The sequence below is a fragment of the Anabrus simplex genome, chromosome 11, assembly GCF_040414725.1.
Source record: "Anabrus simplex isolate iqAnaSimp1 chromosome 11, ASM4041472v1, whole genome shotgun sequence".
Classification (NCBI taxonomy): Eukaryota; Metazoa; Arthropoda; class Insecta; order Orthoptera; family Tettigoniidae; genus Anabrus; species Anabrus simplex.
In genome coordinates, this window is record NC_090275.1 from 88,761,537 (window position 1) to 88,905,715 (window position 144,179).

The window sequence follows — 144,179 nt, forward strand, 5'->3', positions numbered from 1 at the left end:
TAACTTATTTATTACTCTGTACAGAATAACATCATCTGCGAAAAGCCTTATCTCTGATTCCACTTCTTTACACATATCATTGATATATATATATAAGAAAACATAAAGATCCAATAATACTGCCTTGAGGAATTCCCCTCTTAATTTTATAGGGGCAGATAAAGCTTCACCTACTCTAATTCTCTGAGTTCTATTTTCTAGAAACAGAGCCATCCATTCAGTCACTCTTTTGTCAAGTCCAATTGCACTCATTTTGGCCAGTAGTTTCCCATGATCTACCCTATCAAATGCCTTAGATAAGTCAATCGCAATACAGTTCAACTGACCTCCTGAATCCAGGATATCTGCTATATCTTGCTGGAATCCTACAATTTGGGTACAGCTGTTACTTTCTAGAATTAGGGACCGGTAATCAGTTTAATAGCCACAGAATCTCTTATTCTAGTGTAATTTAAATAAGTATATTTCAGTTATTCATATGTTGGTCTCGTCATTCTCTGGACACAAGTGAGAGAGTACATTCTATTTCACTTGACAGTTTACCTCGTGGGTCACCTGGAAATTTGAAAAGCGCAGTTGTTATTATCTTAAATAATAAATCATACTATATAAGTACATATTATACATTAGTCCAAATAGTGTGAATGTGATAGTATGAAACTTACCTAAACATAATTCTGGACCCCTTCGGCTGAATAGGGCTGGCTTTTTCAAGAAATAAATAGGCCTCCATAAAAAAGTGACTCTGACACAAGAGACTTTGGTATTTATTTCGAGGCCAATTATAAATAGTCTGCAGCTAGCTAGTCCTATTGTAAAAGTCTGAATCCCGGGCTCAACACTAACGTGCGTCTAGAGCGCATGCATAGAGTGATAAAACACATATATAGTGGGAGGGTAAGACGCCGAAGAGACTGGACATCGCAATCCATATCCTCATGTCATGCGATTTGTGAGAGATAAAATGTATGATCGCCTTATTTACATTAATAAAGGCAAACGTAACAAATAAGACTAAGGCATGTCAATTCATTATTATTACAACCATGAGAAATTACTTGCGGCATGGATGTATGGACCATTCCGCCCGCGAAGAGAAATGAACTATATGAGGTCCGAAGAAGGGTGAAACGAATAACAACTGTGACCTGAAGTGTGCAGAGTGCAATACCTGCATTCATTCGTATGTTTGTACATGCCACGATTCCTCTATTAAATTCAATATGTGCAAAAATATACACCTAGTGGTTAAATATATCGGTGGTGCTAATGAACAAAATTTAGAATCAGGCACAAATTTAGTCATTCAGGAAGCACCTTCAAACGAAGAAAAGGAAATTATTCTGAAGGAACTGCGTAACCCCCTGAAAAGAAAGCTATATAAGTGAGGACTTGTCCGGCCCCGCGGTGTAGGGGGCAACGCATCCGCCTGTCACCCGGCGGCCCCAGGTTTGATTCCCGGATGGGTCAGGGGTTCTTAATTGTAAATGATTAATATCCTTAACGTTCCTTTCCTCACATTCAACACTACACTTTCTCCATTCCAATTACACGCAGGTGAAAGTAGGGGCAAAATATCTGCATATGTCCACTCCCCGAACAAATAGCATTAAAAAGTGAGGACATAGAACAGCGCAATGCCAAGCTCGGAGAAAAATTTAAAAACATTATCGCAACAATAAAATCACCAGAACATGTAGATATAATTTAGAAACACCTCGAACAAATAATCCCAACTATACAAGACCATAGTACAAAAGCAATGTTCAGCACAGTACAAATACCGTCAACTTCAAAGAGGATAAAATTTGAAACACAGCGACGATTATTTTCCACGAACAAGCCCCACAAGAAAACCTCTTCGTCCTTGTCGAGGCCTGCAGAGAGCGAGCAAGAGGTAATTGCTGCAAATTTGTTACTCCGCTAAACAAAATGTATTGCAGGCCCTAATTCGGTACAATAAACTGTTTTATAGGAGCAATCCTAAATACTACAGCTACGATAACAACTACTGTATAGGTGAATTGTGTAAATATTTTGTGAACTGTATATATACGTTGTGGCAAAACTAAAGTATTCGTGAAAATGTGATGAGCTAACGATGTTAAACAGCAAGCATTGTTCAGCTGAAAGGGGCCCAGAATTATATTTAGGTAAGCTTCATACTATCACATTCACTCTATTTGATCTACTGTATATTATATACTGATATAGTATGATTTCTTATTTAAATGAATAACAACAGCGCTTTTCAAATTTCCAAATGACCCACGAGGTAAACTGTCAAGTGAAATAGAATGTACTCTCTCACTTGTGTCCAGAGAATGACGAGACCAACATATGAATAACTGAAATATACTTATATAAATTTCACTAGCATAAGATATTCTGTGGCTATTAAACTGATTACCGGTCCCTAATTCTAAAAAGTAACAGCTGTTCGCATTCATGCTATTGGCCATTGTGAGTGCTGCTGGTTGCACCTCGCGTAAATACTTGGTGGGACGGGCCAAATACCAAGATTACCCGAGCAGTTCCGAGTACAGCCGATTCTGGCTGCACCTCGTCCTTCCCTGGACACAAGTTTGATAGTGTGGTCTGTCAGTATCGCCCGTATCGTCCCTGTCGTCATCGGCGTTTTACCGCCAAGGCCATATTGAATGTCCACGGAGATGTTGTTTCTGGTTGCTGCTAATGCGGCTTCCATTGTCTTGATGAGATGTCTTGTTCGTTATTTCGGGTTGGAGTTTGTGGATGTCATCTATGCTGGTTATACGCGTAGTCCTTCCAGTGTCGTCCTTTTTAACATAAATTTTGCAGTCCTTCGTCCAAACATACTTAAATCCGTGCTGTCGGAGATCCCTTGCCTCTTTGTGCAGATATTTATTCTGGGATGTCAGGTGTTCGTTGATATATATATGCCGTGACTTAGCTTGAATCCCGGCATCCGTGGAGGTCAATCTTGGTTTGCTTCTCTTTGCTGTTAGTATTTTTTTCTTTCTTCAAGCATCTGCAAAATTTTACCAACAGAGGGGGCGGTAGTTCTGTTTTATTCTGAGGAAGTCTGTGGCATGCATCAATGTCATTGGTGTTTATGTCTACTCCTAGACACTTGGCAACATCTTTCACGATTTGGACAGGCTTCTCATTATTTATACCGACGGGTCAAACTCAGTACAGGTTCCAAGAAGGACATTCCAGGAATAATTAATTAACAAGGGGAGTGTGTATGTGAGGATCTTCAAAAGGTAGAAGTATTCAGTCAGCAGTATGTAAAGATTGTTGTTTACAAGGATAATGTCCAGATAGAGGAGGAGACTAAGGCTAAAGAAGTATTAAATTTACATATGATAACAATGACATCTACAATAAGATACAAAAGTTGAAAACTAGAAAAGCGGCTGAAATTGATAAGATTTCTGGGGATATACTCAAGACAAAGGGTTGGGATATAGTACCATATCTGAAGTACTTATTTGATTATTGTTTGGTCGGAGGAGCTATACCAGATGAATGGAGAGTTGCTATAGTAGCCCCTGTGTATAAAGGAAAGGGTGATAGACATAAAGCTGAAAATTACAGGCCAGTAAGTTTGACATGCACTGTATGTAAGCTTTGGGAAGGCATTCTTTCTGATTATATTAGACATGTTTGCGAAATTAATAACTGGTTCGATAGAAGGCAATTCGGTTTTAGGAAAGGTTATTCCACTGAAGCTCAACTTGTAGGATACCAGCAAGATATAGCAGATATCTTGGATTCTGGAGGTCAAATGGACTGTATCGCGATTGACCTGTCTAAAGCATTTGATAGGGTGGATCATGGGAGACTACTGGCAAAAATGAGTGCAATTGGACTAGACAAAAGAGTGACTGAATGGGTTGCTGTATTTCTAGAAAGTAGATCTCAGAGAATTAGAGTAGGTGAAGCTTTATCTGACCCTGTAATAATTAAGAGGGGAATTCCTCAAGGCAGTATTATCGGACCTTTATGTTTTCTTATATATATAAATGATATGAGTAAAGGATTGGAATCGGAGGTAAGGCTTTTTGCGGATGATGTTATTCTCTATAGAGTGATAAATAAGTTACAAGATTGTGAGCAACTGCAACGTGACCTCGAAAATGTTGTGAGATGGACAGCAGGCAATGGTATGATGATAAACGGGGTTAAAAGTCAGGTTGTGAGTTTCACAAATAGGAAAAGTCCTCTCAGTTTTAATTACTGCGTTGATGGGGTGAAAGTTCCTTTCGGGGATCATTGTAAGTATCTAGGTGTTAATATAAGGAAAGATCTTCATTGGGGTAATCACATAAATGGGATTGTAAATAAAGGGTACAGATCTCTGCACATGGTTATGAGGGTGTTTAGGGGTTGTAGTAAGGATGTAAAGGAGAGAGCATATAAGTCTCTGGTAAGACCCCAACTAGAGTATAGTTCCAATGTATGGGACCCTCACCAAGATTACCTGATTCAGGAACTGGAAAAAATCCAAAGAAAAGCAGCTCTATTTGTTCTGGGTGATTTCCGACAAAAGAGTAGCGTTACAAAAATGTTGCAAAGTTTGGGATGGGAAGAATTGGGAGAAAGAAGGAGAACTGCTCGACTAAGTGGTATGTTCCGAGTTGTCAACGGAGAGATGGCGTGGAGTGACATTAGTAGACGAATAAGTTTGAGTGGCGTTTATAAAAGTACGGAAGATCACAATATGAAGATGAAGTTGGAATTCAAGAGGACAACCTGGGCCAAATATTCATTTGTAGGAAGGGGAGTTAGGAATTGGAATATCTTACCAAGGGAGATGTTCAATAAATTTCCAATTTCTTTTAAATCATTTAGGAAAAGTCTAGGAAAACAACAGATAGGAAATCTACCACCTGGACGACAGCCCTCAATGCAGATCAGTATTGATTGATATTGATGTTGATTGATTGACTCGGGAACCTTTGTGTCTTTTGTTGTCCCAACCACGAGTTAACTCGTATTTTAAATTTCAGGCTCTCTCCCAGTCACGTGTTTAGTCTCTCCTTCTCGCCTTATTCTTTGACAGCTGCCTTTAGTCGATCAAGATGGCTGCGTCTACTAGTAAACAAAGTTAAATGGAAGATGATGTTTTAGGTACTGATGATGATTCTGACTATTACATGGATAGTGGAGGTTATATCTTAGTAAATGATTTTGTGGAAAGTTATAGTAGGAGTGATTTATCTGGAGGTGAGGAGGAGGAGGAAGCGAACAATCAGCCTCCTCATATGGTGTACACCCATACATGGAAATTTATCACACAGTCGTAAAATTTCGATGAAAATGCGAAGAAATAATGTTTTAATGTTATATTTGTCATAAAACTTCGTAAATAGTTGTAAACATCAGCCTATTTCATCTAGTGTCGAAATATCCAAAATAACCTGGGATGGTACATACATAAACAGGGGAGATAAGTGGGAGTTAAAGGGTTAATATGCTCACCATATATAGAGTCGGGTCCACTTGATTTGTTATTCCTGAGACTTGTTATAACCTGCGCCACTTCTTCCTCTGTAAAAGGTTCGACGTTCGTAGCATGTTCCTCTCATACATCTGTTGAAATGCTTCTAGGAAATGTTTTAGCGGCGTATATAGGTTCTGTTCTGCTTCACGTATCAGTTCACTTTCTTCACTTTGTTGATACTCTTTCTTTGCTTCCCTCACTAAGCGTTTATAGATTCTTTTTAGTTCCGCATACTTCATGTAGTTTATCTCCGATGGTTCACTCCTTGCTATGTAAAGCGTTCAGAGCCGTACGCCGAGCCGCATAACATGCCTCAGTGAACCAAATACAGGAGAGACAATACCTGACACTTCCGGATTTAGCCTTGTTAAAATGGGAGACAAGTCGCAAGTAGCGCTCCTAGTGGCTTGACCTGAAAATTCGCGCAAACTTTAAATATCAATGGAAATGTATGTATGGAAAAATTTCGTTTAGAAAGAAAGTGTTACTAAGATATTAACTTCAAATTTTCTAAAGCAATTCTGGATAAATGAATGAAGTATTATTTAACAGGTTATTATTTGAAGACTGAAATTAGACATATAATCAAGATGTGAAATGGACTGCTGTGAACGGGATTGATCTTTCATTTATGCATTACTTTTTTAGCTTTAAAATTCCTGTTTGAACCTTCACGGCTAGATTTTTCTTTTTTCTCATTTAAAAGCTTTGTATCATCATATTAAAACACTTGTCAACAAAAATATCGGCACATTCCTTACACACATGATTCAATGAATTTATATTTAAGAGCTGCACGATTTTCCTTTTAACTTGAAGCCTACGGACAGAAAGAAAATCTATAAAGTTAGCCTCAAAAACATTCAAACTTTCCCTAAAAGCAATACTTGCCATAATGCCACTACATTAGGGCAAAGCAAATTTGCATTATCATATTGTTTCAACAAAATATGTACATATCTTAAATCACCCATATTTTCTTCAGTGCTTGACAACGCATTACGGCATTCCAAATGGGGTAACTCGGAACACAACCAGCCATATTCATATGCATATGTATTTTCGTGAATGAAATCAAATCCACAGATCACACCTACAATACATCGGCATTGAATGTTAACTGCTCCACTATACAATAAAATATGCGTATTATATTTTAAGCCAGTTAAAATATGGGTCGAGCAGGTCAGAAGATTATGAAGTACTATAAAAATCTCTTTGTCACTGGAAGAATATATATATGCAAACACAATATTACTTACTCTTTCTTGTCACAAGGGGGACGGGAGAACGACCGCGCATCCTTCTCTACTTCATAGTTACTGCAGCCAAACACAGCACATACCTTCCCCCTCATGTTGAGAGGAGATATCAAGGAATGACACACGCTACTATTTAATTATGTCAACTCACTGAAAACACATAAATAACACCAAAAACTTCACACACAAATACACGTGCTGTTATGGCCTAATCAGTAATTCTCAGGTCAATCCGCTAGAGAGAGCTCTAATAGCTGTCCCTCGATATCTCGTTGAGTGTCGCATATTGTCTCTACTGTATTTGATTAAACCAAGGCTTTGTCTTTCTTTCTATAGGAAGGATCGACGATGCCACACTTCTTATTACCTTCTCTATACCAGCTGCTCCACTGTAAAGTTGTTCTGATTTTAACGACAATCTATTTTTTTGGTACTTCCACTCGAGGATGGTTATGTAGTTATCCTTCCACTTAAAAAGAATTCACGCCACCACCTCAGGACCTATATATAGTAATTGTGGTAGTCTTGTTTTCATTTTAATCGTACTATCAATATCGATTATCAATCGACGAAGCAGTAATCTGGACATGATGTAATGAATTTCGATTTATACCTCTTTGCCAAGACAGACTAGTTCGGTAGAATCCTGCCCGGAATTTGTAGTACGTTCCAAAGTACGTAACTCTATGCACGCAGTAGCAGGAAAGATGGCGGACATAGAATTAAATATAGATAGTCTTATTCAAAGACTACTTGAAGGTAATCAATTTCATTGGCATTAGTTGTTAATGCAATGTTGTTAAGTGAAATACTGAGTTGTACTGTACATACTTTTGTCAATGGGTTATTCGGAATGCAGTATATATTTTTATTTGGGCGTAACTACGGAAGTGTCAAAACGAATTCGAGCACAGGGAAATATCTGATTATAACTAATATTAATATATTATGTCATTAAAAGTGAAGCTGTTGGTTGTAATGTCAGTAAGGATTTAATAAGGTAACTTGTATCTTCTCGCTGTAACCCTATTTTTGTAGTTCGAGGATGTCGACCAGGCAAAACTGTGCAAATGTCCGAGGCAGAAGTTCGAGGACTGTGCCTGAAGTCCCGTGAAATATTTCTTCAGCAACCAATTCTCTTGGAGTTAGAAGCTCCTCTTAAAATATGTGGTAAGTTGTAGTTTATTTCGTATATGTTTAATTTATCAGAAAAGAATTGATTGCTTAGCCTATTTAGAATATCTCATTGCACTACTGTGATATCTTTATGATTCTGTCACATTCCTTATCTTTTGTAGGTGACATTCATGGTCAGTATACTGACTTACTTCGACTTTTTGAATACGGTGGTTTTCCTCCTGAAGCTAACTACTTATTTCTGGGAGACTATGTTGATAGAGGCAAGCAGTCACTGGAGACAATCTGTTTACTGCTTGCTTACAAAATAAAGTACCCAGAGAATTTTTTCTTGTTGCGTGGAAATCATGAATGTGCCAGTATAAACAGGATATATGGTTTCTATGATGAATGTGAGTATTGTCCTTGTATTCTACCGTCCATCTAAAGTGTATTATTTAAATGTCAAATACTATTCAATACTAACTTTTAACTCCTCAGAACTCACATTAGTCCTTTGCAGATGCATATTTACAGTGTGTAGTAGTTAATTTGAAAATTGCGATAAGCTGTTGCAGATTTTAAATATTAGAGTTAGAAGAGAACATATGGTTATGTTTCTATAGGCCCTAATAGGTTTTATGTATTTTATTAAGAATACTCTCTGTGAAAAATTGAAACATTTTATCATTTCCACAGTAGTTTTTCTATTTGTTATTCATTGCCACTGTTAATTATTGTGAACAACATTTACTCAGTTCAAAATACTGGACTTTATAAGTAAATATCAGGTTTTCTTTTCTTGGTTTACCATTGATCTCTGTGATACCTGAAATGATATTTATGGGATGTTCCTGTTTTGTGGTTCTCTGTAGTTTTGGCAGTGGAAAATTTTATTGTTTAAGTGTCTTAAGCAAACATTTGTCAGCTCTGCTAAATAGCTTAATGTGACATGTAAGGATAGAATGAACTTTGTTTTCTGAGTCCTGTTCACTGTCATGACTTACAACTAGTTAGTAAAAAAAAAAAACAACCTCTGTTCAACTTATCCCAGATATTTGGAGTTCAATAGAGCCACCCAAATTGTTGCGATTTTCACCTCAGTTTTTCTCTCTGCAATTAGTGAAAAATTCAGGTGATCATTTAGAATACAAATAATGAAATGAAATCTCAACAATTGACACATTTACCGTTCAGTCATTGTCTCACATTATCATTGTAGTGATACATTGAAGCAGGAGTTCAACAATAGATATGTGTACATTCATAAACAGTTACAGGAGGAAGTAGAATGACTTTTTTTTTCCCAAGAATGAGGGTTGTTTAATAAAGGAAGAGGCTATGAAAGATGGGTTAATGAATGACATCCTAAGCTCATTGGTCTCAAGAACCTGAATCAGCAATGGTTCATGCAATGCTTTGGAGAATAATATGTAATTCTGTGCAATGTCATCAGTTAAATGAAAATAGTAGGCTGATATATTTACATTCCACTATCATTTTCAATTACATGGTTAGTTGAGCTTCATTAGGTGATTGTGGTAAAGCTCCTCTGTCTGTGGGTACTAACTCACCACTCTTTGGGTCCCTTACCACACAAATAGGAGTGTAGGGGCTCTTCTCACCTCGCCTCCTCTGCCGAATGCAAGAGTGCTGAGTCTGTTGAAGAAGCGCGTGTTTTCCTAAAGCGATACTTATGATCAAAAATAAATACTGTATTGATCATTCCTAAATTCTGTTGCCCACTGTCGGCAACCCTGAAGATGATTTTCCATAGTTTTTCATATTCACACCAGGCAAATGCTGGGGCTGTACCTTAATTAAGGCCACAGCTGTTTCCTTCCCATTCCTAGGCCTTCTCTATTCCATCGTCGCCATAAGACCTATCCATGTCGGTGCGACGTAAAGCAAATAAAAAAAAAAAAAAAAAGTATTGCTTATTGTGTAGTTCATGTTCTGAAGACCTTGGAGGTGTTGCCAATATGGGACCGTAAATTTCGTGTACAGTTTTTCAGGCTCTGCGTTGGGCATATGGGCACCCTGGGCTGCAAGCTTGAAATGCTCGTTTAACACACAAAAGTAGCTCCCTTGCTAATCAGTGGTAGTGTCAATCTTCAAATCCCAAGGTTGAGGGTTCAAAGCCAGCAGAGGTGGTCAGGTTTTTGAATGGCAGAAAGTCCATTCGACATTGCATGTTGTATATTTAAGAGCTTTGAATGTTCAGTCATGCAGAAATAAACAGAAGTGGATATCTTATCTGAGTAAAGATTTATCATGTATTCATAGAAATGTTCCATGTAATATGCTTTCCTTTCATTGGAGAATTCAAGGTTGGCTACTAGAACAGAAAAATTTAGTCATGTAACAGGAAAAATAATCACATTATGTAACCAGAAAGAGTATAATAAAATTAAAAAGTCACTGACATCTAGACACTTGCCTAGCATTCTCTCTCGGTCCTGGCAGGTGAGTTACAATGTTATACCTGAGTTAAATTTTGGGCTGGAATATCTCATTTCCACTCAAAATTGTCTTTCTTTACAAAATATCTGTTTGTTCAAATGTTTTTGTCCTGACCTTAAGTAACATTTTCATAATCTTGCATCATATCCACAGGATCGTCCACTATTTTCTCTTGTGTCAGGATTATGGTACTCCTGTTACCTGTTCTACTTCACCTTCATTATTATAAGATATCTACAATTCAGTGACACAATCCTCATACAACCCATTTACCATAGGAAACACGGCTAATTCCATTAGAAAAGTAATTAATTGCCATCGGTTTTTGCTATACTCCGGTAGGCATGCAATCTACTAGCGTAGCCCTTCCAAATTTGCAAAAATATAACATGGACACACTTTTAGTGGTAAGTGCCAACTTTCACTAAATCGTGTGAAGGTGGTTAGAAGGAAGGCACTGCAAATCTCCCCTTGAACCACTAAGAACCTGGGAGTAGCAACAAAAACAAAATGACTGGGCTACAGCTGTAGTGTGTATGCCTGACAGAGAGTTAATAATGCTATAATAGATTACGTTGTGCATTTACTCATGTGTTTTCATCACACAATAAAGTAGTTTGAATCTATGTGCGTGTCATTAAAACATAAGAATGCTGTGTTAATATAAAGTAGGTTCTAGATCTTGGCCTATACAAAAACACTACCTGGCACTGGATAAATTTCCTCCTGCTCACTACCTCTTTACTGTTCCAAGGCTTTGGCATCGAGCATTCAGAGCGTGAGAGATGTATTGCATTATGTCACAGCGGTACTAGTTGGTTGAAAGAGATGTAGAGACAATACGTAGGAAGGCTGCTAGGTATATAATAGATCATAGAAGGAAGCTATGATCGGAAAATCTTCCAGAAAGAAGAGTAAAGGCTAGAATGGGAGGAATATTCCAGGCATACAAAGGGGAAGAAGAATAGAAGGATACAATAAAGAGGTCACACACTGGTGGGCATGTAATGGCCAACAGGTCCATGAATACAAATTATTAATGAGCCAGTGGAATAACAACTGGAGAAAGTATTACTATGTGGGAAGGGTGAGATAGATTGAAACAGTTTACCAAAAGATGTCCTTAACCCCTTACTCACAGATGTATTAAGTTTAAGGGAAAGGCAGACACCATACCGCCGAGCTGATTGGCTCATATGGTTAAGGTGCTGGCTTCAGAACCCAAGTTGGAAGGTTCATTCCTGGCTCAGTCCCATGGTATTTGAAGATGCTAAAACACGTCAGCCCCGTGTTGGTAGATTTACCGGCACGTCAAAGAACTCTCGCTATTGGTGTGCAGAAAATCCTAATGGTGTTTGTCAAGTCCCTCTTTATGATAGGAAGATCGGTGTTTGGTGTGCTGTTAGTGCAAGACGAATAATTGGGCCTATTTTTTTCGAGATGATAGTAAATGCAGTATGTGATTTTTACTTGTAGGTTGAACTGAAAGACAAAATGTATCAAACAAATCTTCATACATTGGAGAAACTGAAAGAAAACATGTCCTGCGGTACAAAATTCCGGTACCTTGGCATCTCCAAAAAACTGTAAAAGTAGTTAGTGGTACGTAAACCCAATAATGTTATTAATTATTATTTACTAGATTCCACACAACTTCATAAAGTTTTTTTTTTTAAAACCCATATGTGTAATGTTTTCCTCTTTTATATTGAAGGAAAACACTACTTACAAAAAAAAAAAGCAACATCTTCAACAAAAACTCGACCACATACCTTCTACCAATCTTGGTCAAATTTGCAAATTTCAAGTGGGTGTGAGCGAGTTGGCCATGCGGTTAGGGTTGAGCAACTGTAAGCTTGCATTCAGGAGTCGATTCGAACCCCACCGTCTGCAGCCCTGAAGATGGTATTCCGTGGTTTCCCATTTTCATACCAGGCAAATGTTGGTGCTGTACCTTAATGAAGGCCATGGCCACTTCCTTCCAATTCCTAGTCCTTTTCTATCCCATCATCACCATAAGACCTATCTGTGTCGATGTGATCAAGTGGGTGCTGCGATATATTACTCTGTTTTCCTTTCTTCGGTTGGTACGGTTTGATAGGAGGCACCCTGGTTGAATGGTCAGCATAGTGTTCTTCGGTGTAGAAGGCCCCGGCCTCGATTTCCAGCCGGGCTGAGGATTTTAACTGCATCTTATTAATTTATTCCTCTAGTTCAGGGGCTGGGTGTAAGTCGTAATACACTTCATGTATGTACAAGACATCTTGCTACAAACCGCCACAGAAACGTGCAGTAGTGAATACATCTGTCCATATGGGGTTTATGTCAGGAAGGGCATCTGACCGTAAGACCCAAACCCATACATAGTGCTGATTGGGAAAAGGCCAAGAAGGAGTAGTAGTGCATTGGACATGGAACACTCAAATATACACCATGATACATGGGCACCCGCAGGATCTCTCCGGGGGGGGGCACATTAACAATTTTCTTGAATATAAAACCAATATAATGTCAGCAACATTAAATTGTTTACAGAAATTTCCAGTTATAACAGATGCTAGATGACTGTCAGTAAGTTCAGTTTATGAAATAATCTGGTATGATATTAAACAATTGAACATCAACATTTTTAGAATTCCAGTGGGGGGGGGGGGGGAAGTGCCCCCCCTTGCGGGCGCCCATGCCATGATACAATATTCCTGACATCCCAGTACTTAAGTAGAGTATCGAGTTATCAGAATCTTAATACTCGTGGGGAGGCACTTTTGGTGCAGTGGCTTAATTGCTTGAGGGACAAGGTTCAAATTGCAGTTAATCCTGGGTTGGGATTTTTACCTAGAAAATCGTGGTGTCAGAAAGGGCATTGGACCAAAACCAAAAATGAGTCAGGATGGCTCCATCACTTCCAGAAATAGGTAGATAAGTAGATAAGCTAAAGAAAATTATAATATTTTACCATATGCAATTGGCAGCAGTGATAGGAACAGAATGGTTAGTAGACAGAGTGAGTGGCTGTACAGTTGGAGTTACGTTGCTGTCGGCTTGCATTCGGGAGATAGTGGGTTTGAACTCCACTGTCAGCAGCCCTGAAGATGATTTTCTGTGATTTCCATTTTCATACCAGGTAAATGCTGTGGTTGTACCTTAATTAAGATTCATCGCCACTTCCCACTCCTATTCCTTTCCTATCCCATCATCGCCATAAGACCTATCTGTGTTGGTGTGAGGCAGAAAAAAAATGTTTAGTAACCAGATTTTCGAATGTTCATTCACTGGGAAGCAGTCCAGGTTTAGTCATGAATTATTTGAGAATTTGTTAGTTGTTTGTTGTTTGTTTGCAAGCTCTTGTACGTAATTTTGACTCTAGTTCAGAAAATACTTTGGCAGAGGCGTGTTTTAGTTACGACTTTTTAAAATGTTATTTCATTGAAATCTTGATTGGTGAACTGCTTGTCCATTGTCAACCAAATTTAGTTGATGAATGTATTTCTTTGCAGATTTTAGGTATTGGCACTTTGCACAAATATCTATACGCCAACACCACAGCTACAACATTTGAGTCTGTAGCTTTTTTTGCGTTCATCTAATCAAGACTAAATACAGTTATAGGACTGTTTACATATAACTGATTTTCAGTAGCCAATGAGTAATGTTCCTGATCATAGTTTCTGTACTGAGTTAGGTCATGGATATATCAATTTTACTTGGGACTTTTACCCTTTATCATTCTTTACTGTTTTAATAACTTCTATGAAAGTCTGTATTAATGTGGGTTGGTTCTCAAATTATGATGAGGATTTGTGTTAACATATGGTTGGTTCTAAAGTAATGCTATGATGACTTTACACTCTCAAAATACACTCATCTATTCAGTAATGTGGTCTCTTAATTTTGATGTGAGCTGTTTGGTTCCAATACAGCTTCTTGATAATGTTCACATCTTTACTGTCAGTGCTGACAGGAATGATGTTTTTAGATGCTATGTTGGCTTTGGTGGTGATATTCCACCATTTATGCTGTTAATCTGTGTTGTGTTGGAAAATGGCAGATTATATGCGTTTGCTTAGAGCAGGAGTTCTGAAATTATTTTGGGTTCGTTGTTCATGATTTCACCTCGTGGAACATTGTGGCTCACCTGGCCTGCTTTAGAAGGATTTCCAACACTTGGGAGCAGTCCCAATAAATTGTGATCCCTAGCGGAAAACTATAAAACCCACATTTCTTACTGGATAGAACTAAAATGTATGATAATGACTAAAATAATAATAATAATAATAATAATAATAATAATAATAATAATAATATGGCCTCGGTTACAGTGTACAAGCAATAATTTGATGCCATATGGTTGCTTCCAAGTCAATTTTAACGTTCCGTTTTACTCTAGGCCTTCTAGATGTTAGAGCAAACCGAATCTTTTTTTGGGCGTCTATGGTTGAGTTTTAATGAATTTTGTCGGGTTAACACCAAATGTGTCATCGGAGAACTTTCACATGGTGACATCGTACGACATAGTGTGTCAGATGGACTTTTACCCGCCCTTCTAAAATCTGACTACCTCTGCTGGGTTTTAACCCACTACCTTGGGAAATGCAGACAGACACTCTACCTCTGATTCACAGAGGGAGCTATAATAATTACTGACAGAACATTTTTAATTTTTCAGGTTTGTGGTTTATATTTTTTATAATTTTTACTTTTCTCTAAGATTAATAAATAACATTACTAAAATATCTGTATACATGCTTGTTTTAGGTGTTCATATTTTTCCCCATGTTTTTTTTTTTTTTTGACCCTGCCCGATAATTTCAGGGCACACCCTTTGAGAACCACCTGCATGGAGAATAATATATATATCCTGTGAAACACTAGTGTCATTAGGATTGTCCATTACAGGTAAACGTCGCTACAACATAAAATTATGGAAGACATTCACAGACTGTTTCAACTGTCTGCCTATCGCAGCAATCATTGATGAGAAAATCTTCTGTTGTCACGGTGGCTTAAGTCCTGATTTGCAGGGCATGGAACAGATACGCCGTATTATGAGACCCACTGATGTACCTGACACAGGTCTACTGTGTGATCTGTTGTGGTCAGATCCTGACAAAGACGTGCAAGGTTGGGGAGAAAATGACCGTGGTGTATCATTCACCTTTGGCGCTGATGTGGTCAGCAAGTTCTTGAATCGACACGATTTGGACCTCATCTGTAGAGCTCATCAGGTAAGGAAAAATATTACTTCTTAATGACCTGCTTATCTCTTTTTCTCTCACTCGTGCTTTGGAAGTGTGCTTGATTGTCTGACCGAATGCCACATTGCTGGTTGGGCTTCGAATTGATAGCTTGTGTCGTGAGTTAGATGCGGCTTTCGGCAGTTACCTTGAGTTGACCCATAGCGAAGCACCTTGTGGCTAGTTCTGCAGCTGGATATATGGCTAGATCTACTCCATAGACCCAAGGTGAATACTGATGGCTCCGTTCCAGGACTTTCTTCACCAGTATCCGGCTGCGCAACATTTCTGTCCAGATGGTTCTCAGATCGGGGAAAATGTAGGATGTTCCTTCATCTTCGATAATATTAGCATGAAGATCTTGCTTTCCAATGTGTGTAGCATGTATACTACGGAGCTTTTCTCCATCTTAGGAGCTCTGCAGTTTGCACTGAGAGTGACGAAAGAGACCACTTTCTCGTATGTACCAACTCAAGTTCTCTGCAGGCTATTGACATATTCTATTTCCCACAAAACCCTGTGGTGTGATGGATTCATGACCTTGCAAAGCTGTGTGATGCCGGCACCAGAATCAATTTCACGTCGCTCCCAAACCACATTGGGATTGTGGGAAATGAACTTGCAGATGAGGCTGGAAAAGAAGTGGCACTTATACCACCTACACCTATGAATGTACTTGCTATGGATATTTGTTCTCAGCTACGTCAAACCATCTTGGTGTCCTGGGAATCAGAGTGGTCTACTGTCCGAACTTGCAACATGTGAGAACAATTAAGAAGACAACTGCTGTGTGGCGGTTCTCTTTCCAGCTATTAAGGGGAGAGGCTGTAGTTTTAAGTAGGCTGAGGATAGGCCATTGGAGATATATGCACTCTTACCTCCTGCAGAGGGAAGACCCCCCCCTCCAATTGTGTTCTTGTGGTGTCAAATACACTGTGGCCCACATTCTCACAGTATGTACCAATCTCTGTGGCCTGAGACAGAACCCCGGTCTGCAGGAGACACTCAAAATCATACTAGCCAATGGCGGGAATACTGCTGATCTCATGAATTTCTGTAGCTCAGGGGATGGCTGTTTGTCATCTAAATACACATCTTTATTTACATACAACTCATCACACTATCAAGCAACACGCAATTGTTGGGGTCGGAAAGGGCATCCAGCTGTAAAACTGTGTTTAATCTTCATCTAATGCTGACCTTAGGTAACTGGGAAAAAGCCAAGAAAGAAATCTCATTATCACACTGAGAGCACTTTTCTTCTTCATCTTCATCATCATCATTTCCCTTTATCCAGCTGTAGCCGGGTAGGGGCAAATATGGTTCCTCTCCACTTTCTTTAGTCTTTCCACCACTCCTCCTACAACACTGTCGCCCAGTCCAGGTTTCTTTCTATAATACTGCGTTGGATTGTGTCCTTCCATCTCAGTCGTGGTCGTGCACGACCTCTCCTTCCTCGCATTTGCATTTCCATCACCTTTTTTTTGGCATTCTTTCATCACCCATTCGCTTTATGTGCCCAAATCATCTTAGTCGGCTCTTCTCTATTTTATTTAAAGATAAAAATTTCATAATGTTCTGTATTGAACTGAATCACAATTAAATTGAAACAAGAAATAAAGTGGTTCAACCTATTCAATACAAGGAAAATAAGAAATGTAAAGTTTACATTCTTATTTGATTAAAAGCAGGACCGGTTTCGACCACTATTCTGGGTCATCATCAGCCGATTAAATAAAAATATAAAACAATGCATAGGAAAACAATAAGTAAAGGATAAGTCTTTCACTAAAAGCAGTTCAAGAAGCATTATAACACTATGGGGATTAGCTCTGCGTGTTGTGAGATCCTAAAATCCGGAAGAAGTCAAAGATCAGTCATTTAAATGCTTCTTTTTTTTTGCTAGTTGCTTTACGTTGCACCGACACAGATAGGTCTTATGGCGACGATGGGACAGGAAAGGGCTAGGAGTGAGAATGAAGCGGCTGTGGCCTTAATTAAGGTACAGCTCCAGCATGGAGAACCTACTATCTCCCGATTACTGGATACTGGCCGCACTTAAGCGGCTGCAGCTATCGAGCTCGGTGTAATGTAAATGAAGCAGGGTGCAAGTTCTTGACGAGCAGCATAACATACGTAATGTCTGGCACTGTGCTTCAAAATGTTAGTGAGAATTGGTGAATAGTTCAGTGAACAAGCCTGCAAATACTGCTAGGCGTGAAGTTGTAATACAATTTAATAAATTTGAAGTTCTAAAATTATATGGAGGTCGAAGATAAGTCACTTAAATGAAGTAAGATAAGGTTTTGAAGAGCAGCACAACATACGTGATGTCCAGCAATGTGCTTCTAAATGCCAATGAAACTCGGTGAATAGTTCAATGATCAAGCCTGCAAATGCTTCTAGGTGCAGAAATATATAATACAATTTAATATAATTGGAGTATATATTAATATTTATAGGATCTTGTATGATAAATTCTTTAGAGATGCAGAACAGTTGACATAAAAAAACAATTGTGAGGAGAAAAATGTTAAAAAGTGCAATATTGGAAACAAATGAAAAACGCATATGCATAGCGTGTTATTTCTTAAAGATAAAGAGTTCGGGTAGTATTTGAGGTAGCATAAGGTATGAATTTAAATTTGAATGTTGTAATGATCTGAACTGTAGGTAATAATAATGGCGCATGGCCTCCAAGTAGACGGCCTATTAGGCGACCTGCATGTCTGTGAAGATGAGGATGATTTATAATGTTGAATGCGCCACACACATCCAGCCCCCGAGCCATTGGAAGTAACCAATTAAGATTAAAATCCCCGACCCGGCCGGGAATCGAACCCGGGACCCTCTGAACCGAAGGCCAGTACGCTGACCATTCAGCCAACAAGTCGGACTGAACTGTAGGTGATATTATAGTATACAGTTCAATTCAGAATACTTTTTTTTTTCTGAGAGAAAAGATGAAAAGAAAATATAGGATATGGTAATAAATAAAGAGGATTAGTAGAAGATTAATATAACTGGAAGTTAAAAGAAGATAGGATAGGGAGATAAAGGAGGAATAGTTTAGGGTGGGTTAGGTGGATAGGTTATTGGAGGTAGAAAACGTGGGTAGGAAATGTGTAAGGCATGGAAAATTGAATTCCGGTTTAGAAATTTAGCATTATTAACAAAGGGCCCCTTTTAAACACTACTGAAAATTGTTTTATTCACCTTGACCAATACTTCAACTCTAATTTCAATTTAAACGACATTTCTGAAAAACCCAGTATTCTATTTGACTTTCCGGTTCTAATTCTTCTCAAAAATGCTAAATTTCTAAACCTGAATTCAATTTTCCATGCCTTACACAGTTCCTACCCACGTTTTCTACCTCCAGTAACCCATCAACCTAACCCACCCTAAAATATTCCTCCTTTATCTCCGTATCCTATCCTGTCCTTTCCTATCTTCTTTTAACTTCCAGTTCTATTAATCTTCTACTAATCCTCCTTATTTATTACCATATTCTAACTTTTCATCTTTTCTCTCAGGGAAAAAATAAATCCGAATTGAACTATATACTATAATATTACTACAGTTCAGATCATTACAACATTCAAATTTAAATTCATACTTTACGCTACCTCAAATACGACCCAAACTCTTATCTTCAAGAAATAACATGCTATGCATATGCGTTTTTCATTTGTTTCATATATTGCACTTTTTAACATTTTTCTCCTCACACTTGTTTATGTCAACTGTTCTGCATCTCTAAAAAAATCTATCATACAAGATCCTATAAATATTAATATATACTCCAATTATATTAAATTGTATTATATATTTTTGCGCTTAGAAGCATTTGCAGGCTTAATCATTGAACTATTCACAGAGTTTCATTAGCATTTAGAAGCACAGTGCCGGACATCACGTATATTGTGCTGCTCTTCAAGAACTTGCACCTTGCTTCATTTAAATGACTGATCTTCGACTTCTTCTGGATTTTAGTGTCTTACATCACGCATTGCTAATCCCCATAGTGTTATAATGCTTCTTGAACTGCTTTTAGTGAAAGACTTATCCTTTACTTATTGTTTTCCTATGCATTGTTTTATATTTTATTGTTTATTTTTCATTTTTTCCACTCCAATTTCTTCCCAGATTTTCTCATTCTTTATTTTGTCTCTTCTACTCTTCTGTATCATACTCAAGAACTTCATTTTGGCTGCCTGTATTCGACTCTCATTCTTCTGTCATTGTCCAAGTTTCTGCTCCGTAAGTTATGGATACGTAATACGTCATCTTATACATACTGTAGTTTCCTTTGCTTCCATTGGCACATCTTTGTCCCATAACATGTTTCTTACACTATGATTAAAACAGCTTCCAGCTTGAATCCTCTTATTAATCGCAGCATCCAGCCTAGCTTTCTCTATTAATTCACTCCCCAGGTATTTGAATATCTCCACTACTTCCAGGGGCTTGTCTGCAAGTCTAATCTGACCTTTCCCTTCTTTCTCCCCTCTAGTCATAACAAGAGTTTTACTCTTTTCTACATTTATTTTCAATCCACATTCTTCGATTTTCCCATTCACCACATCCAACTGTTCTTGAACCTTCATGTCCTCTTCTCCCCAAATCACAATATCATCTGTAAATAACATATTCATTTCTCTTCCTCTGTATGTTGCTTTCGCTATTCTCATGATGTCATCCGTTACTATTGTAAACAGGATTGGCGGTAGAACACTTCCCTGTCTCAGCCCACTAGTTAATTTGAACCAACTTCTCCTGCCAACTTGAGTTTGCATGCAACTACAACATTCCTTGTTCATTGCCATGATCATTTTTATTACTTTTTGCACCAGACTCCCAAACTTTTGTCCTGGGGACACTGTCATATGCCTTTTCAATGTCAATGAATGTCATCATATCATTCCCACACTCCCATTACTTTTCCATCTCATAATCAAAATGGGCTCTATTGTTGACCTTCCACTTCTGAAACCAAACTGATTTTCCTGTACCGGTATCTGATTTTCAACCCTCAACCTTATCCTACTTTCCAGTATTCTCTCCATTATCTTAGCAATATGGGATATCAGAGTAATCTCCCTGTAGTTCTTCAATACTCTATCGCCTTTCTTGAAAATTGGGATGAATCCTCAGGGACCTCCTTATTCTCCCAGACAATCATGAGAACTCGATATGTCCATTGCAGGCCTACAGTTCCAGGTGCCTTTATCATCTCCACTGAAATTTTATCTATTCCAGCAGTTTTTCCATTCTTCATCTTTCTTACTGCCATTTCAATTTCATTCATTGTCATTTCTTTATCCATTTCTTTATCAATTAATTGCCTTTCCTGGTCGTCCATTGAATGACTGTCATTAGTTCTCATGTTCACCAACTTCTGAAAATACTCTCTCCATCTATTTTTGTTTTGTCTGGCTTTGTTAATATTATGCTGCCTTCATCCTTCACAAATTCGCTGTTTACTTGATCTCTCTTTTTGTTTCTTAAGATACCATGGAGTAATTTCTTGCTGCCCTGCATATCATCTATCAATTTCTGGTTGAATAAGGCCCAGCTTTTCCTCTTTTCTTCCTCCACTACTTTCTTGGTCAAATTCTTTGCCTCCTCATATTTTCTTCTACTTCAGTCTTAGATGTTTTCCATGCTTTCCATGCCATTTTCTTTTCCTTCACTTTAATCTTTACCCTATCATTCCACCAGTGTGTGTCTTTGTCTTTCACATTTCCTGATGTTCTACCACATACCTTTCCTGCACATCCAACCAGTGCTTCCTTAAATCTTTTCCATTCATCTTCAGCATTCCCCATCTCCATCATGGGTACCAAGGGTATTATTTCCCTTTGAAATTCTTCTTGTATGCTTTTCTCCTTCAACTTCCATACTTTAATTCTTTTCTCTCTTCTTAATGGTTTTTTTTCAATCTTTCCCACTTTCAATTTTCCTATCACAACTCTTATGATCTCCACCGAAGGCTTCTTCAGGTATGGCTGTAACATCTAAAAGGTTCTTCCGGTGTTCTTTCTCTATGATTATATAATCAATCATGGTCTTTGTTCGTCTCTCTCCCCAACCAGACCTTGTAATCTTCTGACTACCGAGCTCGACAGCTGCAGTCGCTTAAGTGCAGCCAGTATCCAGTATTCGGGAGATAGTTGGTTCGAACCCCTCTGTCGGCAGCCCTGAAGATGGTTTTTCATGGTTTCCCATTTTCACACCAGGCGAAGGCTGGGGCTGTACCTCAATTAAGGCTACGGCACTTCCTTCCCAGTCCTAGCCCTTTCCTGTCCCATCGTCGCCATAAGACATATCTGTGTCGGTGCGACGTAAAGCCAATAGAAAAAAAAATGATCTTCTGACTGTTCTTCCTAAACCAGGTGTTTCCAACAATCATTTGGTTCCTCATGCAAAAATCCACCAACAACTCGCCTTCTGGATTTACATGTCCCTATCCAAAGGCTGCTACAACATCTTCCTTTCCTTGTCTTTCCATTCCAACTTGTGCATTTAGATCTCCCATCAATAGCACTTCCTTATCTTCTACTGTCTCTCCACTTCCTCTAAAAAGTCCTCTAGACGTTCATCTACGCAACTCGTTTGTGGGACATAGACTGAAATAGATTTTTCATGCCATTTTCAAACTGTAGTCTCCTCACCATCATCCTATCGCTGACGCATTTTGTATTTTCCACATATTCTTGGATTTCTTTTCTAAGTATGATGGCCACTTCACTTTTTGTTTCAGATCCTCGGGTGTAATACAGCCTGTATCCTTCTTTCAGAGGAATTTCTTCCGTACCCCTCTGCTTGGTCTCACACAGTCCATGTATGGTTATGTCATTTTCTTTCATGAAGTCAACCAGTTCTTCTGTCTTTCCCGTCAGTGTCAGAACATTAACCGTCGCAATCTTCATGTAGTTTGGTGCTGGTTGCCCACTTCTCACAGTTCCCCCAGCGCCCGAAGAGCTGCGCATCGCTTTTAGCAGGGGACGCCCTGAGATTTTCCGAGGCACATATTTGCTTTGTCCATATAGGCTAATGTTACCATGTGCTTTTCATACCCAAAGGCATTTTATACTTACTGCCAGGTTCAAAATTGGGCTGCACCTAACATTTATTTTCATATCTACTGTTATTTGGTGACAAATGCTGAGCATATAGTAGGTGTGTCTTGGTTAAGTGAATGTGATGTATTTCTCCAAATTTTGATGTCTTTGACTGTACACTATAAGAATTAACACTTGTTCAAGTGAAATCGATAAAGTGGGGTATCTGTTGAGGAGGAATTTTACTTTATTGTTGGTAAATATTTGACAGTTCTAACAGTAAAAGGGAACTGATAAGGTTTTATAGCTTATGAATATACTGTTTCTTGAGATAAGCCAGAAACCACATTGTACATCATAAAAGTGAATACAGCTAAATTAAAGCTTTGTGAGGGTGTAGATGCTATTCACTTACAGGTTCGTTGGGGTTCCTGTCAAGGTGCATAATAGTAAAACATGCATCTTAACCAGCAAGACAAATTGTCGGTAACTACTTTTATGTTCAGTTAAATTCATCTGCTTGGGCAAAGCCTGTGAGGAATGGTGTGGATCAGTGGTACTGTGTCGGCCTCTGGATCCAAGATAGCTGGTTCAAACCCGGCAGAGGTAGTAAAAGATTTTTAGAGGGTGAAAAAAAGTCCATTCGACACTCCATGTCGTACGATGTTGACATATAAAATATCTCTGGTAACACATTTGAACACATAAGAATTAAAACTCATAGACACCACCCAAGAGATCCGGTTTTATCTGGTATCTAGTAGGCCTAAAGTAAAACAGAACGTTGAAATTGAAGAGTAAGCAGCCAGATGCCATCAAATTAAAATGCTTGCACACGATAGCTGAGGCCATATGATTATTATTATTATTACTATTATTATATATATATATATATATATATATATATATAATTCGCTGGGGCCATCAAGGACCACGTTAAGTCTTGTTGCATTTGACACTGAACTTGGCCTTCTTTAGAGCCCAAATTTCCCTAATTCTTTGTGAGTGGGCCTGCTTACGCTCCTCTGTCCAAGGGGCACCGTGTCTTCTCTTCGGTTGCTCGTCTCAGTTTAGCCCGTTCGTCAATATTTTCTTGCGGAAGAGATCTCTGTTAAGGGCGTCTTCAGCTGAGATATGTAGCATTTGCAGGTCTTCTTTGGTATTTCTAAACCAGGGAATTGTGGTTTTGGGGTTTGAATCAAAAAAGTGAAAGATTTCTTTAGTTAACTTTCTTCCGTCCATTCTTTTCAGATGACCGTAAAATCGTGCCCATCTTTTTCTGATTGTGTCAGTAATTTTCTCTATTTTGCTGTAGACTTCCTTGTTGGATCTCTTTTGATGGATTCCATGTCTGTACTTTGATCCCAAGATTCCTCTCACAATTTTGCGTTCTCTTTTCTCCAGTTCTTCAAGGAGTCCTTTGTTGGCATTTAGAGACAGGGTTTCGGCTGCATATAGAACTACTGGTTTCAGAACTGTTTCATAGTGACGTATCTTGGTGTTTTGTTGTAGATTGTGCGGGATGTTTGGTAGGCTATTTCCAGTTTGCGTACTCGCTCCTGAAGTGCTTCTTTGTCCAGTCCATTTTTCATGATGATCTCACCCAGGTATTTGAATTTGTCTACTCGGGTGATGTCCCCGTATTTTGTATGGAGTTTTGGTGGAACCTCTTTGATGTTAGTCATTACTTCTGTTTTCTCAAACGATATCTGCAAACCAGTTTGTTCGGCAATTTCCTTTAAAATTTCAACTTGAGCTCTAGCGGTTTCTATGTCGTTTGAGAGAACAGCAATATCATCGGCAAATGCTAAGCAGTCTGTTGCGATCCCCTTGGATTTGGTTCCTATTCTCAATGGACTGTAGTTGGTTTCCTGTAATCTCACTCGCCAGGTTCTGATGATCTTTTCAAGAACACAGCTGAAGAGTATCGGGGATAGCCCATCACCTTGTCGGACTCCTGTTTTGATGTCAAAGGAATGCGAGAGACATCCGTGTAACTTCACCTTGGATTTTGTATCGGTCAGGGTGGCTCTAATTAATGCCAGCAGTTTCAAATCAACTCCAAATTCATTTAAGATGTTTAGCAGGACTTCCCGGTCAATGGAGTCGTACGCTTTCTTGAAGTCCACAAAGACAGACACATATTGCTTGGACCGTAGTGTACAATATCTGATGATCGTTTTGAGATTTTGGATCTGTTCAGCTGTTGAGCGACCTTTTCTGAACCCTCCTTGGTATTCACCTATTTGATGTTCGACTTGTGCTTCCAAACGCTCCAGGATGGCAAGTGATAGAATTTTGTAAGTCACGGGTAGCAAAGATATTCCTCTGTAGTTGTTGATGTTCTTCATGTTGCCTTTTTTGTGTAATGGATGGATCAAAGCTATTTTCCAATCTTCGGCTAGGGTCTCCTTGTTCCAAATTTCTTCTATTTGCTTTTGCAAGATATTATTATCAGCTGACTATATTACCAAACGAGTTGGCTGCATGGTTTGGGTCACGCAGCTGTGACCGTGCTTTGAAGAGATAGTGGGTTTGAACCCCACTGTTGGCAATCCTGAAGATAGTTTTGTATGGTTTCCTGTTTTCACACCAGGTAAATGTTATGTGTTAATTAACCCTTTGGGGTCCAATTGATTTTCTACCTGCATCCTGCACAGGTCCAATTTGACATTAGGCAAATATGGGAAGTACTCACATAAGTAAAAAGGTGAATTTTTACATTAATAATACAAACTTCAAATTTATTTATTATCAGTCAAGTTAACCACATTATCAGCGATATTTTTTCAAAGTATGGTACTTCCGGAAGCATTTGTTGGGGTGTAGTCCTGGGTTCCCTGGACAGGTCTCACAAAAAAATGGTCTCCTTTCTGCCCCCTTTTACTTTCTTGTCGGAACATACAGCACAGTCCTTGGTTTTTTTGTCCTGACGAGCATCTATGATGTGTAGCTTCCCCTTCAGTCGAAGTTCTTCATCACGGCTGCTCCGTCGGCCACGCTTACGGGCATTTTTGTTCCTAACGTCCCCAACAAGCCCCATAATAACTCGGTCCCTGAAAGTCTTGTGTTTCACCTCAGGCTTATTTTCTGCCTTTTGTTGCAAGTTATATAGGTGAAAACTGTTCACCAAAGCTACCTCCAACACCCAGAAGTACAATTTCCTCCACCACTTCAGACTTTTCACTACAAAACCATAAGATGAGCAGTAGTGATCAGCACGATCGACTCATCCCATTTTGCCTGTGTAATCTATAATGGCAACAGGCTTTAAAATTCTTTCTTCTCCTTACCCATTACGGTTGTGTCTGACTACCTCCACCATTGATGGGTTGTGCCATGTACTAAGAACTGACACAGTGCGCTTGTCTTTCCACGAAAATACCATGAATTTTTCTTCCTTCCACAGAGCACGAATTTCGTGCTTCTTCAGATTTAGTCTCCTATCTTTCAGCTGAGGTGGTAGTCCCTTCCAATTCAATAGCACAGTCCCAGTTAGATGAATTTTCCTTTTCAACAGTTCTCTTGCCAGTTCCATACTAGTGTAAAATCGGTCAGTAAACAAATGATAACCTACAGCTTGAGTAACTTGAAGTACGTCTGTCACCAGCTGCAAAACTATTCTACTGCCAAATGTGAAATCAGGGAAAAGTAAATTTATCGTAGTAAACGAGCCAAAGTAAGGAATCATGGACAAAACATACCCATTCAATGCATCAGCAATAACATATATCCTAATCCCCCACTTTGTTGGCTTTTGTGAATTATACATTTTGAAAAAGACACGCCCCTTGAAGCTTACAGTCGATTCGTCAGCTGAAAGATACTGACTTGGCCTATAAAATTCCAAGAATGACTTCCCTACACATTCTAAGACACTTCTAACTTTACTCGTTCTTGTTACCATTGTTGATGCACTTGATTGTGGAGGGGGTGAAACATGAAAGCCCCAGAATATCTGAAGAAATCGTTTCCGAGAAAAAATGTCCTTACAGAAGGTAGATGAATAGAGCCACAAGTCTGAAAAATGTTCTTTTAGAGTTTTCCTTTTTGTACGTGCCATATTCAGAACAACACCATGAAATGCCATCATTTCATCGACGGTAACATCGACCCAGTTCCACCATATCGAATGTTGCTGCAACGGCATACGTTTGGTAATACATTCTCTTACATACCTGTTAGTTTCCTTACATATTTCGGAAAACAGTGAAACCGGGAACAGCAACAAAAAGAAATCCAAAGGAGTTACCGGTTTCTTTCCTGTAGTAGGAGGTTTGTATCCCATAGCACTGTTGTGAGAATACTTGGAAAAAATACGGTCACCTTCTTCATAAACTTTCCATTCGTCACCCACTACATCAGCGCTTTCGCCACTATCTTCCATGTCATTTTCCTCCTCACTCGAAATATCATACTCAGATTCAGGAAAACTAATGTCACCATCAGAATCCGTCAACAAATCATCGTCAATATCACCACTATCACATAACTGTTCGTAAATATCATCAGGCTCCATGCCGCGGCTGGTGGACGCCATGTTGATAACGAAAGTAAACACAGCTGTGACAGTGAGGAACTATCTCCAAAGAAATCACAATTCAGTTTAAAGGAATGAACAGCAGATAGCAGAAGGCAAGAGAGAAATGCCAAGGCTGTATACTGCGTAAAGCTCGGTGCCATTTCTGCTCCAGCATACGAAATATATAACCTTAAAGTTGTGTCGGACTAGGTCCGACATAGGACCGGAACTGAAAATTAACGATGTCGGACTGAGTCCGACATTGGACCCCAAAGGGTTAAGGCCACAATTGCTTCCTTCCCAATCCTAGCCCTGTTCTCTCACATCATTGCCATATGACCTGTCTGTGTCAGTGCAACGTAAAACAAGTAGTGCTGTCCTCTTCTTTCTCTTGCTGGGCTGATTGGTTTAGACTTTAGACAGTACAGTGCTGGGTTTCTGAGCCCAACTTACTGTGCTTGTTAGTCTCATTCAGGTTTTTAAAGGTTCTCAAATATGGAAGTCTTGTGTCTGTAGGTTTACAAGCAGAAAAGAACTCCATGGGGTAAAATTCTAGGACCTTGGTATCTCCGAAAATCCTAAAAGTAGTTAGTGGATCAGCAGGACCATACCATCACCTCGTGCTCCTCCGCCCTACTATTTTGGGCTGTGAATATGCTCATGCTATTCCTTAGTGAATTCTTGTAAGTTAGTTTTGCTAAAAAAAAAAGCCCTTAGTATATTAGGATCCTCCTGTGGATGGGGGCATTCATTACGTCCACCTAAACTCTGCTTGTTGTAAAAGGTGACCAAAAGGAGTAATCCCCTGGAGCTCTCTACTTAGAAGCAGTGTTTAGCAACCACTGGGCCCCTAGGTGTGTCTGGCATTGCTTCCATTCATGCCAGGTTCCCCTTTTTTGTTTTTCCTATCCAGCCTCCCTTTGCCAACTCTTGTTCTCTTCCAATATTAGGTTTGCAAGGTCTAAGTAAGCTTTTATCTTCATCCTGTTTCCTTTCTTTTGCTAGACCCTTTTTGAATGGTCATAACTCTTCCCGTTTTATCTCTGTTTAGTATTAACAGAGGATGGTGGTTGCCCAGTTGTACTTCGCCTTAAAATTATAATCACCACCGCCACCACTACTAGGCTGTTGAGATGGTTAGTAATTAGAAAGCCAGCTTTATGGATTGAAGTGTAGTGGAGTGTGTTCCATGTAGCATACCTCATCATCATGAATTCCTTCCATTGAGCTGGGTAGAATGTTTTAGAACAATATGTGTCATCATTTGTTACAGTCTTGGTATCATGCTCCTCTCTCTAGAGCATCCCATGTTTCTCCTCTCTAGTCTTCTCTAATCTGATCTAACCACCTTTTTCTAGGGTGTCCAATTGGTCTTCATTCCAGAACAGTCTTCTCAAAATACTGCCTTGGAATTCAAGTTGGCTGCATCCGCTTAACGTGTCCTAGCCTCTTCAACCTTGCAACACTTGGTATTTCTTCCACGGTGATGGCTTATCTGCAGGGCTCTTCATATCTGATCATTCCTAAAAGCTATAATTTACATGTATTATCTTCATGAATATATTCATATTCTTGTTCTTACACTGCTTTCCTCGCACTGGTAGGGTCGCTAGTGCAAACTGTGCCACATGTCAATTTAGTCTCCGATATTAAAGGTTTCCTTCAGTGCTAGTCTTAAATACATTGAGAGTGCATAAACCAGTGCAGACACTACGATAATGTCATAAAAGTCATGGAGGAAAAAAAATCTGGCATGGTTTTACAGCCAGATGCCCTTCCTGACACCAACTGTATGTGAAAGGATTTATTCACTATTACATGTTCCTGTGGTAGATGGTAGTGTGGTGTGTTCTGTGTGTATGAAGAGACATGAAATGAATGGCCTATGGCGTTTCGTGCCGGGAGTGTCTGAGGATATGTTCGGCTCGCCAGGTGCAGGTCTTTTGATTTGACACCCGTAGGCAACCTGCCGGGAATCGAGCCCAGGACCCCTGTGACCAAAGGCCAGCACTCTAACCATTTAGCCATGGAGCTGGACGTATGAAGAGAAGTGTGTTGGAATGAATACAAACACCCAGTCCCTGAGCCATAGGAATTAACCATATGCAGTTAAAATATTAGCCTAGCCATGAATTGAACCCCTCTTTGAACCGAATGTCAGTATGCTGACCATTCAGCCCAGAAGCCAGACATTCATATCCTTGTAGTAGCATAAATTTATTTCATGAAATTGATATACTGTAAATTACAATTCTGATTTCCATATCATCTATTTCTATGAGGTGGGCTGTGGAAAATTCTAAACTAACCACCAAGTCTGAGATGTTCATGAAATGTTTCGCATTTTGTTTTCTAGGTGCAGCAGCCAATTTATAAATAATATTTACTCACAGTGAAATTGGTGCTAATGGAATAAGTGAGGATGCACTAATTGGTTGAGTTGTCTGCACGTCACTCGGCTGCTACGACCTTGAGGCAGCAAGACAAAGTGAATGAGTCACAGAACCTGACCTAATTGTCCTAACACAGTACAGGGTAGACTGACAGTTACTATATATCCTTTTTCTTTTTTTTAATTCCTTCATTAGGATAAGATTTTTAGTAGCCTTATTAGGAGTTTTTCTGTTAGAAAAATTAAACTAAAGGGATTTATGATGGAAGTGATTGAGCCCAGTTTACAGATGTTTGGGAAAGAGATCCATATTAGTAATATGAAAGGATATTCAGGCCAAAGTAGTGTTCTGACTTTCTACTGTCGTAGATATTCTTTTACCTTCAGTTTATGCCCAAATATCTATCAGTCTTCAAGTAGGAGTTTCGTGATTTCAGTTGAAATTTTCTGACTTCTCTTAACTGAATGACTCATTTCAAATAGGGACATTATGGAAAGATAGGAATGTGAACAGGAATAAATAATAGAACAAACATAACAGTGTATATATCATACATTTTATTAAATTATATACAAATACAAATCTGATTTAGCATAGAGGCTAAGGGAAGAAAAACTGACAGAAAACCAAGGATAGAAAGATCTGTGTAAGGTGTCAAGAAGCCAGTCTTTCTACAGGAGATGACCCTGAATAATGGTTTCTTTCTGGCTAACAACCTGAGTTGTACATGGGACAATAACCTGTCACTGTCCCCTGAAGTATCTTCAACTGAGAATGGAAGAAAAGTTTGGTAAATACACTACCTCAGGTGGTAATCATTCCACTGTTGCCCATCAGCAGACCTATAAGTCTTAAATTACAGATGTTTATTTGAACAAACCACCTATTCAATACATGTAATTACTTGTAGTTAGGACTTAATCCTTGTTACAGTTATCTAATTGGGACATATTTCGCCCATTTGTCGGGCATCATCAGCCATCAGTTGCACCTCAAAATTAAATCAGGATCCTGATTATGTTCAAAATGTACTATTGGATTCTATAATTACAGTCATAAAATCAATTTACAAATTCTTGTTTTGTTTGAAAACATCTATGGTTATAGAACATATAAAACTAACAGCTTGGCTGTGATAGTGACTTAACTAATTCTAAGTACATTGAATAAAAATATTTTACAATTTAATGAGAATTATGTTGGATTTATCTAAGCTTAAATGTCTAAAACTTCTTTCAGTTTGAGATTATTCGGTGGAGATTATTTGAAACATAGCACTTACTATAATTTGTACCTAGAAAATCTGGTTAAAATCATGTTATAAGTGTGATTGAGAACAACATAAGTATCCTTTAAAATTTTTATATCATGGAGAAACAGTATAGTAATATTGGTGTCTTATGTAGCTGTCCATCATTAAGAGTATAGTCCGGCTCCACGGCTAAATGGTTAGCGTGCTGGCCTTTGGTTACAGGGGTCCCAGGTTCGATTCCCGGCAGGGTTGGAAATTTTAACCATCCTTGGTTAATTCCGCTGGCACGGGGACTGGGTGTATGTGTTGTCTTCATCATTTCCTACTCATCACGATGCGCAGGTCGCCTACGGGAGTCAAATGTAAAGACCTGTGTCTGGCGAGCTGAACTTGCCCTCGGACACTCCCGGCACTAAAAGCCATATGCCATTTCATTAAGAGTATAATTCTGTATAAGATTAACTTAAAATCGAAAATGTAGATGTATTTGGCGATTTAGAATGTCGTAACTGGCATTGAACTCCACTCTCGTGGTTGTTATCTATAAGTGGAATACTGTATATCAGAGGGGCTAGTTAGCACACTTAGTTTTAAGCTGGAATGCTGTCACTTGTTGTGAGTTGGTCAAAGGGGAAGATTCAAACAATAACATCAGATGGTGTGTGGGTGCTGCAACTGGATATCAGGGTGCACGTTGAAAACGCCTGCAATGAAAAGAAGGCGTGTAAGTCGGACTGCAAGTAGTGTTAATTTAAATTAAAGGTTCACGTTGAATGTTTATCACTTACCCGCTTGACTGTTGTTAGGTTGACTAGCAGTGCTGACTGCGCCGGAACGAGTGATAGCCGCTGTGCTCCTGCTTCTCGTATTGTAACCATGTGAAAGTTGCGGCGGGGGGGTGTGTCAGGGAAGGAGGGGTGGGCGCAGCGTTGTGCTTGCGTGTTGTGTGCGGAGGGGAATTGATTGATAGAGGCGGATGAGGCAGGAGTTTTATTTGTTGGTTTAGTGGGAGTTTTTAAGTACGTGGAATTAAAGACTTTAAGCAAACTCCTTTCTTTCAAATTTTCAATATGGTTTTGATTAGTATTTTGAGTTTTAAAAGCAATTTTGTTTGTAATAATTTTGGAATTTATTCGTATAAGGGACTTTTGATTTCTATTATGTCATTCAAATTCTGGTTTTTATTGAAGTATTGGTCTAGATAGATGTAGATGTTCTCGAACTCAGTCATTAATTTACCTTTATCTACTTTTTTTTTATGATTTCTAAATCTTGCTCTATTGTTGTAAAATGATGTCCACTTTCCTTCATAGGGGAACTCATTGCAGAGAATTTATTGTATTTTAACGCGTTGAAATGTTCCAAATATCTGCATCCTGTTTGTCCAATATATGAAATATTACATTGTGAACAAGACAGTCTATATATTCCAGATCCTGAGCAACGGTTAATAGTTGGGTTAATGGTGTTATGGTTAAAAAATATATTTTGATTAGTATTTTGAGTCTTAAAAGTGATTTTGATGTCTGGTTTTTTTTAGGGGGTTTTTGAGACTTGGTAAATAGCTGGTTTAGTATGTGTAAAGGTGGCAAATTTGGACTTGAATTTGGACGTGAAAAAAGCTTATGATACAGTTAAGAGAAAACATGTATGGGAATAGTGATGGGACATTCAATTCATTTTACTGAATCGATTCATTTGATTTAGTTCACATTACTGAATCGATACAGTGATCTGATTCACGGCTCATTGGTCACCGCTCCTACTGCATCTGTGTAGTATGTGCTGGTAAGACAGCAGCAACAGCATTCAGTGCTCGCATCTGCCATCTGGTCTTCATACTATGAATTCCTTTCTTAGAAAAAATGCTAGTTACTCTAATACATCGAAGGTTTCCGGCGACGCACAGTGGGAAAGGTTAGGATTAGGAAGGTAGCAGCCATGGCCTGAATTAAGGTACAGTCCCAGCATTTCCTGGTGTGAAAATGGGGAAACTATGGAAAACCATCTTAACGGCTGCCGACGGTGGGATTCAAACCCACCATCCCCCGAATGCAAGCGCATAGCCACACGATATTAACCGCACGACAACTCGCTCGGTCATTTTTGAAAATATGTATTTTTCTATCAGCTGAGGATTTTTTAAATCGTCATATTTTGTATAGGCTACCAGAGATGTACAGTAGACCGCTCGTTTTCTGATTCAACATACTGTTATTGCGTCTGTCCACATATGATTGAAGTCTTGTGCAACGATGTGACATATGAACTGAGAGAATACTGAGCCGTTCTTCCTAATATAAAACAGGTACTTTTGAGTGGTCATGAGCATGACTCCTAGACCATAGTCATAGGGCAGGCTAGAGTCGAGTTTAATTGTCAAATGTCAACTAAGTTATAATACTAAGATTCATTAAACTAATAAATAGTATAACCTAATAGCCTACCTACTTACTAGCTACTTCAGAATTATTTTGTGACTACCTTTTTAACACTGCAAATAAATCCATCTATTATTTAAACCTCCCTGTAAGAAGAGGACAGTGAATGCAAATGGGTATTATTTTCAAATGAGCTGAGCTCGAGAGTCCATTATAGCATACGATTCTTTCAGTGTAGCATGGCTCACTGTATGTCTCGCTGCAGTGAGCCGATAAGGAGCCGTGCATATCTTGTGTCTCACTGAGCCGGCTCGTTCACGATTCTTTCCGTGTGCCATGGCTCACTGTATGTCTCGCTGCAGTGGAAGCTCGGCTCTCCACGTGTCCAGTGAGCCGATAAGGAGCCGTGTGTATCATGTGTCTCACTGAGCCGCGCTCGTTCACGATTCTTTCGATGTGCCATGATTCACTGTATGCCTCGCTGCAGCGGAAGCTCGGCTCTCCGCGTGTCCAGTGAGCCGATAAGGAGCCGTGTGTATCATGTGTCTCACTGAGCCGCGCTCGTTCACGATTCTTTTGATGTGCCATGATACACTGTCTCGCTGCAGCGGAAGCTCGGCTCCCCGTCAACGTCCAGTGAGTGCGCCACTCAGCACTGTCTGCTGGGAGTAAGCTGAATCGTGTGCCGTGAGCTCGCCGTTCCTGTGAATCGATTCACTCGGACACTTGAATGAATCAATACACTGCTTCGAATCATGCATTCAGTAGCCAACACTATATGGGAATGCGTACTGAAAAGGAATGTACCAAAATCATTAATTAACAAGATAAGTGTTGTATCATGAGAGTAAAAGCAGTGTACAAGTGGGGAGCAGTGACTCTGAAAAATTTTATACAACAAATGGTCTCGAGCAAAGAAGTGCACTGTCACCATTATTGTTTATTATATTGATGGATGAAATCATAAAACATGTAAAACAAAGTATCAGTAGTGTTGAAGTGAATGCTTTGGTATTTGCAGATGATGTAGTGATTTGGGGAAAGGGAGAAAAAGGAAGTACAAAGGAGACTGGACATTTGGAATGAAAATATGAAGGAGTTTGGAATGGTACTTAGTAAAAAGAAAACTGTAGTCATGCACTGTGGAAAAGAGAAGCCAAGTGAACATAGATAGAGAACGGTTTGAGAATGTAGAACAGTTTACATATGTGGGTAGCATTATTAATGGAAGTAATGATATCAACCCTGAAATTAATAACAGACTAAGTAAAGGTACAATATTTTATCATCAAGTCAGAGAGCTTTTATGGGATGACAAAGTACGCAAGAGAATGAAGTTAACATTATATAAACAGTATTTCATACCAGTTGTAACATACAGACTAGAAACGCTGGTAACTATTAAGAGACAAGATAGTAAGATCCATGCAGTAGAAATGAAATCTTTAAGAACATCGGTTAAAAAATCAAGAAGAGAGAATTCAAAATATTAAAATCAGAGAAGAGCTAAATATAGAATCGTTGGTACAGAACATACAGAAAGCAAGACTGAGATGGTTCAGACGTGTAAAAAAAGTGGGAAAGGAATGGGTAGCAAGAAGGGAATTGGAAAGTGAAGTTAAGGAAAAGAGACCGGTTGAAAGACCGAGAAGGTGGATGGATCAGATTTGGAAGGACATTAGAGAAGCTGGATTGGATGTGGTGGAAGTAATGGAGCAGGAAAAGTGGAAGGACAGAGAGGAGTGGAGGAGGCTTGTTAACTACACCCGGGCAACTGGAGTGGGACATTGATGATGCTGGGTTTATTTGGGATGAGATTTGTCGATAATTTAATTTTAACTTATTTTGTAACCATTGAATTTGGCTAGATCTTTTATTTAATTAATTCTTTGTCCAGGTTGTTGGGGGAGAGGGGTATTTTAAATGCTCTGTATACTAGGCTTTAAAAGGGAATGGGAGTTTGGATGTAGAGTTATTTTTTATTGTTATTGGGGCATAGGTTGGCTTTCTGTATATTTGAAACTCGAACTTAATATTGATGCGTGTTATGTTAATATCTAGAAAATTAATAGTCATTATTTTCATCTTCTTTTGTGAATTTTATGTTGTGATCTAGATTATTTAGAAAGTTAAGAATTTTATCACTATTGCTGTTGTTTGTCTATAGTTATAAAAGTGTCATTTACATACCAGAGCCATAAACAGAGCCCTTTTATTTTTGTCACTATTATGTTCTAAACTGTCTATGTATATATCTGCTAAAATTCCAGAAATGGGATTGCTCATAGCTAAACTTTTCTGAAGGTAAAATAATTGTTATTTAACACAAAACTTAATAATTTAATGAAATCTTCTGTTTCAAATTTACTGTGGTTGCTGTATGTAGAAAGATTACTTTTAATAATATTGATAGTTTCACTTGTTTGAACATTTGAATACATGTTTATAATGTCAAAAGAACACATGATGTGGTTGGGTTGTAAGTTGAATTTATTTAATCTTTTGCAAAAACCTATTGAGTTTCTAATTGGGCAGTCATTATTGACTTTATAATGCTTTTTAAGAAAACTGTGTATGAATTCTGAAGTTTTATATGTAGGGCTATTTCTACTATTGATGATTGGTCGAATAGGTTATTTCTTTTTTATGAATTTTAGGCAATGCTTTTACTGTGGGTAAATTTGGATGCATGTTAATTAACTTCTGATACTCTTGTTCCTTAAGCAGAAATGTTGAGTTTTTAAATTCTGTTGAATTTTAACTATGAATAAGACATACCTGAAATTTTTTTTTCGGTTTTTCTAATCTTTCTTGTTTATTAAAATGGTAGTCCCTCCTTTATCCGTTTTAGTAACAATTATATTATTGTTCATTTTGGTTTTTAGTTCATGGGTTAACTTTAAAAGGTTGGGATCAGAGTTGGTATTTATTTCCTTGACCAAGGTGGGGAGTTTCTTTTTTATTTCATATCTAGTGTCGTTCTGTTGTTCCAAAGGAAGTTTTGCTGTATTGAACTCAACCTCCGCTATTGCAGTGATTACATCGTTTTCTTTGCGTGAACTGGGCCAATTGAATTTTAACCTTTGTTGAGAAGAGATTCATTTCTTTATCTGAAAAACTAGGTTCTACAAATTAACTGTGGTAGGAATGTTATTTAAAGGTGAAATAGGTTTTCTTATTAGGCCTACTGTGTTTTGTTCAGATAATTTCGGTTTTGTGTCTTTAAGGTGAGCGAATTTGCTGTCTTGAATGTTTTTTTTGTTTCTTGCTTAATATGTCAATTAACTTATTAGTGTACTGTACATTTGGAAAGAATTCCATTCTAATGGGGGAAAAGTAATAGGAGATCGATAAATGTGTACAGTATAGTTGTAAATTAAGGAATGACTTCATTTTGTAAAGCAACTTGATCTCATTTTTTAACCAGATGTCATTGACTTTATTTTGAGTATCAATTAGATTGGAAGTTGGAATGCTTTTTCTTTGAAATGGTTTTAAGAATTTTGGAACTAATCTAAGTTTTAGGCACTCTTTTGGGAAACTTATGTCTTTAGAAATTTTGCTGATTTTAACCTTGAGGTTAAGATACTTATTTTTTTTTATATTAACCTGGTTGGCTTTAAAATTACAAGTAATCATTTTCATTGTGGGTCCATATTGAAATTCAATATAATTCTTAAAATACAGATGCTTATCTGAACAAACCATCTATTCAATACATGTAATTACTTATAGTTAGGACTTAATCCTTGTTACAATTGTCTAATTGGGGCATGTTTCGCCCAGGTGATTTTGACGTCTTGTTTTTTTTTTAGGGGGTTTGAGACTTGATAAATAGCTGGATTAGTATATGTAAAGGTGGCAAATTTAGACTTGTTAGGTTTATTTGGGGTGAGGTTTGTTGGTAATTTAATTTTAACTTTATTGATAATTCGGTTGATCATATCTATTTTGTATTTTTGCCCAGACGAAACATGTCTCAATGAGACAATTGTAACAAGGATTAAGTCCTAACTATAAGTAATTACATGTATTGAATAGGTGGTTTGTTCAAATAAACATCTGTATTTTAAGAATTATATTGAATTTCAATACAGACCCACAATGAATATGATTACTTGTAATATCAGCAGACAATCGGATTCTGGGGAGTCCCCTTCATCATCTGCTTCAAGGGTGAGTCGAAGCATCCCGAAAGCACCAGACGTATATTCAAAGGCAGTGAAGTTTCTTTGCAACACTTTATGCTAATTCATTGCCCAAAGTGGGTAAACTGAAACATCTGATTGGCACATTGACATGGCACGACATTTTTACTGACAGTGTTACAGGAAACCGCCAGCCCCGCGGTCTACATATAGCATGCCTGCCTCTTACCTGGAGGCCCGGGGTTTGATCCCTGGTGAGGTCAGGGATTTTTACCTAGATCTGAGGGCTGGTTCAAGGTTCACTCAGCCTATGTGAATGCAATTGAGCTTTGTCAGTGATATGGCAGCTGAGGATTCATCATGCTGACCATGCAGAACTTCATAATCTGCAGGCCTTGGTCTGTGCAAAATCAACCAAGACAACTGGTGGAACCTGGAAGAAATGGACAAATTTCAGGAATATCTGGAAGATATTCTTTAATTACTGAGAGATATACCACCATATTGCTGCACAACTTCAGTGCCCAGTTGGGAGGAGAGAAAAGTATAGGAATATAGTTGGACTTGACCACAAAAACTGAAGACTGATTCTACGAACTCTGACACATACTCCAAGGTTAAAATTAGGGGTGAGATCTCAGAAGCCTATGAGATCAAAACAGGTTTCAGACAAGGTGACAACTTTCCCATTCCTCTTTAACTGTGTCCCTGAAAAAAATTAGAGAGAATTGTACAGGAACTGGTCAACTTGTGTGTCAAGAGTTGGATCTACCTGGGTTGCAAGAGTGAAGGATTGACAGATTGTCTGGCCTGTGGAGGTGACATGGCACTGATTACTGAATCTCTGGAAATAGCAATAGTCCAAGTCAGTTGTCTCAGAAGACAGGCTGCTAAAGCTGTATTACAAGTGTAATAGGAGAAATGCAAGTAAGAGGCTAATAGTGATGTCATTAGAACAGGATAAAATAAAACAAGTGTAGGAATGTAAGTACCTCGACATCTGGATTGAACCCAACTTGTTAGCCAAAGAAGTCCTCTCCATGAGAGTGAACACGCTGAATCTGGCCATCGACTGGCTCAAAACACAGCACACCTGTCATACAGTCTGAAGATGAAACACTACACAACAGCCATCCACCTGGAAGCCCTGTATCATGGAGTGTCTGTCACTAAATAGAAAAGGTTTGATTGAAAAACTGGAATTCAGAAAGAGAAGAATTCACATAAAGGTCCTAGGCCCAATACTGGATGATGGGGAATACCAGAAATGTCACAATTCAGGGCTCTACTCCCAGACAGACGGACTCTCTAACTGTTCCAGGAAAAAGTCATGTGGCAAGATTGTCTCCCAAGAGACTGACCAGCTGCCTGTTCACCTTCTGGTGAAACAAGAGAGTCCATACCACTTGGCTCAGGGAGATTGAGGAGGACATAAGAGAAACTGGGTGTGGCAGATTTAAATGACAGGCTGAGACAAATTTGTGCTGACTGCACTCAACCAAAAGCAGCGCCATTTCCAACTGGACAGTGTACCCTGCCACACTGCTAGGATTGTGAAGGACTGGTTTAGGAAACATGATAGTCACTTTGCTTTAATGCCATAGCCCTGATATGTGGGTTCGTACTACATCACCACCGACCAGCAGTGTATGCCTACTGGAGAACCAGCTATTGCACTTGCGGTAACAGGTGCCCCAAGATAACCTCCACCACCTTGTTGAATTGATGCATTGCCGAGTAGCCGCAGTTCTGTGGGCAAAAGGTGGTCCTGCTTCATCTTAGGTAGGTCATAATGCACTGGCTCATCTGTGTAAGTGATTGGAACTTATACTTGATTATTCCTTTTCATGACTCTTGGGATCCTCTTTGTTTGTCTTTAACCACTTGTATTCATCGTGATCTTTTTGACTCTTCCCTTTTCCTATATTTAACCTGCTCTCTTCTAATCCTGCACTTCCTACATCAAGACTGAAGATGTGCCGAGCTATGTCCTCAGCAGCGTTGATGCTCACCCTCCTGATGAAGTTGGGGAGCAGAAACAAGCTCGTTGGGAGCTGTGAGTAACTTAAATAACAGCTGATGCAGCATGTTCAGTCATTCCTGTCCCAACAAGTACAATTGTCCTCAACATTTAAAAAATCTTGACCACACTTATGTTAATTTTAGTATATTTTTAAACATTTTAGTTTTTACTAGACTCACTGAAGATGGAACATACTTTCGAAAGCTGATTCTGGACTAAATTATTTTGACTAATTGTGCTGATACAGTCTGTGTTTTAATTCACTAAATTGTATCAATCCACCAGGACCGTGGCTTTAATTTTGTATGATGATTATGAGAGTTCATGTTTTTTAAAATATGTTTGTGAGGTTCTCCTTATTATGGAAACTGTCACAATATATAATTTTGAGGATGTTAGATCATGTAATACTTGTATAATGTGCTGATGCATTTGAAACCTGCTACTGGGATCATCTTCAGAGTAGTAACAAAGATTTCATTGGCAACTCTGTGACAAGGAGGAGAATCCCCAAAATTGTATATTATGTCATTTAGTGGTCATGAAAGTCTACGTCTTAAGAAAATTTCTGTGTTTCAGGTTGTAGAAGATGGCTATGAGTTTTTTGCTAAACGCCAGCTGGTCACACTCTTCTCAGCCCCTAACTACTGTGGAGAATTTGACAATGCTGGAGGAATGATGTCAGTAGATGAGACACTAATGTGCTCATTCCAGGTAAATATGGTGTGCATTTTTAAAATGAATGATCATCAAAGACCAATACTGTTTCTTTGAAATTACAGAATTGCATTTTTTGGTGCACCGTATCCACTTCTTTTCTTTGTTGAATTTGTTTTTTGCTTCTCACTAGATGGGTAGATGAAAGAACAAGAGTAAGAGTATGCATCCACAGGACCACTTACATGCCATGTTCTGTTACACTCACACAATAAACACAATTTGATGATCACTTTTGTTCATTAACCTTTTAAGTGCTACCTTATAACGTGCATTACCACGTGTCATTGCTAGGTCTTGGTGCTCATTTCCTTGCTCTTTATAAGCTTTGTAATTCTGAGAAATAGCCGTTTATAGTCTATGTCAAATGGGAAGCTGTTTCCATTGCAGTCATATGTATGAAGTAAAACTGTTACAAATGATATTTAACGTAGCGACACAACTGAGTAAGTGGAATAATGGGACATTATAGCAGCCGCTTGGTTGGACAATTCTGAGCTATCTTTTGAGGCCAGTACACTTCCCAATTGACACAAGACTACAGTTTCTGTACCTGAATAAGTTCATTGTCGAAGGTTTTATACAAGCCACTATTAACGTGAAGGAAGGCGCTCTGGATTGTACTCTTCCTCTTTCGTGGCAATTCTTCCATCAATGATGATGCAAAGGAACTAGTCGTGCTACAGAATATGACCATTAAATTTTATTTTTTTAAATTTTTTTATTTTCAGTAACCAGACTCTGCTTTTCTTCTGTCTCTCTCTAAGAACGTCAGTATTGCTCTTCGTTTTCAGTCCAACTATCCTTTGCATTCTCCTCCTTATCCTCATTTCAGCTGTCTCTGACCTTTCCTTTTACCGAGCGAGTTGGCCATGTGGTTAGGTTTGCGCAGCTGTGAGCTTGCATTTGGGTGATAGTGGATTCGGACCCCACTGTCGGCAGCACTGAAGAGGTTTTCCGTAGTTTCCCATTTTCACACCAGGTAAATGCTGGGGCTGTACCTTAACACAACGGCTGCTTTCTTCCCACTCCTACCCTTTCCTATCCCACCGTCGCCATAAGACCTATCTGTGTCGATGCGATGTAAAGCAACTTGTAAAAACCAAAAATAACCTTTTCTCTTCCTGTTCTAATGTCCAGCTTTCACAACTGTACAGAAGACCGCTCCAGGCAAAGGTTTTCGTAGCGGCCTTCCAAGTTTGAATATCTTTATTTGTTGGCCAGCTTTTTACCTTGTCAGGCTGAGTGCCTCATATGTTTGAGGTGCTGGTCTTATGACCCTTACTTGGCAGGTTCGATCCTGGCTCAGTCCGGTGGTATTTGAAGGTGCTCAAATACATCAGCCTCGTATCTGTAGATGTACTGGTACATAAAAGAACTCCTGTGAGACTAAATTCCAGCACCTCGGCATCTTGGGAAGCCGTAAATAGTTAGTGGGACGTAAAAACCAATATTATTCTTAATTTTAAAACACATATTAAAAACATTAAATATGTTTAAACTTAATTATATTAAAAAGTACATGTCATGAAAAAAGGTGGGAGGGGGGTCTGGCATTCATGGATGGAAAGGGAATATAGTACATTAACTAATTCACACTAAAACATCTTATTAATAAAAATAACTTAAACCTACAAAGTTTGCCATTGTCACTGTTCATGTGCTGTGTAAAAACTTCTTGATAAAATCTTCGAAGTAAATCTAGCTACAGGCCTTTAAGTGTATGATTATTTGGTGTCCTTCTTTAGAACACTACTATTTTGTTGTGTTGGAAAGGGACCTTCTAACATTGCCATTGTCCTGTTGAGAAATCTTGTGACTGTCCTATATTTGACTGCTGGCAATTTAGATGGTGGCTTGCAACCTGCTCTGCAATTGGGAAGAAAGTAAAGTGTATAAACACGTGTGTACAAAGAAATTATTTGTGTGAATGACTGTTGTAATATTAAGATGTGGCTTACCTTCTGATCTCCCTGAGTTTCAAGGGGTGGTTTCACGGTCTGTGCCTTAGCTCTCTGCCTAGTGTTGTACTGGGGCGTACAAGCAGAATCTCGTTCACTACATTAGTGAGGTGGAGAAACAGAAGAGGGGGAGGGCATGTCTTCAACTGTTTCATTATTTGCCTTTTCTATGACACATACTTTTTAGTATAAGTTTAAACAGTTGAAATTTTTTTAAACATTAAGATAGTAAGAATGTATCCTTGTTAATTAAACAATACGCCTAAACATACGTAGCTGAAGATGTCTACAAAGTAGACAAAACATGTTCTACAGTATTTAATTTGCATTAGGCAAATGGTATTAATCAGATGGAACCATTGTGTTTACTTTTTTTAACAGTGTACAACATAATTGCTTGCAAAGTAAAACAAGTTGTAAAAAAAATTAAAGTATAATTTCCTTCGTATAAATCTTAGATATATTCCTTTCAGCTATCACAAGCTTTTCATCCTTACAGATTGTGAGTTTACATTATATTAACGTAATTCAATCAATTGCTTTCTTGTAGATCCTGAAGCCCGCGGAGAAGAAGGCAAAGTACCAATATACTGGAATGAACTCTGGTCGACCTTCAACCCCACAGAGGAATCCCATCAAGAAGAAATAATTTCCTTGGTATGTATGTGTGGTTTGGCGGGCATCATGTTACGACTGAGTTTTTCACTCATCAGTTGCATTGATTGGGATGGGGATAAGAACGGACAGGCGATTTATTATTTCTTCAATAAACCTCTCTCTCAAAACTAAGAAGTTCATTATCAAATTCATTACAATTCTTTTGTTACAGACTTAAGCTACACTATCAGGAAAGTCATTTCTGTCTTGGACTGAACATTGTTAAAGCCGGTAGTCCTCTTTTTCATCTGCAAATTGCTCAGCAGAAACAAGCTCATTGGGGGGAGGACTGAGAAGAAATAGATGTAGAGAGCTGGTATTGATGAGGAGTGACCATATCTACACTGGCAAACAAAAAGTGGATCACTTTGTAAAAATGAAATTGTTAAATAAACATTTTTAGAGGGAATTGTTATATTAAGGAAGGTTTTGTAAGCATACAAATGTGTGTTTTACAGTTTTGGAGGGAAATATGATGCTAAGAGGTCATAAATAAACTCTGAAGGGCTTGGTGCTCATTTTATTGCATCGACCAGCAGTAAAACTTTTAAAGTTTTATGATAATTGGCTTAAAGCTATTGATGGTCTGTGTGTGGCACAATGTCTGTCACAGAGCATATTTCTTCAGTTTCTCTTTCACATTTGATAAGTTAACGTGCCTTTCGGCCCAGAAGACGCTGCAAGAGCATTGATGTTGGTCAATGATGGACGAAGCATTCGTCATTCGGCTAATGCCATTGATGCATCATGTGGAAGTGTTCAATGCACTCGTAAGATGATTCTGTGAACTCGGTATGTACCACAGACAACCTGGAACAGGCCGTTGGCGGTCCACTACAGCTGCTAGGGGTGATGGGTTTCTAGTCCTTTTAGTCTTGCGAGAACATCAAATGACTGGTGTCAGAATCAAAATTTGACTTGAGGCAGTAAGAAATATCACTGTGATTGCAAGGACTGTTAAGTAAAAACTCTGAGAAGCTAATTTGACCAGTCCACAACTTACCCCGCAGTATCGAGCAGCTTGATTACAGTTTTGTGGGTCAGCATTGGAATGGACTGTGGAGCGGTAGTCGGTGGTACTTTTCACATGTGAATCACGATTTTGCCTCAGAGAGAGAGTGAATGAGTGGAGAAGCCTTAGGGAGTGATATTCACCTTGCAACTTCTCTGAGAGGTCACCGTTTGGGGGTGGCTCCATCATGGTATGGGCCATTATCAGCTTTGAGGCCTGATCATTTTTTTTATTTTATTTTTTCATCGATGGAGGTTTTCCGAATGCACACAGTTTCCTTGTTGAGATGTTAGCAGAGCATGCAGTCTACCTATGCTCCCTTAATTGGCAAAAATTTCATCCTGATGCATGATAATGCATGCCCTCATGCCATGCTCTGTGCAACAAAATATCAAAATATCTTTGCGATGTCAGGATACGAACCCTCGACTGCCAACTCGCCGTCCAGACCTCATTTCCATAGAACACCTGTGGGTTATACTTATCCAAAATGACTGGCATCGCAACTTTGACGATGCCCTAAACGTAATGCAGCAGTGCCCAAACGCTGCACATTTCACAGAATGTACAGTTACCGCACACAGACCTCACACGTATGAAGAGCTTGGTAGGCGTACTTGCTCTCAGGAAGAGAGAGACGTTGTGTGGTAGGGAGCACTGACCGTAGAGTTGGCCAGCTGTATTCTATGAGTTTCACACTAGGGAACATGGCATACACGGTTCAGGACAGCGGTTTGTTGGAAGTGCTGTTGCAAACGCATTGCATTATAGAAAGCACATCAGAAAAGAGAAGTGGCAGAAATTTGCAATCCTTTAAAACGGACTGGAAATTGCAGTTCTTTTTCACTCCCGATGGAAACTATTCTAAATGCTTATTATGCCATCGGACTATCGGAGGACACCGGAAATTTACTGTCGAGTGTCACTATAATGCTCTCCACAAAAAAGAATGTGACACGTAAGTAAGCGAAGAACGCGAAGCAAGGCTTAGGGATCTGAAAACACGTGATCACAGTCACCAGGCATTCCAATGTAAATTAAACATTTAAAAACATATTTTAAGATCCAGTCTTCTGTGGCTCGCAACCGCAGTATATTCAACAGGTGTCCTTCTCTCCTACTTTCGGGAAGATGATCTTGAAATGCCTAGTTACAACATAGCGCTGAAAATAGCAAGACCTCGATTCTTCATTTTTGGAGGGAGCACGGAAAAAAAAGTACAACACAGGAAAAGGGAAAATCCGGGAACGAATGAACCATCAACAATTTGGCTAAACATCACAAAAAAGAAATATGTATACTTATAATCATACAAACACCCCTAAATCAAACCAAACAACAGCCCCAATGGCCTTCCGCCTAACAAGTGACCACTGCTTGGTCGGAAGGCCTGCATTTTTTGAGGGGACGCATGGTCAGTGTGACTAATCCTCTCGGCCGTTATTCCTGGCTCTCTAGATCGGGGTCACCATCTCACCATTAAATCGCGCCTCAGTTAAAGGCAGTCGTGGAATGAGTGCACCTGGAATCAGCCCTCATATCGAGGTAAAAACGCCTGACCTAGCCGGGAATTAAACCCGGGCCCTCCTGGTGAGAGGCAGGCAGGTTCGACCGTGGGGCCGGTTTCAAACATTAATTACCGGTACGCTACTTAAAAAGCTCGAAACTTTACATTCAGTTTTACCGGGCAAACTTCGCCAGTTTCCTCTGAAAACTTATTTCAGTTCAGCAACTTTCATCAGTCAAACTATTCGAAAAACCTAATAACACCAAGCCGAACAACAGTCGACCACAAGTAGTTTTTAATTCTCTGATCTAATAAAATAAAGCACATTGGATACAAAAGCGCCCGACATGATGGTGAAATCTTTTTTTTCTAAATCTTCCATTGTAATTTGGTCACCGATATACTGTTCATAGTAATTTTATGGAAATCTTGTACCGCGTAAATTAGGCCTACATCGACTTTTAAAGGTTATGTTGAACTCGAGAAAGTGGTTTCGATATGGCTGAAGATGACTTCTAAATAGGTTGAAACTAGTCCCATTAAATGTTTATGTAATAAACACTATTTAATTTATATTGAAAAGGTGGATTTAACTCGCTTATTATTTTAATTTGGTTTAGTCAAAGTTCAATACGGGCCCTTAAAATGAAATTAATTTCTCTAGATTTCTTATTCTACTGTAAAGGTGCATTTTTTATGTTTCAAGAGCAGAAAGAAAACAATTTCTCCCATTTTTTACTTAATATAGTTTCGAACTACTCACCATTATATTACTAGTCATTTCTCCATGACTCAAGCGGCAGTGCGCTGGCCTCTCACCTCTGGGTTCCGTGGTTCAAATTCCGGTCAAACTGTGTGAGATTTGTGCTCCGGGTACTCCAGTTTTCCCTGTCATATTTCATTCCAGCAACACTCTCCAATATCATTTCATTTCATCTGTCATTCATTAATCATTGACCCAGAGGAGTGCAACATGCTTCGGCAGCCGGCACAATTCCTATCCTCGCCGCTAGATGGGGGCTTCATTCATTCCATTCCTGACCCAGTCGAATGACTGGAAACAGGCTGTGGATTTTTATTTTTCAGATTTTTTTTTTTTACTTCTCTCAACCAGATGCGCTAAGTCAGAAGATCCATAGCTTTATTATGTATGTCCGAAAATGAGACATAAGAAATAACCTCAGCAAATCGTAATAATTGCCTGGGTGGAGGTGTACTGATAATATATTTTTATCAGGACTAAAATCTCGTGAAAAAGACATAGCACCAAGGTAAAATGTTGAGTATTATAGGCCTAATCTAATTATAAAGCTTGGATTATTAGTTATATAAAAATCATTTTCATGCGTTATTCTCAGTATGTTCATCTCTAACTCATCCTCATGACTTGAACTGTCCTCAGAAAAGTCACTGTCACCATCCAGATCACTAATTTTGATTACTTTCCTAAATCTCAGAAATGTAGGGTTATCTTACGACAAACACTCTAGTTTTCCAATGACTCTTCAGATGAAGTTATGCAGATTTTAGCGCACATGACCAGAACGTCTAGTTCTCGCGCTGGACCAAGAAACTCTTTCACTGGTTCGGAACTGTTCCAAATCAGTTTTGAAATATGTTGGAACAGCAAGCTGGGAGTTCAGAACCGGTTCTCGATTATGTTGGAGCGCCCTTTAAGTTACTGCGCACGAGCAGATAGTTCAGAACCGATTCAGAATTGTGTTGGAAGAAACCTAGTAATTGACGGGAATTAGATCAAGTACCACTTTACATTAGCCAGTAGGAATGCAAGTAGCTACTTCAGCAATGAAAATGGCGTGTAATACTCTCCATTAGTTATAGAGGTAATAATGTAGTTCTTGGGGCTTATCTCCTCTGAGGTGTGTTCCAAGTAAGATTTCATTAATTTCCACTTATAACGTTAGAAAAATCTTGTCTCCAGGGCTGGAGTTTTACCAAGGGTAGCAATAAGAGACAGATAACATTACTTACATAATTTTTCATGAAAATGATCACTGTAAATAATAAAACAAATGTTTCACAATTTAGCATGCTTTTTCCTTAGAAAATTCAAGTGATCCATTAATTTTGCTGGTCAGTGTAGTAACACACCTCTTAAACCATTCCGGTCTGGGCCTGAATATCCCTAACAAACGTTCTGACTGGGCATTTCTAAGGATTTGAAAAATATTATATCTCTCTACCTATAGGAGATATATATGCATGATTCTTTTTTCTTTGTGCATATTTGAGCTTCTAGTTTTGAAAAATGTTGTTTGTTTCATGTTAGCAATCACTTGATATTTTAAAATTGTTTATACAGTAGAATCCCGCTTAACCGAACTTTGCTTAACCGAAATGCTCTGACAAAATTGTATTTTAATATTTTGTTTTTACCCTTTCGTTCTTAGCCCTCGATATTAGTCATTCTTTTCCTATATGTGCTTAGAGCTACTACGTGAACCCTATTTTTATATCATGACTTATACCAGAATGCACGTGTAGCATTAAACAAAACAGTTTGTTTCTTACCATCTTTTTCATTCCATGATAAATTTTGTCTTGAACAAGCAGGAATTATTATTATTATTATTATTATTATTATTATTATTATTATTACTACTACTACCGTATTATTTGTCATGAAGATTATGTAGACTGTGGTTAACATTGCTGCAGTTGCGGGCGTTTCATCTTGTTTACTGCTCAGACTATACTGCAGCTTCTGTTAGGAAACCAGGGAAGTTCAGCGACCCTTCTCCATTCATATTTTTCTTTCACCCAATGTCATTCCACTGGCCTTGCGGTTTTATACTGTAATTCCAATGCTTTTCTTACCCCATTGCAAAAGAAACTGGTTCATAATTTCAGATTGCTTTGCGTTTTGTTGAACAAAGCGACGAATCTAGACAAGTTGATGTATTGTTGATTAAATGGTGGCGCGACATAGCTGCATGGCAGCGCTGCACCAAGAAAATTCAGAAGAAAATCACTGATTTTATGCAGTGAGTGACATTATGTAAAGATTTTATTAATATACAGTATGCACCTTTGCTTAACAGAGTTAATGCATTTTTATTTCGACATTTAACTTCAAAAAATATTTACCATGTGTCATCTGAAAAACGCGTCAACCGAAGTGGCTCCGCCCCCTTTACTTTGAATAAACTGGGTTCTACTGTATATTATACCATATTTTGGAAATTTAAAAAGTCTGACCGATTATTATGTAAGTACAGTTTTCTGAAATACTGTTACATTTTCCCTAGATTATGTAAAATGTGCATTGCAATTACAAAACAACAATAATGAAAATGATATAAAATAATAACTGTTCAATAATAATAACAGTAATAACTAGGGCTCGGATGTTTAGGAAAAGTCAGTTTTTCTTTGTCTCTATTTTCTTGTGTGATTGGATTTTGGTGCAAATCAGGTGATTGTAGTAACGATTAAGTGATTTTCATTTGTCATATAAATGCATATTTTGGCTATTTTTTTTGCCATAACGTTATATTTTGAGCTATTTTAGTAGAAACGTCATATTTCAGCGGTTTGACGACAGCTGTAGGTGTGCAAACTCATCTTCAACTTACCGAATGCGAACTAGTGTTCACAAAACTGCTTCTCACTATCATGCTGTTAATACAAGTGGAATACCCGTAATATACAATGAAGGTCATAGACCTCACTCTAACCAACTCGTACTCGGCAACCCGGTCTCCCAGGTAGAGACAGAAATAGTCTGGAAAATCCTGTCCCAACAGTGAACTAATTACTTCTGGTAATCGCTCACTTGTCTTTGTTCAGATATTAGAACCTCAACCTCCTTTCACTTACACAAGCGTTAGTTTACAGTAAATCGTATCCCAGCACACATTCCAGTATGTCTAAGGAAGAGTCTTCTGCTAGTGTTAAGTTTTGAAGCTTTGTTAAGGAATTTGGAGAAGAATATTTCTGTACAGACGATTTAGTTCTATTTTGCAAGTTGTGTGAAGTGAAAGTCGTGGCTGAAAAACGTTTCAGTGTGCAACAACATTGTAACACGGCAAAACACAGTAGCAATATCAAACGACAACATGTCGATAAGAAGAGGCAGCAATTGATATTCGATAAGGCAGTTACCGGTACATCTTCAGTGATGGATAGATGTTCGGATTTTTCAAAGGAACTTTATGAGATGATGGTGTCTGCAAACATTCTTCTAAACAAAGTGAACAATCCCCATTTCAGGAATTTCCTGGAGAAATGCACTAAAAAATCTGTTCCTACAGAATCAAGACTGCGAACAAACTATTTATCGCGTTGCTATGAAGATACTCTAAATCAAATACGACACAGAGTAGCAGACAATAAGATTTGGATATCTATTGATGAGACGACGGACACTGCATGTAGATATATACGGTAGGGAATGTATTTATTGGAACACTCCTTGCTGATCACCCTGGGGATATTTTTCTACTAATCTCAGAAGTTTTAGAAAGAGCAAATCATTCAACAATTACAATTCTTTTTGATAATGCACTAAAAATTTTGTGAAAGGATGAAATTAAGCTGGAAAACATTTTTCTGTTTGTTATTGATGCTGCTCCGTACATGGTGAAAGCTGCTGAAGGCCTCAAGATGTTTTATCCAAGAATGATTCTCCTCACTTGCCTTGCACGTGCTCTGCATAGGGTGGCAGAAGAAATTCGTGAAAATATTCCTGAAGTCGATAAATTAATATTTAACGTCAACATTTTTTTTTTTTTTAAAGCACCCCTATGGGTTGCGACTTTCAAGGAGTTAGCTCCTTCAAACCATTCCCTCTACAGCCAGTTCTTACTAGGTGGGGGACGTGGCTCTATGCTGCCGCGCATTATTGCGAAAACTACTCCACTTACAGTTAAAATTGAAATAATTGATGAATAGATTCAACCTATTCAATACAAAAGAATAAGAAATGTAGTAAATTGCATTCCCATTTAATAATTAGAAATGGTACCGGTTTCGACTCTAGTCCAGGTCATCGTCAGCCGATTAAAACATGAAAAACAATGCATAGGAAAAGGAAAAGATTAAGTGCACTCCGGATCAGTAGAAGAGGCGATATGAATGAAAGGGGGTAGACACTGTAAAAATCAGATGAAGTAAAATGAAAGTCAGTCAAAAGAAAACAGTGCGCAATTCTCTGAGCAGCAGCATGGTACACGCAGCGCTCGGCAAAGTCTCACAATGTTTACGATAGCGGAGAATGGTTAAATGAGCAAGTTTTTAAACACTGTCAGGCACAAAGTCACATCACAATCAAAGATCCATGATCGTGCAGGAGTTGAGGACAAGTAGATCCATAGAAGCAACTTGTCAGCTCCCGGTGATCAGCGCTACACATTCAATATCAGGCACTGTGGTTTCAGACGCCAAAGTAAAATGGAGAATAGCTTGAAGATCCAGTAATTTAGTTAACAAATATGTATCAGAGGAATTGCTGTTTCGATTTATAATTTATTTTAAAATGGCCACATTTTGATTAATCATTTTCGGGTCATATTTTGTAATTTTTACGTCATATTTCGTCACTTTTGAGGTCATATTTGTTTGATTATTTTGGCTATTTTTAGGTCTTAAACATCCGAGCCTTAGTAATAACAACGAAAATGGGAGATCTTATGAAATTTTATTTATATACGTATTTTTATGTGATAGTGGCTCAGATGGTGATGTTAGCGAAGATGATATTGAAGGCATGTAATTGTAATTTTATGCAGAAACGGAAATATTGACATCCAAATATGAATTTGAAACATCATCTTGCATTTCATTATGATTGGAATTCATTTTATAGTTTATCGTATGTTCCCGTGCGTTTCATAATTGCACAAATAATAAGATCTACATGTTAGTAAAATTTTCTGTGTTTTTTATATATGAAGGATTACGATAACATACAATACCAAAAATATAACTTCCATCAAGCACTTGCTTGCTGCGAAAAGCCATATTTTAGAGCACATTGAGTGACGACACCTACTAATGCACACTCATCAATAATATCGTAAATTCTCTGACTTAGATAATACTGCTATCTGTTGAAATACTCTCGTAACTAACACATGAAGAAACACAATGTAGTCTGCAGAATGTGTGCATAGCTCGTTCTCGTTTTTTAGCAAATTGTCTAACCTTACTACGGGCTATGCTCGCAGAGCGGCGTGAAGGTAATTTCAGTTAGACTGGAAAGGGTTAAAACTTTGTCTTCCTCTATTCTTCTTAGTTGGTTAAGAAATTGCTTTCCATGTTATTAATGGATATGTTCACTATTATTCCTGATCATGGTGAGTCGATGGTTAACCCGCCTTCCTTTTAACAGATTTTTGTCGGTGAATGCAAAATCACTTCAGTTTAAGGTTCTTATAACGTTGTACATGATTTTCTATAAAAGTCGGGATAGATATCAAACTCGCACAAAAACACATTAAAATCGGTATGAAACGGATCACTTTGTTTAAACATTTTCGTAAATGTTTTCCAAGCAGCGGCTTACTCATTAGCACGTATTTTCTCATTCCAACAGTGTGAACACGCACATTCAGTTTCATTCTTAAAATTCTGGAGTCTTGTGGAAAACATTTCAGTTTTCTTATTTCAAACGGTGTCATCTAACCTAGGTTTACCACGCACGTATTATGAAAACACATTTCAAACTTCTAGTAGAATAACCTTTTCACTATAAATTTACATGGGAACAGCTTTTCTGAAATTTAACAAGGTGCAAAAGTACATAACCTAACCTCTGAAATTAGTTATGCAGATTGCTGTATCTTGAGAAGTATCACATTCTTATTTTATTTCAGTAGATGGTATTAAAATTAAGCAATAATTTACTTCAGCCTTTATTTCTAAGGAGTTAATAACTGCTGTTATTTTACTTACTGCAAAAACATGTTCTTCCGATGTTTGTTTACACCAGTCGGAGTTGTGAAGAGAACTCTGTGGTTGGCTCGCTCAAGATCGACTTGCTCGTGCGTAGCGAGGAATCTATACGGAAGATGATTGATCACAGTCGATATAAACGCTGGAGTAGTGTATGTATATTGATAACGAATAAAAACTGACACTCCCAAATTTGTTCGTAATAATGGATGAATCGGTAAAAGGCTTCTCATTTTGACCAAATAATATTGCGCAGATTAATATAGGAAATTTCTAGGGGCATAATAATGTCATTGAAACGGGGGTTCTCTCTTGCTGTACTACAGCGGCCGTGGTTGGATGTGTATCCGAGTCCGTCACTTCTCTGTAGCCCTTAGTGCCTGCGCTCTAAATTCCTCTTCTACAAGCTTATGACATCTTTTTCATAGGTTCTTAATTTCCCGTAACCAAAACAAATAGAAATATATATTTGAGAATTATAACATTTCCTTAATGCTAAATGCAGGTTTTGCCCCATTGTGAATTACGTTAATACTATGAGCCCGGACGTTTCAAGATGGCGTCCCTACCCTGTGCCTGCGTATTTTAGACTCTCAGAAAAAAAAATCACAGTTCTGTCAGTTTTCGCATTATAAATTAACAAATTTATATACGTATTGCACAAGAGTGGGCTACCCCAAGAAATCAAACAAACAATGCTTACCTTCAGCATTGGAAAGAAACTTAGGCTACAATATTGGTCCATTCTGATATCCTTGTTCACGCACATGAATTTCTAATTCACTAGAAAAGTTCGATAGTTTTTAGTCAATGAATAACAGAATAACACATTGTTATTCCCAATACTTAGCTTTGATATGGTAACACTCAAAACATTCTCGTATGCAAAGAACTACGTCACATTTACAACAATATATGGTTGTCATTTTCTTCACAGCACGGCCGGTGTTATGTTTGGACTTGTAGCAAACCTTGCACGTACGCTGCGCGTGTCTTTCCTTTATCGCGCCTACTGCAAGTATTCTGTCTGGAAAGTGATCTCTACCTACTAGCTTTCCCTCAGTTGATGCTCGTGATACTTCAGTAATTTCGGCCCCAACACTACTCACCAAATCATCCGCTAAACGTTCACAAAATTTCGAAAGGGGAAGTTTTATGAAGAAGCCTTACGGTACAGTATATAGGCAATCACTATGGCAAGATCAAACAGATGGAAGAATAATTTTTTCCACCATTTGATCGATTTCCTTGTGAATGCATAATATGCCAACAATTGGTCAGACTTATCAACACCAATATTGAATTTGTAATAGTCTACTATTGCTGATGGTTTGGATTTCTCGTGGCTCCCTCTTGCTGCAGGTACTTCAATCATGTCATCATGTGTCACTTTATTGCTAGAAGCTGTTCTTTCTGCAATGACATTTTTTCACCCTTTTTCAGTTTTTTTGCGAACTCTGATTTTGGCACTCCTTTCCGATTTGGCATCACGGTGCCAGCTGCTTTAGTCTGACAGTCCCACAGATGGTCATAATTATACAGTATAAATCGACTATTTCAGAGATGATTGCAGACTGTTGCCTCACTACACTTTCATTCTAAATCTGTGAAGTCATATAATCTATCATTAGAACACACGCACATAAATTTGAGCCTATCTAACCGGAGCGCGCCAGGAGTACGTATGTCAGCAATTACGTAAGGTCTGAGCGCACGTGGCTACGAAACATCGTCCCTAAGTTGCACCACCAATCACTATTGATTGACAACACCACCTAACGATAGTAAAGGAAATGGACAACACTTCAAAGCAAAAAATTAATTAGATATCGTGAATAGCTTTCGAGTGGCTGAATTTCAAAGATCGTGGTAGTAATATTACTAACAGCGGCACTCAGGCACACGCCGCGTGGTAGTAATATTACTACTGGCGGGCGCATAGTGTTAAATCGAATATAAAAAATTTCATTGCTCTTATGGAATAATTTTTGGTACTTGAAATTTTTTCCGTTAAATGCGGGTTTACACTCAATTGAGGTCGTGCAAAATCGGGGTTATACTGTAATAATAAAAAATGTGCGGTGTGAAATTTTCGGTCTCGGAAAGGATGACTGCTACCACTAGAGGGCTGGGCTGATGTTAATCGGTGGGGGAGGGAAGCAGTATTCCCCTCCCGAATGGCTAGTCGAATCGGTCACGCTGGGAGGAGCAGTTCAGGAGGGGTGGTAACTGTACTGTGCAAGCATGAGGCCAGCTCATCACACAGTATAACAGTGTGCTGCACAGATGCGACATTCCTGGCCATCGCTGACATAATGCGAGCAATACTACTGGAAGAGTGGGCTTTCATCCCCCAGGAAACAATCCAGCACGTTGTAGCTAGCATGCTGCAGCGACTATATTTTCTGTGGTATGTTCATAAGTTTGTTTAGTGTAATGCAATGTAATGACATTTTCATAAATTACAGCATATTATAACTTTTTGGGAAAACTTAGAAAAGAACTTTGATAATGAGAATGAAGTATGCAAAGCATAGGATAAATTCCATTTTATAACAACATGTTGTGGGAATGAAGAAGAAACAAGGCTGAAGATAAATAAAATTTTTGCTTTTAAATTAAAGTGAAAATGATAACCTACAACCTGTTTTCCAGTCAATGACCGGGTCAGGGATGGAATGAATGAAGCCCCCCTCTTACGGCAAGGATAGGAATTGTACCGGCTGCCTAAGCCTGTCACACTCCTCTGAGCAATGATTAATGACTGACAGATGAAATGAAATGATATTGGAGAGTGTTGCTGGAATGAAAGATGACAGGGAGAACCAGAGTCCCTGGAGAAAATCCTGTCCCGCTTCCGCTTTGTTCAGCACAATTCTCATATGGAGTGACTGGGATTTGAGCCACGAAACCCAGCGGTGAAAGACCGATGCGCTCCCGCCTGAGCTCCTTTTAAAATAAAGTGATCCACTATTTTTGTCTGCCAGTGTATTAAAAGACAAAAGTGTATGTAGATGTGGAGTTTGTCCTCATCCTTGCATGTTTTCCTGTTTGTCATTGTGTTTAATCCTTACGTGTGTCCCTTTTTGTGTTCGTTATCTTTCTATATGTTACTTGAATTGGTTATTTGTGTGCAAACTTGGAGAGTAAGGAGACAAGCTGCACGACTAAGCGCTGCACTCGGAGCTGTTGGTGGAGAGACTGTATGGAATGGTGTTTTTAAAAGTAGGAAAGATCACAATATGAAGGTAAAGTTGGAATTCATCATCATTATTTTACAGTTCAAGTTTCCCGGGTACTGTTGGCGAGCCTCTTCCATTCTGTCTTATTGGGATACGTTTTGTTGTAATGATGTCCTTCAATGTCCTTCCCCGATCTGCAATGTGCATCTTTACGATGTCCATCCAGTGGATTCATGGTCTAGGGGTCTTACCACCATCCATTTGCCACATGTTGTCCTTGTTGGCTCCATTCTCATTAATGCCCAAACCACCGCAGTTTGGTCATGCTGATCCGATCTAACAATGATGTAACAATCCCAGCTTCTTTCCTAACCACATCATTCCTCTTCTTGTCCACTTTGGTTTTTTTGAATTGTGGACCTAAGGAACTTCATCTCGGATGCTTTGCGACCTTGATGAGTCTTTCTTAGTGAGGGTGCAGGTTTCAATACCATAAGTTGAGATTGGTATGAAGTACTGATTGAACATCACCAGCTTTGATTTTGTTGGTACTTTGGGATCCCAGAGGAGTGTTCGTACTTGCTGGTAAAAGTGAGAGCTCTTCTGCACTCTATTTGCCACCTCCTTTGTGGCTAGTGTATCTCGAGATATTACACTGCCGAGGTATGTAAAGCTTTCCACACTTTCTAGTGGATGGTTTTCTAGCATGATGTTTGCTGGGCATACCTCTCTGTTTATTGCCATCACTACTCTTTTGAGTTTGCTTATCTTGAGATTGAACTCCTGGAACTTAACCTTCCATTCATTGAGTCTCGACTGTACTTGTTCCTCAGTTTCTCCCCAGATCATATTAGCAAAGGCCATTGCATTTAGTTCACCAGAGGTTTTCTTAATGTTCTTCATTATGTCATCCATGATGGTGATAAACAATAATGGGGATAGTGCACTGCCTTGCTGGACTCCACTTTCGGTCTTGAACCGGAATGAATGTCCATCACCCAATCGCACACAGCTGATACAGTTCTCATACAGCATCTGAACTTTCCTCACCAGTCCCTCTGGCACATTCCTTTTTCTCAGGCATTCCCGTATCTTCTCTCTTCCAATGCAGTCATATGCCTTCTTGATGTCAAGGAAAACCACAAACAGATCTTTTCCTTTTCTCCAATATTTTTCCATTAACACACGGACACTGAAGATCAGGTCTGTTATGGACCTGTTAGGCCTGAAGCCATACTGTTCCTCTTCAAACTGTGGGTCTAAGATTACTCGCAATCTGCTCTCTAAGATTTAACTCAAGAATCTTAAACCCATGAGAAAGGAGTGTTATTCTCCAGTAGTTGGAGCATTTTTGGCGATTTCCTTTCTTAAACAGGGGGTTAATAACACCCTTGTTCCAATCAATAGGTATCTTTCCATCTTTCCAAACTGCATTGAGCACTCTGTGTAGCCACTGTAAACCCTGGACTCCTGCTGCTTTAATCATGTCCATGTTGACTTTATCAATTCCTGGGGATTTCCCTTGCGGCATCTTCTTAAGGGCTGCCTCTGTTTCTGCCCATGTAATGGGAGGTACATCTGTGCAGGTATCAACAGATGGTTCTTTTGTTCTCTTATCTGCTTCTGTCCTGTTCAGTAGGTGATCAAAATGATTCCTCAGAACCCTCTGATGTCCTCCTCTTTCCTGGTCAGGTTTCCATTAGAATCCTCAATTGCTTTGATGGTTTCAACTGAATTCCTTTTGTTTTTGATCACTCTGAACAATAGTTTCATATTGCCTCTGCTGTCTTCCTTCAGTTTTTGAGTAAATTTCTCCCAGCACTTTATCTTCTCTTCTACTATTTTAACTCTCAATTTCTTGTCCTGGTAAACTTGCTTGAGGTCTCTGATCTTCCCCTTGTCCCTTACCTGTTCGGCTTGGATTTCTCTCTGTCTCGTTCTTTTTGCGTCTTGTTCCTTTCCTTCATTGAGGATCTTACTCTCTCATTCCACCAGGGTGTCTCTTTTTCCCTTACTCTCACACTTGTCTTCCCGCAAACCTCTATTGCTTCTTTTATCAAGGTGTTTTTAAACCTTGTCCCGTCTACCTCATCACTCTCCACTTCTTCCATAGGCAGTTGTCTTCTTATAAGGTCCTGCTTCCAATCTGTTGTAGTTCCCACACCTTAATTTTAGGTAATTTCCTGGTTGTTGTCTTTGGTACATTGTCTTTCAGATCTGCTACTAATAACCAGTGGTCGCTATTGAGGTTCTCACTTGGAATCACCTTGACATCAGTCACTAGTCTACTTCTTTATCTGTGATGACATAGTCAATGACCGTCTTGCTCCCAGCTGTAACGGGCAATCTTGTGACTAGTCTCTTTTGTTGAACCAACTGTTTTTTAGTACCAAACAGTTTCTTATGCAGAAGTCTAGGACATGTTTGCCTTTTGAATTCCTTCTCCCATAGCTGTGTGGTCCCATCACCTTCTCATAGCCATTCCTGTCTGTCCTAAGCTGTGTGTCCTAAGATGATAATTGCCTCTTCTTTGTTGATGATCTCTTCTAGGTCTTCGAGAAGCTTGTTCTTTTCATCTTGATGATGATTGACCCCTCTTGACCGATGATCTCTTCTAGGTCTTCGAGAAACTTGTTCTTTTCATCTGAGGGGCATACACTTGCACCAGTCTCAGCTTCTCTTTCCCAAGGAGAACTGTTGCCTTTATTATCCTCTCATTGATGTACTGGATCTCTGTAATACCATCTAACTCTTTAGACAATATCAATCCTTCTCATCTCTCTGTTATTACCATTCCAGTAGAGGGTATAGTTTTCCTCAACTCTTTCTTCCCTTTACCTTTCCATTTAGTTTCACTCAGTCCTAAGATTGATATTTTCCTTCTCTCTATGATATCACTAACTCTTCACATTTCCCAGTCAAACTCAGTACATCGATTGTTCCTATTAGAGTGTGTTGTCTTCTCCAGGGTTGTTGTACAATCGCAAGGCTTGGCCTATCATCAGGCTGTAAGCCATCATACCTGGCGTGGGTCTGCAGGTGCTGTTGTCTACTCCGAGTTCTTTGTTTGCATCCGAGGCTCGAATAAGTGTTGAAAGCAATTGCAGTTACTCTCCAACTGACTTGCTAGGCCTAACGTTAGAGAAGATTTTCTGTCAGGGTTATCTCCCTTCGCCTTTAGCAGTCCCGTTCCGTCCCACATCTGCAAGGCAGCAGCTTCCAGTTGAATTTGTGTCATTTCCTACCCAATGGTTTCAACAGGCCCCCTAAGGCTGAACTCCTCTGCCCATAGCCATTGGTTCTCCCTTAGTTTGTAAGGTTTGGTAACAGCCGCCCAACCCTCGGCCAGACAGTCGCAGGTAGTACCGTCTACTGTTGCATATGGTAGCAGGATGTACCTGACCTGACACCTGTTGTACCTGACCTGCAATTCAAGAGGACAAATTAGAGCAAATATTTGCTTATAGGAAGAGGAGTTACAGATTGGAATAATTTGCCAAAGGAGATATTTTCAACTTCTTGAAATCATTTAAGAAAAGACCAGGTAAACAATTGATAAGGAATTTGCAACTTGGGCGACTGCTCTAGATGCAGATCAGTGGAGATTGATTGATCATAAGTACTTGAAACTAATATGCACATATCCTTAATCAAACTAATAATACACCCTGCTTTTAAGTTCCTGTATTCAACTTTTCCCAACATTAACATTTTTTTTTTGTTGGTCCCCTCAGATTTCCTATGCTCACAATGGATTAAAATTCTCAGATTTGTGTGTTCGTGACATTTTATGCTTCCCACCATTTATGCCACGTCAAGCTGTTCGAGAGGGGAGAAAATTTGAGGTAAAATGGAGTCTCAATTAACCTAAAATGCTTTGATTGACCACGGCATGACTACCAGATCAAACGGCTGTGGTCTAACTCTTAGAATGGAACTTCCACCTTCCCCGCAGTTGATGCTTAACCTGCACGTGTGTATTCCTTGACGAGCTACATTTGTGTAAAGTCGTGAAGTTATTTAGTGATTCAGCGTTCATCTTGCCTGAGTTCGTTATTTTGTACTTATTGTTTTACGCTTGCTTTTGTTGTTGCAGTTGTTATTGTTGCTGATTCTTCACATTGTTTTTGTTAATTGTTCCGTTTTTTGTTATCCGAGTCAAGTAGCCAAAGTAATTTGCTGCAGTCTTATTGTTGCGTCGTTTGTTTGTACATACTGTATTTGTTACTCCTTTGTCATTGGTTTATTGTTGGTGTTTGCTTTTCTGGCTAATAGTGGAAAAAAAAGGAAAGGAAAACTTCCTCTATGGATGAGCAGGTTCGAATCTCAGAAATAATTTATTCATTCCGCAGAACACACATTCAACTACATGCAAGTTGCAGCTTTCTGTATCCATGCTGAATATGATGGTTGAAAAACAGAGGAATTATAACATCAAATACTTCAGACTGCAGACCAAACTTAAAAAAAAGGAAATATGCCTCATATTCTAAATATGAGGAATTGGAAAAAAATAGTAAATTTCAACAGTTACAGGCATTCCAATTGATCGTGTGCTCTTGAGTGAGAAGGCTCGTAAAGTGGCGAACATTCTTGACATTGAAAATTTCAACGTGTCCTACGACTGGATCGACTGATTTGGGGAAAGGTAATAACGTAACTTATGGTTGCTGTAATCTCCTTGACATGTTGTTTCCTTATGTATATATATATATATATATTTCTTAATCCTTCTTTTTTTATTGCAGTAAGAGTGAAACTGTGGAAGAGTGAATCAATGGAAGTTTGCTGGAGCTGACCAACAAATGCAAACTCAGGAACATTTTTAACCTGGACAAAACTGTTGTGTTTTTCAGTGACTGTTTTGATATAAATATGTCTTATGGCTGGGGTTCATCTGAAAATTTGCATTGCGAAATTACAGTCACAGAATGTGTGACAAAAATGTAACCTAGCAACAGTGCAGACTGTCTTATGGGTGGTAGTCATCTGAACTTAACAACCGTTGATGGATAGCCATTACTGAGAGATATTTATGATCATTTGATTTTAGCAAAGGGAAAAGTTGTTTCATTATCTTTTTCAGTGTGTTGGCCTTCAAGATTTTCACTAAGTTTTACAATATTTAAAATTCTTCCACTGTTTTGATACTTTTTTTGCCTTTTGGCAAATGTTTTATTTGTCAACAGTACATGTTTCGTTCCTTAATTAGGAACATCCTCGGCTGTTATTGTAGCTTAGGTGAATTGCTAATATTTTAAACACGTTAATTTTCAGGTACATTGATTCACTTAAAAACTACTAAAAATACCAATTAAATTACATGATATTAAAAACAATGTAGGGGTTAGTGTGTTAATGATATGAGAACAGATGATTACATAGTTGGTCAGCTTAAAAACTATGTCTATTCATTTGAATAGTTGTTAGCCAATATTTTTCTTGATTACCTCGAACATACCAAAATAATAGGACAAATAGAAGGTCTCAATTTATGGATACGCTTTGTGGACAACACTTTTGCCGTAATAGATCGAAGAGAGAATAACAGTGACAATATCCTCAATAAATTAAATACACTTAATTCCAGAATAAAGTTTACATTAGAGAAAGAAAAAGAAAGCTCCATTAACTTTTTAGACATAAATGTAAGACGGAAAAAGGAAGAGTTTGTCTTCAAGATACACAGAAAACCCACTTTTATTCCCATTACAATAAAGAACTACTCATTGCACCCAGAATCGCAAAAAAGGTCACCTTATTACAGTTACATATATAGAGCGTTTAATATACCCCTTACACACACAGAAAGAGAAAAAGAACTGCTCTTTATTCGCAAACAAGCCCAATACAACGGTTTTGAACCAAAAATAATAAACAAAATAATCGGTAAATTCAAACAGAAATTACAAACTAACCTAAAGCCCGAAACAAAAAAGACAAATACGCCAAGTTCACGTTCAATAACCCTAACTTATACACAGTAACCAATTTGTTTAGAAAATATAATTATAAGATCGCATATTCAACCAGCAATAACACAAAGCATAAATTATTTAATTACAATAGTGTTAATTCCCTAGGAAAAAACAAACATTCTGAATCAGGAGTTTATAAATTGAAGTGTCACCAATGCAAAAAAAAGTTATATCGGACAAACAGGGCGCAGTTTTTCTGTAAGATACCAGGAGCATGTCAACGCTGAAAGACATAGAAAATTTTCCGCGATGGGCCAACACATGAGTTCAACCGGACATCAATTCACTACCATAGAGCAGGATTTAACTATATTGCATAAAATAAACAAAGGAGCTCTCCTTAATACATTGGAAAATCTATACATTTATTTAGAATAAAAAAGCAATCAGGACAATAGCCTAAATGAAACTATTGACATTAGAAACCCTATATTTGAAGGGACACTATCAAGTCTTGAAATTTTAGGCAAAAGACGCAATACAAATAGTAAAAGGATAAATAAGACCGAACCTCCGCCATTTTGTACACCCCCTCTCCCTAGCCCTTCTAAAGTTGGTGCCGTGACAGTAACCGACCCGCCCCCTCCCCTCTCCGCAACCTCACCTCCCTGTAAGGAGGTGCATACAACGGAACGCACACACCATTACTATACAAGACACAAAGCAACAACAAACGTCCCTCCAGGGTCACAGTAGAATTGGAGCCTAACAATAGCAAGGTAAAGAACTTTTTTATACATTTAGTTATTACGTGAAGACACATGTTTTTTTTTTAAAAAACAAATTCCCATTTCCTTATTTTATTTCATTTCAGAAATTGAAACGAAGCGCCCTTAACAAAAATTGATCAGCAATCAGCTTCAAAGTTCCACATTAGACTCAATCAAAGGCAACATAAGCAAACTCATAACATATAACAACTTACCTGGAAGGAACAGAAGATAAAACATTCAATAATTTGAACAGTGTTACGAAGTCAAACATTTTTTAAAACTTTTAACCGCAAACAGACATTTTAATGTAACAAAATGAAATTTTTAACAACTATTCAAATGAATAGACATAGTTTTTAAGCTGACCAACTATGTAATCATCCGTTCCCATATCATTAACACACTAACCCCTACATTGTTTTTAATATCATTTAATTTAATTGGTATTTTTAGTAGTTTTTAAGTGAATCAATGTACCTGCAAATTAACGTGTTTAAAATCTTAGCAATTCACCTAAGCTAGAATAACAGCTGAGGATGTTCCTAAATAAGGAACGAAACATGTACTGTTGACAAATAAAAAATTTGCAAACAGGCAAAAAAAGTATCAAAACGGTGGAAGAATTTTAAATATTGTAAAACTTAGTGATTAAATTTTGATACGGAAAATGAAGTTGATTGCTTGCAACTTCAAGATTTTGGCGTTCAAAGGGAATAAATGCCTTGATGGGAAACAGCAATGGTTTTAGGCCTTATTATTTACATGCCGTCATCTAACTTGCACGGAAATGTTTATGATAAGATTGAGAATGTGTATGAAAGTTGAGGTTGTGTAGTTAAACTCCCAAACGGTGAGGCGAGTGTAGTAAACATCAGTTTTGCAGTGTTTGACGTCTATGTACCGTAAATTATCACTGGCAAAACCATAAGAAGGTGCGGCCTCATGGGATCTGGACTACACGAGGATAGGAAACAACCCAGAGGGCGAAAACATTTGATACCCGTAGGAAATCAGCTTAAGTTTATTTAACAAGATAGATGAACACCGAAAAGAGTAAGGAAGATTAAATACCAAAATCACTAAGGTTACGTTGACACATGTCCTATAGTAAATCACAGGGGACCAGCCCTGTTCAGAATTGAATACCAGAGAACTAAAACACAATAATTCTAGATGCAGCTTAGCGATTATACGCCACTTCAAATTACTCAAGGGGCAGTGCAAATACCCCTAACATACAATACGCTAGGAGGTTTCAAGTACCGTATAACTTTCATTAAAAGACGCCTCTAGGTGCCTAAGGCTTCTAAGGAAGTTGAATACATTGCTCAACATCTATATTTACAACTACCAAGGGCACAAACTCCCAATAACTTCTTTTAAGCTGCAGTAAACATACCCAAGGGTTCACACATAACTTAACAAATTCTAATTCAAACATGTTAGGTTTCAAGCAGCTTGGCACTTATAATGCCTTAAAACAACATTTAGCGCCCATCAAGTGGCTTACAAGCGAAGGAATGTCCTTCCATCATCCGTGAGTTTTATCAAGAGCTGCTTACCTCCCATACCCCTAGCGGTCCTAGGCTCGAAGATGGAGCCGTGAAGTGCTCAGGTGATAGAGCAAGAAACTAATGCCTACTCCCAGCGAGCCTGCACGGCCTCGCCGAGAGTAGCGATGACGAAGGCCACGTGACGCAAAGCGACACACATAGGCTGCACTAGAGGGGCACGGCACCTCCGCAGGGGCAAGGGAGGGGAACCAAAGGGAGACAAGTACAGGACAGGCCGTTCCAGGGCGGATAAACTCCTTTACCCTGGGGCCATAATTTGGGAATGCTTTTTTACAATTTGCCCGAGGACATAACTCAAAGGGGCGAAATAACACAGTAGTACATAAAAAATGAGTTGAAAACCCATTAAAATACACACAGCAAATTTATAAAAGGGGGAGGGGAAACCAAATACATGGCTCAGTCTACACAATATTAATTTGAAATTTAAAGTTTTTAAAAGCCTATGAAGCATTGCACTTAACAACAGTTTACTAAATCCTGAACACCGAAACAGATTGGCCATTACTGTTTACCGAGTCTCGCAGATTATCTGAGACGGGTTGTAGGCAACAGCGAGAACCGCATAAAAATCTGTCCAACCAATATAATGGTTTACATTGGCCGTTTTTAGTTCTGTATTTGGAACAAATCTTCACCTTATACTGCAAGTACTTAGCAAGTCTTAAGAAGCTGAAATTCTATTTCAAATGCAATATAGTCATAAAAGATAAATATTCCAAGTATGTAATACTGTTAAGAGTGCCTGTTGAGTCCTACAGAATTGAGACTTCAGGAAAGGGTTGCGGGTAACCCGAATACATGTATTCTGATGCTCCAGAATATGAAAAATATTGTTAGAGGAGGAAATTTCATTTCGGCTATAAATTGACTTGCATTGTTTCTGAACTCGTATTACATATGCTGTATTTTAAAAATGCACTATTAATAATTTTCTGGAAATGTTTTGTTACATATTACTTTCCTTTTTCTTTCTGAAGTACTATATATATGTAAATAATTCCCATCATCGAATAATCCCCACACCTTAATTTTAGGAATAGAAAATTATTCTTTTTGTATTTGCATAGTTCTGTTAAATCTTCTTCGTTTTGCCTCGTGACTAGGCGTCGTGACTATCATAATATTCAGCCCTCTAGCCGATGAACCATACTCCGCCATTCTTCCCTATCTAAAGCTTTCAATGTGGTTGCTCTGAGAGAACTCTGTAAGGGGCCTTTCACCATGTCAATGCATCGTGTTGGTATTCGTCCTCATTGTCTGGTTCCCTGGCCTTTGCCCTCAACAATCAGCTTTTGAAGACTACCATCTCGGCGCATTATATGTCCAAAGTAGTGTATAATCCGCTGAGAGACCTTACACGATAGACAAACTTTTATCTGAAGTTGGTTCAGGATTGATGTGTTCGTGCGATGAGCTGTCCAAGGAATCCTTAACATTTTCCTCCAGCACCACATTTCAAAGCTTTCTATCCGTTCACGATCACGTTTGAGGATAGTCCACGTCTCTGCGCCATACAAGAAGATTGAGAAGACTAAGATTCAACGAGCTTCTTTTTTGTGTTGATGGTGATGTTATTATCTGTCCAGATCTACCACAGATGGATCATTGCTACCTTTGCTATTTCAATTCTTTGCTTTATTTCATCTTTGGAACCACCAGAATTGGATAGTAAGGAGCCTAGATATACATACTCATGTACAACTTCACACCCTCCAATCTGTTTGATATGTGGACGGTTGTTGTTCTTACGATCAACAATCATGACTTTGGTTTTCTGTAGATTTAGGCGTAATCCAATTTCTAGGCTTGCTCCCTCTACTGTCTTGATCAGCTCTGTCAACTCCTCTTCAGATGATGCTATCAAGGTGGTGTCATCAGCAAATCTCAAGTTGTTGATCTTGCATCCCCCAATGGAAAACCCTTTGTCCCAGCCATCTAATGCAGTTCTCATTGCATATTCACCATAAATACTACTGTACAATAAAATAATTAAACAACTTGTCACGTCGTAATCGTCATTAGTGCACCTAGAGTCCAACAGCATTTCAAAATGTACTGGCGTTTGATCTGCATTACCAATTTGTAGAGTAAATATGAATTTCTCTGCTGTAAATTGATTATAAATCTGTGGAAATTTATGATCTTTTCTTCATTATTAGCTGGGAGATGTTGCACAGTGTTACGTTTCCAACGAAAACTGAAGTTACTTCATTGAAAATCACATGTGAACCATTCACGACTAGTCTTGCAATCTGTAATTTTTATTCTCTTGTTATTGCTTTCAACCTCCATATTTCACTAGTGATCACATATCCGAACTGTTTTCTGTCACATATTCGCATATCCTGTTTTTGGTTTCTGGAAACTTACCTTTCTCCATGAAATGCCCAACAATTAGTGTTTCTGTTCAAGGCGAGCTTAATTTTTCCTCCAGTCTCATAGTCTATACAACTCCCGTCCATATAGTACTTTCTTCCCAAAGCGCAAATACCAATTTGTTCTGACTCTTCAATAATGTGGAGCTTTTCTTTATTACAGCGATCTATGGCAAGAACTCGCGTACTGCTTAAACTGACATTACGTAAATGACACTATAAGTCTTGTATGCAGCACACTTCTTGCTTTTGGTGGGAACAGAGTTGGGGACATGCGGTTAGGGGCACGCGGTTGTGAGTTTACATCCAGGAGATAGTGGATTCGAACCCCACTGTCGACAGTCCTGAAAATGGTTTCCATGGTTTCCAATTTTTCACACCAGGCAAATGCTGGGGCTGTACCTTAATTAAGGCCATGGCTGGTTCCTTTAATTCTCTAGGCCTTTCCTATCCTATCGTCGCCATAAGACCTATCTAAGTCGGTGCGACGTCAAGCAAATTGTGGTCAGAGTGGGTGGAAAAATACCAGCTGGCAGATTTGTCTTATCAGGAGCACTATACCATTCTTGATGCAAATAATACTCACCTCCAAACTTTTCAGTGCCAGATTTTGAAAAAGAAAATCTGGGAATTTATTCACATATGTACAGTAATTTCTGGATACTAGGATGACCACTTGGTAATTGGTCTTAGAGCTTAGTAGTCTGAAGGTTAATGAGATTGTATTTTCTCTTTTCTTACAGATGTTTCTCGTTCTCTTCGGAAGAAGAAAAATAAAGAGAGGACTTGTGTCACAACTCTATTTTCTAATTACAATCTGTGATGTTGATGAAGATATTTTGTTAAGAGTGAGACAAAGTGAAAGGCCAGCTTTACTCTCCACTCTATCCTACCCTCCTCTTCACCCCTCCATTCCTGTTTTCAGTGTTTCCTGCCCTTCTACTTATTAGTGAGTATTCCAGGAAGTCAGTAACTACCTCTTTTCTGCTTGCATTCTACTCTGGCAATTAGGAATATGTGGTGACTGTTGCTGCCATGTTAAGTTGGCTGTTGCTTCTTAGTTCTAGTTTTGGGAAACACTAGTTTTTGTTTTTTGTTTTGAAGAGGAGAATGTTTTTTTAAGAAGCAGTTAGTTCACAATGGCTTTTATTTGAACAGAAAATTGTAATTTGAGATCGTATTTATTTTGTCAGGTACTGTTTGTGAAGTTTTCATGATATATAATTCTATATAAATATATTATATATATAATATATTTTGCCAATAATTACGTATTTGCAGTGAGTTGATCTCTTTCCACAAAAGAGTTAAACTCAATACTGTTGCATAATGCAATGCTATGAGGTGTGTCTTAAAAAGAAATGTCTTTCTTTCAAAATTCATCTTGTTCATGTTATCAAAAATGTTCCTGTTTTATCACCAGTGTTTTACTTATTTTTTAATATTTTCCACATTCTTTGAAGAGAAAGCCAAAGAGGTTAATATTTATTGTGCTGAAAGTTTTCATTGACTTTGTGCTGTATTTACTCACGTAAACAGTGCTGTCACATAAAACATGCATGTTATTTTTGAAGGATTCTTTTCAGGAAATGCCAAGAAGTATTTTTCAAACTTTTGTCTAATTGATGTTTTTAATAAATATTTAAATGAATTATTACTCAGTAGTCATGTCTCTTCACTCCTTATAGCTTTACAATGCTGTTAGGTGATGCATCAAATGAGAGGAAATCCAAAAAGCATGGATTCCATTCCCAGTTTTTTATTTGCTTAGAAAACAATCTCCTTCATTCGTGATTCCATTACCTTAATCCTCCATTTTCCTGTGTGCAATCGGAATGAATTATATCTCTATCCCACTGCATGTCTAGTTTCTAAGAATCTTTGCCATTTTTTAGTTTTCCCTTTTCCATTGGCAACCGTTACTGCTTTCTGGGAAGATTTATTTACTTAAGCTGACTACATTAAAACATGACAGTCATGGTTCAGAGAAAGGGAGAGACTACTGAAATTTAATTTTTTTGTAATTTTCCTATTTACACCAACTTTGAGGAGTTGATTAGCATGACTAAAATTTGGCCCATATAGATCAAGTATTTCTGAAAGATCATGTTTACAAATGTTGTTAATCAGGTCATGCATGGTTTTTTGACCAGGTTTCGTAATTAGATATTTTCGACATAGCTATTGAAAATGATACATACAGCAGCCTTCGTGGCACAAGGCATTTTTTAATCAAATTGATTAAAATTCTGGTTCATTTGTTCCATGGTGGCCTGTGAATTTTCCATGAAGTTTTGCCATTCGTTCTGTGGTAATGTGGGAGGTGTGTGTTAGATCTTCATCCCCTTCTGCTGGCTTCCAATTCGGATTGGTAATCAATTGACCGAGCCAGTTGGCTGTGCTGTTAGGGTTGCACAGCTGTGAGCTTGCATTCGGGAGATAGTGGGTTCGAACACCGCTGTCGTCGGCCCTGGAGATGGTGGTCCGTGGTTTCCCATTTTCACACCAGGCAAATGCTGAACTTTGATTAAGGCTACGGCCACTTTCTTCGATGAAGTAAGTCGCTGTCATAATCATCCAAGGGCAATTGGTGGCAAATGCTTCCCAATTCTCGCTCATTTTCACTGGACAAGGTGTCCTTTTCCACGGTCTCTTATAACCTAAGGATTCATTATTCTTAATTCTTAGACTAATACTGAGCAGAATTGCATGTAGTTAGAAATATTCCTCTATTTTAAGAACACATTCTCTGGAATAAACTGTATTACTGAATTTAATTGCTGTACTTTGCAATTTATGGGTTACCATTACAGAATACATACAAAAGAGTCTTACGTGATTATTCTTGTATAGGAATTCATTATGTTGTGGTTTAGATATTCTACAAATGTGAAGTCCACAAATGATTTCTTAAAATCTGAAGGGTGCCAATAGACCTGCGTCTTGGACAAATTTTTTGCTCATGCCAAAGCGGGCTCAAAAACTAGAAAAGAATTTGGGGATTGTTCTCTTGCAGCCCAGCAAGGAGTTATGTGTAGTTGAAATGACCCGGTTGGGAAACAGTTATTGTGCTTAAGGCTTAAAGCCATCCAAGAACAACATTAATTGAAAACTGTTGTCGGGCCAATTAAGGCACTGGTCTTCTGACCGCAGCTTGGCAGGTTCGATCCTGCCTCAGTTTGGTGGGATTTGAAGGTTCTCCAATACGTCAGCCTCATGTTGGTAGATTTACTGGACTGTAAAAACTCCTGCGGGACAAAATTCTGGCACCTCGGCATCTCCATAAACCGTAAAAGTAGTTTGTGGGGCATAAACCAAAATAACATTATTATTATTATTATTATTATTATTATTATTATTATTATTATTATTGAAGATTGCTATGGAGGGCAGATGAATACATTAGAAGGTATGGAAAAGGACAGGGAGGTATTAGTTGTAAGAGGTCTTACATGGTTGAAAATGCAGTGGGCAATCTCTCCAGGGTTAAAAAGCAATTTGGTCCATATTCAAAATGTCCCACGTGCAATGGTATTTGGTTTGTTGTTTTGAAAATTAGTTACTTGAGATATAGAAGTCAGAGGAATAAATTCTAGTATCATTTCTAGTTTCAGTACAATCCTTATATTTTTAACATTTTTATTAATGTCTGATATTGCATCATTGTTCATAGTTCAACATCAAATATTTCTGAAAGTTAACATCTGTTATTAATATGGAGACTGTAAATTATGAATGCTATGTAAGTTCATATGGGTGCAAAATCAGAATAAAGCTGTTGTGCAGGGAACATTTTGAATTTCAGTAGTTCCTTTTGATTAATTTACACTGGAAGAAGACTGTACAGTAACATTAATTTGTGATCCAGAATTAAAATTACTGAAATTAGATGTCTCATTTCATAGTTTCTCAATATCTGAAAAAACTCGTTCATTTCTTTTATTTTTTCTGTCCTTAATTTTCTCTAGCAGTTGTTACTAAAATGCATTTTATATACTTAATCGTATTATAATACTGAAAACCAGGGATTGGGGGTTCAAGCCTGGCAGAGGTAGTCAGATTTTTGAAGAGCGCTGCTCAGTTTTCTGCGATGTTGGCGTGTAAAATATCTCGGCCATAGATTGCCCAACATGAGTCCATTCTTCTGCCGTCTAGTACAGTAAATGTTTAGATGGTGTCAGGTCAGAATGTTTGCACATGGTAGTTGAGGCCATACAATTATGATTAAACTAGCTGATGTACCCGTGCTTCAGTACGGAATTCTACATTGTATACAGAATTGTAGGTTAGGTAATGTAAACATTGTGAGTAAGATTGTATTAAATTGCATAGCTCTTAACGTTACCCTAGAAAAGCGACGGGGAAGTCACCAAACGTCTTTTCCCATATGACTCCTGCGCTAGGGAATATTCATTGTAATGGTAGGTCCGCTTGCCTACTATCAGTCACAATCAGATTGGGGAGTTTTCATTATAATGGCAGACTCTCACTCTCCACCTGCCTTTTTACATTCTCAGAAAGACTGTCTTAGTTGTTTTCCCCACTGAAATGAAAATAGTTCATTACAATGACGTCAGTAGGAATGGCGCAAGTAAAAGCAATGATTTCACATGAAATACTCGATCAAATGAAAAACCACACATTTTCTCACTTTTAACAAACAGTACTATGCTGCCGATCTAACAGTCCAAAGTTCCAGAGCTGGAATGACCAGGCCGCAGACAGTCGTGTTCCGTGAACACTCTGTCTTTTTTCGGGGGGGGAGTGGGGTCAAATGGTGGAGAGTCCGAGGGCAAAAACTATGTCCTGTTACTAATCTGTTTTCTAGGAGTACCCGATGAGTCGGAAAATGTCAATTCACTACACTGGCGGCAAAAAAATCTGTCTGCCTTGGAGGCAATTTTTTTCCTCCAAGCCAGAGGAGAAACCCCCTGTTCACTGCTAATTTGGAATAAAATGAATGTAGAATTTAATAGAAGTGAGGAGGAAGAAGCTCTTTATAAGAAACGGCTCTTTTCACAGTTGAATTTTGAGTTATTTAGTGAATTGTGGGGTTATAATTTGGAAAATGCCTAAATTGTAATTCTAGACCAGGTCATACTACTACTACTACTACTACTACTACTACTAAGTGAGCCTCTGCCACTGCTCATTCAAAACAGTGCATCGGAGTAGGGATCGAATAGGTGGAATACTATGATGAAACAGTGAGTTACGTACCACCAGTACGGTATCAGAAAATGTATGAACCAGAGGAATGGCATGCTAAAGAAAATTTTCTAACTCAGCTATTTCCTGCCAATATTCAGTCAGGCTGTTATACTCGGTACGCATCAGTAATCCTATCTATCGGAGTTGAGCGGCAGCATAAGAGATAAAGAACATCATCACAAACAATGGTCAGTGTAATGTTATTGTTGATCAATGTTATGCGCTTTCAATATTGTAGGCCTTCACATTTAGTTTTCTTCCGACTCTGAAATACCACTTTTATCATAGTCGGTACTGTAAAATTGAATAAAACATAAATGGTCGGAAATTGTATTCTCTATAACTTTTGCTATGTAGTACTTTACGATAGGACCAATAACATAGGTATTTAAAAATTAAATTTTAGGTGCCCTCCATAAACTACAATTTCATACAGGGCGAATAAAATTGTTTATAAATTAGACTGTAGTTTCTTATTCCCTGACTCTATATGCCAAATGATATCAAATTCTGTAAACCCATTTTCTCGTGACTCAGCATTTATATGGACTTGGCCAAAAAAATACAAATTAATGAATATGTGTTTTCAAAGCCGGTTCTGTGACAATGTATGACATAAATGATTGGAAATTTAATTCTGTATAACTTTGGTTATGTAGTATTTATCGATAGGACCACTAATAATACAAATATTTGAGAATTACACATACCGATTTTCATTGAATTCTCTTCAGCCGTTTTCTCGTGATGCGTGTACATACATACAGATAGACAGACGGAAATTTACGGAAAAATAAGTGCATTTCCTTGTTACTATGGACATGGCCAATACAGAAATACCATTCTTTTCAAATTCTAAGCAATGTACAAACAAAACTCTTATTTTATGTATATAGATTGAAAACTTTTGAAAGCACAAGTATTATTTAAACATCTCTGCATAAACTTTAAAAATGGCTGCCCGTGAAAAGAAATCGCTAAGTTCTTCAGGGTTTGTAGTATTTGCTGGTACTAAAATCTCATTTCACTTTTTTGGACAATTTTTGGGCAAGTATTTTTGTAGGGTCTTCCCTTAATATGAGTAGGGCATGAACTGAGTGAGAATTTAAAAATAAGAATCCCTCCCTTATGAAACATGCATAAATACTTTGAATTTGGAGGGAAAATACATCGCTGTTTATGCGAGTAAATACAGTGTTTTTGAGTTTTTTGTTGAGGAAACGATGGCACTTGATGAAAAGTATTATAAAAATCTAGGAATGATCTTTTTTTATGTTTTATCGTTAGGAGTTGGAGTATTGTTATTATGTCCTTGTAATGTAAATACCTGAGAGATTCATCTGTACAGTGAAGATTAGTTTCTTCATTAATGCATAAGGTTGTGTCAGTGTGACAAATTTTATTCACCACATATATTCTGTGGTTAAAAGCCCTTTTATTTATCATTATGTATGTGGATCTTTTAGTAATTTTTAGTTGATCTTTTTGTACAATTAAAATTAACATAAGATTGGGATTTGTATTTCTGTGTGATTTTATACAGTGAAAATTTAGATAGAATTATAATGTTGAACAGTGATCAGAGTTAAAAAATAACTAAACTAAACATAGTAAGAAATTTATTTTAATCATTACATTTGTGGTTGAAATGTTCTGTTTAGTGTCTTGGAAGAGAGATTGTTTTTGTTGTTGTCAAGAGTATTTGGCAGGATAAAGAGTATTAATTAGCTTTTTGGAATATTGATAAAAGAAATTTAACATTTTGGTCATGTAGTTAAGCAAAAATCTTGTTAATTCAGGGTAATTCAAAAGAATAGGAAAATTTCAAATGGAGATTAATGGAAGTGAATATATAATTTGTAAACATTAATGTACCTTCCGCCAGTTAAAAGTGCAAAGTATGCCATTGTTGAATTTCATACTGATAATGTATTTATTTCTTGGAGATAACATCTGATAAATTACTACTTTCTCCGACCCCACTAAAACAAGCTGTAAGGTTAGGCAGTCGTAGAGGCCATGCAAATGTCAGCATTCCTTGAAATGGCACAGTTGCCAAATGGCTGTTATGTTGCTGCCATCAATATTTGTGCTGTGTGTCCCGTTGCTCCATCTTGTTGGAACGAGATGTTGTCAATGTGTTGTTGAAAATTGGGCATGTAGCAATACCAACGGCTGGGAGAGACCTAACAGGCCCACAGTAATTTTTATTTTATTTTATGTAATTATCATAAATAATTCAGTACATGAGTTATTGTTAAATATGTTATAAATTATTAATTAATTACAGTGCGATTAAAGTAACTTTGTGCCTCTAAATAGTGCTGTGTAACAACGTCGGAGAAATACTGATCCGCAGCACATGTAACCTATCGTTTAGAATGAAAATTCTTTGATACAAGTCATGCAGTACTGAACCTTAGATGAGAGAACCTTTCTAGTCAGAGTTCTAAGCTGAAATATATTACATAGCGTTTTTTCTAGGCACAATGACTACATATCGATATTTTAGTCAGTCTTTCGAATTTCCAACTGAGTAAAATATCATATTTTTACATTGTTTTTACCTTCTGTTTTGAACACAGTATTTCAGCAATTGGTGACTATAATAGACTCTCATTATTCTTCCCTTGATATTTTATATAACATTGTTGCTATTAGTGGTATTGTGTTTATGGTTGGTAAGGAAGTCATGCCGCAAAAACGAGTTCGTGAAAACTCACTTCAGAGCGTAATTGAAGTTTTGGATGACTCGGATCTAATTAGTAGTGATGGGCAGTCTGAGACGAGGTCTCGAGATTTCTCAAGACTAGCGCAGGCATTATTTCTCGCGAGAAATTTCGAGATATCTCGAGCGTTGTCCCCACATTGTGCGGCGTGCAGCGTGTCGTAAGCCTACAGTTAGTCGGAGCTGAATGTTGTTTGTTCCGAATATTCGAATAGCCAACCTCGGGCCTTCTCATTTTTGTAAATACGTGTCAACAAGCGACTAGGGCGTTCATTTCTACCGAGGTCTATTATGACGCAGTATATCATAATTATAAAGGATACGCATTCGGGGATTGTATGCACTGGTAGGTACACGAATGAGTGGTTTAAGTACAGAACCTGACGGCTACTGTAGGTACACGTAACTGGATACTAGAGGCGTGCATTATTCGAACTCGAAACAAGGCAAGATGCGCCTTGCTGCATATGCAACCACCATTACGCATGAGTGAAATGTGCAATCTAAATTGCTTCAGTTTGCTCCAATTCTTCCGACAGGCAGGTGTACATCGTTATCACACCCCACATTCAATAACATATGACCACCGCTTGTGTTTACCGATATTTTGGTGACGAGGGAAACATACTTACAATGCTATAGAGTATTTGCGTCATAATTAGGTAGGTACTTCGAAATATGACTGTGCAATGTGAACTGCGTCTAATTGTACGCGAAAACTCGAAGACGATGTCCGAAACGCAATGTAAGTCGTGGATGTCAGTTATTTTTAAGAGATGTTACATAGCACAGCCTACTATGTTGCTTATTCAAAAGAAGTAAAATGCATCGGCAGAAATACTTCTGGGATGATCCGGCACTTACAAACGCATAATATCAATGAAGAGGAATCGTCACAGAACACCTCCGCCCCGGTCTGAATCACAAGAAACTACCCTGCCGACAACGATTGTGAGGCATCCAGGTAGGTTTACATCCTAATAAAAATTATTAACAAATCATACGGGTTATTCAGCTAAGAAGTCCACCTGACATAACTCGTGAACAGTTTAAGATACTGGTATTCTGTATTCACTTTCGTTAATGGTAAGGAGCTCACAGTATGCAGTGCTATCCTAGGATTTTTACAAAATTTATTAATTAACTTTTAGTTAATGGTATTAAGGGGTTCATAGTTGAACATGCAGTACTTTTCCAGGCGTTTCATAAGAGAGCGATATTTCACGCAATAACTGCCAGTGATATATTATCAAGTTTACAGTCGTAGTTACTGGTACATCCCACAGCTTGCGCTACAGGTGGATCGGTCTCGAGATTCTCGCGAGAGTCTCGAGATCTGCGACGTCAGTCTCGAGAGTCTCGAGCGAGAGCGTTGCCCATCACTACTAATTAGTAAAATAAAATATCCCTATACCTCACTTGTGTTTAAGAATAAAGGAAACAAATGAAAGAAAATAATTTTCTTAGTGAGCTTCTCTGGTCTCTCCCATCGGTAATGCGCAGGACATATGTCTTGGTATTGCTAGGGTTAATAGTGCAACATGGACCATGCCACCCAGTATTGAAATACTGAAATTTTCTACATGCTACACGCTGCTGTGTAATACGGTAAGACTGTAAATTGCTAGCTGCACACCACTACACTGCTCGTTGGTTACTAAATGGCATGATCTTTGTGTGCAGTGCTTTATATATCATTCAGTGATACCACCCTCTGTGTTGTCACAACATTTCAAAATTTCCCATGCTTTTGATTTGCACTGTTTAACTTCCCCAACATTTATCAGCAACATTTCTGATTATTGTATGCACTGACTTCAGTACAGAGTGTGTGTATTTCCATTTTTTTTTTTTAATATGAATATTTTAGAATGTCGTAATATAAATTTGAAATAGTGCTCTCATTATTGAATTTGTCAAAAGTTTCTCTCAACAATCGATGCTCTGTATTTAGCCTTTATAAAACACATTATAAGCTTGAAATCTGTAGCCATATTTTCAAAATGTAATGAAAGCCTGCTCTGCCATGAATTGAAATGTTCAGCCAGTTGTGATTTTTCCAATATTTAGCTCATATCCATAAAAAAATTTTTGTTACAATATTTTCTCATTTCAGTCGTTAATAAAAAAATATCCTAGATTAATTTTATTCTGGTTTCTGTTCTGTTCTGAAATTACAGTCACAATCAGTGGTTGTTAAGGGAATTTCCCCTTTGATATAACAATATGTGACATATTGAAATGCAATAGAATTTGCAAAATAGGCTAGATATCAAATGTGGTCAGATACAGATGATTATTCAGTTTGAATCAATTTCAATATTCAATAATGCGACCAACTTGAAAGATCATTCCTAAATGTAATAAATACATTTTGCATGAAGTAGAATAATCACGTAATTATCAAGAAAGTACACTTCCAATATTATTTGCTTCTAAATTTAGAGGAAAGTGTATAAATATTTGGAGAGAAGGGGTGTTTGTTACTGTGAAAGTATACTGTAGTTCCATATTGCAATTTGTTTGCTTACTAGTCGTTGAACATTGCACAAACACCTATGACACTGGGATGGGAATTGTCTAATATTGGAAAGGTAGCAGCTGGGTACAGCCCCAACATTTGAATGGTGTGAAAAATGGGAAAACAGAGAAAGCCACTTTTATGGCTGCTGACTTTGGGATTTGAACCTATCATTTATATTTCCCAATTACATTGCTGAGTTTAGATGTCTTAACATCTCGTGAACATGTTTTAATGGATTACGAAACTCTTCTAGTTGAATTCAGTTGCTCTGATATTTGGGCACTGGCCGTTTGAGCCCAAGTTAGCGGGTTTGATGGCAGCTCAGTCCAATAGTATTTGAATGTGCCTAAATATGCCAGCCTAATGTCAAACGATTCACTGGCTCATAAAAAAATTTCTAGATGGACAAAATCTCTGAAAGTAATCAAACAAAAAACCAATTACCTGATTATTATATTTAATCATTTTACCATGATTGGATAGGGGAAAATACACTTCTAAATATCAGTATTCTTTAGATGTTCTTTTTGAAAGTATTTTTATTACTACAAAACATCTCCCGTTTTGACATGTTCTAATGGTTGCAGATTGGGGTCTTATTTGCAGAAGAAGAATTGCTCTCTGCTTGTTTTCAGCTGTTAATACTTCATTCCAGAATTATTTGTTTCAGTCTTAGCATGTGCATGGAAACTCAAAACTATTAAAGGGCAGTATTTTATTTAACCCTTATACTCCTAGGTCATTTTTACTAGGCCTGTCTAAAACGTACAGTTTTATTATTTTAAAGCATAAAATATACGATGTTATGAAATCTACAGCTCTGCGTATACATACTTGAAAATTACCACACTTATAAAATCCATAACGTAGATTTCAGTTGTGAAGTACCGTATTTACATGAATAATCTCCGTGTGTATTTTTCAAAATCTGGCGTTAAAAAGTCAGGTTGCAGGTATTATTTGTGTTGAGGTTGTTAGTGTTCCTGATGTAAAAAAATCTGGAAGTTGATTTTTTCTGCCTGCTCTGTTGGCATTTCCATTCCTGCCAATGCCGAGAAGTGTGCCACGTACATGTTGCGTCATTTGTGCAGTGTTGGTTAAAGTAGTACCTCCTGTTCAGGTTTGCTGGTATGAGTTCTTTTTATACGTCGTTAACAGCTAAAGAAGAGCGCTGCGGGAAGGAAGTAACATGAGACGAGTTGCGATACGGTACTTGATGGGAGAAAAAAGTAAAGCTTGTCTTGAACAGACAAACAGTAACCTCTGGGTATTTCGCAGACAAAAAGCAAAGTTTCCAGAAAACAAAAAACAGGATATACGAATATGTGACTGAAAAGAGAGAGTTTGAATGTGCGACCACAAGTTAAATGTGTCGGTTGAAAGCTAAATTAAGGGTTGTAAGGCTACCCGTGGTTATCTCTTGCATGTTTTTGAATGAAATAACTCCAGTTTTCGTTAGTTTTCCTACAAGCACCTGAAATGCACATCAAAAGGCTTAGCATTTTCCAATGGATTAATTATTCCTTAACCGGGCGAGTTGGCCGTACGCGTAGAGGCGCGCGGCTGTGAGCTTGCATCCGGGAGATAGTAGGTTCGAATCCCACTATCGGCAGCCCTGAAGATGGTTTTCCGTGGTTTCCCATTTTCACACCAGGCAAATGCTGGGGCTGTTCCTTAATTAAGGCCACGGCCGCTTCCTTCCAACTCCTAGGCCTTTCCTATCCCATCGTCGCCATAAGACCTATCTGTGTCGGTGTGACGTAAAGCCCCTAGCAAAAAAAATGATTCTTTACACTTTTAATTTGCTTAAAAAGAACCTTGGAATCTTCACCTTTAACTTAACTGCTTACAATTTCTTTAAGCAATAACATCTGATTTTTTTTTGGTATAAATTATTTGAGTGAATTCATAGCTGGAGAAAAGATGATGAATTTTCCCATACACTTATCACTTTGCACCAGACCGAGCAAGTTGGCCATGCGGTTAGCGGCGCGCAGTGGTGAACTTGCATTCGGGAGACAGTGGGCAACCTTAATTAAGGCCACAGCCGCTTCCTTCCCACTCTTAGCCCGTTCCTATCCCATCATCACCATAAGATCTATCTGTGTCGGGGCGACGTAAAGCCAATTTAAGAAATACTTTGCACTAGGTTTAATGTCACACTAACATATCGAAAGTTTTCGGCGATGCAAAGTTCGGAGAGTGGTAGGATTGGGATGGTAGCCGTGGCCTTAATTAAGGCATTTGCCTTGTGTGAAAATGGGGGAACCACAAAAAACCTTTTTCAGGGCTGCTGACAATGGAATTCAAACTAAAACACCTTGTGCACACCACTGATGTATCGGCATGTTGGGTGTATAAGAGTTAAACCTCCCAATTATTATTTACCTGAGGGTCCAATATTTTTGTGCCTTATAGTGAGCATACTAATGTATGAAAGGTGGGTCCTGAACTCAGCATAACAGTTTTGGCAAATTTATTAGTTCATTATGGATGGTAGTCCTTAACTGAGCATACTAATGTATGAGTGGTGGGCCCTGAACTCAACATAGTAATCTTTACTGATATTCATGGATTCCTTTAATGATGGTTTGATAACATATTTTTTAATCTCATTGGACTCGGAATGGCACAGTAAATTTGAGGAAGACCTTAAGTTGATGTAAATGAAATTTGACTTTCACTGTACTGATTTAGCATTATTTTCATACTTAAATGAAGCATAATGTACCACCACTGGTACACTTTCCAGCTATGAATTCACTCAAATAATTTATACCAAAAAAATCAGATGTTATTGCTTAAAGAAATTGTAAGCAGTTAAGTTAAAGGTGAAGATTCCAAGGTTCTTTTTAAGCAAATTAAAAGTGTAAGGAATAATTAATCCGTTGGAAAATGCTAAGCCTTTTGATGTGCATTTCAGGTGCTTGTAGGAAACCCTCCCTATGCATTACTGGTACTACAACTTTCTGGATTCACACCTCTACTGTTTCTGTTTTCAAAATAGATATTAAGGTGACTTGACCCCTGGTATGTTGCACAGATAGTACTTACCCACACATCCAAGAATATAAGAAGTTGAGATGTTAATCTGTTACATGTTCATAACTTGGTCATTAACATATTCTTTACATATAGCAGTTCATATCATTCTCTTACTGTCCTTTCCTCTCCCAGAATCCTCTTTCCTAACTTATTTGAACAGATTTGTCAGACTATTTTGTGTTAGAAATTCTGGGGATGAAGGAAGGATGAGGGAAGACGTGGAGAGAAGAGGGTGGAATTGGAATCTGTCATGGACAACAAAATCTTTCTGAATAGGCAACCATATAAATTTGATCCTCCTAAAAAATCTATCCCGAGAAATTGGGTCAAAAGATCTCTGTATATAAAATATTATGTAGAGAGTTTGTGGGTTTTGTCATGTACTGTGAATACAAATCAAACCAATAACCTTTTAGGTTAATTATTCATAACTTCTGCATATTATAATTAGCTGTTTCAAATGATTGATATTTTAGAAAAATGGGTCATTCTGAAAAACAAAAAGTTTTTTCTTCAATTTATAAAAAATAAACCAATTATTTTTATTAGACTACCGTATGATGATGTAAAGATAACTTAGAAAAGAAAACTTACTTGTATTTGCTGAAATTTTTTAACGAAGGACCTATTTCAGGGCTCAGAATTTTACCGTATACATGACCAACATGAAATTTCTTAGAACTGCCCTCCAAAAGACACGACTTGATCACGTGAAAAATGATGAGGTCCAATCTAACCTAGGTCTAAAGGAGGAAAGACTTAGGTCATCTAGATTTAAATGGTTTGGGCATGTTAAATGAATGAATAGCACAAGGTTACCCTGTGCTTATTTGGAGAAGAGAATAACAGGTAGAGACCAGCTGGTAGACCAAAAAGATGGATGGACCAACTGAGGGAAGACGTAGAGAGAAGAGGGTGGAATTGGAATCTGTCATGGACAACAAAATCTTTCTGAATAGGCAACTTTGGAAGACGCTCATTTTCAAATACCCTACCCGGCTCCCTGGAAGGGCAAACCGATGATGATATGACCATTTAAAACTGTAGCATTTATACTTGCAGATTGACTTAGCTCATCACAGCTTTGTACAATGGAATGGTCCTCATTTCTTTTAAATGTTTCTGATTTAATAAATGACACCAGACAACAGTATTATTTATTACTACAGCACACAAAATCTTTATACTTGCCAACATTTTTACAAAATACTGAATTAAAAACTTAACTATAATGCAAACTTTAAAATTCAAAATTTGAATTAGAAATCCATGAACTCTCTTTATCATCAGTCTAGTGTGGACTGGCTGAAATTCAACTCCAGGCGGGTAATCAAATGTTACAGTAAGTATGATCCAAGCTTTTGTTGTTGTATTCCTTATGGTCACTAGTACAAGTATCCTTGTTAATCAAGTGTAGGAAACTGGAAAGGTTTGAGTCATCAAAAATGAAAATAAACTTTAGAAACTCAATTAGACAAGATAAAAATCCAAAAACTGTTGTAATCAAGTGACCTTCCTGCAAATTATGTTAATATTGATTGCTAAAAGCTTATTTGAAGAGAGAGGAAATAAGAATGAAATATCTTTAGATTTCTATGTCATAGACAAGGGCGCCCATACCCGGGGGCAAGGTGGGGCCGCGGCCCCACCCTAGCTCTCAGGGAAAGGCAAGAATCTAGTGTAGTCAGGTGTTTTCCTTTCAAGAAAATGATTTAAATTCAGTATTACGTAGAAGCAGTAGTACCGTCCCCCACCAACGGGCAGGGGATACCGTGGGTTATTCTACTGCAGAATACAAGTCCCCATTTATCTTCCAAAATATGAAAAATACTACGTACCCCCAGCTCTGCCCCCCCCCCCCCCCCTACAAACTGTCATATGGGCGCCCATGGTCACAGAGGCTATGACATCCAATGAATGGATGCTCAAACTACGAGCTAAGACACACAGTTACACAGTATGCATAAACAAATTTCACAAGCCATTGTCAGACTGCAAATGAGAATGGTGTAGGAAACCATGTGATAGATATCACTCCCTAGCTTCTGCAAAGAGGAATATCTCGAATCAACTGTGCAGTGAATAGTATCAATGACATTACATTTTTATAAGTTATTTCTATTAGTTTGATGTTGTATCATTGTAATGGCCATTGGCTGCAACACAGATTTTGAAAATTATTAACGCAATCATGCAATTTCCTATGCTACCCACACTTGTTAAAGGGTTTCCTTTACAAGGGCTGAACAAAGCTAGCGATAACCACACAAAATTGTTATATAAACTGAAAGCTTTGCAAGGTAATCTTTCGTATGGAAAATTAAGATCTTGTGAAGAAATGACTACTGGAAAATGAAGAAAAAACCCTGATGAAGTAACTCAAGAGAATTGTGCAGGGAATGCTACAATTTAAGCTTCCAAATCAACAAACCCTTAATCCCTTGGAAGAGCATGATGATGGGCTGTTCCACTCTTGCATGGACTTATTTTACTAATGATGTCCCTAACTTCAGTATACGTTTCTAATTTTACTCATTGATGAAACAGGGCTTTCTAAAGCAGTCCAAAATTGTTGTTATAATCGTATAAAATCTCATAGCAATTTATCCGACAAGAGTATGATTTCATTGAGAGCTGGTGGATGAAAAAATTAATGTACATTGTCTAGATCAGGCCCGCACAATTGGCTGGTTCCAGGCAACACAATCCTCGTGCTCTTCAGGGCAAGCTCAGGGCCATTTCTTTTTCACTGTATGTTTGCCTCTACTGCTATATCATTGACTTACAGCAGTCATAGCCCCTCCCTTTCTGCTGACCTAATGGTGCAAAGTCCATAACTCTACACAGTGACTGGCAAGTCCAAGAAAAATACCATGTGAAATTCTTTTTGACTTAAACTTTTCTTTAGAATGGTTTCTATGCTTCCATATTGGCTGCCAAAATCTTTTAATGTGTTGTGTACCTGTGTGAACAGCTGTTTTCAGGAATAAAATTGAGTAAAAAGTCAGATTTCTTCTTCCATGTCAGATATTCATGTCAAAAGAATAAAAATAAAAACTGTGCACAAAACCTGACTTTAAATATTGAGGAGCTTGTCCAATGAGAAAGATGCTAGACAGTACATAAATTGCTTGTAGTTTTGTTTTTTATTTAGTCTTTTTTGTAATGCTCAATGTATTGTTGAAATGTTCATTATGTTTGTTATTTACATGTTTTCTTCACAGAGTTTGACCTTACAATTCAATAACCTAATTCACTGACATAACTTCTATAGGCTTTTCTTCTTTTTGTATTATGTAGCACTCTTGTTACAAACATATGTTCTGCAATAATTTCCATGGTATGTTTGACTGCACCACCTCCTAGTGATTGGCAGTCTGCAATGGGGGAAACCATATCCTGTGTCTTCTTCATGCACTGAAAGCATAGCCCACTGTTCCCATAGGGCAGTTCAATTGTGCAGGCCTGATCTAGAGGTTACTTTTTTCGTACTCAGGTATACTTTTAAATGTTGCCAATTTTAAAAATAAAACTAGTGGTGCACTAGTTAAATAGTCTTGTTCATGATGGCAGATTTTCAAGCATGTTAGTGCAGTCTTCCCAGAATCCGAATGCCCGCAGGCAGTGGATTGTTAACACATAGGGCTAGTAGCTTCGCCTGAGATTTTCCTCCATGCTATTAACAGTTGAGAAACTGTATACTGAAGCCAAATATGTTTCATGCTGACGAAGTTTCTACCAAGTTTGTGAGCCTTGGAGACTCCAGCACAAATTGGCTTGTTGATCCACCTTCTACTGGGATTGATTACCCAGCCTTCCACTGGGGCACCTCTCTTGCTGGACTGTGATATGCTAGTTTGATTCTCTTTATGAATGTTATTTTCGCAGGTGGTCGCGACTATCCATTTCACTCCCATTCCCTAGAGCTTTGAAGAATCTTCCCAGAACCCATACATTTTCCTTACTCTTAGATGTTGCCAGTTTAAAAAATAACCTAGTGGTGAACTGTTACGAATCACACAAGTTAAATAGCCCTGTTTGTGGCATAAAACAGCATTGCCCTACCAATGTCATATCCCAAGCTTGTTTTGTTAGTTGCATCACTAATGACTGTCAAGCAAAATATTTACTGAGAATTACAAAGGGAGTTCAGTATATAATGCAACACATTCTTTTCTCTAAAAGTAGTTTGGTTTTATTGAGGATTCAAATACACCATGTTATTCCCCAAGCCTTTTGTTACAATACCCTACTTTTCAACATAATCTCCATTCTATGCTACGGCCTTACGCCACCATCATGCGAGAGCCTGTATGCCTGCATGGTACCACTCAACTGAACGATGTCGAAGCCAACGTTGTGCTGCATCGATAACTTCTCCATCATCCACGTAGTGCTTCCTGCGGAGTGTATCCTTCATTGGGCCCAACAGATGGAAGTGAGAAAGCGCGATATCTGGGCTGTATGGTGGATGAGGAAGAACAGTCCACTGAAGTTTTGTGAGCTCCTGTTGGGTGCACATACTTGTGTGAGGTCTTGTGTTGTTGTGAAGAAGGAGAAGTTCATTTGCACTTTTGTTGCTACGAACATGTTGAAGTTGTTTCTTCAGTTTCCTTAGCGTAGCACCATACACTTCAGAGTTGATCGTTTCACCACGAGGGAGGACATTGAACAGAATAAACCCTTCTAAGTCCCAGAAGACCGTAGCCATGACTTTCGTGGGAGATTTGGTGTGGCACCACTCCATGGTTTGCCAGTCAGCACGCGGGAGATGAGACAGGTTCACTCGACCTTGTTGTGATGATGAAACGCCTTGCCCAACAGCTCACTGTGCTTTTGTCCACGGCCAGGTCTCTGTAGACATTCTGCAAGTGACTATGAATATCTGTGATGCCCTGGTTCCGAAAAAGGAACTCGATAACTGCTCTCTGTTTGGTGCGCATCTCCGTTACGGACGCCATAAGGCTAGTTATAGCGCTGCCACTATCGAAAATTAATGAAACTCTATGGGACGAAGTGGGAATAATCAAAGATGTCCCAAGCAAAATTCCAATTTTTAAAGACCAAAATTGGCCAAGAAATAAAATATGTTGCATTATATATTGAACGCCCCTTGTACTTTTATGAAATAAGCTAAATGTTTTGTGTTACTTTCTAGGATGATATAGGAATGAACTATTCACATCATTTCTCTATTCTAATTTACAAATACATTTTTGTTGTGATTGAATAGCATAGCAGGTTATGATCATTTTTGGGAAAATCTTTTGGTTGAGCGGACTTTTTCACCCATCCCATTAGACTCGTGTAACCAGGGGTGTAGCCATCAAAAGTGGGGGATCATCTTGGAGGAGTAGGTACTTGGGAAAATAAAATGTTTATGGAGATTTTTGGCTTCTTGACTTGATTAATATTACTTGGTATGGAGCATAAGGCTTCCTGGTGGAATGATCTCCATCTGTCTTTGTTCATGGCCGTGTTCTTCACTTCTGTGGTACGTCTCCAGGTTTCCCTTCGCATTTCACACCGAGACCCTTGAGGTATCCAGTCGAGACACTTTTTCCATCTGGTTTCCACAGCATATGTGCTGTGCATTCCAACTCTGTTTTCTCTGTTTAATTTATTCTTCTGTAGATGATTGATCCAATTTCTTTTTTCCTAACTTGTCTCAGTCAATGTGGTTTTGAAAATTGGTTTGTGGAAAAGTTAGAAGTTCTATTCTTACATTACAATGAGTTGAACTTACCAAGTCTAGACCTTGCTGTTTCAGCAGTAAATGCCATTGCTAACTGTAGATACTTCATTCACATATTATTTATCTTATTTTTGAAATTACCGAGCTCGATAGCTGCAGTCGCTTAAATGCGGCCAGTATCCAGTAATCGGGAGATAGTGGGTTCGAGCCCCACTGTCGGCAGCCCTGAAGATGGTTTTCCATGATTTCCCATGTTCACACCAGGCAAATGCCGGGGCTGTACTTTAATTAAGGCCACGGCCGCTTCCTTCCAATTCCTAGGCCCTTCCTATCCCATCGTCACCATAAGACCCATCTGTGTCGGACGTAAAGCAAATATTAAAAAAAATTAGAAAGTACTCGATGATAACTTCTTGCATTAGTTGCTACATTGAGTGAGTGGTCAGTCAACTTAGAATTGTGATGGGCATTGGTTTTTTAAACAGTTGAACACATCTGGTATTAACAGGTCTTATTCTGAATTCGGAGAGGAGGATGTGTATTGGAGAGGATACTAAAAAACAGACTATGTCTGTAGTGATGTGTTTATATATGGAATCACATTTAACAATAGCTCTGGATGTCAGAGGTTAACTATCATGAGTAACATTTCATTAGTTTTACAGGAGAGCAGAAAGAAACTGCTGAGATGCATATTTTGCTACCTTTAAGGCAGGCTGAATCAACAGTTCTGACCAGGGTAAACTATCAGAACAGCCAATATGATAAGGAGTGCGGCGGATGGCATGAGCTTGAACGGTTGTATGATCACTTACCATTGTTTTATCACGGGTTCTCTTTGCACATACAATAATATCACATAGCTTATCTTCATACCGTGAAACATACAACAGTGTACCCATAAGAAGACACAACCACAAGAAGTCACGTATGATAAAAACCTCAAAAGTGTAGCTTTTGCATTTATGATAGTTTACTTCTGATTTTGAGAACTGTACGTGAAATCATGGGTTGGTCTGTTATAACAGAACATAATGATAGGAATGTAGATGTACTATCTAATCCATTTGAAGTAGCTAAATGTTACCAGATATTAGAAGTCAATGAAATAGCAGAAACTACCAAGAACTCTATGTTCTGTTTCAAATAATGTTCAACCCATAAATTGATTTGTAGGTTAAGAAGTTGTGATAGGACATTTTGTCTTCATCTCCCATTTTTGTATATCAATAGATAATTAATGTAGAAAACAATTAATTGATTTAGTTTTGATGTATCCCCTTTAAAATACATCAAGCTACAAAATTCTTCAACTTTGTACTGCAGATGGTGTGAAATTGTATACTATAAATTTATATTTCTTAGTAGTTTTTCTTTGAAACAAAATATTATCAGAATGTATGTAGACGTTTCTCCAACCATTGGAGCATGTAGAGTTATTACATAAATTTGTCCTTTTTAAGAAGAGAAGTTGTATATATCTGTATCTTTGAATGTGTGTATTTTTTTAAAGATGTCAGATAACTGTATTTGTGTAGGTTTTTTAACATGGTCAGGGGTGCCAGCCCATTATGTCACTATTTTCTGTATGTTGAACCAGGAATTTGTACTTGTCAGAGATCTTTGAGGCTAATGCTAAGAGTTTTTCTGGGATTTTTCTATTCGCTCTTGGTAAATCCTGGATTGATACCTTATTTTTGGTATGCAACTCCTATCCATGTTTTGGATACCCAATTTTCCGTTTTCTTTGTACTGACTTCAGTGATGCCTACCGTTATTATGATGCCTATTAAGTTTAATCAGACCTCTGGAAGGTGAGAGATTGAAGTATAACTCCTTGTTCTTACCTAAAATTGAACCACAGTTCTTGCAGTTTGTAGTTTTCTCATTAAAAATATTGATCCATACTTGATAACCTGTTCAAATCAACATGCTCACTGTATTGTATCAATTTACAGAACAGATTTTTATTGCATTAAAATTAGAGAGGTAATTGCTAGTAGTTTATAACTTTCGTTTACACTGAATGTTCTAGAAGGTCATAGTATTCTGTTCTGTACCTTTTATAGTCGACAGAAAATTGAAAATTAATCACATCATGAAGAACAAGAATAAGCTCTCTTCTGTTGAGATTGTCTAGATTTCCTCATTGGGCAAACTCTTTCTTTTAATCAAATTACCAGTGGGGAAAAATAGTACATCCGAATTGGGGTATAATTTTTTACACTCTGATTGTATTAAAGGATATCTTTAATCCAGGGTGCAAGTGCATATTTAGAACATTTTATAATTACGGTATGTATGAAATGAAATTGTTTTGTGTTTCGATTAAGCATCTTGTTTCATATCGTCACTTAAAAGCATTTAAAGATTCTTGCTATCACTTTGTGTATTCTATCTGTTGCTTTCATTGATAACTGGCGAACTGGGAGAACGTACGTAATGTTTTGGAGATATAAAAACTAATTTTGTAAGTAATGGAGGACAATCTTAGCTTTGAAAAAAATTGAAGTTTTAATTTCCTTGAATGTTTAGCCAAGAGACAAAATTGAAGTACAGTCTGATGTTTATAATATTGGTAGTACTTTTAAGTGGCCCCTTTGGCTATACTGCCCACTAAACAGTTCATCCTATTATTATGCATAACTTCCATTGATTATTCTGTAGACTGAATATAAGACTTATGTTTGGAAAATTGGGGGATATCCATTTGATTAATGGAATAAGTTGTATTGTTTAATATATAATAATATCCTTTCCCATACAAAACAGAAAAAAATAGTGTTAAAAGTTCAGTATTTTGTAGTTGCTACTCAGTTCGACCAGGAGGAGTGTTACCTGTATTATAATTATTTCAGCCATTGAAGCATATATATAGCTTCTGTTCGAGGGTGCTGTAATATCTAAGTTTGTGAAATCAAATCCTTGCATCTTATTTCACTCAAGCATCAGGCTGTACAAGTATGGGAACATTCAAAACTTGGGTTTTATACCTATGTATTTATACAAAGTATATTCTACATATGTGGCAAAACCTTCCTCACTCCATTAATTATTGTTACTCTCATAGTACGTACTCCTCCACCGTAGCATTTATCCTGCTTAATTCCAGGGTCCACTTTTCTGCACTTTGCTGTCAATCTTTGGCATCAACTGGGATGATACCCACCAAGCACATGTCTTCCTGTATGGCATCAGGCTGTCTCTTCCTCATACTTCGCCGATTAACAGGAACGATAGAGCCACTTCCTATCAGTGGCAGCGCATGATCCTTATCAAAGTGTTAGCACACTAGTTTGTAGAAACATGGATAAAAACAATGTATGGGTATTAAAGCTCAAATAGAATCATGCATTTTTAAACATACACAAATCACTTCTCTCCATACATCTACATATATTACATCTCATAACACAGCTCTATCTAGCAATTTTTGGCAGTAAAAATATCTATAACAGAATCATGGGACCCCAGATTCTTCCTACAGCTTTTCAGGAGGTTCTTCTCAATTGAAATGAATGACAATTTTAATAATCTTTCTTGTGCTTGCATACTTGTTAAATAAGTTTTTATCCGCTTCATTGCCTAGAAAGTTTGCTCGACAGACTCACTAGTAGCAGGAATAGTCAAAATTAAAAAACAGAGTTGGGTTACTTCAGGTAATGCCACACTTAATCCTGAACATTAACATAGTCTACATACAGACATGTCAATTTTTTAGTACATAATAATTGTTAACATCACAAACTTCCTGTGTTGTCCAAACATTCGTGTCTATTGAAAAATAAAAGGCAAGGCCAGTAATGCAAGGAACAGGACTTCTTACAACCACACAGCCATGTATCATGCACGTACCAGGAATCATTTTAAAATGATGGATTTTGCCTCTTCTTTCTGTTACCAAAGCTGATATACTAGGAGTGAGTCTATCATTGTCTGTTATTTATATCTAACAGCAAGAGTTCAGCTAGAGAATGAATGTGTTAATAAGTCTTCAATAACACAGCCCCATTTGTCCTCCATCATAACAGAATCTCCTTTTAAAAACAAGAAAGCCACAGCAAGCACAAGACATGCTCCTAACGATGAACACTGCATATGGTTACGGTTAAGTTAGCCTCTCGACTGAGGCAAACACGCATGCCTAGTTCCCAGCATGGTCAGCTCTGTGCAGTGTTTTCGAGTGCATCGAATGTGCAAGTGCGCCCCAACTAAATTCAAGCTCCTTGTGTTTGCCTTGGCGAAACGGCAAACAGAACACACAGTTAGCATATCTTTATTATGTGATAGATGCAAAGCTTTCGTCAATTTAAATGGTATTTATGCAGAAAACGATTAGGTTTTATGATTGTTATAATATAGTATGTGGTATTAAATAAACAATTTATATGCCATAATATTATGTAGTCATATTCGTTGGACTTTTGTTTTAGATGGTGTTAGGCTGGCTAACACGGCAAACATAGACCCGGCGAGCCTGCTTCTTATTCCTCAGCAAGATAGATTCAGGATGGGGAAAAGCTGTACATCACAAATGTTGAGGCTTATGCAGCACGTTGAAGATGGTTTCAAGAGACAGCAAATTACTTGGGAAGTATTGATTGATTTGTCGGCAGCTTATGATGCAGTGAACCACAAACTTCTGCAAAAACATCACCAAAAACTATCAGCTTACCTGTATGGTTAGGAATCTCTTTCAGAATAGAAGATTTTTTGTTGAATTTTTGGGAAAAAGAAGTAGGTGGAGACCCCAGAAGAGTGGGTTACCCCGAAGGAAGTGTGCTTTTATCATCCCTTTTCAACATCTATACCAGTGACCAGCTTTCACCTGAAGGAATGGAAACCTTCATCTATGCAGATGAATGCTTTTACTGCACAAGCTAGCTAGTTTTGTATCTATTGAACAAAAGCTGAATGATTCACAAATTACTACAGGGAAAATCAGTTGAAACCAAATTCTGTGCTTTCCAAATTAAGAACAGAGAGGCTGCTATATCACAGTAGGTCACCTGGGAACGAGTCACCCCAAAGTACTTGGAAATGAGTATGGGTCGTGCGCTCACTTTTAAAAAGTACTGCTCTCTAAGCAAAATATGTCAGCTTGCAACAATGTCGTACATAATCTGAGAGGCACCAAATGGAGGGCACAGACAAGTCATTGAGGTTATCCTCACTCCCATTGTGCTATTCTGCTGCTGAGTATGTGTGCAGTGTTGCCAACTCAGCGGAAGCTGCCTCTGTGGATCAGTGGTAGAGTGTCGGCCTCCGGATCCCAAGATAGCAGGTTCGAACCTGGCAGAGGTAGTCGAATTTTTGAAGGGCGGAAAAAAGTCCATTCGACACTCCATGGCATACGATATCGGCATGTAAAAGATCTCTGGTGACACATTTGATGTTTACCGGACAAAATTATTTCAATTTCAGCCATAGATGCCCAAGAGAGTTTCGGTTTACTCGGTCTGCCATCTAGTAGACCTAGAGTAAAACGGAATGTCGAAATTGATGAAAAGACAGCCATATGGCGTCGAATTGAAATGTCTGCACATGGTAGCCAAGGCCATACGATTATTATTATTATTATTATTATTATTATTATTATTAACTCAGCGGATTTTGTGCTAAATTTGACAGATTTTTAAATGAAACAGTGGATGCATTTTCCATTTAGCAGACAGCAGAATTTTTGACAGATTTTCAAACTTCTATTAATGGTTGTAAGCAGACTGGTTCTATAACAATATCTTTATTAATAAGGAGAAAATTACTAATCCTTTTGTTAATTGAACTTATGCTGCATATTCCACTTAAGAAAAATTATCCCTTTGATAACAAGATGGTGTTGAATTAATTCTCTCTTTGAAAAAGCTCTTACATGCTATTTTGCTTCAATTTGGAATTTAGTGGAAACAGATTTTCAACTAAAATTTAGTGGAGAAAAGATTTCTGGGTTGGCAACACTATATGCGTGTCCAGTGTGGGATAGATCTAGCCAACAAGATGAGTGGAACATGTACCTAATAAGACCTTTTGTTTCATCACAAGCTGCCCATGGCCTATGCCTGTGGATAAATTGCACCTCCTGACATCCTTTGCGAGATTGGAGCAAAAAGCGAGAAGAAAAAGAACTTGTCACATCTGAAGCTTACCCTCCGTAAGGCCACTAGCCACCATGTCCACATGTAGCTTCTAGAAAAAGTTTCCTCAGAACAACAGAGGCTCTTGGAAGGGCTGCACACCAGACTTGACTGTGTAAATGGTGAGGGAAACTCAGTAGTGCTGAAGAATGGATGACACCACGAGAGGAACTTCCTCCAGGTCATACAGAAGGATGGTTGACGTGGAAAGCATTCAACAGACTGTGCTCAGGTGTTTCGAGGCGCAAAACCTGTTGAAGTTGGGGGAGGATTCAAGTAGACTTAGTGTTGTGTGAATTTTCTTCAATGCAGACTGTGCCCAACCTCTTGCAAAATGGAAGAGTTCCTGAAAGTAACACCGGACTCTCTGAAAGTTGCTAATTTCTGGTTGGCAACTATACTATACCACACTGATCATCCACCATGCTTGTTGTCCTCATTAGATTCCTTCTGTCAGAATGGGACACCTCATATTAAGGAGTCAACACACCTATGCAGCATCTTCTCCAAGTGCTGCCTGGGAGACTGATTACCTCAGATGGAGTAGGGGTATTTCAGTTGCCTTGACAAAGAATGCTCCAGTGTATTTGAAACATTGGCAAACTGTATGTAATGTACAGAAAACAACAACACGGTTCAACTTGGAAAGAGAACTAAATAAATAAATCTTTTCCTCGACTGCTCCCATGATCGATGGCCCACAGGACTGAAATCAGTCGAACCTTGATATCTCGAACTTCCATTACTCGAATTTTCAGTACCTCAAAATATTTTAAATTTTCCTGCCATCTGTTCTATTCCTCACATGTATATCTGGAACGGGGTCACTTAGCCTCGGGAGGTCAACTGAGTAGGGGTGGGTTCGATTCCCACCTCAGTCACCCTCGAAGTGGCTTTCCATGATTTCCCACTTCTCCTCTAGGCAAATGCCGGGATGGTACCTAACTTAAGGCCACAGCCGCTTCCTTCCCTCTTCCTTATCTATTCCTTCCCATCCCTCCGCAAGGCCCCTGTTCAGCATAGCAGGTGAAGTCGCCTGGGCGAGACACTGGTCCTTCTTCCCGATTGTATCCCCGACCCCAAGTCTCATGCTCCAGGACACTGCCTTTGAGGCAGTAAAGATGGGATTCCTCACTGAGTCTGAGGGAAAAACCAACCCTGGAGGGTAAACGATTAAGAAAGAAAGAAAGAAAGAAAGAAAGAAGGAAAGTAACAATGTGATACAGCATTTAAGATTTGTGTGTTTTTGTTCCTTAACGCTAAACAAATTGTATTGTACAATTCCTGTGTGTGAGCCTTAGGCTCGTTGGAATTAATTAATAAAGTAAATAAATAAAAACTTACTACAGTATATCTTCCCATCAGATTTCGGTATGTTACATAGTGGCTTATTTGTCCACCCCAGGTGTGTTGACTGTAGGCTGTTGGAGCTGTATGAACCCTCTCCTGGATCGTCACTAGACCAGGTGTTAAGTGCACTGACTATTTATTCTTTGGTCCTACATACAGAGTCAGTCGAGTGTGAAGAACAGAAGAAACTAAGTTGTTAACGGAAGTATGCTTCATGTTTCTCTACTGTATGAATTCTGTTTTCAACGACTTGCTATAATAAGTGTTGTAATTAAAATGACAAGTACAACATTATGACAGTGTCAAGTCTAGTTACACATGATTTTATTACATGCAGTCCTCAAAGGTGGGAATTCTCTATATCTCAAAATTTTGATAACTCAAAACAAAATTCAACCCTCGAGGTGATTCAAGGTATTGAGGTTCAACTGTATATTAGCTAAAGGCATCCCATTCTGTAGTCACAAAAATTTCATTTGGTTTATGACATCCTTTCATTAAATCAGTTTGAGGTCTTGTCATTTTCTGCCACAAAATATATTATTTGTATTTACATTCCAAACATCATGGATATAAAATTGTTTATAAGCACGAATTGAGTGGAACTTGCAGTTATTCCTAATCATGCTATAGTTTCAAGTTCTGTATGATGCACAGTACAAATTTGGGGGCCATTGTTAACTTGTGACATGGAGCACAAAAAGGATCAAAATAAGAAAACTATGACAATTCATATGATCAGGCTTTCTATGTAGAAAAGAGGAAAAAGAAGCCGTTTCTATATTTCACAGTATCATAGTGCAGCAATGTCAGATTAGTAATGCATGAATGGCTGTAAAATTAGCTACACTATTTGAATAAGTAAGCATTAGACAAGCTAACTGTGTATTTTTATTTTAAAAATTATAATATAGATTTGATTCCCATAGGGAACCTGAAATGTATGTCCTGAATGACCAAGTTCATAATTCCAATATAAATGGTCCATTATTGCAAATGATAAATTTTCCAGCTAACTGGCAACCAAGAATGAGTTAGTTGGGAAATTTATCCTTTGCAGACTAAATTTTTTATAATAAGTACAATTATCCTAAATCAATTGAGATTTGCTTCTCGTGTAGAAAACTTAGAGAGATTGCATTCCAATATGTACATTAATGGCTTTTGAAATCTCTTGCTCATAAGGTATGGTAGTTGAGAGGGCATTAAACACCTACAGAGAATCTTGTAGCACAACATATCTAGACTGATTTTAGAGGTGGCTTGTGGTTGGTTCTTAATGTTCTCCCATTCCTATATTAACCCTTTTGCTCTCAGGCTATTTTCACCGGTCAAGCCCAAAACACTCAGGCCATTTTTCATGATTATGCATGTTAAAATGTAAAAAATTGCCGTATAAAGAAATCCCCAGTTACAAAATTGAAAAAAATTACAGTAGTACACTATTTAATATCGTTTTAGGAAAAAATATCCCAAAATTGTTCATGGCATATATTACTACAAAATAAATTTTGAAATTTGAAAATATATTACAAAAAATAAAAATCTGTTTTTAAATACTAAAAAAGTAATATGTTCTTTAGTGATATTGTTGTTCAGTCATTCTGAAAATAAGAGCATTTAATTCTGTATAACATGATATAATTTTGTTTTTTGTATTCTTATTTAGTCATGAGTTATAGCACCTGACGTAAAGAACTGTACACGTACCTTCCGGAGTCAGCATTTGTGTTTTGGAAAACATTCTCCTATCATCAGTACCTGTAAAATCCGAATCACTTCTTCTTTATCTACAGCTTTTCCCACACCTGTGGGGTCGCGGGTGCGAACTGTGTCGCACATGTGGATTTGGCTGGTGGTTTATGGCCGGATGCCCTTGCTGACGCCAACCCTATATTGGGGGAGGTAATCACTATCGCGTGTTACCGTGGTAGTTTGTAGTGTAGTGTGTTGTCTGAATATGAAGAAGAAAGTGTTGGGACAAACACAAACACACAGGCCCCGGGTCAGAAGAATTAATCAATGGCGATTAAAATTCCCGACCTGGCCGCGAATCAAACCCGGGCCCTCTGAACCGAATACCTCAACGCTGATCATTCAGCCAATGAGTCGGACTGAAATACGAATCACTATCGGCTATAACGTCACCGTCATCGTCTAAAGCATCTAAATAATCCAAAACATCGGAATTATTTAGTCTAGAACTTGGCCCAGCCATGTAAAAAAATTAGGCCTACTCGTGGCACGAAAATGTAGAATATAAACAAAATATAATTAACAATAATCTATTATTAAAATGGAAACAATAAAACGAAGGAAAACACGTATTTTGAAGCTTAAATGAGACTGTACGGGCAAGCAGCACACTTCAACTCGTCATGCGGTGAACATACGCGGTTTGATAACTTCATTTGTTCCAAACAGGTGAGCTTAGTGTCTCTATCTCTCGAGAAAAGTGTAAACTAAATCCAAAAGCTACTATTAATGTCTTTTCCTGACATCTGGGGGTCCATTAAGGTACTTATACAGCCGTCCGAACACAAAGCCGATAGATCGGCACGCTGAGTGTTTTAAGCAATACCACCCGAGCCGATAGATCGGCTCGCTGAGCGTATAAGGGTTAATACATTTTCTCTTCATAAACAAAATTAAAACAAAAGTAAATTTGTAAACCAAATATGAACGTTTTGGTACCTTTTAAGATCAACACAATTGTAATTCAGCTATTAATTTTAGCTGATCCCACTCATTTTCCACTTATTATTCATATTTTAAAAGTTTTTATATTACTGTTCTTGACAATCAAACATTTTCTGTCTTCTAAACACTGTACATAGAAACATTATCAGAACATCATGTATTGTACATCTTCCTGATCTTCGTTATGAATACCGGTTCCAAAGCTGAAACACGTATCTGTTAGTAGTTATGTTTATAGTTTTTTCAATAGCAATCCTTGTTAAGATTTGTATATTTAAGGGAATGTTTAAATGTGGTTTAAAACTAGAGTTCTCAACATGTTATTGGTAATTTTAACTGTCTATCTTTGTTTTATACTAAGTCAGGAGATTATATGAAATGTTCTAATATTTTGGTCAACAGAAATATGAAGCAGTTAGTGCAAAGTAACATATCTAGCGTAGTGTGTTTTCTTGTTGGATGTATGTTAGAAACACGGGTCTTTTCACTGAGAATTCACTCAAACAACTACTGTCAATTGAAAAAGTGAACTTACAATATCAAATCTTTATTTTTGTATGATAGGAGAGTATTTCTCAAACATGTTTTGGGCAAGAAGGAAATTCTTAGACATGATAAAGCAGTGTTTTGAAGTGGACTGGAACAGTGTTTAGTAACTGAAAGTAGAAAGAAGTGCAGTCAAAATGTATTTCAGAATATTTGTAAAAATAAATTAAGACACTACTGAAAATGGTTTTCTTATTGTGACTGCAGTGATCATCACTGTCTCGGCTCCTAGGCTGGTTGGTTAGCATTGAGACCTTCAGTTCAGAGGGTCCCAAGTTTGATTCCTGGCCAGGTTGAGGATTTTAGCCACATCTGGTCAATTCCTCAGACCCGGGGCTGGATATTTGCCCCAATACGCACCACACTACCAATCAACATGCAATAGTGAATATACACTTAGGGTAGGTGTCAGGAAGAGTATCTGGTTGTAAAACAGGGCCATGTCCACATGTGCCACACAGTTCACACCTACGACCCCACCAGTTTGTGGGTAAAGAGGCAGAGGAGGAAAAGAATGGAAATTACCATGATCATCCCTCAGGCTATTCCCTCTTGACATGAATTATCATTATTAGTGTTCATCAAGAGGACAAGTTAAGAAATGAAGAGGTGAGGAAAGAAGCCGGAATAAAGACATCCTTATTAGACCGAATCGCCACATCCAGACTACAGTGGTGCGGGCATGTGATGAGGACGGAGCCTACAAGAACAGCTAGAATAAATTTGGAAAGACAGGTGGAGGGAAAAAGACCTGCAGGAAGACCTAAAACCCGATGGATGGACATGATCAAGGTTGATCTAGTTACCAGAGGATGGACAATGGATGATGTTCTCCATGACAAGCTGTATATGAACAGGAAGAAGTGGAAGAGGCTTATTAACAGTACCCGGGAAACTGGAACTGTACAATGTTGATGATGATGATGATGACTGTTCTGCCCTAAGGTAGGTCTTCACATAGCAGCTCTCCGTGCAATCCTGTCACCTGCTACTCTCTTTGTTTTCTCATAATTGGAATCCATCCTTATACTGTCAGCCATCTGGTATCTTCTGCATCTTCTACTTCCGTTCACCATTCCTTCCATAGCATCCATCAGTAAACAATCTCTTCTCATTCATGTCCAAGCCATTGTCTTTCCTCCTGATTACCTTTAATATTTCTCTTTCTTCTCCCACTCTCCTCAGTATCTCCTCATTTCTTACTTTCTCTAATTTTATCCCAAATATCCTCCTCCAAATCCACATCTAAAATGCTTCCACTCTTTTTCTTCTTTCCTCAGTGTCCATGTCTCAGCTCCGTATAATGCCACACTCCATATACAGCACTTCGCCATTTTCTTCCTCAGGTCCCTGTCCATGCAGCCACAAAGAAGCCTCCTCTTATTAAATGCCTTCTTAGCAATTGTGATATAAGTTTTTACCTCCTGTTTGCATTTCATGTCTTCCGTTTTTATGCTTCCCAGATATTTGAAAGCACTTACTTGTTCTGTATCTTCCTGTCCTTCTTTATCTTATTGATCCTCATTCCGAATTCCTCACAGGTCTTATTTAAATCTTCTATCATTCCAAGCATAGTACTTTCACTCTCTGCTAATAATACACCATATCATAAGCAAATCGAATACATTCTATTCTCCTAACACCAACCCGCATTCATCTTTTACTTTCCATACATTTCTGAATAATATGCTCCAAATAAATGTTAAACAGTACTGGCAAGAGACAACAGCCTTGCCTTACTCCCCTTCCAATTGATTCTATAGATTTAATGAAGCTAATTGTTGGATCTGAGATAGAAAAATCTAAACTCTAATGATTATGTACTGATACCTAGTTTCTATTTCATGGAGTGATTTTGCTAAATAAATTATTATTTTTCTACATTATATATTAATATCATCTTCATCTGGAGCAGTTTTGAACCACAGGCTGGGTCTGCTTATGAAAAAAATGAAAATCCACAGCCTGTTTCCAGTCATTCGACCAGGTCAGGAATGGGATGAATGAAGCCCCCATCTAGCGGCGAGGATAGGAATTGTGCCAGCTGCCAAAGCCTGTTGCACTCCTTTGGGGCAATGATTAGTGACCGACAAATGAAATGAAATGATACTGGAGAGTATTGTTGGAATGAAAGACGACAGGGAAAACCAGAGTATCTGGAGAAAAACCTGTCCCACCTCTGCTTTGTCCAGCACAAATCTGGCATGGAATGACCGGTATTTGAACCAAGGAACCCAGTGGTGAGAGGCCGGCGAGCTGTCGCCTGAGCCACGGAGGCTCGGTCTGCTTATATATATTGTATGTATATACTACCTCACCGTCAGATAGCTCCTCAATTCTAATCACGTAGGCTGAGTGGACCTCGAACCAGCCCTCAGGTCCAGGTAAAAATCCTTGAACTGGCCAGGAATCGAACCCGGGGCTTCCGGGTAAGAGGAAGGCACGCTACTAGACCACGGGGCCGACATAATGTGTATAATATATATAATATTATAAAACACACCTTTACACATCTGAACAGACAAGAGAGTTAATTTTTCAAATTAATCTGGAAAAAAAGAAAGAAAGAAGTCATGTGAACATTTTTGGATCCTAACAAGAAATAATATTTCTGTGCAGGAGGTACATACAATTGTAAAAAAATATGTTTTTTTATCTATACGCTACTAACTTAAGTAACAAGTAGCCATTCTTTATATGGATTTGAAAAGGGATGAATGTAGTTAAAATAACATTTTTAATGTACCTATATTTTAAAGTATAATCCAAGAATTATCATATGACAAAAAGGCAACATAAAAAAGCTGTCAAGACAAACACTTACAAAATACAATTTTAATTAAGTTTTATTTGAAACATTTCTAAATAAAGCTGACCATTTTCAAAATACCAGTAAGAAACCGTTTGCGCACACAAACACACACACACACTCAAATAATATAATGCTGATTACCAGCATCTAAGTTAACAGAGTTATAAAATACAGAGTTACCAGGTGAGTTGGCCGTGGGGTTAGGAGCGTGCAGCTGTGAGCTCGCATCCAGGAGATATTGGGTTCGAACCTCACTGTCAGCAGCTCTGAAAATGTTTTTCCGTGGTTTCCCATTTTCACACCAGGCAAATGCTGGGGCTGTACCTTAATTAAGGCCACGGCCGCTTCCTTCCCATTCCTAGGCCTTTCCTGTCCCATCGTTGCCATAAGACCTATGTGTGTTGGTGCGATGTAAAGCAAGTAGCAAAAAAAATTATAGAGTTTATCAGAACTTTACCGACAAAAAAATCGGGGATGCTCTTCATGTTATGTTTAGAACGATGGTGCAATCAGGTTGGTGGAGAAAATGTTTCCTTTCGAGCAAATGAGATTACTTTCGTGCGCGTGATTCATATTGACACACTCGTATTTGCTATGTCAGACCGCAAGTTGCTGCTGTGCTTCAGGGAAGAGAAGAGAGGGATAGTGGGGCATATAATGCGCATGTGTACAAGTTTCCTCGTTTGACTCGCACACGATTGTCCTTGTCTCTTACAAGCAATATTAAACAGCTGTAACTGCACACACAGTAAGGGAACACACTGTATTTAAGATACACTTGTCAGTCAAGGACTGCACCAGATTATTTCTCTCCTCGTCTGTTGGTCACAGTAACATTCTTTATTATTTATCATGCTCGAAGGTGCAACGCTGCCGCCCTATGATTGTGTATTCCCTCACCTACAGCATTGTAAGTGGAATGAAATACTCATTGAAGGAAACTGTATGCCCAATTGTTTAATTACAGTAGATGTTCAATATTCCCCTTCCCCCCTCCTTTCCTACTTCAATGCACAGTTCACAACAGTGTAGTAGTGACCTTTGGACTCTGTTCAGGATGTGTGTTGTATTGCATATTACCTCTGTCGCCCTCTTCCCCTTCCATCCCTTCCCTCCTCTGATGCACAGCAACAGGCAGTGGCTGGCTCTCTGGCATAGGAAATATTGCAAGTTCATCAATTTGAATTGCACGCCCGGAAGTAACAGAGTAACCTCATTTTCTTGAAAAGAATAATTTTCTACGCCAATCCAACTGCACCATCGTTCTTAACATAACACGAAGTGCACCCCTGATTTTTTGTCAGGATAGTTCTTTTACATTCTGTATATGCTATTTTTGACATGATAGTTAAATAAACATACATACAGAACTTGAAAGTAAGTCTGTAAGTTTTTAATATGATATGAAAAGGTGTTTTAGTCACACAGAGTGATCATTTTTATAAGGTATAGACAAAATATACATTTTATTTAAAGAGATTTACACTTCATCTGGGACAAGCATTACTTTAGAACAGGGGTTTCCAATTTGTAAGGGCTCGAGGGCCATTTTGGAAACCTTAGTCATGTTCGCGGGCCGCACTTGAATAGGCCAATTTTCGTAAAATTCTACAAATAGTACATAAGCACCATTATGTAATAATATGCATAGTTCAATTGAAAGGAGGGTTTGATAATTTTAATTGCTTAAAACATTATTTTAAAATTGCATAAAAGAGTGAAATTTGGAGCCAGGCTGAGTGGCTGAGACGGTTGAGGCACTAGCCTTCTGACCCCAGTTTGGCAGCTTCAATTCTGGCTCAGTCCGGTGGCATTTGAAGGTGCTCAAATACGCCAGCCTCGTGTCGGTAGATTTACTGGCACGTAAAAGAACTCCTGCGGGACAAAATTTCGACACCTCGGCGTCTCCGAAAACCATCAAAATTAGTCAGTGGGACACAAAATTAACAACATTATTACTTGAAAATTGGATTTTAAATGTTTTAAAATCAAAAATAATCTATTGAGAAGAAGTGAATACTTGACAAGAGTAACTAGTATTAAAGAATAATTTGTTTTGACTTGGGTGTATAAGGTGTATAAATATTAATACCTTTTTGAACGAGCTATTAAATAATTTTGTGACATTTCTTCACATTATTTTTAGAGTGCTCTCGCGGGCCGCAAAAATGGCTTTGCGGGCCACATGCGGCCTTTTGGAAACCCCTGCTTTAGAAAGTGAAATGTTTGTATTTTGTATAGTTACATACCTGGTATCTAGTTGCTGTTTTAATTTTGTTGATTTCCTGAGTACCTGTAGAGTCTCACCTCCCAGCTGACACAAGTGATGTCCCAAAATATATATTCTCCACTAATAAAATGGGGGAGGAATCCTAACACTTATTTCTCATGCCTTGTGTAAGGAAGTGAAAACCAATTGAGAATACTTGCATTTTGGTGAAAATATACGTCATGTGTAATGCGAAAATTTTCCATTTTTTTCATGTCTTGTGAGAATGCACCAGTGTGACTCATGGTTAATCTCTGTAAACACTGTTATTGTACCACTTTAAGCACTGCAAAGAAAACATAATCAAAGTGCATGTTTCAGTAAAAGGCTTCCAAAAGTAGAAATTATAACTTTATATTGATCGTGAAATGGAATATATTTTTGTATCACTTTCAAGTAGATTGGATTGTGAAAATTGTAGGACTACCTGTACTTTATTGTAATATTTTTAATGCTTGTTTCCATATGTAAGTCTGATATAATCTTTGCTATTAAAATATCATCTTTTAATCTACAATGATAAATAAAAGGGACTCCAGACCACCGAATGTGTTAAAGTATGATGCAGAATGAATTCAGTGCTAGAGTTAATAGTTAATTCTTGTCTTGTAAATTACAGTGTTAGAATGCACAGATGTTTTATACTATATATTGCTGTATTATGCCTGAAGATGTTTCTGTAGATCACTGTATGATGATTTTTCTCAATGTATTTAATTATTTGATTCCGTTTAGTCGGTATTACTTTACTGACTTACCCTGTCATGAATATGACGTAGCAATGTCCCCCCACATGCAGTAACTTACATAAAACAAATGTTGCTTCCTTATTACACTTAATATTCTGTTAGTAAGAATTTCAAGTGAAAATGTGTATGTTGAATTGAAGATCCTGGCACAAGAATCAGACGGCTCCAAATTATTAAAGCTTGCAGACAACACAAAGTGGTGGTGGTTAATTTTTGTTTTCAGAGGAAATACAGCTAGGTAAACATCCTCTCTGAATAAATTAAGTGGAGAATAAATCATTTAAAATAAAATAAAGCTATTTATTCAATGGAGGAATTTGAAAAACAAAAGAATTATTATTATATTAAGCTGAAAAAGTCACAAACACATCAAAAGGGAATGTAAGTTTCCTGAGTAACAGAACACTTGAAATGTATACATGTATACACCCTTGATTAATTCACTCTCACACATAAAGCAAATGGCGAGATCAGCAGTTGTCACGTCATTGGCTAGTATGAGCTTGAGTGTTTTCTGCGGGCCTAGGTTCTGTCTTAGGCCAGAGAAATTGGTGCAGTCTGTGAGGATGTGGTCCACGGTGAAGTCATTATATAATAATAATAATGTTATTAGCTTTATGTCCCACTAACTAAATTTTTATGGTTTTCGGAGATGCCAGTGCCGGACATTCGTCCCTCTGGAGTTCTTTTAATGTGCCGGTAAATCTACTGATATGAGGTTCATGTATTGGAGCAGCACCATCAAATACCACCAGATTGAGCTAAGAATGAACATGCCAAATTGGGCTGAGAAGACAGCGCTGTACCGTCTGAGCTACTCACTTTGCCCTTTCTTATATATCTCTTCTTCTTTGTATTGTTATTGGCATTATTTCCCATCAGAAGGTGGGCTGCTATTCTGTTCCTCATCCTCCACTTGATGTGGTCTTTTGTGTCAGCAGAGTGGATGCCTGATGCTCACATATCCTCCCACAGGCAGTCCATCCACCACTTCTTGGATCATCTTAGGTGTGCCATCTATCTGGACTGAGGTTGTGCAGCTCTTTTCAGATACAGCCCCAATGGAAGTGAACTGCATGTACCTTTCAAGCCACATTACAGTCCTCCAGCCAATTTTAAATTGCTGGCAGTACTGAAAATTGAATCCAGGCTTCCAAGGATGGCAGCTGATAGTGCTAACTGAGGTGACATCATCATCATCTATCCATGCTCAATCAATTTCTGCACCATTAAGAAATGTTGAGTAGATCACAGACTTGATTTGTATTTTATATGTTAATAATAATGTTACAATTCAAATCAACACTGTGAATTACAGGATTTTAAAATGTTCTAATATTCCATTTATTTAACATACATTTTATCAGTTTTGAGCCTTCTTACAGGGACTGGCACAAATCTTTGTCTAGTTGGTGATTATTTTGATTGTTAGTTCATTTTGAGTCTTTTGAAGTATAATTCTGTTCACCAATGTCCTAATCTTTTTCATAAATTCTTTCCTCTGTTAATTCACCTCCCAATTTTGTGTTAGCAGAAAACCACAAAATATTAATATTTTTCTGTAAATAGATCACTTTATCGAAAAGTCCTCATCTCTCTCAGCCTTTGGTGTGGTGTCTCCCTCAGCTTAAGTTTGTAGCCTACTCCTTCATTCTGAACTTTGTGCTTATCAGCATGTTTGTGAGTGTTCCTGTAAAGCAGTATTCCATTGATTATTTTTGTTTTTTATTTTAAAATATTTCCTTCAGAGTGAAAGGAGGAAGTGCAAATTGTTGCGTTCATTAAGTTTTCTCATCCCCCCCTTTGATTTTAAGTATTACAGACCAGGTTATTCTTAATCAAGAGGAAGTACCTTTAAGTATGCTTTTACACAGCATTCACTTCACAAAACAAAATAAAAAATATATATAGAGCATGGAAGTGGATAAATAGTCATTGTTTTCTATTAAAAAATATGAAAATGGATGGTTTATATCACAAATAGATTGTATGCAGGGTCTTCATCTCCCAAGCAGTACTAAATCTAATGCTGATTATCCAAATTAGGTCATCAGCCCAGAGGCTGGTTGGATCCTCAAATAGCCCACCAAGTTATGTAGTTATGGAAATGAGGCGTACTAGGCAAATGAGGAGTGAGGTAATTTGCCATTGCTCTTCTCACCGGGTAAGAAAGTAATATTGGAACATGACTGCCCCTGTGAGTAACATGTTTCATCATAACAATCAGGCTAGTCATGCTCTGAATATCATTACTCAGCAGCTTCCATACTGACATAGCTATAAATGAGACTGGAACTTCAGTTGAAGCTACACTTTGCTTGGATTTGTGCACTGATTTCTCTCTCCCTCCCAAACAAAAGTGATTATAGAAGTTAGATATTCAAATGTGATGTTCTTCTAAACCTTCAGATTTACTGTTCTCAACTCGGTGTTAAATATTTAGATTTACAATGAAACGTTAATATTGCACTAAATTTCTAGAAACAGTGCTAATGAATTCTTAAAAAAGAATAGCTGATTTAGTACTGTAACAATAGGGATGGGGACCCTGGTTCCATTCTAGATCATAGTTCACAGAACTAACAATGTGATCCATTGTAAATTTTATTGCTATTTCTGCCATCTTCTCTTGTTTTGCACCCTAAGTATGTTCACCTTTCCTTTGCACCCATCACCACTTGGCTGCACAAAGCAACATATAAACTGTGTGAGTGATCCTGGTTTGTTCATGAATTTTTTTTTTCCTTTCTATAATGTAATGTTTAACTGAGGAAGAAATATGTACAACATCCTTGAACATAATATGTTGTGTATAATAAATTTAAAAAATCATTTAATGCATGCATTTTTTATTGCTAAAAGTTTTCTTTTAAAGCAAAGAAGATCCTACTTTCTTTCAGAATTCATGTTTAAAAGAGTTCATGGTGAGGTAATATTTGTCGTGATACTGAGGTGTCTGGTAGCAAGAACATTCCTAGTGTTTATCTTGAAGTTTTGATGCTGGATTTCAGTCTGAAATACCAGAATGTAATTTTTGACTATAAGTATGAAAGGAATATATACTAAATACATTTATCTTATCATATCCTTCCCTTACTTCTTATGATTAAAATTTTTCTGTGGCTTTGTTTGAACTCTATTTTAATGTAAACTTACGTTCCTCAACAACGGGTACATGGAAAGAAATTTTTTGATGATGATGATGATGATGATGATGATGATGATGATGATGATGATGCTGATGCTGCTGCTGCTTGTTGTTTAAAGGGGCCTAACATCGAAGGTCATCGGCCCAAGAAAAATGTTAAGAACTTTTTAGTGTTTGGGGAGAGCACGTATATCGCCAAGAGTATTTAACTTATATTTAATGTCTCAATGGACAGATAAAACAGGAGGCTACCTGTTGCAAAAAAAATGAAAATGCAAATCTGAAGCGTAGTTTTCATGAAATAATGCTTCAAAGTAAGGAAAAATTTGTGTTCAATATCTGATATCACACGCATACTCTGTTATAAGATGGCGCTGTGTTGACTCGCACTCTCAGTTGGAGGTTAGGTGTCGTGAATACATCGTGGTCAGTTATATAGAATAACGAAGGTAGTAATATAAAAGAAAGATTGACGCCTTAAATTATGTTTTATTTCTCATATCACAGACCCATACTACACCGAGTTATTGCTCACATTCCAAGTGTACCTCGTTCTATTGAATAAAATTTATTATGCATATAATATTTGTCTTTTATTTCTAATAAGTAAGTCTATGAATTCAAATACCTAGGTGAATGGATTACATAAAATTGTAATGAAAGGAAATCCATTTGTAATGAAAGGAAATCCATAACTTCAAGACTTCAAAAGATGGAAACTGAATTCCAACTAACAAGAACTGTTGATATTAAACAGTGTCTTTCATGGAACAATAAGATATGACATTACAATACAGTAGTTAAACCAGAAGCACTCTGTGCTGTGGAAACTCTCAACCTACAACAAAAGGGATTGAAGGAACAATTAGAAATTAAAGAATGAAAAATCATGAGAAAAATCTTAGGACCAAGAATCATAAATGGAACTCATTACCCCAAACCTAATAGTGAACATTTCCAAAATTACAGATGCAATTCGATTGTGATGAATCCAATTTGCAGGACATTTGGAACGAATGAATCCTAACAGATTTTCACATCAAATTTACAGATTTCTACAATTGGCACAAATTATTAGAGAAAGACCTCACTGAATTAGGATCGCCAAATCTACAATATTGAAAGGAAGTACAAAACATCATTCAAACATGGGGATGTGAGGAACAAGAAAGGAAACACACACAATCGGCATGGTTGGAGGACTGGAGACGTGCACAATCATTGAAGATGAAGAACTACTTGGCAAAAAAAGAAGGCCAAAAAATGTTAATTCCACGTGGTCCTATGTGACCCACTCGCGAAGAAGAACCCCTCATGAATATTTTTCTTTTCTTTTTGCAATGTAATGTTTAACTGAGGGAGAAATATCTACAACATCCGTGAACATAATATGTTGTGTATAATAAATTTAAAAAAATCATTCAATACATGCATTTTTTATTGCTAAAAGTTTTCTTTTAAAGAAAAGAAGATCCTACTTTCTTTCAGAATTCATGACATCCTATCGCCAATTTTTTTTTCACTAAAATCTGTCATCCATTCTCACAGTTGATCATGTTTTTCATTAATATGAGTAATAACATAATACATCTGCCTCGATGTCCGGCTCCATGACTAAATGGTTAGCGTGCTGGCCTTTGGTCACAGGGGTCCCGGGTTCGATTCCTGGCAGGATCGGGAGTTTTAACCATCAATGGTTAATTTTGCTGGCACGGGGGCTGGGTGTATGTGGCGTCTTCATCATCATTTCATCCTCATCACGACGCGCAGGTCGCCTACGGGCATCAAATCAAAAGACCTGCACCTGGCAAGCCGAACATGTCCTCGGACACTCCCAGCACTGAAAGCCATACACCATTTCATTTCATTTCTGCCTCGGTGTGTCAGTGGTCGAGTGTCCCGACATGTGATCCCAAATTTGTGGGTTTGAGACTTGCTGAGGAAACCAATTATTAAAGGATGGTCAAAGATCTTGGAACGCCATGCTTTTCTTAGTATGTTAAAGATCTTTCTGGTGTCTCATCCAGTGTCGCCTAACAGAGTGAAATTATTACGAGGAGCATTCATATATAATGCAACACATTTTATTTCTCGGCTAATTTTGGTTTTAAAAAATAGGAATTTTGTTTGGGACATCTTTGAATATTCCCGCTTTGTCTTGTAGAGTCTCATTAATTTCTGATTGGTGGCAGCGCTATAACTACCCTTCAAAATGATGTCTGTAACGGAGGTGCGTACCAAACAGAGAGCAGTTATTGAGTTTCTTTTGGCGGAAAACCAGGGCATCACAGATATTCATAGGCACTTGCAGAATGTCTACGGAGACCTGGCAGTGGACAAAAGCACGGCGAGTCGTTGGGCAAGGCGTGTTTCATCATCACAACAAAGTCAAGCAAATGTGTCTGATCTGGACGGTTCTTCCTCGTCCACCCTACAGCCCGGATCTCGCGCCTTCTGACTTTCATCTCTTTGGCCCAATGAAGGATGCACTCTGCGGGAAGCACAACGTGGATGATGGGGAAGTTATCGATGCAGCACGACGTTGGCTCCGACATTGACCAGTCAAGTGGCACCATGCAGGGCATACAGGACCCCCTCCTCCCCAATTACAGTGGCATAAGGCCGTAGCATTGAACGGAAATTATGGTATTGTAGCAAAAGGATTGGGGAATAACATGGTGTACTTGAATGCTCAATGGTTTATGGTTTCTTATATGTATTGTTGAATTGCTACAGTACACAGCCTGGCTTCAAGGCATATTGTGGAAGAAGCAATGTGTGCTTTTGAAAAGTGAACGGTATGATTATGCTAATGTTGAAATTAGTGAGTGGCTAGAAAAAATGTGTTGCATTATATATTGCACTCCCTACAACCACTAAATGACATAATATTGTTTTGGGTATATTAGGTTGTGTCATAATTAAACGCTGATGCATTACAATCTTGCAACCAAGACCACCTTCAGAGCAGTGACAATGTGGAGTGAAAAGTGTTAATGGCAATTGTTACTCCATAGTAACTGGGGCATAATGGGAGTGTGACGCATTGTTGCAATCCATCTGGCAGCAATAACATAAGGACTCGGCAAGTTTGAGTCCTCTAGCCTCTCACACTCCAACTCCAAGCACATAACCTACAAGAGGTGCCCCCTTAAGCCGAACAACCCAGTGGAAGGTTCGGATAACCAATCCCAGCAGGAAGCTGGGTCGGCGAGCCGATCAGTGCGGGAGGATCACCAATCCGTCATTGAAGCAGGCGTGGTGGTGATGCTTCAGTCAAAAGACAATGAATGACATTAAGATGAAATTCCTAAACTCCGGAGGTAAAATAGCCCCACATCAGATCTCCAGTGGGTGATGCTTTGATGTCTCATGAACGAGAAACAACCATAGGAAAAATCCAAATCTAACAGCTTTGCACGTACAACTGCCGTTCTCTATTAAGCAATGACAGATTAGAAGAGCTTGAAGATGAACTTTGGAAAGATCAACTGGAGCGTAATCAGTCCATCTGAAGTACGCCATAAAGGAGAAGGGTGTTACCTTTTGAATTCTGGTAATTTATTCTATTATTGTGGCGAACCAGAAGGAGGGCTTAATGGAGTAGGGTTCCTAATCAATTGACACCTTGTAAAGGTCTCTGTATTGGAAGGTACTTCAAATAGAATAGCACGATTAGATCTAAAACTCTCTAAGAGATAAAAAATGCACATTGTGCAAGTATGTGCCCCCACATCAAGCCATTCAGACGAGGAGTTAGAATCCTTTTATGAGAGTCTACATGAAACCTGTGTGAAGGGGAGTGACTGTCACTTTCAAATAGTAATGGGTGACTTCAGTGCGAAGGTTGGAACCTGTAAGACTGGTGAAATAGTTATTGGAAACTATGGGATAGATGAGAGAAATGACAGAAGGGAGAGATTGGTCCAGTTTGCCGAATACACCAACATGCATACAATGAATACATTCTCTAAAAAACATCCATGGCATAAATGGACATGGAGAAGTTCCAATTTTGAATTCACCAATGAGATTGATTTTGTTCTCTCTAACATTCCCCAAATCATTAAAGATATATCAGTCCCTAACAGATTCAATACTGGTACTTTATTTATTCGTATCAGAAGCAATACATCATATAAATTATTAATTAAGAACGAGAAATAATTAGATAGGTTTAACTGGTGAAAACACACTAGAGGTACATTCAAGTAACAATTATATCATATCGGACCAGAATTTGGCAAGATCTTGACCATTTGGTGTGGCCTTCACCAAATCCTGCATGGTGCAATTAGAGGGCAGGAGTTGCAATTAAGGAGGTGCACCATGGTTTGTTCTTCTCCGCAGGCACCGAGGGTTGACTCTTCATATTGTTCTTAGATCGACCGACCCCAGACCGCGGCCTGTTCAGACTCTTCCTTGTAGACCACGACTCTTCATAACCGGCTGGAAGAGTTTCAGATGGATCCATCCATCCATTAAGATGGAGGTTTCTGGATCTCCGGTAAGTAGCCTTGATGATTGAGGTGACTCCGAAACGCGCTCAGTAGAATGAAGTAAACTTCTCCTCGATTTCAGTCGTTGTTGAGCAGGTTGATAATCATGTAACGGATGTGTTTGGGAAATGTCTACTTTAGATCTTTCATGTTTGGCAGCTACTTCACATCTGATATCTGGGGGAGCAATGCCAGCCAAGCAATATACCTTGTGACAAGGTGTAGATCTTAGGCAACCAGTTATAAGCCGGCAAGTTTCATTTAAAGCAATATCTACCTGTTTGGCATGACACAATCTATACCAAACAGGACATGTATATTCTGCTGCAGAGTAGCTCAGTACTAAAGCAGTAGTTCTCATTGTTTGAGCTTGCATTCCCCAGCTGGTGCCGCATAACTTGCGAAGAATGGAATTTCGCATAGATACTTTGTGTTTCATGTTAACACAATGTTGTTCATATGAGAGTGCACGATCCAGAGTTACCCCTAGGTATTTAGGTGTTGAGCAATGATCCAAGAGAGCACCTTTCCAGAAAATCTTCCGTTTTCTTCTTGCCTGCATATTCTTATAAGTGAAAAGCACAAACTTGCTTCTTTGAGGTGTTAGGCTTTAGATGGTTTTCTCTGTAGTATGGACTCAGTTCATCCAAGGCTTCAATTAGTCTCCGTTCAACACTCTCAAACTGATCACCCTGGGTGACAATAGCCCGATCGTCTGCATAATTGAAGCTTTTTGTTCCTTTTGGCAAGGGTTGATCATTCGTGTAAATATTAAATAATATTGGAGACAAAACACTACCTTGGGGCAGGCCATTCCTGAGGTTCTTCCAGCGACTATGTCGCCCTTGGAAATCTACAAAGAATCTTCGATTTTTCAATACTGGTAGTGACCACCGATTAGTAAGGGCTAGAGCCGAGTTAAACATTAAGGAACATCGACATAAACTAGTGCGTGAGAATAAGATACAAATAAATCTTAAACATCTAGAAGAAAATAAAGAGAAATTCCATCAAGCCCTTTTACAAAGCCTACATGAAACAACTGGTGAAAATTTAGCAAAAGTGCTAATGCATACTGCTGAAGTAATTGGAGGGTTGAAAAAGAATAACACTCGGTATTAGAAACTCAGTGATGATAACAGGAACCTGCTAAAGAAGAAGAAGAGAGAAATGAAAATTCAGTCTGACTGTGACAAAATACAGTACTCTGAGCTGTGCAAAACCATAAGAAAGAGAATTAAAACTGAAAGAAATTCAATGAAGATACTAGAAGAACTTGATCCAAAAAGCAAGTTTAAATTCTGCTAAAAGGAAGCTACAGATTGGCAAGAAGCAATTAATTGCATTAGATGGGGACAATGGCCGAATTAATGATAGGGAAGAACTTCTTGAGTTCATCAGAAACTTTTATAGCAAGTTATACGCGAAGGCTGATGATAACCTGTCCTTACCTGACTTATCCAACATTTCCCAAGTCCTGGAAGTTCTCCCATCTGAGGTCAGACTTGCTATAAACGGTATGAAAAAGGAATCAGTCACAGGTAGCAATAACCTTTCAGTTAGCGTTCTCAAACTTGCTGGTGATGAAACTTTAAGTCACTTGGCAAAAATATTCACATCATGTGTACGCAATGCATTCATCCCCCTGTCTTGGAATAGAGCAATGATAATTTCCTGCACAAAAAAGGGAACATACATGACATCAGAAACTATCATCCTATTAAATTTGCTCTTTGTCCTATACAAGGTTTTCACCAAGGTACAGACAAATAGAATCAGTTCAGCGCTTGATTTTTCCCAGCCAATTGAACAAGCAGGTTTCCGCCGAGGTTTTGGAACAATCGACCACATACTCACCCTTCGTGAAGTTATCAGCAGAAGTAATGAATATCAAATGCCGCTCTGTCTAGTCTTTGTGGACTTTGAAAAGGCTCTTGACTTGGTGAGCCATGCTGCTGTTATGCAAGCTTTAGTCAAACACAGCGTCGATGCTGCCTACATAAGAGTACTCCAGCACATCTACAAAACCTCTTCAGCTTTCGTGAACATCAGTTTGCCAACCATGGATTTTCCCATTCAAAGAGGCATAAAGCAAGGTGACCCCATATTTCCCAAGCTGTTCTCAGCAGTATTAGAAACGGCCATATCAAAAATCAACTGGCAAGGTACATGAATCAAAATCAATGGGAAAAGGCTGAACAACTTAAGGTTTGCAGACGACATTACACTTTTGGCCAACGACATCGATGAACTACAAACTCTAATACAAGATCTTGTCTCAGCCTGTCAAAAAGTGGGAGTATCCATGAAAATTTCTAAAACCAAAGTAATGCTCAACAAATGGGCCCCAGCAGAAAAGCTACACGTGAGAAACTCCACACTAGAACAGGTCAATGAGTATGTCTATCTTGGCCAGCTTGTAAATATGAAAGGGGACCTAAGACCGGAAAACTTCTGATGTATCAAACTAGGATGGCAAGCCTACGGAAGAAATTCTTCAATCTTTAAATCCAGCATGTCAACCCACTTAAAGAAGATAGTCTTTGACCAAAGTGTTGTCCCTGTACTGACTTACGGCTGTGAAACCTGGACATTGAGGGAGTTTGTTAAGCAAAAACTCAGAACAGCCCAAAGAGCTATGGAACGGTTTATGCTAGGCTTCACGAAGGAAGACAGGAAAAGAGCAGATTACATCAGGTCAGTCACAAAGGGTCAGTCAGAAAGGGTGGCTACCCTAAAATGGCAGTGGGCAGGCCATGTTGCTTGGAGAACTGATGGTAGGTGGACAAAGTTTGTGCTTGAGTGGAGCCCGCAAGATCATCTGAGACCAAAGGGAAGACCACCGGACAGATGGTATAAGGATATCTGAAATATTACTTGGATCAATTGGCAGAACACCGTTCAAGACCATCCCAGATGGAGAGACCTCATGAAAACCTACCTTGCTTTGGACTTAAAGAGGCTACATCGCAAAAACGATTGAATATGGCTGATAGTGATAGTAACTGGATTCAAGATAGAAAGACCCTGTTAGAAATGTAGTTTGTTCCAGGGCCACAAAAGTCAAGGAAAAAGATGTTAAAAGACTTAACCATGGAGGGTAGCCATAGTATATAGTCATCCTGTTTATTAATGTTCTACATTGTCATTGCACTGAAGGAGGTCATGGTTGCAAGGTTGAAACACGTCAACATATAATAATTATAATGCGACCTGATATCCCCGAAACAATATTCTGTCAAAATGAAATTAATTATGGGTTGTCTGTGGTCCAGTATCTGTTGGCTATTGTCCATTGGCTGGTTTCTTGTATGTATTGTTGAACTGCTACAGTCCACAGCCTGGCTTCAAGTCATCTTGTGAAAGAAGCGACGTGTGCTTTTGAAAAGTGAACAGTGTGATTATGCTAATATTAAAATTAGTGAGTGGCTAGAAAGGTTCAGTATAACAAACATGATCTGAATTAGGATACCATGTGCCAGTGGAACTCGTTCCTGAAAATTGTTTACGTTGCATGAAGTATCGAACTGAATTTCCATTATCATTGTTTGCTGTTGTCTAAACAATTGCTACAAAGACTAGTACTATAGATCATAGTGCCTGATTTCCCATATATTTTAACTAGCTGATGTACCCGTGCTTCACTATGGAGTTCTATATTGCATACAGAATTCTAGGTTAAGTAGTGTACACGTTGTGAGTAAAATTGTATTCAGTTGCATAGCTCTTAACGTTACCTCAGAAATGCGACGGGGAAGTCACCATACGTCTTTTCTGATGTGAAGACTGGCTTAGGGAATTTTCATTGTAATGATAGGCCCTCTTGCCTACCATGAGTCACAATTGAGTTTCTATTATAATGGAAGCACCCCCCCCCCTCCACCTGCCTTTTTACATACTCAGAAAGACTGTCTCAGTGGTTTTCCCAACTGAAATCAACATAGATCAATACAATGACGTTTGTAGGAATGTCGGGATTTAAAGCAATGCCATCATATGAAATACTTGACCAAACGAAAAACCACACATTTTCTTACTTTTAACAAATAGTAGAGGGGAAGGTGGTAATACAGGCCGGAGTTGGAACATGGGACACATCAATTCCAGCTATTCTAATGGTGTGAACATATTGCGGCGGCGCCATTTTGTTTCTGATTCTATGCAGCCTTGTCAGAGAATGTAGCATACCAGTCACTTGAGAGCTGTTGTTGTTCTCTTTGTGTTGTGAGAGGAGGGTTTAGATTTTCAACGAGTTGAAAGTTTTTTCAGACGGATATTTCCACTTGTGTTCTTCAGCGATTAGGTAAGGTACAGTTATTTCATTTCTGCTATTGTACAGGGGATAGTAGTAGCTTTATAATTGTTACATGTTTTTCCCTCTGAATAAACGTACGTTGGAATATTTTAAGGTTAAATACTCCTAGGCTAATGGTGGCATTATGGGACAGACATGTCCCATATTACAACCACAATGTTTATGTGTGCAGGTTTCGACCGCTCGCTGGTTAGAGATGCCAAGGACAAAGTTGGGGCTTCACCGAAGGCAATCCATAAAAAGTGGAATGAAGATGACATGAAAGCCGCAATTACAGCCGTGAGAACAATAAAATAATAAGTGTGCGACACGCTGCTAATCATTACAATGTGCCAAGATCAGACAGGTGACATTGCTGTCAGTGGATTCAAAGTAACAGGGATTTATCATCTGGACAGAAGTGTCTTCATAGAATCTGATTTCATTGATTGCAAGGGCAAGGAAGAAGAAGTAGCAGTGACTTATTCAGATGATGATCTTAATCATAATGACCAGCCAACTCCAGTTCAACCAAGAATAGATCACAGTGGACAGAGCAATTATGTTAGTCCTCAGGATATTGCACCTATTGCAGGATATTGAAATTTCTCGACAAAAGAAAAGTCCCAAAGATGCCCATCAAAATGCAACACCTAGCACGTCAGGATGCCAGATAACTTCGAACAACTCTTCTTGTGCTTCAAACAGGCAAAAATCAACTTCAAATGGAACCTCTGCTACATTGAAGACGAGGACAACGAGTAGACCTAAGCTACAACAACAATCTCTACGTGCAAACAGAAGACTGCCATTCAGAGAAAAATCTTCTGACTCAGAAGACAATGACGTGTACATATCATCTGGGGAATCAGAATTATGCCTTCCTCCTGAAGACTCAACACCAGGAGAAGATAATGCAGAATGCATCTTGTGTAGTGAGATGTTTAAAGACTTGAAAGCGGGAGAAATGTGGATTAGATGCACAGTTTGTAGCAGATGGGCTCATGTGGATTGCTCAGCATGTGAACAAGCTGTTTTTATTTGTGATTTCTACACATAGACATTTTGTTTCTTTAAAGAATTCTGTTGTCTTTTCTTCTGATGACACTTCTTGTTATGAGAGTTGTGACATTTTTAAATGAAAAGAAAAAACCAGTCAAGGAAAGTTTGAAAGAGTAAAAAATGTGGTTTTATACTAGTATGTATACATTTTTAATGTTATAGACTCGTTAACTACAAAATTATAGTAATGCTACATTGAAATAGAATTTCACTCTCTGTGTCCCATATTTCAACCTCAAATTCTTAGTGCTCATCTTTCCAGCATGTTTACTTTTTTGGAAAAATGACTATAAATATTTGTAATTTGGTATTTATTATCTTGGAGGTACGAAGTAAAATGATATTTAGATTGGGATTTACTGTCAGTTACCTTGTATAACATAAATATTCGGAGATAATGACAGAGGAAAAAGTGTGTCCCATACTATTACCTTCTCCTCTACTGTGCTGCTAATCCAACAGTCTAAAGTTCCAGAGCTGGAATGACCAGGCTACAGACAACCATAAACACTCCTCTAGCACTACTAGCACTACTAATATTATTACTACTACTACTAAATGTTTTCATTCCTCCATGCCATTATTTCATTATGTGTGCACACTGCTCATTTCAATCAGCGCCTCAGTGTAGGGATCGAACAGCTGGAATACTATGATGAACCAGTGTGTTACGTAACAGCAGAATCAGAAAATGTATGAACCAGAGAAATCGCATGCTAAAGAAGAAAGTTATCTAATTCCCCAGCTATTTCCTGCCAGTATTTAGGCAGGGTGTTATACTCGGTATGCAGCAGTAATCCCATCTATTGGAGATTTAGTGGCACCATAAGACAGAAAGTACATCACAACAAACAATGGTCAATGTAATGCTATTGTTGATCAATTTTATGAGCTTTCGATACTGTAGGCATTCACATTTAGTTTTCTTCCGACTCTGAAATACCATTTTTATCATAGTCCGTATGGTTATGGTTATGAAAGAGTAAAGCAGTCTTAATATTTAGGTCTGGCTTTAGACAATAACTTAAGTTGGAATGAGCATATCTTAAATGTAAGGAAAAAAATTATTAGTGTAATTGGAGTACTAAAAAGACTGAAAGACTATGGAATAAACAACCAACACTTAAGAAACATATAAGTTATACCTCCCTCATACATTCACACCTTATGTAGATGAATATAATATGGGGAAATTGTACACAGGAAGCTATAAAGGGACTAGAAGTACTCCAAAAGAGAGCTTTAAAAATTATGTATGGATATGATTTTCTAAAACCATCTGTGGAAGTTTTTCAGGAAACAAACATATTACCAGTACAATGCCAGATTAAATACTCTCAAGCTTTATTTATGTTCAGGTATAAAAATAATATGATTTCTGTTAATACAGAACTACGATACAGCAAAGATATTCACAACCATAACACAAGATCAGCAAACCAGTTTTACAAAGATTTCACTAACACTACCAAATATGGTGTTAAAAGCATTTCTTATTCAGCAAGCACAGCCTTTAACAATTTACCTCCAGAATTGAAACAAATCAATAAGTTGTACAGATTTAAGGAAAAAGTACGCAGGTACTTCCTTGAACAGTATGTTGGAGAATAAATTGATAACCACTGTGTACCTATTTTTCCACCTAAGTTTAGTTTATTTTTAATATCTTCTTTTTTCCATGTAAAATAATGATATTATGATGTAAATCAATAATTGTAAATATTCCTTGTTATATATACAGTATAGGCCTATGCCATATCTGTTAAATGAAACTTAAAGCTGCCAAGCTGAGATTGTAAAGGGCAGTCCCTCCTTGAGCCACTAGCTCACTGGGACATTCTATAATAAATAAATAAATAAATAAATATATAAATATATAAATAAATAAATAAATAAATAAATAAATAAATGTTTATTATGTAGCACTTTTCGATAGGACAAATAACATGGGTGTTTAAAAATTAAATTTTAGGTGCCTTCACGTAAACTACCATTTAATCCTAGGTGAATAAAATCCAGCCTAGACTGTATTTTCATTAAATTCTCTTTATCCATGTTCTCGTGGCTTGGCATTGATATGGACTTAGGAACAAAAATACAAATTCATGAATATCCCTTTTATCATAGCCAGTATGGTAAAAATGTATAAATGATCAGAAATGTAATTCTATATAACTTTAGTTATGTAGTATTTATTGATAGGACCATTAATAACAAATATTTGAGAATTACATTTTAGGCCTTCCCCCAAACCACCATTTCACTCAGAGTGAATAAAATTACTTATAGCCTAGATTGTAGTAGCTCATTCCCCAACTTTACGTACCAATTTTCATCCAATTCTCTTCAGCCATTTTCTTGTGATGCGCGTACAGTGTCATGTCCAGGGACACGAACCTTCATCAAGTAGCAGCACATAAGTAATACATAGTGATTATTTTGGTAACTCAATCCACTGGCCTTGCTGTCGAAGCAGCCATGTGTTGGGGGTGATATAGAATGACAGTTAAAAACAGAGTTGTGTGAGGTCAAGAGGTCTCACGAGGAAGTCGATACGGACAAATCTAAAAAGTCACGTCCTGTCGTCTGGAGATGGCAAGAAAATGGGGGTAGTTTGAAGGATACCATACTTAAAATTAATGGGCGACCCAATTAAGTGAAACGGGACGCAGTGTCATGTTTATGATGACAAGTATTAGAAATGGGGGAGTTACTTTATGAGCATAGGTTTAAGGGCGAGAAGTCAAGTTCATGTTAATAAATATTGCCACGTGCATAGTGTGGGATTTGAGATACATGGGGGAGGTGGTAGCACCAATAGTAAGCCAGTAAGGCTTTATCTGAGAGGAGGGGAGACCCTCATATCATATTGCTAGTCCCTTTAAATACGTATGTAATTGAAGGAACAAGCGTCTTATTGCATTAGTCTTCGCTTTGGGAGCCTTGCCTTCCGCTCACGTTAGAGGGTTGCGATCAATTCTCCAAGCGGTCTCGCTACTTAGAATATTTCTTAGTAGATCAGGTTGAACGGTGGTGCTAACACTTGGTATTCACCATTCATACTTTGATTCTCGACTTAAGCCCGAGTTCTTCTGGGTTTTATCGTAGTTGGCAACTTAAAGCTTGAGGAATCTCTGTGAGATTTCACGATACTCTGTTTTTAACATCGCTTAGCATTTCAGTGGGACTCTAATGCTTTAGAGTCCACTTGCATTTACTTGGAGTAGCCGTTCTGAGGAAGGCTAGTTCCAGTACGTCACAATACGTGACCGACTTCAATTGTACGTGTATATTCTTTGTACATCATCTGTCAATATACGCACATATATAGGAAATCATATGAGTTTCAACTCTTAACAACCAACTTACCTTACGCCTATAAATTACCATCTTATATCCCTTTCGTTTTTAGTACTGTTGTTAGCCATCAGGTGATTCCACTCACCGCTCGGCGTCTCACCTGTTGGCCGGGATACGACAGGAGAAGAAAAACTGGTGTCAGTTTTGTGGGGTTGGTCCTGAGTTCGACGTCCATCCAGGGTTGTTTAACTCTTAACCAGGCGTTGGTGGTTTCCTAAGCGGCTGTCTATCCTAGTAGACTGAGGGGCGGTCGGAAGAAAGAAGAAGAAGTCCGGAGGCTGTCTATCCTAGTAGACTGAGGGGCGGTCCGAAGGAGAAAGAAGTCCAGCGGCTGTCTATCCTAGTAGACTGAGGGGCGGTCGGCAGGAGGAAGAAGAAGTCCGTAAGCAGACAGAGAGCAGAACCAAGAAGGCGCAAGGGCTGGCCCACGGAGTAGCAGAGGGATTCATAGGAGTCCAAGGAAGGAAGACGCAATCGACCCGGCGTACCTGCACGTCGTCAGCTCACCATCAGCACGCAGTAGAAGACCAAATATTGTAAGGTAAGCCAAACTCAAAATCAGTATGTCTAATTCTGAAGTGGGAAGTGCCAGTGATAATTCAGATAACAATTATATTAATATCAATCAAGCGTTCAAGTTAATCGGAGATCCTTTTGACGGGAGAAATCGGAGTAGGTTGAAAGAGTTCTGTGCAAATGTAGATTCAGCAATAGAATTTGTTCAACCAGATGAACATCCGCTGTTTTTTAAATATGTTCTTACCAGAATAACGGGCGAAGCTAGAAGCAAGTTATTAGTAAGACAGGATGTTACGAGCTGGCCAAAAGCGAAGGCAGCTTTGTTTGAAAATTATGGAGAGCGAAGGACTATTGATCATTACGCATGTAAAATGTTTTAAAGCACAGCAAAATAAAGATGAATCTGTAATAGCTTGGGGTTCGAGAATGGATGCAATGGTAAGCGAACTTAAAGAAGTTGCCACGGCAAGAGTCGAACCGGAGGCAAAAGTTCATAGAGCGAATTTAATAGGAGAGTTAGGGATATCATGTTTTGTACAAGGATTAATTGATAAAAGCATTCAAACGATTGTCCGTAGTAGGAACATTACGGATGATTTCGGTTTAGCAGTTGAGGTAGCGGCCCAAGAAGAGTCGGCCGTACTCTCAAGTAAGGAAAAGCACGGTGAATCAGTTAGGAGAGATAAATATTGTAGTAATTGCAATAAGAAAGGACATTCGGCATCCTCATGTTTTCTTAAAATGCGACCAAAGGAAGTTAAGGCAATAACGTGTTACAATTGTAATAAGGAAGGGCACTATTCACGAGAGTGCAGAGTAATAGTTTGTAAACGTTGTAAGAAAACAGGGCATGTAGAGAAAAATTGTAAAAGTAGTAAACCGCAGCAATTCACTAATTACAAGGGTAAAGGTTACGAGAACAAGCAGGCGGAAAACTAGAACAGGATCATGACGCAAGGCCGGTTATAGGTCCTAAAAGTGTTCACATAGGCCAAGTACACAATAAGTGTAATAACAATGAAGGGACAGTTTTACTATCTATAAATGATGTACACGGACCTTTTCGATTTTTAATCGATACAGGCTCAGAAATAAGTGTAATAAAGAAACAATGCGTACTGAAGGAAATAAAGATAGATACAAGTGATAGATTAAAATTGCTAGGAGTTAGCAAAGGAACACTATTCACGTGTGGAACCGCGAAGGTAACTTTGGGAACATCTCAATGCAAATTGCATGTAGTAGATGATGAATTTCAGCTGTCACAAGACGGATTGATAGGTAGAGATTTATTGAAAGATTCTGTAATTAATTTCACGGAGGAATTCATAGAAGTAAATGGTGATAAACATAAAATAGAAATTAGAGAAGCTAAAGCAATAACAGTATGTCCGAGAACGGAAACTATGTATAACGTAGGACAAGACGAAATTGCGCACGTAATGAAAGTAGAAAAAAGTGACGCACAGAAATGTTCACAATCGAGAACTCGAAGATTAATCGAACTAATTAGGGCAGATCATATGCTAAAGAGTGATAGAGAAAGGATATTTGAATTGTGCCCAGAATTTAATGATAGATTTTATTTAGATAGAAAATTAAACGAGATTACGATCGGTAGCATGTACCCTATACCAGGTACTACGGAGTTAAGTAACTCAATAGGGAAAGCGAATTATTTCTCGACAATTGATTTAGCCAGTAGCTATTATCAAGCTGAAGCAGAGAAAGAGATATTGAAAAGATCACATTTTCGGGATTAGATAGGCATTTGATATAAATTTATGCAAATGACGTTCATGAGATTAATTAGCGGAGTAAATGGAACTAAGTGTTTATGCTAATTATATTACAAAAAATAAAACACAGTATTTTCAGCATTAGATCGGAATTTTGAATATAAACGTATGTCAGTGACGTTCATGAGATTAATGACAAACGTATTAGCGGGAGTAAAGTGAATGAAATGTTTATTAAATGAAATTAAACTATGATTATTTTGAGATTCAGTATAATAATAATAATAATAATAATAATAATAATAATAATAATAATAATAATAATAATAATAATAATAATAATAAATGATCGACGTTTTTGAGAAGTTAAGAGAGATTTTTCTCAACCCACGACCACGAAACAACTTAAGGGATTTTTGGGATTATCGGGATATTACAGACGTTTTATACCAGATTATAGCAAAATTGCTAAACCACTGTATGAACTTTTAAAGAAAGAAGTAGACTATAAATGGGAAATTAAACAAGAGGAAGCATTTCAGACTTTAAAGAATAAGTTGATAACGTATCCGATTTTACAATATCCAGATTTCGAGAAGCCGTTTATTGTAACAACCGATGCAAGCAACGAAGCGTTAGGCGCAGTATTGTCGCAAGGGAAGGTAGGAAGCGATTTGCCAGTAGCATACATATCGAGAGTATTGAATAAGGCAGAAAGAAATTATTCAACAACAGAAAAGGAAATGTTAGGAATTGTATTTGCAGTAAAGTATTTTAGACCGTATGTCTTAGGACGAAAGTTCACTGTAGTGACGGATCATAAACCACTTAAATGGGTATTTAATGTGCAAGATCCAACCTCAAGATTGCTAAAATTTAGATTGAAGTTAGCAGAATACGATTTCGATGTTGTTTATAAACAAGGAAAGTTAAATACAAATGCAGACGCACTGAGCAGAATACACAAATTAGATGAGGTTGAACAAGAAGAAGTTTCAGAAATGGAAACAGATGAGAAATTCACAGAGAAATTAACAGAGGATGAAAAGAAAGAGATTATGAAAGAATTTCATGCATCTTTAGTTGGAGGACACCAAGGCATTACACGCACGTATGCTAGGTTAAAAGATTATATTGAGTGGCCAGGAATGAAGAGAGATGTAGAGCAATACATTCGATCATGTCATTCATGTCAAACTAATAAGTTTACGAAGCCAGATACGAAGGCGAGTATGGTAATCACAGACACACCGCGGATTGTGTTTGAGAAAATAGCGTTAGATGTGGTTGGACCACTTCCACTTACACTCGACGGAAACAAATTTATTTTAACGTGTCAAGATCAGTTATCGAAGTACTTAGTAGCAGTGCCAATGAAAAATCAAGAAGCAGAGACAATTGCAAGGGCATTGATGGACAATGTAGTACGAACATTTGGAATACCAAGTGTAATATTAACTGACCAAGGTAGCAACTTTTTGAGCGAAGTAATGAAGAAATTATGTAGATTATTAAATATTAGGAAGATTCATACTGCCGCATTTAGGCCACAGTCAAACGGAAGTTTAGAGAGGTCTCATGCAGTATTAGCTGAATTTTTGAGACACTATGTATGTGGAACCCAAGACGATTGGGATAAGTTCATTTCAATGGCAACTTTTGTATACAATACAACGAAAAGTACGTCAACTAATTTCACACCATTTGAATTAGTATTTGGAAGAAAGGCGAATATACCAGGGACATTGCAGAGAAAACCAAACGAGAAGAATTATAATGAACACGAAAGCTATGTGGAGGAATTAGCTCGAAGGCTTAGAGAAAGTCACGAGGTAGCACGTAAAACTCTAATAGAAACCAAGTTGAAAAATAAAGTCCAGTATGATACAAGAATAAACGAAGTAACGTTTAAGATAGGAGACCAAGTTCTTTTAAGAAATGATTCAGTAAGGCGAGGTCGTAGCAAAAAATTAAGTCCAAACTTTGTTGGCCCGTACACAGTACAGGAAGTTTCAGGAGTGAACTGCGTTTTGAATATGAATAAGCGAGGGAAGTGCGTTACAGTACACAGTAACCGATTAAAGTTATATATTTAAATGAGAAGGAAAATTGTATGTAAATACATTGTGAACAACCAGTAATAAATTATAGGCAACGCAAGGTAACACAAATCTGTTACTTGCAGGTCAATGGCGCTGATAGCAGCGGCGATCGCAGTGATGGCGATATTTACGAAAGGAGGAAATGCGATTGATTTCCAGCTCAAACCATATGAGTCCACCCCAGGGGTTTATTTCGACAAGCTAGGTGAAGTTCAACTCTATAACACTGAATGGAAGGTAGTAACTTATGTAAATTTAGAAGCGTTAAATGATGCGTATAATGTTGGTAAGAAATACATTCAGAGAACCATGAGATTGTGTTCAGAACTGGAAGTAAATTTAACATATACGTGTGAGAATGAGGTAAAGCTTTTAATTATGCAATTAAATAAAACTCAAAATTTGCGTGAATTAATAAGACAAACAACTAAGACTGAGGAGAAGGAAAATTCAGATCAAAATAGAATGAAGCGAGGAGTTCTTAATTTTGTAGGAAGTATTGCTAAAATTTTATTCGGAACCTTAGATTCGCAAGATGCAGCCTATTATCAAAGTCACATTAAGGATCTTGAATCAGAGAATTTGTCGATGTTAAAAGTCGCGAAAGAACAGATGATTGTAGTAAAAAGTACGTTACAATCAATGAATAGCTCCTTGTATGACGTCGCTAAGAACGAAAAAGAATTAAGCGATAATATAGCAACAATACGGGGATATCTGAAGGATGAGACTGAGCAAATAGAAAGCGCATTTAGGAGAACGGAGATTGAAATCGCGGTCAATAGGCATTTAATTGACATGCAAGGATTCTTAGCGCAATTAGAAGATCATTATGAGATTCTGTTAAATGGAATAATGTTGGCTCAAAAGGGAGTCTTACAACCTCAGATTATAAGTCCTAGTGATATAATAAAGTCGTTTTCAAAGGCACAGAATAATTTCCCACCAGGAATGACATTAGCTGTTGAGTTGAGACTGGCTTATGGCTATTTAATAACTAGAATAGCAGAGATTGAAGTGTTCATTACTAAAGAAATACTTGGTTACATTGTAAAGGTACCTTTGGTAGATAAGGTAAAATATGATCTTATTAAGGTTATACCATTCCCAACAAGAGTGAATGGTGAGGTAGAAAACTTTGTTTTTATTAATAGTGAAAATGAATTTATTCTTTTGGACCAGAACAGGCAAAATTATGTAATGTTAACTGAAAATCAAATTAATAATTGTAAGCGGTTGAATGATAAACTTAAGGTATGCAAACAAGAGTTTGCTATCAAACTAGCTCATTCACATGAGGAATGTGTAGTAAAATTGTTGACAGGGGCACAGGTTATGCCACAAGATTGTAAAAAAAATGTAATTAGAGTACAAGAAGTAATGTGGTTTCCCTTAAGAGAAAATAAATGGATTTATATCGCTCCACGGGAGGTAAAAATAACAGTAGTATGTCAAGAGTTGCACACAAGTGATGCTAAGTTAACAGGTACAGGAATAATAACAATGTTTAATAGATGTACGGCCTTTGGGCCAAAATCAAAAATTCAATCTTCAAATTTAATTAAAACAAATAGTACCAAAGATCAAGGGTTTGTACCTGATCTATTGTTACAGTATGACTGTTGCGATCATTTAGGAATTAACACTAAATTGAGTCAATTGCAGGATGAAGGAAAGATACCGTTGGTAAATGTGCTTCACCATGCAGAGGAATTAAAATTAGCAAGTCATAAAGTAGAAGCAGTTGAAAAATTAATACTTGAACAGGAGGATGAATTAAAGCAAAATCATAAATTGGATAAGTTGAATTTTCTGTCTTATATAGGCGGAGGAATAATTGCTGTTATTTTGTTATTATTATGTTCCTGCTGTTGTTGCAAAAGATGTTGCAAAAGATTTAGACTTGCTCATAAACTGTCAGAGCTAGGAGATGAGTGTTGCGGAAAGGTATGTATCCGCCAAACTATAATTAATATTCCTAACTCACATTGTTCAGACGAGGACGTCACAGTGCACTTTGATAGACAGGAGTATGTAAGAGGTAAGCGCGTAAATGAGCGCAGGGGTAGAAGTATGATAGATCTTACTACTTCCAGTATAGAGCTTAATGAAAGGTCTCTCATCAGAGAGCCAAGGAGGCAATAAAGAGGGAGCGTAACCACATTAGTAAAGTAAAAATTTCAATGACCATTGTATAAGTAATGAATCACTAGTAAGACAGTGTTAAGGCTGTAATGTAACAAATGTAACTTTAAAATTGTTAAAGTACGAAAAAAAAAGACTTGCCAAGGGGCAGAGTCGAACAGGCAACCTTATGTTAAGGTAAAATTTCATGAGACTGGCCTAACAGGCACAGTTCGGGCTTGTCGAGCGAGGCAAGACCCAAGCGTCCATTCCTATGAGTTTGGTTCGGGTAATGTATCAGTAATAACTGAACAAAAATTTGTGAGACTGGCCTAAGGAGGCACAGTTCGGGCTTGTCGAGGGTGGCAAGACCCAAGCGTCCATTCCTATGAGTTTGGTTCGGTTATGTGTCAGTAATGACTGCACAAAAATTTGTGAGACTGGCCTAAGGAGGCACAGTTCGGACGTGTCGAGAGAGGCACGGTCCAAGCGTCCATTCCTATGAGTTTGGTACGGATAATGTGTCAGCAGTGACTGCACAAGTTTGTAAGACTTACTCAAGAAGTATAGTCAGGGGAACCGAGTTGCTATTGCAATCTCGAAGCCGGCCATTCCAAGAGTTTGGTACGGAAGTAAAAACCGACCAGAGAAGGCTGGAAGGTAAAGTTGTATGTACTGTGAAGCATATAAATTGATATGTGTTAATTACTGTGAAATGTGAAATGAAAAAATGTGAAATGTAAATGAGTGATATTAAGTACTGTAAAATGAAAAAAATGAAGTGTTATATGTACTGTGACATATATAAATTGATATGTATTAATCACTGTAAAATGTGAAATGAAAAATGTGAAATGTAAAATGTAAATGAGTTATATCAGTACTGTGAAATAAAAAAATGAAATGTTATATGTACTGTGAAACATATAAATTGATATGTATTAGATGTTAAATCTAAACTGTGTTATATTAAGTACTACATGTACTGTGGAATATATGAAATGAAATGTATTAATGCAATATGGTTTACTGTGAAAAAAAAAAATATGTTAATTGTAATGTGAAATGTATTATGAACATTAATTGTATGAAGGGTAAAGAGAATTGTATTAATGTCAAAATGTAATAAGTTGAAGTGTATCTATGAAATGTAATGTAATATTGCTAAAATGTAATGTGCTATGTAAGGTACATGCGGTAATTAACCCTGTATGTACGTGTACTCAGGTGGAAACCAGTTGCATGTGTGGCAACTAGTTTCTTTCCTAAGGGGGGAGGTGTCATGTCCAGGGACACGAACCTTCATCAAGTAGCAGCACATAAGTAATACATAGTGATTATTTTGGTAACTCAATTCACTGGCCTTGCTGTCGAAGCAGCCATGTGTTGGGGGTGATATAGAATGACAGTTAAAAACAGAGTTGTGTGAGGTCAAGAGGTCTCACGAGGAAGTCGATACGGACAAATCTAAAAAGTCACGTCCTGTCGTCTGGAGATGGCAAGAAAATGGGGGTAGTTTGAAGGATACCATACTTAAAATTAATGGGCGACCCAATTAAGTGAAACGGGACGCAGTGTCATGTTTATGATGACAAGTATTAGAAATGGGGGAGTTACTTTATGAGCATAGGTTTAAGGGCGAGAAGTCAAGTTCATGTTAATAAATATTGCCACGTGCATAGTGTGGGATTTGAGATACATGGGGGAGGTGGTAGCACCAATAGTAAGCCAGTAAGGCTTTATCTGAGAGGAGGGGAGACCCTCATATCATATTGCTAGTCCCTTTAAATACGTATGTAATTGAAGGAACAAGCGTCTTATTGCATTAGTCTTCGCTTTGGGAGCCTTGCCTTCCGCTCACGTTAGAGGGTTGCGATCAATTCTCCAAGCGGTCTCGCTACTTAGAATATTTCTTAGTAGATCAGGTTGAACGGTGGTGCTAACACTTGGTATTCACCATTCATACTTTGATTCTCGACTTAAGCCCAAGTTCTTCTGGGTTTTATCGTAGTTGGCAACTTAAAGCTTGAGGAATCTCTGTGAGATTTCACGATACTCTGTTTTTAACATTGCTTAGCATTTCAGTGGGACTCTAATGCTTTAGAGTCCACTTGCATTTACTTGGAGTAGCCGTTCTGAGGAAGGCTAGTTCCAGTACGTCACAATACGTGACCGACTTCAATTGTACGTGTATATTCTTTGTACATCATCTGTCAATATACGCACATATATAGGAAATCATATGAGTTTCAACTCTTAACAACCAACTTACCTTACGCCTATAAATTACCATCTTATATCCCTTTCGTTTTTAGTACTGTTGTTAGCCATCAGGTGATTCCACTCACCGCTCGGCGTCTCACCTGTTGGCCGGGATACGACAACAGACAGACAGACAGACAGACAGACAGACATACATAGACAGAAATGATGGAAAATTAAAAAGTGCATTTCCTTGTTACTGTGGACACGACTGATACAGAAATACCATTATTTTTAAATTCTGAGCAATGTAGAAACGAAACTCTTATTTTATATACAGTATATAGATTCAACTTTAGATCTATGTTTATATGTTAATGTATTGGGGGAATGTTTTCCAGTCTTTGTTTTGTTTATTTGTTTATATATTTAGTTACAAGGTTGTGATGAAACAAATCTCCATGGATTAAGTCATTTAAGAATATAATTCATTCTGAGTAATATGGAGGTTTTATTTCAGCTAGATAAATGATAAGTAGTGAATGCTTCATGGTAGTGATGATTCAGACAAGGTGGTACTCCACATGCTTGTTTTTTTCTTGATAAAATATTTCTAATTCAATGAGTTGACATTGTTACTTTAGTGCAAGAAGCAACATTAATATCATCTACTGCAGTACTTATGATTGTTGACCCTATGTAAGTGGTATTCATAAGATATATTGACACATTCATTTCAAACTTTAAATTAATTTTCGTGTAGTAAGCCTCCGTGGCGCAGTCAGTAGTGCGTCAGCCTCCCACCACTAGATTCCATGGTTCAATTCTTGGTCACTCGTGAGATTTGTGCTGGACAAAGCGGAGAGGGTCAGGTTTTTCTCTGGATACTCTGATTTTCCAGTCATCTTTCATTCCAGCAACACTCTCCAATATCATTTCATTTCATCTGTCAGTCATTAATCATTGCCCCAGAGGAGTGCAACAGACTTTGTCAGCTGGCAGAATTCCTATCCTTGCCGCTAGATGGGAGCCTCATTCATTTCAATCCTGACCCGATTAAATGACTAGTAACAGGCTGTGGATAATATTTTTGCATAGTGATTTCGGTTGATAAACTTAACCATGATTGGTTAAAATGATTGTTTGATCCGTATTGACTAGTATGAATGTAGTACAGAAATATTTAAAATAGGTATACTTGAATCAGCCTTGTCAATACACTTATTAATGAAAGAAAATTATTTATTCAACCAAACATGTTTCAGGAATTCAGGAATTGACAAGGCTGATTCAAATATAACTATTTTAAATATTTCTGTACTATATTCAGTGATTTTGGTTGTCGAAGGCAGGCTTATACACTACCTGTTGAAAAGTACCTGGACACTTATTGAAATTACACTTAGACTTTTCATGTGTCACATTCCCTATTATTGGACATTAATGTGGGGTGGGTCCACCTTTTACCTTTCACTTTCATTGAGGTTTCTGAATGATGGCAACCCATTCTTCCTCAAGTGCGAAAACCAAAAAGGGTAGTGGTGTTGGACGTTGGGGTCTGGAGCAACATAGACGTTCTAACTCATCCCAAAGACGTTCCATTGGGTTTAGGTTGGAACTCTGGGCAAGCCAGTCCATTTCAGGAATGTTATTGTTTACAAACCATGGGCTTCACAAATGTGGCTTTATGACAGGGTACATAGTTATGCTGATGCGAACAATCTTAGTCTCCAAACTGGTCCTCTATTGTACGCAGTACACAGTGGCTTTAAATGTGTTCATATCTTTCTGCATTTTGAGTTTTGTTAAGCGCAATAAGGGGACCACATCCTAACCATGAAAAACACTCCCTTACCATAACACCACCTTCTCCGTACTTTATTGTTGGCACAACACATGATTGCAGTTAACGTTCTCCAGGCATTCGCCAAACCCAAACCCTTCCGTCATATTGCCACAGGGTATAGCATGATTCATCACTTCAAATCACTCGTTTCCAGTCATCCACTGTCCAGTGATGCTGCTCTTTACATCACCTCAAGCATCACTTAGCATTAAGTACAGAAATGTTTGGCTTATGAGCAACAGCTCAACCATTCTACCCCTTTCTTTTAACTCCTGGTGCACATTGTGCTGGCTGGACTGCTGGTAGCACTTTGGGACTCATAAGTGATTATTTCTGCTGATTTCTTTTGATTTTTTTGCAACCACCCTCCGCAATGCTTGGCGGTCCCTGTTCGTCATTAGATGAGGTTTGCCTGGTCTTGGTTTAGCTCCAGTTGTTACTTCGCGTTTCCACTTTACAATCTCATCCACAACACTCGACTTGGGCAGCTTTAGAAGGATTGAAATTCCTTGAATTGACATCACTGATGAAGGGAATGAATATTTTTCTCGAAACCTGTATGATAAGTAATTTTCAACCATTAAAAGTGTACTGACAAGGTGGACCCAACATAAACTATTTTAAATAGATTCTTTAATAGATTCCTTTTTTACTGGCAGGTCCACCTCTCGTGACATCTAGGGTTCAATTCCACATTACATGGGGTTATCTGGATTCTTTTGATCAGGTCATGTATAGTACAAGTTTTGTATATGCAAGTATGTCACAACATTTTACTATGTAAAATTTTCGCTCTCCTTTGCACTATGATTTTCTTAAATGTTCACTTTATTTATTTATTTATTTATTTATTTATTTATTTATTTATTTATTTATTTGTGCACAATTCCCTGAGCCAAATCAAATTGCACCTTACACGACATGCTACCATTCCAGAATCCAGAGGTTCACAGTGATTTTAGTAAAATAGAACAAAATACTCCCATCCAATACTCACCTGAAACTGTGAAAACAGCATTCATTTATTGCAATCCAAATTATTTTTTATACATGCATATTATTTTTCTTATTACATTTAGTTTGTCTATCACTAGTCTACATTAAACATCGTAATTAAACCTAAAAAGTGTTTATACTCACTTTATAAAATTGATACTTTTTTGTCTTAAATGTTAAACAGTGTTATATATTCTCAGACAAAACACGTATCCTACCCTTCAATAGTCAGAATTAGTGCTTATTTTATTTTCTCTTACTTTCTTTTGTCACATATTTAAAAACAGCTCTCCTTCATGGTGTGATCCACTCGTAGTTCAATAATTTTACAATTGTATAAAATTCCTTCTCTCTTTCTATTTTTGCTTTGGATTCACCACCCAGGTATTTGACCCTATTTGACTCTCAACTGAGGTGTATCCTCCGTTATTTCTCCACATTACTAACAACAGTTCTGATCATATTTCTCCCTTTGACCCTTATTTTAATAGATACCCATTGACCACCACAACAACCCACCTGGTGGCCATGATCGTTAAGGCGTTGATGTCTATACGATCTGACACACTGTGGTTCATGTATTCTGTTGGTCAAAAAAATTTTCACCATCAGAATGTTGGCCAGCAGTGATGGAGAGGTGGTGGTATACAATTTCTAATCACTAGATTGCATGCCAGAAACCTGGATTAAATTTCAAACCTCTCCGCAGTGCTCATATGAAGTGAGAGCATATGATGCTGTTGATGGTGATTCGTCCATCGGATGGGGACGTTAAGCTTTGAACAGGTGCCTTGGTGCTTTTCGACAGGAGTAGGCTATGTGCTGGCACCGGGTTTCACCCTCTCCCTTCCTACTATCATATATCATGTCATTCATTGCATTGTACTGGTAATATGTTTGTTTCCTGAGGTTGACATTAGGAAGGGCATGGTCATAAAAACTCGCTGTGAATGTTCATCTCACTTCATACCTGACCCCATAGAGAAACGGGACAAGGGTTGGACATACATACATTGGCCACCACAACCATACTTCTTACATCTCTATTCATAAGTCTTTCGTTCTTTGTTGGTAACTTCTTGCTAATTTTACAGAATTCCAGTAAGGTACTTTGAACAGATCCCTTGGTGCTATTCGACACGTGTAGGCTATGTGCCGACACCGGGTTTCACCCTCTCCCTTCTTACTATCATATATCACATCATTCATTTCACCTCATTAACTCGTCTCATGAGGTTGACATCAGGAAGGGCATCCGGTCATAAAAACTCGCTACGAAGATTCATCTCACTTCATACCCGATCCCGTAGAGAAACAAAACAAGGGTTGGACTTACATACACACATCGGCCACCACAGCCATACCTCTTATATCTCTGTTTGTCTTTCATTCTTTATTGACAATTTATTGCTAATATTACAGAATTCCAGTAATGTTCTTTTGGTCTGACATGATTATCTGCTTCTCAGTATCTTTCACCATGATAGTTATTTTCTTACTCACCTTCCTTTCTTTATTCTGAATATCTTTATCTGAGCAGTCTTACATTCCTATTCTATCTAGCATCCTTTTCACCTTAATTATCCAGTAATTATCGAGTAGATGCTCCATCTGATGTTGGTATGCTTAATCTGATATTTCTCTCCCATTTCTCCTTCTTAATATATTAACCAATATGTAACTGCCTTTTTTTTTTTTTCTGTATCTGCTTGTACACTTATATCTTCACATAGAATTCTAACACCACTATTAGCTGTACATTCTGGTAGACCTATTATGATTATATGGTGAACCAAGTGAGTTGGCCATGTGGTTAGGGGTGCGCAGCTGTGAGCTTGCGTTTGGGAGATAGTGCGGTTGAACCCCACTGTTAGCGGCCCTGAAGATGGTTTTCTGTGGTTTCCCATTTTCACACCAGGCAATTGCTGGGGCTGTACCTTAATTAAGGCCACAGACACTTCATTCTCACTCTTATCCCATCGTCACCACAAGACAATGTCAATGTGACATAAAGCCAATTGTAAAAAAAAAAAAAAAAAAAAAAGTTGATTTTTAGTACACCAAGATTGCAGTACTGCATTGCAGGCAATGGAATGTCAAGATCAGTCTCTAGTTGCTATGCTAGATACATTGATTCTTCCTTTTTAAAAATGAGATATAGAACTCTATCTTTGCAAGTATTGTCTAGAAATAATTTTGATTTTAAAACATTAAAATGAGATATAGAACTCTATCTTTGCAAGTATTGTCTAGAAATAATTTTGATTTTAAAACATTTATTGCATCCGGGAGATAGTGGGTTCAAACCCCACTGATGGGAGTCGTGAAGATTGTTTTCCATGGTTTCCCGTTTTTCACACCAGACAAATACTGGGGCTGTACCTTAATTAAGGCTACGGCTGCTTCCTTCCCACTCCTGATCGTCGCCGTAAGACCTATCTATGTTGGCGCGGCCTAAAGCAAAATTATAAACAAAAGTTAAAACATTGAGCGACACAGATGGTAAATTATAAAGCCTGAGCATAAAGGTGTAAATATATTTGTTGATTTTTAAAGTTTCCTACACTGTAACTTCTGCCCTGATCGTCCTAAGTTAACTGCAGTGTTATTGTTATGTTGGGCATAGGATTCTTTACTCAATTATACAATGCAGGTCATAATTTACATTCACAAGTTGATATGCAAATGAAGAAATTCTAACAATTTTGACCCTATGTATTGAACAATGCAAAATTAAATTAATATCTAAATCCAATTCATATTAAAAATTAACATTGTCCTTAAAGCTTATCAAAAATGTTGAAATAAAATTATGATGTTTAGGGTCTAACAATTAACGTTTTCTCTTAGTATTGCCCCGTCGCTGTGCAAAATGAGAAGAACTAAGACAAATGTAATTTTAGTGCATCACACTTTTAGCTCATTTATAAGGATTAATATTGTCATTCACAACCAATAAAATTGGAAAATATACTTTAGAGCATTTTAGACCAAATGATTAGAAAATGTAATCAGGCTGAGCTTGGGCCATTATTAGGCTCATGTTATTAGAACGTGATTTAATATAACACAAGGCATAGCTTATGTCCTGAAGCGGTACGCCTTAGGGCAGCTACATTAATGCCTCATTCTGCCCCTATTAGGCATACTCAATAAATAAAATTTGCTTTGACATAAAAAGTAAAATGTATGAAAAATCTTGGCACTGATATTTTGTTGAGGGGGTGGGATATCAGATGTTTGCCCAGAGCATCATAATGCCTGCTTCTATACCTTTGGGCTTGTGCTCTTCATTCCAATTGTGATCTATCGTGTACTGACCATCGCTTATACTGCCTCCCCCACATTGAATTTGCTCTATATATGCCTCAACACTGTGAACTTACTCTCTTCATTCAACTTCACTCACAAATGTTTCCAGTTTCTCAACTGCTTTTGAGATTGTGAAAGCAAAGCAAAGTCACCTCCATACAGGCCATGAAGGCCCTTGGAGGAGTGGAAGGTAAAGGCTTCCACCATTGTTAACCTCGGCACGTGATGGGGTAGAGTGGTTAGCTCTACGCCCGACCGCCTTTGCCCCCACGAATTGACTCATTTTTGGTGTAGGCTGAGTGAACCTCAGGGCCATATGCACCTCCGGAAGTGGAAATCTTGTTTCTTAAATTTTTGTGACTTCCTCATGGGGATTCGAACCCACGTCCTTCCGGGCGAACCGAGCACGCCTTTACTGCCTCGGCCAGGCAGCCCCTTTTGAGATTGTAGCCTAGTTTATTATGAATCATTTGATCCTGCTACCAAAGTTCTATCACTTTTCATTCTCGAGTTACAGAGCCTTGACAACCACGAGACCCACAAATTCGAGCCTCAAACCCCACCATTCGATTCCACCCACATATCACTAGATTATGCCAGCCGCTACAAATTGAGGTCACGTTAGATACAATGATTCTTCATCTCTCCATTATCGTTTATTTCATTGGAATGTGATACTGTTTAGGCTTTTGGGCTTATGCCATGTCAAGAAAATAAGGTGAAATTCTTTACGTTTTGCAGAGAATTGTGCTCTGCGTCATCAGAAGAAAATTGTTTAAGAAGCCTTTCTTGTGGACAGTCGAGATTTTCTTCTGATAATGCAGAGCACAGTTCTCTGATAAACAAAGAATTTCACCTTATTTTCTTGACATGGCATAAGCCCAAAAGCCTATACAGTATAATGTCTATAAGTACAGGCCGTGAAAGCATCAATGGCAACATTTATTGGAATGTCATGTAGTTTTGAAATTATAGGAGTGGCAAAACTAGCCTGAAAATATGTCAGTGGACTTACTGGAATTGCATCCTAGTACTGAACCGGTATTATAAACATATTTATGTCAAAAGCTTCAAATGCAGGAGAGGCTCACCAGAAGAATAGACAATGCCTATCCAAGATTATTTGGCCACATTTCACGAAGAAGTGGTTTCATGCAAAACATGATACGAATAAAGAACTGGAATCACAGATAAGGTTTCTTTTGCAGATGATGCTATACTGTATAAAACCAAACCAAACCAAACCCCATGTCACTACAGCCCTTGAAGGGCCTTGGCCTACCAAATGACCGCTGCTCAGCCCGAAGGCCTGCAGATTACGAGGTGTCGTGTGGTCAACACGACGAATCCTCTCGGCCGTTATTCTTGGCTTTCTAGACCGGGGCCGCTATCTCACCGTCAGATAGCTCCTCAATTCTATTTTATTTATTTATATATTGACTTGTGGCGTGGCTCAGGCTATGAAGCCTGCTGTTATGCCAAACCATCTCATATGTACTACATTGTACAAACTACAGAGTATTAGGATTTCTAGTTACATATAATTAATTATAAAATTAAACTTAAATAATAGTTATAAACCAAAGGTAAATTTCTGAGAGTCACTTTAAAAAAAAAACATTAAATACTAATTTCTTAAGTCTATGTACCATTTATAACATGTTTTTTTAAATACATTTCTACTATGTATGTATGTCTCTAATTACAGCCGGAAGGGAATTCCAAGAGCGTATGGTTGCAGGTATGAATGAGTTGCCGTACCCGGTCGTGCGGTAAATTGGGAAGCTCAGCAGGGAAGAGGTTTCTGACCTTGTAGATATACTGTTTGGAGATGACAAGTATTTAAGATCCATTCTCAGATAACTTGGTGTGTCTGTATGGAGAATCAATCAATCAATCAATACTGATCTGCATTTAGGGCAGTCGCCCAGGTGGCAGATTCCCTATCTGTTGCTTTCCTAGCCTTTTCCGAAATGATTTCAAAGAAATTGGAAATTTATTGAACATCTCCCTTGGTAAGTTATTCCAATCCCTAACTCCCCTTCCTATAAATGAATATTTGCCCCAGTTTGTCCTCTTGAATTCCAACTTTATCTTCATATTGTGATCTTTCCTACTTTTATAGACGCAATTCAAACCTATTCGTCTACTAATGTCATTCCACGCCATCTCTCCGCTGACAGCTCGGAACATACCACTTAGTCGAGCAGCTCTTCTTCTTTCTCTCAATTCTTCCCAACCCAAACATTGCAACATTTTTGTAATGCTACTCTTTTGTCGGAAATCACCCAGAACAAATCGAGCTGCTTTTCTTTGGATTTTTTCCAGTTCTTGAATCAGGTAATCCTGGTGAGGGTCCCATACACTGGAACAATACTCTAGTTGGGGTCTTACCAGAGACTTATATGCACTCTCCTTTACATCCTTACTACAACCCCTAAACACCCTCATAACCATGTGCAGAGATCGGTACCCTTTATTTACAATCCCATTTATGTGATTACCCCAGTGAAGATCTTTCCTTATATTAACACCTAGATACTTACAATGATCCCCAAAAGGAACTTTCACCCCATCAACGCAGTAATTAAAACTGAGAGGACATTTCCTATTTGTGAAACTCACAACCTGACTTTTAGCCCCGTTTATCAACATACCATTGCCTGCTGTCCATCTCACAATATTTTCGAGGTCACGTTGCAGTTGCTCACAATCTTGTAACTTATTTATCACTCTATAGAGAATAACATCATCCGCAAAAAGCCTTACCTCCGATTCCACTCCTTTACTCATATCATTTATATATATAAGAAAACATAAAGGTCCGATAACACTGCCCTGAGGAACTCCCCTCTCAACTATTACAGGGTCAGACAAAGCTTCACCTACTCTAACTCTCTGAGATCTATTTTCTAGAAATATAGCAACCCATTCAGTCACTCTTTTGTCTAGTCCAATTGCACTCATTTTTGCCAGTAGTCTCCCATGATCCACCCTATCAAATGCTTTAGACATGTCAATCGCAATACAGTCCATTTGACCTCCAGAATCCAAGATATCTGCTATATCTTGCTGGAATCCTACAAGTTGAGCTTCGGTGGAATAACCTTTCCTAAAACTGAATTGCCTTCTATCGAACCAGTTATTAATTTCACAAACATGTCTAATATAATCAGAAAGAATGCCTTCCCAAAGCTTACATACAATGCATGTCAAACTTACTGGCCTTTAATTTTCAGCTTTATGTCTATCACCCTTTCCTTTATACACAGGAGCTACTATAGCAACTCTCCATTCATCTGGTATAGCTACTTCGGTCAAACAATAATCAAATAAGTACTTCAGATATGGTACTATATCCCAACCCATTGTCTTTAGTATATCCCCAGAAATCTTATCAATTCCAGCCGCTTTTCTAGTTTTCAACTTTTGTATCTTATTGTAAATGTCACTGTTATCATACGTAAATTTTATTACTTCTTTGGCCTTAGTCTCCTCCTCTATCTCGACATCATCCTTGTAACCAACAATCTTTACATACTGCTGACTGAATACTTCTGCCTTTTGAAGATCATCACATACACACTCCCCTTGTTCATTAATTATTCCTGGAATGTCCTTCTTGGAACCTGTTTCTGCCTTAAAATACCTATACATACCCTTCCATTTTTCACTAAAATTCGTATGACTGCCAATTATGCTTGCCATCATGTTATCCTTAGCTGCCTTCTTTGCTAGATTCAATTTTCTAGTAAGTTCCTTCAATTTCTCCTTACTTCCACAGCCATTTCTAACTCTATTTCTTTCCAGTCTGCACCTCCTTCTTAGTCTCTTTATTTCTCTATTATAATAAGGTGGGTCTTTACCATTCCTTACCACCCTTAATGGTACAAACCTGTTTTCGCATTCCTCAACAATTTTTTTAAACCCATCCCAGAGTCTGTTTACATTTTTATTTACCGTTTTCCACCGATCATAGCTACTTTTTAGAAACTGCCTCATGCCTGCTTTATCAGCCATATGGTACTGCCTAACAGTCCTACTTTTAAGACCTTCCTTTCTATCACATTTATTTTTAACTACCACAAAAACAGCTTCATGATCACTAATACCATCTATTACTTCAGTTTTCCTATAGAGCTCATCTGGTTTTATCAGCACCACATCCAGGATATTTTTCCCTCTGGTTGGTTCCATCACTTTCTGAATCAGCTGTCCTTCCCATATTAACTTGTTTGCCATTTGTTGGTCATGCTTCCTGTCGTTCGCATTTCCTTCCCAATTGACATCTGGCAAATTCAGATCTCCCGCTACAATCACATTTCTTTCCATGTCGTTTCCCACATAGCTGACTATCCTATCAAATAATTCCGAATCCGCGTCAGTGCTACCCTTTCCCGATCTGTACACTCCAAATATATCAAGTTGCCTATTATCTTTAGAAATGAGCCTTACACCTAGAATTTCATGTGTCTCATCTTTAACTTTTTCGTAGCTTACAAATTCTTCTTTCACCAGAATGAAAACTACCCCTCCCACCTTTCCTATCCTATCTCTACGATACACACTCCAGTGCCGTGAGAAAATTTCTGCATCCATTATATCATTTATAATGGATGCATGGAGAATGTTGTGAACAAGCGAAACAGAGTGAAGGTTTCTTCTCTCCGCCAAATATAACCACGACAGCTGTTCAAGACAAGGTGATATATGGCAATACCTGGGCATATTTAATACAAAACGGATGCATGTATTATAAGCCCGCTGAAGTTTAGCGTTAAGTGTGGTGTTTAGGTTGTTGTATATTACGTCACCATAATCGAAGATGGGTAGAATTAAGCTTTGAACAAGTAACTTTCTCGTATTCAGAGGAAGGAGAACCCCCTAAACGTTTAAGAGAGTGCAAAGAAAAGAATACTCGTTGGCATATTTTCGTCGTGTGCTCCGTCCAGTTTAAGTACTTATCAAAAATGAGGCCAAGGGCTGTAGTGACATGGGGTTTGGTTTGGTTTGGTTTTATACAGTATAGCATCATCTGCAAAAGAAACCTTATCTGTGATTCCAATTCTTTATTCTAATCACGTAGGCTGAGTGGACCTTGAACCAGCCCTCAGGTCCAGGTAAAAATCCCTGACCTGGCCGGGAATCGAACCCGGGGCCTCCGGGTAAGAGGCAAGCACGCTACCCCTGCACCATGGGGCCAGCGGCTATAGTGTATAGAGTAGTAAATATGTTATAGGATTGTGAGTGACTGCAAGAAGACCTGGATGAAGTTGTGAGATGGACAGCAGATAATAGTATGATGGTAAACGGAGTGGAAAGTCAGGTTATGAGTTTCACCAAGAGGAAAAATCCTCTCAGTTTTAATTAGTGTTAATGGGGTGAAAATATCACATGGGGATCACTGTAAGTAATTGGGTATTAATGTAAGGAAATATCTTCATTGGGATAAACAGGATTGTAAATACAGGTTATGTCAACTTGCATTCAGCAGATAGTGAGTTTGAACCCCTCTGTCGGCAGCCCTGAGGATTTTAACGTCAGGCAAAGGTTGTACCTTAACTAAGGCCACAGCCAATTCCTTCCCACTCCTAACCCTTTCCTAACCCATCGTCGCCATAAGACCTGTCTGTTTCAGTGTGCATAAACCAAATTGTAAAAAGGAAAAAGTACAGGTTTCTGATCTCTCCATATAGTTTTGAGGGTATTTGGGGATTGTAGTGAGGATGTAAAGGAAAGGGCATATAAGTCTCTGGTAAGACCACAATAAAGTATGATTCAAGTGTATAGGGCCCACACCAGGACTACTTGATACGAGAACTGGAAGAGATCCAAAGGAAACAACACAATTTGTTCCGGGTCATTTCCAACAAAAGAGTAGTATTACAAAAGCATTGCAAACTTTGGGCTGGGAAGACTTGGGAGAAAGGAGACGAGATGCTTTGAGTGACCTTAACTTGTAGTGGCTGGCATAATCTAGTGATACGTGGGAGGAATCAAATGGTCGGGTTTGAGGCTGAAATTTGTGGGTCTCGAGATGTTTTGATTGGGAGTGGAGAGATGGCATGGAATGATATTAGTAGACGAATAAGCTTGAGCGGAGCTTTTAAAAGTGGGAAAGATCGTAATATGAAGATAAAGTTGGAATTTAAGAGGACAAATTGTGGAAAATGTTCATTTATAGGATGAGGAGTAAGGGACTGGAATAAATTATCAACGAAAATGTTTAATACATTTCCAAGTTGTTTGAAGACGTTTACGAAAACGTTAGGTAAACGACTGTTAGGCAGTGGCGACGCGTGACGTTTTGAAAAGTGTTACCACACACCTTCTGAGAGTATATCTATCTAAACCGCCCACACCATCTTTATTCCAAGTATTCTTTTTTTCAGAGGAAAATAGAATACATGGCGAACAGTACAGTTTATTCATGTTTGCACAACCACATAACCAATCCAGATCTATGTACCACGAGTCACTGTTGCGCCATCAAATGTCTCTGCTACTAACTTTTCACCACACTGAAATTCTTGTAACTTTCCGAAGAGATGTTTAGAGGGAGAAACAGCAGAACGGTCACCGCTTACATCATAGAATCACAAAAATTTCTTGAAAATTGCCTTTGGGACTAACATATCTAAATACAGTCGAGAGATGTGCTCTGTTAGAAACGTCTGTACTATCATCCAAATTAACGGAAATAAAGTTTGCTTTCTTAACCTCATCTTTAATTTTTCTGGTCATAAAAGTAGCTATGGCATCAATAAATAATTTTGAATGTCAGATGAAAGTCCTGAGAAAACTGTAGATGTTTCCAAGTGGTGCCGAAATACGTCATCTTTCTTAGTAATTAACATTAATAACTCCATGTAATTACCTCTGTTATCATTTTCTTCAGTTTCTTGACGACCATTCGAAGGTAATCCTTGCTTTGAAAGAAAACACACAGTATCTATTACAATGCTGATAATATATCTGTTTTTTTTTTTTTACTAGCTTATTATGCTTGTTAATTTTCTTTCTGTTAGCTGTACTCTATTCTGGACCTTCCAAACTGAATCATATCGGCATCAGCAACGGTGTGTGCTTGAGACATCTCATGGCATCTCTTTAAAACTCAAACTATATAAATTGTCCACCCCGTCTTTATTTCAAGCATCCTTTCCTGAGGAAAGTGGAACACATGGTCAACAATACAGTTTATTAATTTTAGCACAACCACGTAACCAATCCAGATTTATGTACCACGAGTCATGAAAATTTCATACTGTTCTTTTTGATTGCTCAACTAAACTTTTAAGAGAAGGCGTGGGTCTACCTTCTTCAATTATTATGTTTTTCTTTTCTTCAGAAGTTCTTAAAGAAAATGGTGTGTTCATTAAGCTTTCTATAATACATGAATATTCTGGGCCCATCAACTCACTTATTTTAGAGATGGAAGTGACAGCACTCATTTTAATGTTTAACACGTTGTGCAGTTCTATAGACTATCCTTACCTAACATAAATTCACACTTTAACATCGTATTATAATAGAAAACAATAATATAGTAATGCACTGTTGAGCGCGGCAGAAAGAACGGACAGTACAGCTCATCACCGACGTTACAAGCTTTTGTTTCCACTTTCCATTGTGGTAACACGACCAGAGAACGTAGCAGGATACATCTCTGTGTCGAGGGGAGAGTTGCCTTGCTCGGCGCAGTAATACTCGCCTAGCTGTTAGAAGAGATTCAAAGCGTAACCACTGCATGGAGTAGTAACAGCCTCTCGCTCAGCTTTGACGGTGACAATCTCCTGCAATAGAGTTCTCACGGCACGTCCAAGCAAAGAATCAAGAATATTAAATATTAGTATTAAAAGAATATTCAATTTTTCTGTTACCAGCCCTAAATGCAGATCATTGATGATTGATTGAACAATGGTGGCCATTGTAAACAATTTCTGTAGGACAACAACTGGTTTTGTATAAACCATTAATGCTACACTACACTATGCATTATCCGTTAACTGACTTTTGCTGCACCCTGCATAAATATTACATTTTCAGATATTTAAAAATGTTTTTTGTTCATTATTTGGTGCAAGAGAAGGATAGTGCCATTTTATTTTTGTGAATATCCCAATTTATAGCTGAAAAAAAAAAGGATTAATTTAAAGTAAGAAATTAAAAAATATAAGTTACATTTAAAACTTCAATTATTAGAGAACTTCAAATCAGTTTTTGCCTCTCCTGAAAGAAAGGGATAGAATGGGGTTAATTTTAGCTTCAGTTAATGAAATAATACTTTTTGTGTTGAGTAACATTTCAGTAATTTATGAACGATATAAACCAATAAGCGTTTTTCTTTACACTGATAAAATTTTCACAATTCGAAATGGAAACTTCAGAACTGACAGGTGGTAGGTTTTGAGTGGTGCTAAGATTTGTTTGGTACATAGATGAAGTGTGCGGACAACGGAGATGCTAGGCAATAAACCGTTATGTATATCTACTTTCTTTATCAGATAATGAGTACTGTTAACATCGGCATTAGTAATGCTATAGCTCATTCTTCACACTGGGAACTTTTCTTTTTCTTCTCCTCTTCCATGTTATGTTTAGTAAAGTCAGAAATTGGTGCCGTTGTCAAGTCAGGGCATTCCTTCGCAGCTAGACCACACAAGTGCATCTTTAACTCAGCAACATATCTACCGGGATTCAAGCCTTTCGGACAGGTCTTTGTGCAGTTGAAGATTGTGTGACAACTATATACAGCAAAAGCTCCTTTCAAGCGTTCTAGTCGCTCCTCGTGGGCTTCATCCCTTGAGTCTAGTATCCAGCGGTAAGCCTGTACAACACAAAACAGTTCAATTAATAAGACACATTGGATCACACAGTGAAAACAGAAAAAAGTTAGGAACACTCATAACTGTTCTAAATACACAAAATAATAATCAAAGTTTACAAACAAAATAAATAATAATATCCTAACTTCACAGCTTTTATGAAAAATGGATTTTATAATTTGGACTTACTATTAAAATAAATAAGACCCAATTTATGGAATTTGGTAGTCAACAGTATGGTTCATGGTCTGGGTTATTGTGGCCACGTCCTAGTTCATGAATCATGGGCAACGGCTGAGTGGTCTATTAAGTGGTCCTGAGATTCGGGATACCAGTTGCTACAGAATGGAAATGGGCATCTCGGACATATTCTGAGTCATGGTCCTCCTTGTGCTCAGGTGGCTAGGACTATACAATCCACCGGTGGTCCCTAACCCATTAGAGGAGAGATCCTCACTTGCACTATGTGTAAATAAGGGTAGCATCCTGCTTCACAGAATTTACTGAGCTCAGAATATTTTCAGCAAGACTGGGACCTATGGGAGTAACGGAGTCCCACTCCCATTTGACAAGCGAGGGACTCCTTGGAAACAACTTGGCGAACGAAATGGAATTCAGTGGGGAGCTAATGGGGCTTATGGAAGAAAGAAAGTAGAACTGGCTGAGTCAGCAAAGAGAATCCATCTGGATGTGCTAGGGGTAAATGATATTCGGTAAAGGGGAGATAATGAGGAAGAGATTATAAAGTATACTTGACGGGTGTTAAAAAGGGAAGGGCAGAGTGTGGAGTAGGGCTGTTCATCAGGAATACTATTGCACGTTCTGTTAGGCATGTAAATGAGCGAATAGTGTGGGAAGATTTGGCAGTTGGAGGACTAAGGACGAGAATAATAATAATTTTGTGTGGCTATTTATAGCCAAGTGCAACCATTGTAACGCAGACCCTCTGGTGAGGGTGGGCGGCATCTGCCATGTGTAGGTAACTGCGTGTTATTGTGGTGGAGGATGTGTGGTTTGTGAGTTACTGGGATGTTGGGGACAGCACAAACACCCAGCCCCCGGGCCATTAAACTTAACCAATGAAGGTTAAAATCCCCTACTCGGTCGGGAATCGAACCCGGAACTCTCTGAACCGAAGGCCAGTATGCTGACCATTCAGTAATGAGTCAGACAGGACGAGAATTGTCTCAGTGTATTCACCTTGTGAGGGTGCAGATGAGGATGAAGTTGACAAGTTTTATGAAACATTGAATGACATCGTAGTCAGGGTCAGCAACAAGGATAGGATAGTGCTAACGGGCGATTTCAATGCAAGAGTTAGATATAGAACTGGAGGATATGAAAGGGTGATTGGTAAATGTGGGGAAGATATGGAAGCTAATAGGAATAGGAAACGTTTGCTTTAGTTCTGTGCTAGTATGTGTTTAGCAGTTATGAATACATTCTTCAAGCACGAGGCTGTTCACCGCTACACATGGGAGGTGGTGGTGGTGGTGATTATTGTGTTAAGAGGAAGTACAACTGGGCAACCATCCTCTATATAACACTAATCAGAGAGAAAAAATGGAAGGGGCCCGACACTTTGTAAAATGAAGGTATTGGCCAAAGGAAGGCAAGGGCCACGAAGGGCATGGAAATGAAAGACACCCTAGGCCTCCATACGTAATACCGTCAGGGTCGGAAAAGAACAATAGTCGACCAAGAAAGGTCGATAAGTATATATGAAAGTGAGGAGCCAGGCACAAGTAAGTGGAAGCAATGCCAGGACTCAGCTAAGGGCCCCGTGGTCGCCAACCCACGCTCCAACGTTAATAGCTCCTGGGGCCCCTTTTAGTCACCTCTTATGACAGGCAGGGAATACCGTGAGTGTTATTCTATCGCCCCCCACCCACAGGAGAGCACATGGGATGATAGGTTTACCAGATCCATAATAAAGATAAAAATTTCATTGTTCCGTATTGAAATTATTGATGTTAAAAATTAAATATTTGAAAAGGAGGTTCAACCTATTCAATACTTAAAAGAAAGAAATGCAGTAATCACATTCCTATTTAAATGGGACCGGTTTCGACCTTAGTCCAGGTCATCATCAGCCGTAAAAACATGTACAATGTTTATGAATATTGGAGGTCAGTTTCACACTCTGATAGGCACAAAGACACGACACCACATTCTGTCACAACACTATCAACTAATATACGAAGATCAAAAACTTGAAGTCGCAGACGAATAGATTTGTAGTAGAAAGCCGCCAGCTCCTGGTGATCAGCGCGGCACATTCAAGGTCATGCGTCCGACCGCTGCGCATGACCTTGAATGTGCCGCGCTGATCACCAGGAGCTGGCGGCTTTCTACTACAAATCTATTCGTCTGCGACTTCAAGTTTTTGATCTTCGTATATTAGTTGATAGTGTTGTGACAGAATGTGGTGTCGTGTCT

The 144,179-nt window shown here is 38.2% G+C and overlaps 2 protein-coding genes across 2 annotated transcripts in view; one reads left to right on the forward strand and one right to left on the reverse strand.

Annotated features, from left to right (window-relative positions):
- Positions 1-7,389: 7,389 nt before the first annotated feature.
- LOC136883301 (serine/threonine-protein phosphatase PP1-beta catalytic subunit) lies at positions 7,390-75,736 on the forward strand. The gene is made up of 7 exons (XM_067155535.2): positions 7,390-7,512; positions 7,792-7,923; positions 8,052-8,282; positions 15,229-15,557; positions 39,932-40,066; positions 42,581-42,687; positions 66,690-75,736. Exons 1-6 carry the CDS (start codon positions 7,440-7,442, stop codon positions 42,677-42,679), a joined length of 999 nt encoding a protein of 332 aa, XP_067011636.1. The 5' UTR covers positions 7,390-7,439; the 3' UTR covers positions 42,680-42,687; positions 66,690-75,736.
- Positions 75,737-141,303: 65,567 nt separating this feature from the next.
- Positions 141,304-144,179, reverse strand: part of LOC136883155 (uncharacterized) — a 16,253-nt gene continuing 13,377 nt past the window's right edge. Inside the window, exon 2 of the mRNA XM_067155336.2 lies at positions 141,304-141,742. Coding sequence (XP_067011437.2) covers positions 141,461-141,742 — 282 coding nt within the window. The 3' untranslated portion in view covers positions 141,304-141,460. The remainder of the gene's footprint in view (positions 141,743-144,179) is intronic.

Coding starts and splice junctions, on each gene's coding strand:
- LOC136883301 (XM_067155535.2), top strand. CDS start 7,440: ATGCACGCAGTAGCAGGAAAGATGGCGGACATAGAATTAAATATAGAT. Junction 7,513..7,791: donor TATTCAAAGACTACTTGAAG/GTAATCAATTTC, acceptor CTATTTTTGTAG/TTCGAGGATGTCGACCAGGC. Junction 8,283..15,228: donor ATATGGTTTCTATGATGAAT/GTGAGTATTGTC, acceptor TGTCCATTACAG/GTAAACGTCGCTACAACATA.